General features: G+C 44.2%; 3 protein-coding genes across 5 annotated transcripts; 2 read left to right on the top strand and 1 right to left on the bottom strand.

Annotated features, from left to right (window-relative positions):
* Positions 1-61,137: 61,137 nt before the first annotated feature.
* Positions 61,138-76,694, top strand: WFDC1 (WAP four-disulfide core domain 1). Its single transcript, XM_068150851.1, has 7 exons — positions 61,138-61,833; positions 68,291-68,486; positions 69,077-69,160; positions 70,639-70,779; positions 71,977-72,018; positions 72,841-72,915; positions 73,812-76,694. The coding sequence occupies exons 1-6, from the start codon at positions 61,687-61,689 to the stop codon at positions 72,897-72,899; spliced, it is 669 nt and encodes a 222-aa protein (XP_068006952.1). The 5' UTR covers positions 61,138-61,686; the 3' UTR covers positions 72,900-72,915; positions 73,812-76,694.
* Positions 76,695-82,733: 6,039 nt separating this feature from the next.
* Positions 82,734-114,973, top strand: ATP2C2 (ATPase secretory pathway Ca2+ transporting 2). Its single transcript, XM_068150847.1, has 27 exons — positions 82,734-83,012; positions 90,362-90,472; positions 92,132-92,248; positions 94,020-94,109; positions 94,192-94,227; positions 94,322-94,383; positions 95,973-96,081; positions 96,162-96,311; positions 96,412-96,480; positions 97,307-97,382; positions 97,836-97,902; positions 99,206-99,330; positions 101,523-101,620; positions 102,317-102,418; positions 103,153-103,242; positions 105,236-105,337; positions 105,903-106,059; positions 107,992-108,162; positions 108,743-108,840; positions 108,920-108,970; positions 109,583-109,749; positions 110,361-110,429; positions 110,513-110,629; positions 111,368-111,515; positions 112,776-112,871; positions 113,198-113,339; positions 114,501-114,973. Exons 1-27 carry the CDS (start codon positions 82,914-82,916, stop codon positions 114,611-114,613), a joined length of 2,832 nt encoding a protein of 943 aa, XP_068006948.1. The 5' UTR covers positions 82,734-82,913; the 3' UTR covers positions 114,614-114,973.
* Positions 114,974-114,988: 15 nt separating this feature from the next.
* Positions 114,989-131,124, bottom strand: MEAK7 (MTOR associated protein, eak-7 homolog). Of its 3 annotated transcripts, none has more exons than XM_068150849.1 (9): positions 131,070-131,124; positions 130,496-130,546; positions 129,074-129,250; positions 124,857-125,087; positions 123,704-123,848; positions 122,652-123,092; positions 121,278-121,396; positions 119,933-120,112; positions 114,989-118,961 (listed from the first exon to the last, which is right to left on the bottom strand). In XM_068150849.1, exons 3-9 carry the CDS (start codon positions 129,239-129,241, stop codon positions 118,833-118,835), a joined length of 1,413 nt encoding a protein of 470 aa, XP_068006950.1. In that variant the 5' UTR covers positions 129,242-129,250; positions 130,496-130,546; positions 131,070-131,124; the 3' UTR covers positions 114,989-118,832. The 3 variants fall into 3 exon arrangements, with proteins under 3 accessions (XP_068006950.1, XP_068006949.1, XP_068006951.1); XM_068150848.1 differs by having other exon boundaries at positions 131,010-131,094; XM_068150850.1 differs by lacking the exons at positions 130,496-130,546; positions 131,070-131,124 and adding an exon at positions 129,365-129,515.
* Between the last annotated feature and the right edge of the window lie 11,836 nt (positions 131,125-142,960).

Raw genomic sequence — 142,960 nt, 5'->3', positions numbered from 1 at the left:
CACTTGAGGTGATGTGATCTGAGCAGAAGATTATCAGAGGGCATCAGCTGCAGTTGAAAGCCTGGTCTGCTCTGAACAATGACTAAAGAAAGAATTGTACTGCTTTACTCTGCACTTCCAATTCCCTTCTTGAACTCAGAGGTGGACCTGCTGCTGGTAGTGACAACGCTGTTCTCCTCCAGCTTGGGGGAAGTAAATCCTGCTAGCAGAACAGCAGCTAAATCATCTTACTTTTGGTGCATTGTCAACAGAACTGGTCACTAAGTTCAGGCAGAGTTCAGGGATGAGTGACAGCTAAAAGGGACCCAAAGGCACAGAGGGCATAGGTTGAACTGTAAGTTCTTAATTACCGAGGATATGAGAAGGAAAGATCTAAAGCTGGTTGGAAAAAAACCCCAGAACTAGCATAATTTTTTCCTGGGTTTAGGATGAGATCTTAAGAAACATCTTTGTGAAGCTTTGTATTTGGACATATTTTGGCTGGCTGCAGGGCTTTGGAAGGACTAGTAGATTCCAGATTCACATTCTGGTAGTGCTCATAATTATTTTGCTGTTAGAGAAGTTATTTCAAAGGTACAAGTGTTTCAGGGTATGAGAGTACAACCACCTCTGTAGCACATCAACCTTGCCATGCATTTTGTGTGACCTGCATTTTGACAGGGTGCTTGGTTGCATAGTTTAGTTGGTTGGGTGGTGTTGGATGATAGGTTGGACACGATGATCTTGAAGGTCGCTTCCAACCTGGTCTTGTCTTCTCTTCTCTTCTCTTCTCTTCTCTTCTCTTCTCTTCTCTTCTCTTCTCTTCTCTTCTCTTCTCTTCTCTTCTCTTTCTCTTCTCTTCTCTTCTCTTCTCTTCTCTTCTCTTCTCTTCTCTTCTCTTCTCTTCTCTTCTCTTCTCTTCTCTTCTCTTCTCTTCTCTTCTCTTCTCTTCTCTTCTCTTCTCTTCTCTTCTCTTCTCTTCTCTTCTCTTCTCTTCTCTTCTCTTCTCTTCTCTTCTCTTCTCTTCTCTTCTCTTCTCTTCTCTTCTCTTCTCTTCTCTCTCTCTCTTCTCATTTGCTATATTATGACTCTGTGTTTTCCATCAAAACCTATTGCTTTCTCTTACAAATATTGTCTATAAATCAATGCTGGCTCTCTGGTATCTGAGACAAGATTGTGTTTGCTATTGCTTGGTCATTAGTGGTGTTGCAGCAGTGCTTAAGAATCCAAAGAATAGACTTGAACACCCTCTTGTTTGGTTAAAACATGGGACAAACAGATGGCTGTTGTCTTGAGAAGCTTGCCCTTGAAATAGATGTAACAGATTAAGCCAGGCACTGTGGGTTTATTTGGACTTCAGTATGGTAAGAAAACATTTACCATTTTCAGGGCAAAAATTTGGTCTCTGGTTTCACTGGAAGACTTTTGAGTGAATTCCCATAACTGTCATTAACTGGCCAAGTGCCTGATACAAATTATTTAAGGGCCAAATCCTGTTTGCCTCTGTCCTAGGATTATTCTGTTCATTTCAGTCATACTGGATGCTGTCCTGTTAATTGCAAGTAGAAAATGTTCATATGGACATGACAAACAAAATCTGTCAGCACTTGCTTGAGAGAAAGAAGGACCATATGTTTTCAGGCCAAGGCCAAAGCTGAATGTTTTAGACTCCAGTGAGCTGCAGATCATCTGCAGAAAAGTCTGCAGAGGAGAAGATAATTCATATCTTCAACTTTAAATTTGCTGCAGGCAGTAAAGGAGTCTTTGCCTGGTATTAGCACTTCTTAAGCTAATGAGTCCTTTGAATTGTAGTCCTTTCCAGAAGCTATTTACAGTGGACTTAATTGGCTAATGGTTATATGTTTGAACTCCATCCTTTAATAATAAATTTCAGTGATAATTCTTTGCTTTTCTGAAGCTTTGTCCCGTTAGATTCACACCACGTTTCTCTCCTAGGGTATCTTTAGAGTGAGAGCAGATTATGTAGTCAGAAACCATGCACTTTTATTAAAGATTCAGTAGACTTCAAAATACCTTGTTTTAAAAAGATTTTAATTTCATTACATTTACAACTCCCCATAAAAAGTTATGTGCAACACAGACTCTGTTCAATACGTGTTTTGATTTTATGTGCCAATATGCAGAAGCTGGAGTGAATTTGTTTTAAGGGAGACTCTGCTGGTTGGAAATGCAACATTACATAGAATTACATAGAATCAACAAGGTTGGAAAAGACCTCAAAGATCATCAAGTCCAACCTGTCACCCAACACCTCATGCCTACTAGACCAGGGCACCAAGTGCCAGCATGGGGAGGTCCAATCCCCCTCTTGACCACCTCCAGGGACGGCGACTTCACCACCTCCCTGGGCAGCCCATTCCAATGGCTAACAACTCTCTCTGTGATGAACTTTCTTCTCACCTCGAGCCTAAACTTCCCCTGGTGTACCTTGAGACTGTGTCCTCTCATTCTGGTGCTGGTTGCCTGGGAGAAGAGACCAACCCCCTCCTGGCTACAACCACCCTTCACGTAGCTGTAGAGAGCAATAACGTCTCCCCTGAGCCTCCTCTTCTCCAGGCTAAGCAACCCCAGCTCCCTCAGCCTCTCCTCATATCTCTGTGTTTCCATTAAATTCAAGCTTTTAAAAATACATTTTTATTTACTAATCCCAAGCAGGCCCAGAATACAGAATGCTGGTTTACTGATGGTTCTTATTAGTATCTCTGGCAAAGTGCTTGTGACCATCTTACTCACTGCCCTTCCTGTTCCTGAATTCAAGGTCATCCTATATAGACTAGACTAGACTAGACTAGACTAGAATAGACCAGGTTGGAAGAGACCCTCAAGCTCATCGTGTCCAACCTATCATCCAACACCACTTAATCAACTAAACCATGCAACCAAGCACCTTATCAAGTCTCCTCCTGAACACCTTCAGTGATGGTGACTCCACCACCTCCTCAGGCAGTCCATTCCAATGTGCCATCACTCTCTCTTGTGTAAAACTTCCTCCTAACCTACAGCCTAAACCTCCCCTGGTGCAGCCTGAGGAAAAAACTGTGGGGGACATGTCACAATATCAGCAAATCTTTTCCTTCTTTTCTCCAGATGGAGTCAGCTCTGCTTGAGTTTATTTAGACTGACTTGAAGACAAAAATAGAACCTATCTATCATTTTGATTTTACTAAGAGTTGTGTCATTGTATGAGTGTGGACTCTTCAAAAACAAAACAGTCTCATGACTAACTTGTTTCAAATGCTGTATTCATGAGAAAGCCTCAGAAGTGCCAGTTGGCTAATTATTAACATTGCTGTGACATTACTCATAAAAAAAAAAATCAAAGCAGTTTTTGTTGTTATTATGTTTGATTATTTTTGTGCAGAAACCATAACCTCTTTAGTTAGTTGTCTCACAGTTCAATGCATAATTGACAGGGAAAATTATTTTATTGCTATTTCTTGTATAATTCGTTTCCAATAAAGAGAAGGGGGGTGTGGGGGGGAAGCTAATTTATTGGTGGATAGATTAGCATTGAGGGTAAGTGACATTGTTTCATCTTCTTAAAGCAGTAAACTGCTCTGCTGTTTATTTGTGCTTTTGGATGGGTTCAGGGAAGCCTGATTTTAATCCTCCAGTATTTGATCAGTGGCATAGTTTTCTGTTGTTACCTGAGGATATCAAATACCATGTTTGGGTTTAACCTCATTTTTGCCTCCTGAGGCTTCTGATCCTCCAGGCACACAATTAAATGAAGCTCTGAACCTTTGTGGTTTGGTTTCCCATCTACAGAGTGATGATGCTTCTTTTCTCTGTAGATTTTAAGCCTTTGGGAGAGGATCTATCTCTTAATATGTCCAAACAAGAGCTAGTACATGAGGATCTAGTTCTGCTAGGAAACCAGGAGCTCTTCAACAAATAAATAGCAAGAAAGTAAGTTTTGTTAGAAACTAATATTTATTAAATGAGAAGGGACTTGGTGTTTCTGAACTTGTCCAAGACAGCAGTACAGTAAACCAATTAAAGCAATATACTGTGACTTTGATCCAAACCTAAAGCAATGAGGTATTAGGGAAGTTGCCTTTGGTATATATAGAAAAATGTATAATCCATTTTGGCCCAGAACCACTCACCCTGCAGTCCAACACACATTATTGTGCAAGTTGCACCTTACTTCTCCCACATCAAACTCCTTCCATGGTGGAGCTGGAAATACTGGGTCTACATTAGTGACACCAGTATTTGGGTTCTACACTAGTGTTCACTGCTGAGTCTTCCCCTTCTCTGGGTAGCATGCGTATTTGAAGGAGTTCATGCTGCATGATCTGCAGTCTGGTCAGAGACTGAGTTCTCTTGCAAACTAACTGCACAGTGACAGTTAGTATTCTTTTAAGAAAGTCAGGCTCACAGATCATGTAAAAAAGTGATTTTTCTGGGGTCCTGGTATCTCTTCCTTGAACTTGCATTTGGTATTGTTCTTCCCGATCAGTTTTTGTGTTGTAATAATGCTGGATGTGGAAATACTAGGGATAGTAATATTTTCTGGGTTTTTCTCAGCCTGCTTCACTTCATAAACTCACTGTGCCTTTGATATCCTGGCACTTAGAATTTATTTATTTTGAGGGCCTGAATGTGAGTAAAGAGTAAGACCACTCCTGGTTTTGAAGTTTGTGAAGTCTGGAATGCCTGCCCCATACAGAACTACAATGAAGGCACACACTGAAGGATAGTGAACCATTTGCTTGGGTATTTCTTGATTTTACTTATTAACTTCTGGGTCACTTCTCTCTGGGACTACTTCTATATGCTGATTGACATGACCTTTAATTTGTGCCTATTCATTTTTTTTCTTACCTAGACAGAAACATAGACACATGATTTCTGCCAGTTTCTGACTTTGCCTGATGCCTTGCACAGGAGAACAAGTTATGTTCTGACTTTTTGTAGTAATTTCCAGCTGTAACTGCATTTCTTCATCTGATTTTTATCCCTCTAAGAACAAAGTTGTTATATTCTATGGGATCACACCAGCTAAGAGAGATTTAAGTGAGTAGAAAATCAGGCTGGGGATGTTGAAGTGTATTTCTTGGATTGACACATTTTGATTAAACTGTGTATTTAATGTTCTTTTCAAAACTGTTCACTTGTGCAAAATAATGCTATTGGAAAGCCTTTATTGTCTGTAGTTTTGCCTTCACTGCTCCCATTGCTAGCATCTGAAGAGGATTCTGCTGTCAATCTTAATATTATTCATTGCTTCATGCCTTTGCAGTTTGGTTCCACTGTTGCTAATCTTACTGTTTGCCTATTATTAGAATTGATTATGGGTCATTTTGACCCATATTATATTTTGACCCATGGCAGACACTCCATTCTTTCAGAGGAGGAAAACTGAGCTCCTACAGTGACCTAAACCAGTGAGTTATTCAGCAGGAACCAAGTGAGATTGTTTCCAAAGAACTGGGGAATCAATCTGCACCAGCCCTCTACACATGGGTTATGGCAGCGGTGGAGAGGTACCATCTCTGGCAAGAGGTAGCCCTCCTCTCTTTGGCAAAGCACAGTCATAAACCTGAGGTCACCTCAGACACTTGTTAAAACATCCTGTTCTGTGAATTTGTCACTTTTATTTGGAATCAATAGAACGACCATGGCAGGAATAGTTTCCTTCATTGGCAAATTTCGATTTTGCTCAGTTTCTGGAACTGTTCTCCTCTGACATTTAATGAAGGAAATCTCCTCTCTTCCCCAAGGCTGTCTTTCCTTTTTAATATAGAGTCCTGCTGCTGTCAAATGTCTTATTAATGGTTTAATCACACAGCAGTGGTTTGACTCAGGTCTTCTTTTGGGTCACAAGCAGTGAGAGATCATCATTAAAACTAGCCACTCTGTCATGGTAAGAGTCTTTCCAGGAGAGGTAGCCTGTCATCAATGAGCCCGTCTCTTCAGTGGTATCATGTTTGTTTTGGAATCGGCCTTTTTGGTGTTATTTGTCTAGCAGATGGTCTTGGTCTTCTGCCTTGCCCTTTCATCCCTGCTGCCTGCCTTTATGCCCCCTGACAATGCTGAAACCTGAGGCTGGGGTTTCCTTCACACCCTGTCAGTGCAGGAGCATCTCAAGGTGTCAGATCACAGCTGCTCGGCTTGCAGTACTGGAGTTAGGTAACAGTCACAGGATATAGCCGAAGAAAACATGTAAAGAAGCATTTTGATAGGAATTGAAGTGTTTTTCCTGCATTGGCAAGGATCAGTTATTTACTTAGAGAGGAATATGACAAACACTCACAATTATGTAATTTCAAAAGCTCTTTATTTTCATGCAGTGTGTATGCAGAAGATGATGTACCAAGAACATTTCCTCACAGCCATTTTTGTATAGATCACTTTCATGCATCTTTTAGAAGAATTGCTGTTTGCCTCCACTGTGTAACTCTGCATGACTTAATTATTATTATCCATGTCAAACATATTTCTGTGGGTAAATGAATATACATATTTGCTACCCACTGTAGGATAGAGACATGTCACAAATGACGAATGATATATCAGACCTGATTGTGAGAAATGCAGCAGGTAAATGTGCTGTTCTGGCTCCTTTTAGAAATCTTTGAGCTCTCACTAGGCAGGAATGAGGAGTTTTCTCTTTAAGACTTCTGTAGGACTGATTAGCAAAAGACACAAACAATTTTCTGCATAACATTTCAGTGTTATAATTTCCTGTAAAGAGATTTAATATACTCCGGAACACTTTCTATTTCAGTGCAATTATTTGGAGAGAGTTAATGCTCTTTTGTTAGCTAAAGAAATCAAGGGGAAGTTACTTAAATGGCTGATGGATTATTCACACCAGCTTGTCTGGTGCTAACAAATTTATACTGACTAGGGGCTTGCAGCTCACACACAGTAGATTTCAGGCTCAGTCCTAACTTTGCCCTTTCGACTTTCATGCTAAATGAAAAGTTCAAAGTTCCTTACAAAATTATGTCTGAATTTGATGTGCTAGCAAAACACCAGCCACTGCAATTGTGAGGCTGTGGCTTATGGCTAAATTAATGTCTCATTCAGTAATTATCTTATGAAACAGGCAGATTAAGCAATCAGATGGCCACACAGATGCAGAGTGCTGTCATGTGGGTGACACTGGCAGATTGTGCTCATATTAAGCATTTTGCCTAAGGAAAGGTGAGCAAAGAGAGTTGTGTAACATGGCTTCTCGCCCCTTTTGCTTTGTTCTGCTAAGTGTCTCTGGAGTACAGCTTTAGCAAATTGTGTAGAAAATCCTTGTGAATGAACTGACTGTATAAAAGCTTAAGTTTATCTTTGATGGAACAGGATATAAAGAGAGACTGCTGTCTAGAAATGGCATTCTTCCAGTCTAAGTTGCTTGTACGTGTCAGCTACCGCAGGATCTGATGATCTTGCCAGCTTTAATGAAGTATCTTTGCAATCTCAGAAGGGGTTAGGAATTCTTATCCCCATTTCTTTATTTTGAGGTACTGAGGGCTGCACTTTTCCTAGCCTGCTGGAGTGACCTATGGTGATTTGCACAGTCTTCATCCCTTCCCTATCCAGACCACAAATCCTGTGTTCAACCTATTGTACTTCCTGCATGTGTAAGTTTTCTTCCTCAAGTGGTATGGTGCCCACTGCCAGATCTTGCTGCAGTGCAACCAGAGGGAATACCTGTGTCAAGCAATATAGATGTGCTCCTGCTGGGTAGCAGCAGAGCCAGGGTAAGAAAGAATGATACTGAAAATGAGACTGACAGATGGTAGATGATGGAATTGCAGTGCTAAAACCTCACACCGTTTCCAACCTCATTTGGAGCTACTTGTGCTCTTAAGTCTTCTGAGGATTCCCATGCTTTGTTTCTGCTTCACCACCCCATGCCCAGTTCCAACAAGGACCCAGAAATGAGATTCACCTTCCACATGCCTCTCTACAGAGCATTTCTTATTGCAAAACATGCACATGAGCCATTCTGTTCAAACTCACCACAAGTTGTAAGGGTGAGCATCACAATTTTGTGCAAAGGGTGAGAACAACTTCTTTTATGTGTTGCTGTTTGTGCTAACTGGCTGTGTTAGGAAACAAAGCCACATCCAGTGGTTCAGGTTCCTGCCTTGCTGTTTCAGTAGGGTCAGAGCTGAACATGTGGCTGCCTGCCACAATGAGAGCTGCTTTTCAGGGTACTGCTTATCCCATCAGTTTTTTCAAAGATCAGTCTGTTGTTTGCCAAAGCTGATTTTCTGCCTACGCCTTACTGGTCAGAGCAAAATCAGTTCCAATAGACCAAGTTAAGCAAAAGAACAAAAAGCTTCATGTCATGAAGGCTTGACCAAGGTTCACTCTAGTGCAAAGGTCGGTCCTCCTTCCTCATCACAGCTCCTTGCTCACACTGGGTACGTACTCTGGATGCAAATGTGAAACATGTGCAGCAGAGGATTGTGCAAAGAAACAAACCCAACGTGTTATTTGAGGTGTCAGTATAGATAGTTTATAATGTTGTGTACACTTCACACTCTCCACATTTCATAAAATATGTGGGGGTTTTTAATTCCTAAATGTTTAGATTTAAAAGCTTGTAGAGAGTATTCCAAGGGTTCAAATATAATGAAATAAATTAAGAAGATGATCTCTGAAATCACGTAATTTAGGGCAATTTGCCCTCAAGTGGGTTCAAATTCTAATTATACTTCTAAACCATTCTAGCAAACTACTTGCTCTTAATTAATTCTTCTTTATGAGCTCTCAATTCTTCTTGTTGATCACAGAGTAATGAGGAATAGTGCAGATTTTTGGTATTGTAATAATGTGATTGCACTTGTATCAAGGTGAATAAAACTTTGACGATCTAAAGGATTAAAGTACCTTATATACCCCAGGATTATAGAACAGAGAATGGGAGAAGGAAATAAGGAACAAAAAAAATTGTATTCAAAGACCTGATGTTAGAGCAAAACCTTTCAAATGTGACCTATCTATTAATCCACGTGGCTGGAAATGAAAGAAATGCTCCATTTGTTTTGAATGCTTTGGGTCTGCATTTGAAAGTCAAACTGCCAAGGTTAAACTGGCCTTTTATTTGCTCGGATTTTTTGTCTTTGTGTTGCCAGAGTCAGACAAACTTTATTACTTTAGTTTTAATAACATACCTGGAAGATGTTTGCTCATGTGTTTTCTATGCTCAGCATACTGACATCAACATTTTTCATGGATTTGTGGATTTCTAGCTCACCTCTTTCTGGAAAACATAAAGGCTGACCAGTAAAAATCAAGTGTGGGAGGGGATCTGGATGTCTCAGTTCATAAGTGTCAAAAATGAAGAGGTAATTTTTGATTCAATCTAGTAATTCTTAAACCAAATTTAATAAATTGAATATTCCATGTTCAAAGGTCACCCATCAAGACTGGAGAATATACTTGGCTGAGAGAGGGGCAGTTCCCTTCATGAGCAAGAACTCCCTCAACTTTAAGGGTTTCGGATATCTGCAGCCTGCTCCTGGCACATAGCAGTAACCAGTACCTGGCTTGAAATTCCCTCCTGGGAGGGTTTTCTGGTTTCATGCCTCTCTCTACTTTCTGAGAATAAGCTGATAAGCTGTTAGAGAAAAGGGAAAGCAATCTCTTCTTGGGGTCTGTAGTTTTGTATCTTCAATAGGTCTGCCCTCTAGTCAATACCAAACGTGGCTGGCCCATTGCCTACTTGCAAGTTCAACTAGTGCCTTCCATCTCCACATTTGAATAGTCCAAGAAAGCAAAGTATGTGTTGCTAATAAAATACACCAAGCCTCTGGCATGTGGCTATCTGACCCTGAAGTTTGAAGAGCTCCAGAATCAAATCTGGGTCTGAATTTCAAATCTAACCCTTAATGTTTGTAGAATGAGCTGACCTTCACCTTTAGTTCTCTGTGTGCCACCAAACAGAAAAATTTCTCATTGTTGTGCCTTTATAATATATTAATCTGTATTTCACAAGAAATGCTTTATCACCATTCTACTAAAGCTGTTATTTCCCAGGTACTCTCCTCTGTTTGCTGAACACACATTTTTTTTTCTCTGCTTAGCTTTTTATATGCTTTTTGTGTGTGTTAGAACTCTCTTTTCTTTTTTCCTCTTTTTTTTCCCTTTCTTTTTTTTTTGGGGGGGGAATGTAGAAGTATCCAGGCCAGCAGGGTGGAAGGATTTAAATATTTAGTATCATGAATATTTTAATATCTTCAGGATTATATTTGAGTCTGAAAAGAATGAAAAGGAACAAGTACTTCTGCCCATCTCTCAGGTTGTCATGAGCTTGGGTCCAGCAGCTGCAGGCTTGCTTAACAAAATAATTACAACATTTTAGAGCTTATACTCTCAGGTGATGTTTAACTGTAAGGAGTTTTAGTCATGCAAGCCTTAGTGTGTAAGATGATGTGACAATGTAAATGTCACATATGTTACAAATACAGGTCATTTTTAAGGTGTAAGCCAAGCAAAGCCAACAGAAATCTTTTACTGATTTCAGAATCAGTGGGAAACTGGAGGTGACTTTGTCGTGCTTCTTGAATGGGTTTTGTTGACCAAGGCCTGGTCTCACTTTGTTCGTGTTCCTGCCATTTCTCACCCTGCTTCCCAAAATATGTGGAAGGAGATCTGTAATAGAAAAAGGAAAAGCTGATGTACAATCAAACTCTAGCTATGTAAGCAGCGACCAAGACAACCACTGTTAAGTACAAAGCCAGCTCAGTTACAACCTGTCTTTACAGGGCAGGGAGCTGTCTTCAGGTTACTTGCTAACTTCTGCTGACCTGTTTTATATGTGGAGCTGATCTCTAGACCTGTTCTCTGTATACCTGACACTGGCAACAGAGTGCTCATTAGCAAAAAGAAATAATCCTTACATTCCTCTGTGTCTGCTGTGTGCTTCTGACAGTTCTCTGCAATAATTAAATGTAAGAGATTTGGTTTCAATACATGAGTGTGTTATAACCAAATGGATCCAGAGCATCTCTTCCAATCTCTGTAACAGGGTTGTAAAAGATATTTCACCAGTCCTCTGTCAGTCCCACAAGCGTGTGGCCACCCAAAGTATTCTCTCCTTCCACTGCAGGTTGCTCAGTGGTTAGTTTTCTCACATCCCACTGGATTTTGTTGTATTTATTAGTATGTTAAATCCAGAGTTAATAATGAAATTGTAAAATAGAAAGGAAGAAACAGGTAGATCATTGAAAGAAGAAACAGGTAGGTCATTGTCTGTTACAGTCCCCTGCTCCAAATAAAACCTAGTAGTTGCTTTTTTTTCTTCCACCTCCTTCTTTAGATGTCTTCATAAAGCAAGGGACATCATGAAGCAAAATAGAATGCCTGGATTATAATTTCAGCCTAGAGCAAGTGCCTCAAAGGGACAGAACAAGGTGACTATGATTAATTGTAAGACACCAACAGACTGGCAAGTACCCAGATTGCAAGCTACTGGCTTAATACATACATTCCAGGGCTGAATATACACATTCTGGGGAAAAAAATGTGCATGTACCATAGTAGTTTTCCTTAGGATGGAGGACAGTGTGACTGTGGAGGTTTGTAAACATCAGGTGGGGCTGAAAATTATTTGTGGATTGGAACAAGTAGGAAGTAAGTCATTTTGTAAAGCATTTCATTTTTAGACTGTTCCACACACCTCTGAGTACCTAACAACAGCTGGCTTCTACCACAACCATTTTTTTGTTCAGAAACTGAGGGAGGAGGTACTTAATGCTGCACTTTACATGAATTACTTCCTGAGGAACACAGGAATATTTAACACAGCCCTGGTGAGGCAATGGGTATCAACTCCAGCACAGGAGGTTGCACCTCAGCATGAGAAGGAACTACTTAACTGTGAGTGTCACAGAGCACTGGAATGGGCTCCCTGGAGAAGTTGTGGAGTCTCCTTCTCTGGAGACTTTCAAGACCCATCTGGATCCATTCCTGTGTGACCAGCACTAGATTCTATGGTCCTGCTCTGTCAGGGAGGGTTGGACACAATGATCTCTGGAGGTGCCTTCCAACTCCTAACATCCTGTATTCCTGGGTGATGCTGTACTATCCTCTGTTGCTGGCTGCGACTCTCCTTGGGAGAAATACTGTTGCCTTTGAGCAGTCACAGAATCATCTATATGTCTAGAGGGACTGCAGAACTCTTCCAGCTATACTTACAGTAATAAGAAACAGGGAGGGAAAGAATTTCTAGGGGTCACATAAACCTGATTCCAAAGCAGAGTTTGACTTTTTCTGTTGCATTCCTAACAGATACTTCCCTAACTTCTAACTTTTAACTTCCCTAATTTGACTCCCTTTGTTGTTCTTTCTCCCTCTCTCACCAATACAACAAATTGAGAACATCTAATGTCGATCCATTCCTGTGCTGCCATGGCTGAATTCTGTCTAACAGCAAAAACACACTTGGGTGTTTTCCCCTAGCTTTTAGACTCCATTCTGCAGTTCAAACCTGCTCTTTCTTGCCCATCACCAGTCTAAACTGTAAAGAGAAGCACAGTCAGCAAAATAATCTCATACATTTTAAGGCTGTTATAACTTCTTTCAGTGTTTGGACTAAACATTCCCAGTTCCACTCTTTCCTTGAAGGTGATGTTTTCCAGCTCTCCCATCAGCTTTATTGCTCTTATTTCAAGAGACATGCTGTAATATTCTTTACACCCCTGAGCTGCAGATACCAAAATAGCTCAGACTGTAAAAAAGGGAGCTCGTGGTGCTGGGCAGCACCTTGCCTAGCAGTTAGATTGGGGGCCCACAACCACAAAAGGCACAGATACCAAAATAGCTCAGACTGTACGAAAGGGAGCTCGTGATGCTGGGCAGCACCTTGCCTAGCAGTTAGATTGGGGGCCCACAGCCACAAAAGGCAAAGCTTTATCCTGCTATTTCAGAAATAAAGGAAATTTGGGTACCCATTTGTGAAAGGATCCAACTTTTGAGGGTGTTTTGCATAGTGTTCAGGCAACCCAGTAATATGCTGAGTCTTCAAAGCAGGGACGAGTTTGCATAATGTGTTCTTGCAGTTAGGAATAGATGTAATAATTTCTTAACACAGAATAGCTGGCAGGGAAATGCCTGGATTGTAAATTATCTTTATAAAATTAACTGACCCTCATCCTGTTGAGAATCTATGTTATGACTGTATCTGGAAGCACTCTCAGGGGTACTCTTGCTTCTTACCTCCCAGCCTTGAAGACATTAATCTGCATATTGTTGCCAAGTATCGTATATGGAAGACAATATAAAGCATCATTCATTTGTTTCATGTGTCAACACAACTTTAATGTAAGCACTGGAGCAAGATTTAGAGTCATCCTTTCTGGCCATGTAGCAGAAGACTTTCATTTCTAAAGCTTTTCCTTTGATGTGTACAATTTTTAGAGCAAATTTGAGGCAAAACCAGCAGAAGATTTCAGAAGTTAGAAACCAGAGTTTTGAGCAAATAACTTGTGCAGATGTCACTCTGCCTCAAGGTGACAATGCATATTTTAGTCCTGTTAGATTATTAAAGGAAATTGTGCTACCATACCAGGTAGGAATGTTAATACAGAACTACTGTGTTGCTCTGCTGCAGTAGTTTATATTATCAATGCAACATATTTTTGAGGAAGATAAATATCACAATAGAATAGAATAGAGTAGAATAGAATAGAATAGAATAGAATAGAATAGAATAGAATAGACCAAGTTGGAGAAGACCTTCAAGATCATCAAGTCCAACTTATCACCCAACACTATCTAATCAACTCAACCATGGCACTAAGTGCCTCATCCAGACCCCTCCAATGATGGTGACTCCACCACCTCCCTGGGCAGCAGATTCCAATGGACAACCACTCTTTCTGTGAAGAATTTCTTCCTAACATCCAGCCTAAGCCTCCCCTGATGCAGTTTAAGACTATGTCCTCTTGTTCTGGTGCCGCCCTCCTGGGAGAAGAGACCAACCCCCACCTGGCTACAACCTCCCTTCAGGTAGTTGTAGAGAACAATAAGGTCTCCCCTGAGCCTCATCTTCTCCAGGCTAAGCAACCCCAGCAGAAAAAGCCCTAAATGTTTGCTTTTCCCACATATAGACATTGTACTGCCTCAAGCAGTACATGGTATGACCAGGTCACATGTAGAATGTGACCTGGTTTCCCAGAGAAAGCAAAGATGTGAGTCAAATGCAAGGTGAAAGGCAGCAATGAGGAGCATCAAAACTAACAGAGAGCACAGTCCTGCTGTACAAAGTTGAGCCACCTCATGGGATGGGGGCTTTTACTGGTGCAGCTGTGTCTTTGCAAGATCTCATCTGACCCTGACATGTGGACAGAGATCCCAATATCCTGTAGGCAAATTTTTATTTGATTCTTGCAAAGCTTGGGATGTGAAAATGATCCAAATGTGTGTGCTTCTAGAAATATATCAGAGAACAGATTATTCTTGTAATAGAGCTGTGTTGGAAACAGAAACATTTCTACTTACAGACTCACAGATTGCATTGAGTTGGACTCGATGATCCTCAAGGTCTCTTCCAACCTTAGTTATACTGTGATACTGAGTTGGAAGGGAACCTCAAAGGTCATCTACAATGAGCAGGAGCACATCCAACTAGTTCAGGCTTCTGTGGAATAAAGCAGCCACAATTTTAGGTATCCTTCCTGCAGAGCTTTTGAAGGGTTTTGTGGAAAAATCTGTTACTGATCAGAGATGCTAAATCACAAAGCTAAGGCAGGGCTGAATTTCATTTTCTGTCATTTTTATTTCAATAATGTGACAGGAGAAGCTTTTACTCTGGGGCTGTATTTAGTGAGATATACCAAGACAGCTGTTTGCCTGTCCAGATGTTATTTCTTTATAAGTATACTTATCTTTGACTTTTCATCTAGACATTTAGATGCAAGAAGTCCATGACATCTCTGTATATATTCACTAGTATTTGTTTCTACTTGTATAAAACCACTCCTTTGTATACAGCCAACTGGTTATTTTGTCATAGTAGAATATTTGCACTCATGGTGATGTCCTTCAATATGAAATCAAAAATATGTGATTCTATCATAACCTATCTAGACCAGTGACTTTCATCCTTCTGTTGCTTACTGCATCATGACAGTTCTCACATCTTGCCACAATTTCTTCTCCATTTGAGGTATGAGCAGCAGCACACATGGCAACCAGAAATAGCTTGACTGTCTTCCAGCAGAATGTCAGTCACCCAATAAAACTAATAAAAAGCCCAATACCTCACTTCTCCTGCACTCTAATTTCCATCTCACACGTCAAGGGAATGTACATCCAAGGCTGTAGGACTGACCATCTGTTCTGCTTACACCATGCTAGTACTTGGGAGTACTGAGTTACTCAGATGGTGTGATTTTTATAGACATCTGGAAGTGGTGGCCAGCTATTAAAAAAAATAATAATGCAACAGCACTGAAAAAACAAAGTTGTGCTGAGTGCCCTCACCATGGAATTGCAAGAAACAGCAGGACCAGCATTTCCTGGTATCATCTATCTGCCTGATGTTATGATAAACATGCAGCATAGTCACTGTAGTATTGTTTTCTAACAAAGAATATTTTGGTCCCATAGCTTGCCTTGAGGCATCTTCTCAACATTTTAAAGACATTAAACATTATATTTCATTCTAGGGGAACTAAATCTAAAGCCAGCTGGCAGTTCTCAGTAGTTTTTGTAATGATACCATGAAGTAGCACAAGATAAGAGACTGATGAGTGCAGAAAGTTAGTAAAAGCAACCTGAGTGACTTAAATTAACTGAAGTAAAACTTATGTTATATACAAACAGGTCAGGTTGTCCAAATCTTTATAATGAAAGCACTATAAATGTATTTTATCATTAATTGGTATTAATTGGTACAAAGGAGCCCCAAAGATGTTCTGAAGCATAAGACAGTTCTGTATTTCATATGGATTTGCCAGTGAGCTAAGGGGACTTTGGCTTCTCCTAGTAGTCAAGATTTCATGTCTCCATGACTTGATAGTTCAGCTGCCAGTCGTCTGCCCAGGTCCCCTGGAATCAGCTGTCCATGGGTGGGATCAGCAGTCCCTGAGCTGAATCAGAAAGGGAGGTTTGCAAATATGGAGCTCTCTACTCAAGGACACTAGAGCAGATCATCTTTGGAGAGGAGTGAAGGAGCAGGCAACATGTGCAGATTTACCACAAAACACATTCCTCAAGCATTATTGAGTCTGTGCTTCCTTTGGAAAAGTGGCAGAAAGGCAGGTCTCAGAATAAGGTGCTGTTTAAAGCAAGTGCAAAGTCCAGATGGCAGAAGTGGATACAGCAGCAAGATGACTAATAACTTTTCATTAATTGCAGCTTCAGTAGACCCAGTGTGTTGCAGGAGCACACACAGTCACACAGTGAGTGATCAACAGAGTCCTTTGTCCTGTCTCACTTGATGTCAGCTTCCTGGGGAATTGAGCATCTGCCATGGGCTCTTCCTGGACAAAGCTGTTATTCCTTTGCATGTCTGTGCAATATCACATTTGCCCTCTCACAAGCTAGAGAGCACTTAATTTTAAATATGGAATGATCACACTATCAATATAAAGAACAAGCAAAGGTACTCAATATTGAAACCACTTAAGCTGTTTGTGCTTGAGACAATGATTAAAATCATCTACAGTTGCTTCTCTTTCTAATGCAGAATTTGTTTTCATTCGACTGTGTAGGCAAGTTGAGCAGTTAGAGAAGTTTGGAGATCATTGCCTTAAAGTTCAGTCTTGCTGGGCTACTTCCTGCCAGCAGCTCTTGTTTAGGAGCACACCTGTTTATGTACTCAAATTTAAGTCATCAGGTCAAAGGAGCCAACAGCATTTCGGATGGATGGAGCAGGTGCTTAACAGTAGCATGGTCAATGCCTCCCATTAGATCATAAATAAATCTTCCTAAATTATTACTGCTGTAGAAAAAAATGAAGATATTATCTTACTTGTACCTCCTCTTTGGTTCTGAAAGGCATATTTAGGGTATATTTTTAATCTTCTCGTTGCAACCATAAAGTCCTAGCGTGGAATAATTTGTTCTATTTTATTATTCATATGGGCTAAAATTCTCAGAACCACCAGCTTGCTGGATCTAAAACTTAGAAGGGAAAGCATCAAAGAGTGGAAAATAAAAATTCTGAATGCTGGCTACATGGCCTAAATCTTGTGCATTGCTGCTGTGAAGCATTAAAGCATGTATTCTGTACAATGATGCTGTGATGGAAATGCTACTTGGAGGCTGGGCAGGTAGCTTACACTTGTGGAAATGGCAATTTGGGGCATTTTCCTTCATTTAGCAGCAATGGCTTTTAGAGAAACATTTCCATACAAAGCTGCCTCTGTGGAGAGAGCTTGAACACCTGGGTAGTAACCTGTGAGACCCCAAGAAATGGGATTTTATATTTCAAAACTGACATTTCTGTAACTACGTTGCTGTGCCCAGGAGCTTGTGAACCTCAGAAACACAAAATCAATCCTCACATGAAGCATTGCTTGTGGGGTCTGCTAAAATAGTCACATTAGAAATTCATGCCCAGTCTTTTCTCTGCATTACCATAACTTTATTGCTTCAGGTCAAAATATTAACCGTTGTCAAGTAATCCAGGTTGCCTTTATCTACTGTGGGATATTATTCCTAATTGTGCAAATTTCAAGTGACTCATCCCTTGCCTTACTTAAGGAGGTGCTTGTTCACATCTATATTAAATGTTAATATAGAAATTTAATGTTCTATTGACTTTTCTGCCTTTGTCATAGAAAAGTAGTTGAATGCAGGCTTGATGTGAGTTGTTTCTCGGGCTTTGCTGCTACTGTACATGTCTTAAGCACTCTCATGCTCTGCTGGATCCAGGCTAAGGCGTTCAGTGCCTTTGAAGACCAAGCCCTCAGTAAGCAAGCCACAGATGGTAATTTGTGCCAGAATGCAGGGGTTTATTAATTAACATCTCAGATGGCTGTTTAATGTGCTACCACTTTTGGCTGAAGAACTAGCTGTTAATAATCAAACGCCTGCTTTCTGTCAGGCCTGGGGCAATTATTTTCATTACTGTGGTTGCCTCAAACAAATGAGAGGACCAGTGTTGGAATTAGCATCTTTGGGCTTCTGTATGTCCATCTGGTGTGTCACTTTGGAATGAATAATTTTTCCATTGTGGAAATAGGGCCTGCTGCCCTATCCAGGAAGTGGATGAGTGGCGTAATTATGGTCGGTGGGAAAGCCGCCTCTCTGAGGACCGCAAAATTTAACTTGAATTGAAAGGATCTTAAGGGAGTGAGGAATCCAGGAGGCACTGAAATTAGATGGAAGTTTTCACCCTCAGCCCCCTTAGTTTCTCTGGTTAAATTCTTTTAGCTGCATCTTCAAATTATGTCCACAGCGTGTTTGTTTCTCAAGGCTGTTATCCCTCACAGTCCTTGGTCAGACTGCCCACCACTGGATTTCCTCTCACTTCCCAGCACATGACCACAGGACTCACTCCTGCATTTTTTTTTTTCCTGGCTGCAGCTGCAGGAATTTGAAAAACAAGAGCAGCTGGAAGGATTGGGGGTATTGCAGGGCACCTGCAGCTCAAGACAAAGGATAAAGATAAAGAAAACAGAAAATCAAAGGAAACAGTAAGATGAGATGAAGAGGAAGGGGGGGAAAATCACGTGGAACAGAGAAAAATGAGGGGGGTGGGAAACAGCCTTGAAAGTGTCTGAGGGATGCAGTTACCTTTCTGCAACAAATTTTCCATGAGGCACTAAGCAAAGTACTACTGATTAGGGAATGAAAAACAAAACTAGAGAAACAAAATCTGTTAAAATATTTGCTATTTCTTAGCTGAAAAGTTAATTCTGTCACATTGTGCTAAATAACCCAGGTACACCAAGGCAACAATACAAAATAAAATCCATAAAGCAGGCAGGGGAAAAAGTTAGATGTCAACACCAAGTCAGTGGTGACCAGAAGAAAACATTTTCCATTCATTTCTATAGGAAACAGTATTATCTATGATAGGTTTGTCCAGTCTGTTGGCTCTAGTGCCTGCATGTTTTATCTGTGGGAAGCTGTCTCTTTGCAAGCATAGCAAATGTAGTAGCCCTGAACTCAGAAAGCAGTGACCTGGGATGAGACTTGGCTCCTTTAAACTCTGAGTGCTTTGTTACTTATCTCAGCAGTTTAGACTTCAGAGTCTTGGGCTGAAATGCTGATCATGAACTGGTCTGCTAAGATCAGCTTCAATTCTTGTATGCATGGTTGGGAAGAGAGGCAGCTTCTACAAGGGTGGTCCCTGACTTCTGTGAAGAAGGGAGTTGAATAACACATTACCATTCCTGTATTTGCTCATCTCCACGTGACAGATGTCTTCCAGAGGGTTTGGGGAGCCTGTGCTAGATAACATAGGGAGGATTTCTGTAAGGTGACATTTGAAACATAAATGTGGTCTGAGTTTCACTCTAATTAAGAGAAAGCATATAGCAGGGAGCCAAGACTCATCTCTCTGACTTCCTCAGTGGGAAGGGGGTGCTTGTTTGATGTCAAGACCCTGAATCAGCCTTTCCTAGCATGGAGCTGCTGCCCTTGCCTGTGCTATGAATGTGCTAACTTGTGTGTCACAGGTCAGGGAGCTGTAACACAGTAAGCACACCTTATATTAAAAAGAACCAGCCTCTGAAAGATTAGAGGGGAAAATGTCTACTCTCCACAATTATTCTGACATAACTTCTATAGAGATATACAAGAGATGAAACAGACATTGAACACCTCTCTGTTGTCCCCTAAATCTTCCTGCAAGACTTGTGCCAACTTTGCATTTCCTTTTAAACTAACCACAAAGATGAAAGATTGGACCCAAGCTGGACAAGCCAAGCCCTGTTTTAGAATAGAGGTCAAGCCATTCCATGCCATAGTTCACTTCATTATTGTTATTTGTTGTCATCTTCTATGTAATTTATGAAACTGACTGGTTTCTCTGGCAGTAGTTGTATAGCTGTCTGGGATTTTCTGTCCTGTAGTTGATTATTTCTTCTGTTTACACAGTAAGAGTCCAATCTGTCACTGGATTACATACATTTACTTAGCAGAGAGAGTTTAAGACTGAAACAACCATGTGAGAACTGCCTGCTGAAATTCTAAGGTCTGTGAAAGTGAAATGTTGTTGGGGGGTTAACTGATGTACCTGCACCCCACAGCCAGTACACAAGAAGCCAAACAGCAAAGGCATATGTGCTGTTCCTTTCTCTTGCTATCATGCATATGTTGTGCTTTTCATTCAATGTACAGATATTGTGGTTTTTTAGAAGACGATTTGCCCTGGAGTTTCTCTGGATTGTTGTTCATTTTACAGTGTAATGCCCCTGATTACTTTTTGAAGTCTTTCCTTGGCAAAAGTTGCTGGAAAACTAAAACATTGGGATCCAGAATGAATGAATGAGGCTGAACTAAAGCACTGGGGAAAAATCTTTGGCCAGTCAGGGCAAAGGGTCTTCCATAACCATAACTCCAAAGGTGATCTGTGTTGCTACTTACTCTTACTGTGTTGCTCTCTCCTATAAATTTCACTGGGGTTAGTACCAGACTAGGAAGGCCAGAAAATGTTATGCATTCTCCAAAGATATGATACTTTAAAACAGCATAGCTGGTGGCAGTCAGTAATGCTACTGATGGATGTCTTTTAGGTCATTTTATTTCATAGAGGATGACATGAACATACTGCTATATACAGCTACTGGGGTTGCTTTTATTCCTATTCCATGGTATGTATTCACAATCTTTTCTCATCCCCCTCTTAGCTCAGGAAAGTCAGATAGCTTCCTACAAATACAACCCATATCACCATGATCCTTTGGAGGAGTAAGTGTAGCAACTAGCACAGATGTTTGTGGAATGACTCCACAGCCAGAGTTTCTCCAAGTACACTCATTTATTCATGTGGGAGTACGTGGGCTGCTGTGAGTGACTACATGGATGTTTTGACCTACCATGCAACATGACATCTTCCACTGAGCTCTCATCTGAGTCCTGCCCCACCTCCAAGTCTTTCTATGGATTTTCTTGCTCTTGGAGGTTGTTAATAGTGGCACAGAAAATAGAAAGGGCAAGACCCTGGCAACAGCTGGTGGCTTCTTCATTACAATACATCTAGTATAGTAAAGACAAACTAGATAGTGGTGTAGCAGATGTTTATGGCTGTTTCTCATTTTAAATCAGATTACAGTGATGTAGCAATTCAGTCCATTAGGGATTGTTCTCAAGTAACAAAGGATATTGCATGTGATAGCTTGTTCAGACAGCACCGTAACAACGAGAGTCTGAGTGTCTGCTGTCAGTTCTTCCCAAGCCAGCCTTGCTATGCAGGCACTGGTTGCACACCCATAATCTCTTGCTGCATCTGATAATTGTTTGTTCCAGCCTTTGTTCAAATGGCAGCAAATGCAAGGCATGGGGAAACATTTTACTCGACCTTTCAAAATTAATCAAATGCTTTTAAAAATGCATGAGAAAAAATCCCCAGCTCTGTAATGTAGAAGCAATCAAGGACAGAGCAATCCCATGGCATTTAGCTGTGGGACTAGTCTGTGGTAGCTGGTACCTACATGCTACAGGTTTGAAATCCCTTGGAGATTCCCAAGTCTGAACCTTCAAACACACCACAAATGAATCACCTAAAGAAAGCTGGAAGCACTGATCTTGAAGGTCAAGAGACCAAAGGTCGATCCTCAGTCCTGCCAACAGTCTTCATTGTATCTTTGCCCAACTCCTCTAAGCTGTCCATTTAAAAAACATGGATGCAAGTGAAATGAGAATTTTTTTTCTACTTAGCCAAAATGGAAAAAAAAAAATAATAAAAAGAAACTTGTCTTTGGGACCAAATCAAATCCAGAGCAAGCTGTTAAACCACTGAAGGAACTGTTTTCGTCAGGCGATATCGCATTTCCAGGATTTTCTCGTTTCCTAGGAAACACAAAAGTGGAATCAACCAGGCTGCCTGTGTCCCCTGGCTGGCTGAGTGAACCCACCAAGTGGGGCACAAAGCTTCCACAGCAACAGGGCATGTGGTGAACACCTGTAGGCTGTTCTGTGGCTGGCTTCAGCAGAGTGCAGGCCGCGGCAGAAGTATTTGGTAGGACAGAAGAGGAAGCGATGTGTGAAAGAAAGAGAGCAGAGGTGAAGGGAAGAAATCAAAGATTCTTTCTGGTTTCAATCCCAAAAGTGAAACCCAAATACATGTATTGGAATGGGCTGCCCAGGGAGGTGGTGGAGTCACCATCCCTGAAGGTGTTTAGGAAGAGACTGGATGGGGTGCTTGGTGCCATGGTTTTGTTGATTAGATAGTGTTGGATGATAGGTTGGACTAGATGATCTCAAAGGTCTCTTCCAACCTGGTTAATTCTATTCTATTCTATTCTATTCTATTCTATTCTATTCTATTCTATTCTATTCTATTCTATTCTATTCTATTCTATTCCATTCCATTCCATTCCATTCCATTCCATTAATTCTTTTATCTGTGGGATCCCTTGGTTCTTACACTTCTGACTATCTATTGAGTGGCTGTTTTAAACAAATACATTTTCCTTTAGAAAGATTGGCAAGAAAAGATCCCACCTTTTTAGACTGAGATTTTAGAGAGTAACAGGCCAAGCCAAAACCCTTAGAGTCAAAATGGGGATAGCTTTTGTCTCTGAAAACTTCCAATTCCCATAATATAAAGTCATGCCACAGTGTTTTCCTTAATTAAAATAAAAGGAAGATTTAATGTTTGTAAGATTCCTGGGTAGAAACATATGGCTGCTTCATTAAACTGATAGCACAGCAGCTGCTTCCACTGTTCCCTCTCTTCCCCTGGATCCTGCAGGGGCAGCACAAAGCCAAGCTACAATAATTGCTCTTATTTAAGTTGGCTATTTCAGACGTTATAATGCTGGTAACTGTGTTCAGAGACCTATAGATTCCTGAAGAAATAATCACCCTGAGAAGATATTTCCTAACAAGAACAGAATTATTCCTTCAGTAAATGATAAGTATTCAAAGAAATTTCTTGGCTTGATTTCACAGTTATCACAGTATCACTAAGGTTGGAAGAGACCTCAAGGATCATCAAGTCCGACCTGTCACCACAGACCTCATGACTAGACCACAACACCAAGTGCCACGTCCAATCTCCTCTTGAACACCTTGAAGGATGGTGACTCCATCACCTCCCTGGGCAGCACATTCCAATGGCTAATGACTCTCTCCGTGAAGAACTTTCTCCTCACCTCCAGCCTAAACTTCCCCTGGCACAGCTTGAGACTGTGTCCCCTTGTTCTGGTGCTGGTTGCCTGGGAGAAGAGACCAGCCCCTTCCTGGCCACAACCACCTTTCAGGTAGTTGTAGAGGGCAATGAGGTCACCCCTGAGCCTCCTCTTCTCCAGGCTAAACAATCCCAGCTCCCTCAGCCTCTCCTCATAGGGGTTGTGCTCAAGGCCTCTCCCCAGCCTTGTTGCCCTGTTGCAGTGATTTAAAAACAATTTTCAAAACAAGAATGTTGCTGCTTTTGTAGAAGACATTTTTTTCATCTCGGTGCTTTAGGTAGTATTTCCATCTCAAAAAAAAAAACACCCCAAAAAGGCGAACGCTTCAAATGGGAACAAAATGTTTTCAAGTCACAGGAAAGAAACTTTTCAGCTGCAGAGAACCAATGACAAGGAATCTGATTTCTGCTCCTTGAAGCTTTTCAAAGTGTTGATGGAATGTCCTGATGCACAACGTGATGCATTTCCAAAATCTTACACTTCTTCAGGGCACAGGAAAAATCTTCCCACTCAGTTCTTGTTGCAAAGGCGGTATTTCAGACTGAACTTTAAAAAAACATTGACAGATTTCCTCCTGCACTCCGAGGAAGGCAGTGTGAGTTTATATGTTTCAAATAAAATTGATATTCTGGCAGACAACATCAATGTCTATGTGTATCTTTCAAAATGCAGTTGTCATCCGATGCAACTGCGCTGTGAATCATAGCCCGAGGAGTTATATAAGGTTTAGGCTATGGTTAAAATTGGAGGGGTGTGGTGTTGTTTTTTTTTTTTCCTTCAGGGAAAAACTTAAGTATGTTATCATCTAAGGTTTAATTACAGCAATTGCTGAAAAGCTGAAAAGCCCCCCAATTTAGTAGCCAATTATCCAAGTTCAGAATATTGCATTTATAAATGGATAAATATCAGTGCACAGAGGGTAGAGAGCGGGTTTTCTGGCCTGCATTTCGAAAACACTCCATTCTGATAATAAACAAGGAAGGTCTCCTTGGTTATGCAAGGAGGGAAGCATCTCACTGAATAATCCTGGTGGATTATACAGTCCCAGTGCAAGTCCAGTATTAGCCAACAGCCAGCAGCTTCACATCTGGAATCAGGAGCCAAAAGTCAAATAGTGGGTGGTCCTCATTAAAAATAGATCTGCTGAACAGCTAAGGCGATTATTGGTGCTGATTTGCAGGATTAGGCACAGGGAGCAGTCTGTCAGGCTATTTCTTCACTTGACTACAGGAAAAGCTTCTCCAGGGCTTAGACAAAAAAAAAACAAAACAATTGTATGGCCAGGGAGTTGAGAGGGCAGTGTTTGGGAGGAGGAGAAGAGAGACACCTTCCCTCTGCTCATTTGATTTTCTGCTCTCTTGCATAGCAGTGTTTGAGGAGAGCTGAGCACATAATCAGTCCTGCAGAGATTTATATGGCTTAAACACTGTACATGTAAATTATTAACATGATCTCCCTGCCTGATGCTGTGAAATCTTTGCAGCTGGATTTATAATGAGTGCATTGAAATTGCAGGGTAATGAGGAGTTTGCAGGTTTGTTTCTTTGGCCAGGAGGATAACTGAGGGGAAGAAGAATCTGATTATGTGAGAGTAGTGGATGTAATTTATAGTTTGAAATGAAATATCTCAGCAGGACTACCTGGTGTAGTGGCTAGTTGATCAGAAATAGAAGTATGCCATAATCTGACTGGGAAACCCTTGTTCTGCTTGTTAGTGTTTCTTCTTTATCCTTATTGGCAGAAGTGCTCTGTTTTGCAAGAAAACACTTAGCAAATATTGCAGGGGAAGAACAGATTCCTCTTCTTTATGCAGGAGCAGAAGATTGTGTACATTTTGTGGCTAAACATACAGATTGAATGATCACAAGTACTTACTTCCTAACAATCTCTTTCCCATCATTTGCTGAGACAATGATAGAACAAACAATTTCAAATAACAAGCACATTCATCAAAATTACAAGGCGTGCTCTCTGCCAAGGAGGAAAAGTTTCACTCCTCAAGGAAATGGTTACAGCTAGTTTGCCCAGTCTTGCTAATGTCAATAGGTACAAGGAATTTCTCATCTAACTCCTGTTGTATGCTTACTGATGGCAATTGAACATTCTCTTCAATCATTTGAGCACTGAGCTTTCAAGTGGCCATTAATTTAGCTTCTAGACAATCAAACTTGTACCTCAGAAATGCAGATTCAGGCGCTTTGGTAATTGTCTCATCAGCAGTTCCTGATGAATTACCACATGAGTACTTTTTTTACCCGGGGTTGTGCCTTCCCTACCTACAGTTCAGACTAACCTTTCAGCTCAAGTGAGAATAAAACCCATAGCTCTCTAATTTGGTTTTTAATGCTCCCATGTGTTGCTTGGACAAAACACTCAAAGACCCTTTTGCGTTTTCTCTCAGATACTCGCCCCCTCCTAACAGCTCAAAACCCCTCAGCCATCAACGGCAGTCAATTCCCCCATTGCAGAAGCAGGTGGATTTGAAGGGGATCCACATCTCAGCAGCACCAGGAAGAGAAGAAGAGCCTGCAAACCCACTAAAGGCAGGTGCCCTTCCCAAGCCTAAAGGCTGCATGCTGGGTGCGATTTGGAGACAATCTCACTCAGTGCTCTCCCTGTAAATAATAATAAGATACAATGGATCTGTGGGAATTAAGTTCTTAGGAGGCAGTGATGTCATCTCCGCAGATTCAGGGCACTATTCACTTGCTTTTGGGGAATATTTTATAGTTATATAATATTCCTCAATCCATGTTCTGGATTAGCTTTGTTCCATCAGGCTTTTCCCATTACTTTAATAACTTCTGTCCCCAGCTTTGCAAGTTTATTTGAAATATGCAAATGGTTTACCAAAAAAAAACCTCCACAAAGCCTTACAGAACAAATAAAAGACAAAAAGCCAGGGAAGTCAGCATCTTCTGAACCATAATTGTTGCTCCCATGCATATAAATAATAGGGGCTGTTTAACTGAGGGCAGCTTGTTTCTTATCTGCAGAAATATTAATGTCCTCCCTGTTATCTAATTCAGCGTAATATAAAGGGATTTAGTGGAGCTTAAGAAGGAAAGTGGGAGAAGGATTTATATTCTTTTGGGCCATGCTTGTGCTCCCAGGAGTTTTGGCATCACTTCAATTAAAAGGGGTGAGTTTAAAAGAATTGGGAAGAGAGACTTGCTCTTATACTGGAGTGAAAAAAGTCCTGCAGAAAAAAAAAGAAGCAATTGTTCAAGTTTCCAACTCCCTGCCCTGCTGCTGGAGGGGAACATCTTTGTTCCCAGACCTGCATTCTGAGGAATGGAATGGAATAGAATGGAATGGAATAGAATGGAATGGAATGGAATGGAATGGAATAGAATAGAATAGAATAGAATAGAATAGAATAGAATAGAATAGAATAGAATAGAATAGAATAGAATAGAATAGAATAGAATAGACCAGGTTGGACGAGACCTTCAAGATCATCACATCCAACCTATCATCCAACACCACCTAATCAACTAAACCATGCAACCAAGCACCCTGTCAAGTCTCCCCCAGCACCTAATTTTTAACAGCTCTGTTCCTCTGCTTGGAACAGAAATAGGCCCTGCAGCAAGTCACTCCCTCTGGATCATACAGCCTGACCAGAGAGTGTCAGAGTCCAGCTCTGTAATATAATGTTATCAAATCAGTAAAATTATATGTACAGCTCCTTGGGATGCTCCAGGTTCTGGGAAAGAGAAAGGCTGTAAAACATAGAGGCTTTAGTCAACATTCCTTTGGTGCATGGATTAAGCTTTATCAATATGTATCAGTTTTATACAGAGAGAAGATTGTTATATAAGGGGAGCTTTCTCAGAAGCATGTTTCTGTTTGTCCTGAACAGCTGGATTTGATTTGTGGTGTGTCTAAGGATTGAGTCCCTCAAATTTACCATTGCTATCAAGAACTCAAGGAAGTCTGCAAGCCAGAGTGCCTGGAGTAGCAACATGAAATATTAGAGTGATATTGCTTAACTGCTCATCAGTCTCACCTTGTTTTCTGAAGGTTGTATATTTCCTGGAGCATTTTGGAGAAGTAAGCTGAGTCTTTTCATTGCAAACTTACTCTCAATAAGTAATTTCTAAGCAGAAAAAAGGTTTATGCAAGGTCAACCAAGGTTCTGTGGTTTCAGTGAGCTTTCAGCTGATGCCAGTAGCAATCTCATGTAAATTGTATGGGAGCCTGATTGTGTTAAATAACCTACATGGTGACAGAAGTTTTCTTTAGCATGCTGACAGCATTTCAGATGGTGTATAAAATGCAAGGCTGACTTTTTTTCCCCATGGATGTGACATTGGTAGATATGCTCAATTATACCTTGATGAGGATGAAAATATGATACCTTCAGGGCAGAATTAAGGCACTGGGCTCTTTATGACATTTGATCTCACAGTTATGCTGAATGTCATTGCTCATTTTGGTTTGAACTGAGCAAAAGCAGGTTAGAAACTCAACACTTCATGTTCTAGGCTGTATAGTGAAACAAATCTCACCTTTTCACCTCCCCACAGATACAGAAAGGATGTTTGAAGGGCAGGGAAATAACTTAAAATGTGTATTTTCACTGAGGAATCACACTCAATCATTTAATTCCAGCATGGTGTGAGTTGAAAGAGACCTCCCAGCTAAAGCAGGGTTACCCAGAGCAGGTTGCCCAGGATCATGTCTAGATGGGTTTGGAATCTCTCCAAAGGAGACTCCACAACCTTGCCCCAGCCTTGTCCAGGGCTCTGGCACCCTCACAGGAAAGAATTTTTTCCTTATGTTTTAGTGGAACTTCCTGTGTTCTTGTTGTTCCTGTTGCCTTCTGCATCCTGTGAGTGTGGAAGTCTGTCAGTGTCTGTCCTTGCAAGGACTGCTGCAGGCTTCTGGCCATGACCCATTCTCTCTCTCATCTGTGACCAGGGGGTCATGAACATTCAATGTTTTAAAGCGAGTTGGAGTAAATCCATCCAGATTACTGCACTGTGGGGGGTTTCATTGCTTATTATTCTATACTCCCATGGGAGGTGAAAGAGAAATTAGTGCTGGATAAAACAATATAGCTATGACTATGCTGCTCACCCATTTACATTCACAAATGGAAGCTATGGCATTTTGTGAGAGTGAAGGTTGTAGCCTTTCTCTGGTCAGCTTAATCCAGACAATGATCCCATAATCCATGTTACATTTACTGGCTTCCCCTTCTAATCGGTTTGGAGTCAGCATGATTTCTTCCAAATGTTAATGAAAACCAGGGAGCACTTACTTAGGAAAGCAAATGGAAATGAAATCCACGTTTCCAGCCATTATTCCAGCTAGTGTCTGACTTGGTCTTTACGTCGCTGTATTATGTTGAGATCAGCTTCCAGTCTTTGTTCCAGAATATTAAAGGAGTATGACATGACCGAGAAAATTTATGCTGAGGAAATCAAAGAATCAGCTTCTGATGGAATCCTCAAATATAAATAAACTTGATTTGTTTGTGTCTTCTTTCCAAGAAACATGAAAATGACGTGCCAGATTTCTGAACCTCCTCTGATTATCACCCTACTTTCCCTCTTCTTCAAATGTGTGCAACCTTCTTCTTGGGATTATCCCATGAACACCTTTTGTACCAGCCATGCTGCCTTGCTCTACTGTTACTTATTCCTTCTCCAGCATATCAATGTCCTTAAATGGAGCTGCAAAGCCCCAAGGTGGATCCTCACCACAACCCCGTTCCTGGAACAACCAATGCAACATCTACTGGTGTGTATTCATACACTTTTATTGCAGCTTTATTGGTGAAATGCTGTCCTCTATTCAGTTTCTAATGCCTGAAAGTCCTCAGAGGAGAGTTCTGGCAGACTCAGTAAATCAAATGGGCATTCAATGTTGTCATAAATTAATATGAGGCTCAACTAGCCTCGCTACTAGGGCTAAGCCAGTCCGTGACTTGGACTCAGCAGGCAGTGGTGTGACATAGTATTACAGATCGTGTGTCACCACCTTGACATCTGCAGGTCCTGTCTTAAGGCTGGAGATGCTTTTATGCTATACTCACAGCTGAGATTTTCTGAGGGCCCTCATTTCCTAGGAGCAAAATCTCATTTGATTCAGCTGAGGACACTGTGGGCAAGGAAAATGGAAGAAAGGGGGCGTTTACTTTTTCCTCTGATTTCCTCTTGATTTATTGTCCATCTGAAGGCATATTTTGGGGTGACTTGGGGTTAATTTGTAATCTTCTGTGGAGTGCCATATGTGAATTAATCTGACTTTCCTCAAATCTGAAATGAGGACCCTAAATCAGGCCTCCATTTCAGCAGTCTGCAGCAGGTTTCTTCTCCACTGCTGTACTTGAGTCATTCCTGACTGAATTATGTGTGGAGACGCTGAGTTTAATTGTGTTATTCCTGGCAAAGAAGGAAGAAAAAAAGCAGAGGAAAACTAGTTCTAACAATCCAATTTGTGAATTATAACTGTACACTCTAATCATGTTTCTCTTTCCCCAGGTGTGGAGAATTTTAAGTGTGTCTCATTACTGGCCACTAATTAAATCTAATGTGAAAGAAAGGTTGGATGAAATCCTGCCAGCACTGGAGTTTCTGGCAAAGCTCCTGTTGACTTCACTGGAACACAACTTCTGCTTTTTTGAGATTTGCTTGTTTTCTGAAGACAATCATTTATTATCTTGCAGCATCTGGGATCTCCAGTTAAAGCTCAGGCCTTGTGGCACTGGGTAAGTAAACAGGCTATTTGTTTTTTGGATCATTACACTCACTGTGACAAGCAGAAGCAGCTCCTGATTGAAACAGCTAGGCAAGGTGGCAAGAGGGAGCTGACCCTGACACTAACAAAGTTAGTGAGTAGTTTACTAGAGAACATACCATAGTCCTTTCCTTTCACAATAGAATAGAATAGAGTAGTGTAGAGTAGAATAGAATAGAATAGAATAGAATAGACCAGACCAGGTTGGAAGAGACTTTCGAGATCATCACGTCCAACCCATGATCCAACACCAATGTTCAGAAGTGCCTGCCTATGACCAAATGATTTATTCCTGGGGCAGCCAGACCTCTTTGAAGACAGAGTCTTTTAAGAATGTGCATTGGGATCTAGAAGAATTATCATTCCCATATGAGAAGGTCTTGGTGATTCATATGAATGCCACACATCCTGGGCAATCCTGGCTGGAGACTCATGTCTGGGTGTTATCCACACATACAGATGTTGTGACAGGAGCTGGGGCTCATGCAAGAGGGATCTGTAATGACATCTATAACACAGAGGAGAAAGGAGTAAATTGTGGGAGGTCTGGCTTGAGGGAGCTGATCTGCACAAGCACCTATAAGAGCTGCTGCAAGCAGCATGTGTGGAAATCCATTATATTGTTGTGCTCAGACCCATAATATTCACAGCTGTCTCCTGGTTTGATTGTGACTTTCCTAATTCCTTCCTAAAACTCATTTAAATTCCTCACTGCTTTCTTTTTGTCTTCCCCACAGCACTCCTTGATCTATGTAGTTCAATTAAAAGGCAGCATGAGGGCAGTATCTACAAGAAGTTTTTATTTCTGCACTTTGTTACAAACTATAAATGCTCAGCTTCTAATGCAACATATTTCCCACTTATTTTTATTTCTCTTTCTCCTAAACTGCTAAAACTTTGCTTTAAAGCTGCCTGTTGGTATAAACTGAATTTTCCATTAGTGACAACTCTCATGATGTCTCAAGCTAATAGGGCAGATGCAGACCATATCAAAATTGGTTTCTTGGTTTTCTTCTTTGCTCATGCACTGCAACCAAAGAGATTTCTCTAGCTGTGTTTTGCTTTTCTCTTTCATCAGCACTTTTAGATGAGATACCTTCTTGTTTCATCTGCAAGGTTAATTACAGATGAAAAAGGCTATAATCAGGTCTCTTTCGTGGCATCACAGTGTATTTGCTGCCTTCATTGGGGGTTTTGTATGCAGGCTTCAGCATGTCCCTACCAGCTGCTCCCATGTTGTACTCTGACATGAAGGTCTTGGACAGAGTTTCCTTGCTGTGTAGAGCAGTGAGGGAACCTGGGAAAGGCAGAGGAGCATGAGTTTGAAAAGCAAGTGTGTTGATCTAGGACTGACTTGAAAAATATTCTTGGAAAGTCCCCACCAGCTCCAAGGAGCTTGTAAGAGGGTATTTCCTTGGTGGTGGAAGTCAGACATGTCCCACCAGTAGGTTTCTCTGAGACTTAGTAAATATTTTGTTTCATGCAAGCTCTCTCTGAAGTGTTTTTCCTTTACTTAGCATGCATCACAACTTTTTTCTGATTATGCTTTAAATGTAATTGTTTGTTTCAACCACCAGGTGAAGGGCTCTCTGTGCTCTTAACCTGTAGTGCTTACTTTGGCTAATAACGAACCTGCTCAGGAGTTTCCTTTTATTAGTGCTGATGAGATAGCTGTGAAGAAATGTTGCCTAACACGATGATTCCTGAAACCCTCAACTGTGGAAAATCATTGCATGATCTAGGCAAGAATGGTCCTTCCAATTCAGCTGTAGTGTGACTGCTTTGTGAGGAAGGCTGCCATAGAAAGGTTTCAAATCAGCTTTTACAGATACAGTGTTAATGCAGAGGCTGTAACTGCTGTGGGTGTACTGCTTCAGGTTATCACTGAAATATGGGTAGATCTAGGGGAGGCCATACAAGTTTCTGGGAGAAAGTCCTTTGTCTTAAGCTGTTTGTACATTCAACTGATGTTAGGAGATCTCCTAATCTCTGTCTAGCATCTCCTGTTCTCAGATGGCTATTCAGTAGTAAAGATGACAGTACATCAATATCAGGCTATACATTTAGAAGAGCAGGTGTGCAATCAAACAAAAATCCCACTGCCTCTCATCTGTCCCATTTTCTTCTGCAGAAGATGCAGTATATGTCTGTAGAGACAAATCTGAGTCAGAGGTTGTCAATGGGATGTGAAAGTCAATGCAAAGCTCTTAGCTGACATTATTCATTGCTGTAAAAGGCAGAAAAATAGATGTTGTCACAGGTACCTCACAGTGTCTTCACTAGCAAGTGGTGCAGCAGAACAGGACCCAATCTGTGGAGCTGAGCTGTGGCAAAGGACTCAGACATTGCTGAGGGGACAGCCTCCACACCGTGGGTCTTTATGTATCAAATGCCATTTGGAAGTAAGGGTTCTCAGATAGCTCCTTAATCTCAGCTTGCAAGTCCAGATGTTTTCACAAGTCATCATGTGGACAACTGTATCAGCAAAGACTGTGCATCTTCTTTCACCTATCAAAAATTGAAAGATTTCCATTTGAAACATCAAAAATATCTTCATTGCAAAAAACTTTTTACTTTGGGACTAAGTAAACTACTGAGACAGTCAAATGTCTCAGCAAAGACATCTCCCAGTCTAATTCTAAAGTGGGTCTGAGCCCCCAGGCTCGTTCCAGTTTGCAGTGTCATTATTTCAGAAGGTGGAGGATCCTCGTATTCTGCAGCAGCTGTTTCTCCTGTGACATTTTCTATACAATAAAAACACTCATCCTTTCAAGTTAAATCAACAGTTGTAGCAAAATGGCCAACAGAATTGCAGTCAGATCCTCAACCACCTTTAAAAGAAGAGAAAATGCTCTGACATTCGAGGATGGCTCTAACAGCACCACTAAAATAAATTAAATGAATGTAATCTCTTTTCTGAGTGGCTTTTAGAGTCTTTAAAATGCTTTCTGGATTGTTATTGCTGAGTAGTATTAACAAAGTACCAACTATCTATTTCCACATAATTCATCTCTTGCATGAGTTGATAGCCCTGAAGTAATGGAAGAGTCAATTGTAGCTGGAGATGGGAGAAATGATGCCTCAGAAAAGAAAGGATGCTATTCAGTGAGAAAGTAAACAAGTTTCTGACATTAGAAAATGTGAGTTTGCAGCTTTCAGTACCTTACTCACACAGGTGTGATAATGCTGTGTGGGGCTACAAGGCATTTAACTGCATCAGGAACAGTGTGGCCAGCAGGAGCAGGGAGGTCATTCTGCCCCTGTATACTGCACTGGTTAGGCCACACCTCTAGTCCTGTGTCCAGTTCTGGGCCCCTCAGTTTAGGAAGGAGGTTGACTTGCTGGAACGAGTCCAGAGAAGAGCAACAAAGTTGGTGAGGGGCTTGGAACACAAGCCCTATGAGGAGAGGCTGAGGGAGCTGGGGTTGCTTAGCCTGGAGAGAAGGAGACTCAGGGGTGACCTTATCACTCTCTACAACTACCTGAAGGGAGGTTGTAGACAGGCTGATGATGGTCTCTTCTCCCAGGCAGCCAGTACCAGAACAAGAGGACACAGTCTCAGGCTGTGCCAGGGGAGGTTCAGGTTGGATGTTAGGAAGAAGTTCTATACAGAAAGAGTGATTGCGCTATGGAATGGGCTGCCCGGGGAGGTGGTGGAGTCACCGTCATTGAAGGTGTTCAGAAGGAGACTTGATGGGGTGCTTGGTGCCATGGGTTAGCTGTTTGGGTGGGTTGGATTGGTTGATGGGTTGGACACGATGATCTTGAAGGTCTCTTCCAACCTGGTTTGGTTTATTCTATTCTAATAAAGAAGTTCTATACAGAAAGAGTGATTGCCCATTGGAATGGGCTGCCCGGGGAGGTGGTGGAGTCGCCGTCATTGAAGGTGTTCAGGAGGAGACTTGATGGGGTGCATGGTGCCATGGGCTAGCTGTTTGGGTGGGTTGGATTGGTTGATGGGTTGGACGCGATGATCTTGAAGGTCTCTTCCAACCTGGTTTGGTTTATTCTAATAAAGGTTTATTCTAATAAAGGTTTATTCTAATAAAGGTAGAGATGCTGAGGTGCAAGTGCTTGTGGAAATAGACTTAATTTGCAGACAAAATCAGACCTCGCTCAAAATGAACAGTTCCCTCCAGGTTCATGCTCAAATGGCAAATTTATCAAGCAAGTGGATTTCAGGGAATATAAGGATTTATTCTGAACTTTGTCTGACAATCTAGAGTACTCTGGTTTGACTTATGGAAAGGATTCAAAATTGGAGATGACATAAATCACAGATAATTGTTTTGAGGAAGAATTCAGTTCTCCAGATGTGCTGTTCTCAGTCTGCAGTGGCAGAGTTAAAGACTTTCATTTATCACCTTTGACTAATGAGGGGGCTTACCCTTGTTCATTTGCTGCATCATGGTACTGTGGGATCCCTGGGGTGGTGTGGGCCACACTTGTGTCTGTATAGATATGCCTTTCATGTGTCCAACAGCAATACAATTGGGAGTTCAAGCAAACAGAGCCTGATGCTAAGAGCCTGTCTGAGCTCACTAATCCAAACTGAGGCAAGTAATTCTTGCCCTGTTTTATATCTGATGGTATAATACAACATTTTTCAGCTCTTGATGAGGTCTCAGAAGTCCTTGAAGGAAGCCCCAGTGAAGGACCAGTTCTAGCTCTTATAATCAAGGAAAAGAATCCCCAAAAAAGAACCTGTTTGTGGAATCACTGCATAGCAATTAGCTCATCACAACCCTTCCACTAGGAATTAAGGGACCTTATTTGCAGCATCTGTCGAAATAATTGAACCTCTCAGTGATTTTTATCCCTCTATTCCTTGTTTTAAGTATATTCATTAGTTAAATGGCTCAGCTTAATTCAACGTGGCCCTGAACTGAAATGAGCAGGACATCATACTCATTATCCTCTGAGCACATTGCTTTGAAATCATGTAAATTAAAAGGCTTTCTGTCTGCTCATCCCCTTTCTTCATGCCTTTTATATTTCTTTGCTTTTTCTTGTTATGGAAACAATACTGTCAGTTGAAAGGCTGAATGTTACCTTGTTGAGTTGTGGGTGAAAGGAAAACTCCAGCACAGCTGGCCAGAATCACAGGACTGTGTGCCCATGAGTTCTCCAGAGGACAGGGGGTTTGAAAATAGGAATGGGTTTCCTTCTGGAGACAGAGGAATGGTACAGATCAGAACCATAGAAACAGAATAATTTCAGCTGGAAAACACCTTTAAGGTCATCAAGTCCAACTGCTATCTAACTGCCAAGCCTGGTGCTAAACCATCTCTCTCAGCATCACATCTCTGCATCTTTCAAAGACCTCCAGGAATGGGGATTCAACCATCTCCCTAAGCTGCCTGTTCCAGTGTTTGAGAACCCTTTCAGTGAAGAAGTGTCTTCTAATATTTAACCTAAACCTCCCCTGGTGCAACATGAGATCATTTCCTCTCATCACTTCTTACTAGGGAAATCAACCCCTGCCTCACTACAACCTTCTTTCTGGGAGGCGTAGAGAGCCAGAATGTCTCACCTCAGCCTCCTTTTCTCCAGACTGAACAAATCCAGTTCCCCAAGCTGCTCCTCAGAAGACTTGTTCTCCAGACCTTTCAGTAGTTTGGATGCCGTTCTCTGGACTGGCTGCAGCACCCAGTGTTGGCTGCATTGGCCACCTGGTCACACACAGGCTCATCTTTAGCTGGTTGTTGATCAACACCCCCAGGTCCTTCTCTGCCAGGCAGTTTTCCAGCCACTCTGCCCCAAGCCTGGAACATTTCTTCAGCGTGAGTTAGGGAGCACAGGACTGGGGAACAGAGACATACAGTGAAAGTGCCAGGCTGGTAAGCAAGAAGGGATGGAGTATGGAGTGACAGTCATCCCTTTAGGTAGGAGTGGTATCAGAAAGGCCAGGATGGGAAGGATTCAATGCTGTCACATGGGCATGTATGGTGGTACAGCAGGAGCTGCAAACAGCACTTCTCTGCTGCAGGAGTTCACCCTGTGCTGATCCTCAGACAGCTCTGCTGAAACCACTGCACAAGAAAAGGAAGATGAACAAAATTGAAATCATCTGCACACAGAAGCAGTAATGGAGGGATATTTTAATGCAGTAGTTTTAATGGCTACCCATTTCCTCCTGGGGAAATGTGTAACTGATTAACTCTGTGACATTAATTTCACTCAAACAATAAAAAGTTCTTCATGTCATCAAAGGTATTTACTAAACATAAATTTTCCTGATGAGGGGAGGGTTTGTAAACGAAACATGAAACTATCTGTTTGGCACCCTTCTGAATTCTGCTTAAAGCTGTTGCTGATTCTGCTGAGGACCAGAGGCATTGATTAGTATTTGTGTTTGCAGTAGCAGGACTACTTTGAGAGTAGCAAATAATATTCATTTTAAGGTGAGGACTCACGTTTCAAGCTAGTCAGAGGAATAAATCCTGTACCTCCAGCACGAGATGTTGGGTAAGCATGTGCTTACTCACTCTGCTGCTTACTTGTGCTGTGAGAAGAGACCTCAACATACCACTGGACTGGGTGGGAAGATATCTGGGATTGCCCAGTGCTGCAAGGCAAGTAATCCATTACTTACTCCTAGAGTGACAGCTGGATACAAAATTACAGGAATAAATAAAGAAATGCTGTAGTGTGAAGCCCTGGAAGTCTCAGAATAAACGGCCTCAACTGGTGATCTGAAAAGCACAGCAGAGTCTGGGATTAAGCAGGGATTTGCCCATTAAACACTCAGAACAGAAAGGTCCTGCACAGCTCCATAAACCAGCCTCAACTTTGGATGCCTCACTCCTCCCAGTGTGCAGTAAGCTCTGCTTTGAAGACTCTTTGCAGCCAGAATAATTCACAGTATCGTTTCTGTGCAGAGGAGCTGCTGACTCTCAGATCCTGTTCTGCTTTGAACAAGCAGATGCTTATGTGCCACTTGTTGCCATCTAGTACTGATAATGCCAGGATCTCACTGAGGCGAGGAGATTGTTGTGACTGCAGAAGGAGGCAGCAGAAAGTCGCTCACCACTGGTGTCTGCCCTTAAGACAGACCCTGCCTTTGCACAAAGATGAGGAATTTGCTTGGTGTCTCCTCGAATTGCAAGGCGAGTGTGCCAAGAATTTGACACCTACTCTTCACTGCTGGCCCACGTCACATACCTCCCAGCAAATCTCATCATGTCTAGTCATGCAGAGTGGCAGGGGACCCTTGAGTGTGTTTTGCTCAGTCTGCCCACTTAGCGCCGGGGCTCGGCACTACCTGATTCACGTCCAGTCTCCCAGCACAATCTGTTGTGTCTAATTGGAGATTATTCCAAGTGTCACAACAGAGACCAAATCTGACAGTTCAGCTGAGCACTGAAATAATGAGTTAAATAATGTACCTTGGAAAAGTTAATCCTTAAAAATCCGTTAGACATATCTTGTTTTCCAGGTCAGAGCAGAACTATATTTAACCTTTTAGAGGAATTTGGGGATGGGGGACAAGGAGAGGACAGAGCAATTATTTTGTGAGCTTACAATCTCATCCATTGCTGCAGAGCAGGCTTGCTCCTGCTGCAGAAGATGCATCAAAAATTGGATTTTGTTTCATTCGCCCAGATCTTGTCCCAGCAGATGACAGCCAGACACAGAACTAAAACAGAGTGCCATATTGAAGATATATTAAATCCTGCTGCCAACAATTGGCTTCATTTCTCTAGTTATTGATTGCTGTCAAGGTCCTGTCTGGAGAAGGATACAGAATCCTGCTTTATGACAGCTCACAGAGACATTGAACCTTCACATTCTTCCTCCAAGCACATTTCGATTTTACCACTTAAATTCTCCCACAAACAGTTACTCTGTTCCCCAGAGCAAGTGCTCCAGGTAGGCACAAAGTTATACCCACCTCCCCTGGGACAAGAAGAGAGGCTGATGGAAACATCTTGCTACTTGTGCTGTGTCATCTGAAGTGTGTATTTGTGACTCCTTTGTGCAAGGCATGTCACCTGCCTACAGCAGAGACGCTCAAACAGATCAGAAGCCTCAAAGCCAGCTTTTTCCTTTGTTCTTTGATTTCAACAGCAACCTCAGAGAGCCACACAACTTGTCACCTAAGCCCTTTGGACTGTCCTGTGCCATGTATGCTGTACAGATGTTTGTAAATACAAAATTCATCCTGTCATCTCCCATCTGACTCACTTCTGCCTAACCTTTTCCCCCAGGAGGCTAAAAAAAGCCCCTTTTCTCCAAGGAGGTGAAATAAGTTGGTAGTAAACTTCTCAGGCCAGTAGCTGTAGCAGTTTGGGAGGGGAAGGAGGGGTTAGTAACAAGACAGCAGCAAAATTCCTGCATTCCCCAGTCCTCACTGCTAGCCAACAGATTCTCTTTGCCAAATGTAAGGACTCTTTCACAGAGTGAAACCCCATTCATTGTTTTCTCTGTCTATTTAGGACATGGAGACACACATTACTAGCCCAGCATACAACTCCTCCTTTGATCTGTGCTCCAGCAAATCTGTATCAAGTCAGCTGTGCATTTCTATGGAGATTAAATTTGCCCTTGTGGTTCATCTGAGGCCTGGCAGATCTCCTTTGTGTGCTTTGTGGTCTAAGATCCAAAACCATCAAAACCCTAAAGCCCATCTCTAATTTTAAGCATGTGAGCTCTCCTTCCATGAGTCTTACTCATTTAAGATTAAAGCCTTGTGCAAACAACATTCTGATTTATACACTTAGGAGTGACCTTCACCTGAAGATTGCTGAAATGCTCTGGCCTTGAATTTGATTTTTTTTTAATTGAGACTGCATTAGAAAAGTGAAAAGTGCCTGCAGCATTCACATGAAGACATGTGTGCGTGATAGAGGTTCGAGGACCTAAGGTAGGACATTACTTCAAAAGGCAAGACAAGGACATAGATAAGAGGTTTTAAGGAAGTTGTGAGAAATTGTGTGTGGCAGAGTGTCTCCTCTCTTATCATAGTATCATAGTATCAGTCAGGGTTGGAAGGGACCACAAGGATCATCTAGTTCCAACCCCCCTGCCATGGGCAGGGACACCCCACACTAGATCAGGCTGGCCAGAGCCTCGTCCAGCATGGTCTTAAACACCTCCAGCGACGGCACCCCGAGGTTCATTTTCTGTTTCCATGGCTCAGCTTATGGAAGATATGTAGCCAACAGAGAGCCCTGAGGTACAGGAAAGTGTGAGGACTCCAGGGAGGATATTATCAAGGTTTAAAGTGACATGAGACTGGAGGTTGTAAGCAAAACAGACTGCTTTTCCCAACAATAATTGAGGAATGTCCATTTCAGGGACATCTATCTTCAGGTTTTAGGAAGGAACTTTACCACAAACCCAACTTTTGGCAAACTTAAAGGTTTTGCACCCATTCTAGGTCTAGTATGCTCAGCTCTCTTCCATGTTAAGAACAGAAATACAGTGTTCTCTTCCAGATCTCAGTTATTTGCCCACATGGCAGTCAAAAGAACTGGAGAAACCATGCAACGTTCCCATCCAGTGGTCAACATCATAAGAATGTTTGCCAGCTCATTTGTCTAGACTTTTGCATGACTGCAAAGCAAAGTTGCAAGGCTAATGAAAGTAATGCCTGGTGAAAGTGATGTCTTGGTACCTTTGTACCTTTGCATATCCTGCAAGCTATATTTGAGTATCATCCACAGTTGAAATAGTCTTGTGAGGTCAGCAGGCAAACACAGAAAGGAACCACTCTCAGAAGGGTTCTTCTGGACTGTGCACATCCCTCCTCATCAATGGAAATATTCCAGTCTTGGTGCCAATCACAGTATCACAGTATCATTAATGTTGGAAGAGATCTCAAGGATCATCGAGTCCAACCTGTCACCACAGACCTCATGACTAGAACATGGCACCAAGTGCCACATCCAATCCCCTCTTGAACACCTCCAGGGATGGTGACTCCACCACCTCCCTGGGCAGCACATTCCAATGGTGAATGACTCTCTCCGTGAAGAACTTTCTCCTCACCTCCAGCCTAAACTTCCCCTGGCACAGCTTGAGACTGTGTCCTCTTGTTCTGGTGCTGGTTGCCTGGGAGAAGAGACCAACCCCCACCTGGCTACAACCACCTTCCAGGTATTTGTAGAGAACAATGAGATCACCCCTGAGCCTCCTCTTCTCCAGGCTAAACAATCCCAGCTCCCTCAGCCTCTCCTCATAGGGCTTGTGCTCAAGGCCTCTCCCCAGCCTTGTTGCCCTTCTCTGGATGATTTATCTGGCAAATGACAAATGTCAAGGTAAAATATTCTGAAAGGAGTGGGAGCATTGGAGGAAACTCTGCCTAGTTTCCCTCTCCTTTTGCTGTTTTGAAGCCTCTTTGAAAGCTGAAAGTTTATTCAAAATGTATTTCCTCTGAATAAACTGCATGCTTGCTTGTGGTTTCTGATGATTATCTAAGCCACTGAGAGCCTCGATTTGCATATTTATTTGATTTTTGCAAGAAAAATAGAAAGCAGTTGCTTGTGTGAACCTAAAATCTATTACAAGTCCAAATTCTTGACTAGGGGGTGTTTGGTGAAATACTTAGCTGAAAATGAGTTGCTCCTTTTTATCCTTTCAACCTGCCAGGAAAAAAAACAAAAGAAGAAAAAGAAAGAGGAAATCAAAAGCAACAGACTCATTTCTGCTTCAAATGGTACTGAGGAAAAACTAAACTGACTGCATCCTGGGAAAGCTGAGGAAGACCATCTCAATGGGGCATCTTTGAGTTAGGTCATAGTATCATAGTATCATAGTATCATTCAGGGTTGGAAGGGACCACAAGGATCATCTAGTTCCAACCCCCTGCCATGGGCAGGGACACCCCACACTAGATCAGGCTGGCCACAGCCTCATCCAGCCTGCTCTTAAACACCCCCAGGGACGGGGCCTCAACCACCTCCCTGGACAACCCATTCCAGGGCTTCACCACTCTCATGGTGAAGAACCTCCTCCTCACATCCAGCCTGAATCTCCCCACCTCCAGCTTCATTCCATTCCCCCTAGTCCTATCACTACCTGAGATCCTGAGAAGTCCCTCCCCAGCCTTCCTGTAGGCCCCTTTCAGATACTGGAAGGCCACAATTAGGTCACCTGGGAGCCTCCTCTTCTGCAGACTGAACAGCCCCAACTCCTTCAGTCTGTCCTCATAGGAGAGGTGCTCCAGCCCTCTGCTCATCCTTGTGGCCCTTCTCTGGACACGTTCCAGCACCTCCACATCCCTCTTGTAATAGGGGCTCCAGAACTGGACACAGTACTCCAGGTGGGGTCTCACCAGGGCAGGTCCTAAAGCTGAGCAGATAAAGGGATCTCTCCACTACCATAAAGTTAGGAATGAGCAGGGATTTTACATCATTTTGATGATATTGATGAAGCCATTTTGACTTCTTGTGCCAGTGACTTTAATTGTTGGAGCGAGACAGCCCAGGGGGCTGTGCTAACACAGCGCCTTCAACATCGATCCAACCCTGATGCTTCAAACCTCCCTGTCGTCTCCTGTGCCTGCACTGCCATAGTTTTGCACTGCACAAAGGTAAATGGCACTCTAGCTCTGAGGAATAGGGAGATTTGTGCTTGCTGCTGTCAAGACTACATTTGGTGTTTAATCTTTAGCCCATAAAAGTCGCAACCCATAATTTCAACATACCCTCGCAGAAGCTGAACTGATTGAGATATTGCTGCTGCACATTGCTAGAAAGGAAGGGAGGCAGGTTGCCATGTTTTTTCAATCCTTCCTCATAAATAGCCTTTGCTTTGATGTTTCAGATGGCCTTAATATCGATCAACAGCTACAGCCCTCAATAGCTTATTCAGTAAGCTGATGTTTGTAAATAAAGCGGAGATTTTAATCCACCCTAGCAAAAGGTCAGCTTGAAGGGCGGAGTGATTTACGCACAGATCTCATCTCCTCTCACAGGAGAGCTGGCCAAGCCCCTCAGGCTGTAAACCACACAATGTTTTTTGCACCAGATCAGAAAACAAAAAATGACCTTAATTAGATTGTGGCATGTTGCTATGATAACAAGGAGGCAATGGCAGGGAGGAATTTCTGGCCATTTGAGTCCTTTTTAGTAAAGCATCGTTTGTAAACTACTCCTGCAGTCTTGATTCCTAAACCTTTAAAATTTGGGGAGCACTCCTCATCCCCAAACACCTCTGCCATTGTTCTCGGTGATCTCCATGTGGGAGCTAGCTCCTGGGCTAAAATACCGTCCTTCCTCAATGATCCCCAGCCTGAGGTGTAGGTCATGGCAGAGGCCCCACTGGGAGAGGTGCTCACAGCAGCTGCCTTTTATTTCCTTGAGACACAAGCTCTTTGCTGACAGTTTTCTAGCTCCTGTGATCCCTGGAATTCATCACTTTCCGCAAAGAAAAAATAAACCAACCCAGCATCTGTGCAGGAAACATGTCCATGGTAATTCAGCACTGAGGGGCTGTGCACACATAAGCCTCTGTAACTGCAGAAAGAGGCCCAGAGCTTTCCTTCAAGTCTAGCACTGATGACAGAATAGGGAAATCTCCCATAAATAAGTTGTGCTTTTAAAAGTTTGTAAGCAAACGACCATTAATCTCTTTGTTCTTCACAAGAGCCTGGGCATGCAGCATGCCTGCAAGCTGCTGTGTAGCAGCCCTCCAGCAAGAGAGCATGCCCGTCTTCAAAGTCTTCCATGAGCGCCACAGCTACAGGGCAAGCAGGTGGCTCCTGAAAAAATAACTACTGTGAGGAAAAGGGAAATGGGGAACTTTCCTAAACCACCTTGTTTAAGAAAGAATCCTGGAGTCTACGAGAAGCTAGTTTGTGAGGATGAGAAGTGAGTGTGATATTTTGTTGTCCTTCAGGAGGTTTGCATTGCTCTGTAAAGCACCACAAGCCAGCTGAGGGAACATGGGGCTCCCTGTGTGCCGCTAGTATCTGGCCTCACTACCAAAAGTTTTGAGCTGCTTATGTCTCCTTCATCTCTGAATGACCACAATGTCCCCAAAGCCCACCCAACTGCTGCTGCAACTGGTCGTCAGCACTGCTTCGTTGTTTCTTTCTTCTTGTATGTCTGTCAGCACCCATAGCACCACTGGCTGCGAGCAGCAAGGGACAGCACAGAGCTCTCTGACTCCCACTGACTCCTGCAAACATGTTGAGCCAGCTCAGAAGCACAGAAACTGAAGGGACAGATCCACACCACAGTGCCTGTGGGGATGTTGCAACACATCCCTGCAGCTCTCTTGGCTATCAACGAGCAAAATGCTCTGGTGATGGCTGCTGAGCCCAGCTTTAAGAAATATCATTATTTTAAGCAGTGGTTATTTCATTACGGTGGTAAAAGAGATTGTGGCCATTTAAAGGACCATGATAGACTCTGTAATATAATTAGATGACCCTGAAAAAGAAATACTGGAATTCAATCACTCTGAGCAATCCACATGTACTTCCTGAAGGTAATCAATCCCTGTGTCAGAGGAAGCCTATTGTTCTCCAGCCCCCAGGGTCTCCTTCTCCTGCAATGTACAAAGGGCTTTTTTTGTCAGGACCAACAAATCTACTTCCCCAGCTTAGCTAAAGATCAGAACACCACGTCTGGACCATCCAAACAATTTGCCTTCCTTTAGGCACTTTGCTTTTCTCTTTCTAGGTTTCACTGTTTTCCTTGTTTTGGACACTGCTGACGTAGAGCTGTTAATACTTTTCCTGGTGTAAAGCTCTGCAGATCTTTACACCAGTGTAAAAGAGAAAAAACCTAAAAATAAAGAAGTGGAAATCAGTGAAAATCATTCTGCATTCCAGACAGGGTACTGAAGGGCAGTGTGCACATCCCTAGTTCCATACAGAGTTGGAAACACAGAGTTGGTAATAAGTTATTAAAAATATAAGCCAGCTTCCAGTCTTCTCCTTTGGTGGCCCTAATTTAGGATTATTAGAGTTTTTATTGTCCTCTCCCACCTGTGTACTGCGAGATTTGATGTGTAAACATTGCCAGGGACTCAGCATTCATTCATTAATTCTACCAAGAGTGTTCTGTTTTGTAACCAGAAAATTGAATTACCTCCTCTACTTAATTTTAGTACTTTCCACCTTTTGGCTAGGAAAGTGAATTATCCTGGTTGGCTTTCCTTTTCCCCTGTGTAATAATACCCAACTCCTCTGTGTTAAAATATATGTGCTGTCCTTGCAGCAGGTAAAATTCCACCTATTTCATACCTGTCTGAGCTCGTTGAGGGTAAGAGGAGTTATGCTCATGAAACTGAAGCCAGAATTGAGTCAGCATCTTATCTTCTGTGGAAGGCCTCCAGGGCTCAACCAACCTGAGAGAAGCAAAATGCAGCGCCTGAGTGAATGGAGCTTCCATTAGCTAATGGTTCTCGATTGCAGTTGGGGCAGGTCTTCTAAAGGGAAAATTTTCCTTGAGCATCACATCTCCCAGGCTGCAGTGAGAGCCCCAGCAGGCACCCTCCATAAACACACACCGGCACAGCAGTCAGAAGAGATTAACAGCATTTCCCCAAGGCTTCCCAGTGGAATCAATGCTTGCTAATCTTTAGAAAATTACACTAACAAGCTCCAGGCATGAACTGCAGGAGTTCAGCACACCAGTCTCTGAAATCACGCACAGGCCATTAATGCATCAAGGCTTTAATGAACCAGAAAATCTCCACTAAGCAGAGGCCAGAAGGATGCTTCAAGTTTCCCACCTCTCCTAAGCTGGTCTCATGACAGACAGTCAGCTCTGAAAGCAAAAGCACTACTTTCAGGACCAATCCAGTCTGGGGAGCAGCCCCAGGTCCTTACAGCTACTTAAGCTTTGAAGTCACTGCAAGAGATGATGAGCAGCTCTTGAAAAGTCCTGAACTCCAAAATCCTGAATGGCAAGTTCAGGAAAGACTGCTGGTTGTTGTACTAGAGGTGCTGTGGGTAGTTTCTGGGGAAGAAAGAACAAAATCAAACCATCAACAAAGCGTTTTTCTCCTATTTCAAACTACCAGGCAGAACTAGAAGTTGCAGCCAGCCAAAACAGCTAGCCCTACATTGAACAGTTTCAAGGCCCCGCTTGGCAGCATGCTGGGCCATCTGGTTTTGGAATACAAGGGAGCTGGGGTTGCTGGAGAGGAGGAGACTCAGGGGTGACCTTATTGCTCTCTACAAATACCTGAAGGGAGGTTGTAGCCAGCTGGGGGTTGGTCTCTTCTCCCAGGCAGCCAGAACCGGAACAAGACAACAACAGTCTCAAGCTGCGCCAGAGGAGGTTTAGGTTGGATGTTAGGAAGAAGTTCTATAGAGAGAGAGTGATTGCCCATTGAAATGGGCTGCCCAGGGAGGTGGTAGAGTCACCATCATTGGAGGTGTTCAGGAGGAGACTTGATGGGGTGCTTGGTGCCATGGGTTAGTTGTTTAGGTGGGTTGGATTGGTTGATGGGTTGGACGCGATGATCTTGAAGGTCTCTTCCAACCTGGTCTGGTCTATTGTATTCTATTCTATTTTATTCTATCTAATTTAAACTATATTCTTCCCCTGAAAGGTTGGACTAGATGATCCTTGAGGTCACTTCCAACCTGGTATTCTATGAATCTATGAAAAAAACCCACACATAAATAATATTGCTGGAGAGCTGGCAACTTGGAAATGAATGATCTTTTGCTATAGCTTGCACTGAGAAAGTATAGCCTTTTTTTTTTCCCCTATCAGCCATAAAATCTACTTATTTCCTGAGCAGTGTTCTAATTTGCTTGAGGCTTATGAGATATATTGCCTGCTTTCTACTCTGTTTCCTACTGGGCAGCCTGCAAGGTTGTCTAATCTCTAAAAGAAATAAGCATCTGTTTCCTTCATAGCCTATGTTTGATTTAACATGATTCTACTCCTATTATACTCCCACGCAACATATCCTAGGGAAAATAAGAACAAGTGATGCCTATTTCTCTCAAAAGATATTTTAATTTGCAGTCCAAGAGGAATGCACATTGGGCAACCAGCCCCAGAACAAGAGGACACAGTCTCAAGGTGTGCCAGGGGAGGTTTAGGTTGGATGTTAGGAAGAAGTTCTTCATAGAAAGAGAGATTGCCCATTGGAATGTGCTGCCCAGGGAGGTGGTGGAGTCACCATCACTGGAGGTGTTTAAGAAGAGACTGCATGGGGTGCTTGGTGCCATGGTTTAGTTCATTAGATAGGGTGGGATGATAGTTGATTAGATGGTGCTAGGTGATAGGATAGGATAGGATAGGATAGGATAGGATAGGATAGGATAGGATAGGATAGGATAGGATAGGATAGGATAGGATAGGATAGGATAGAACAGAACAGGTTAGAAGAGACCTTTGAGATCACTGAGTCCAACCTATCATCGAGAAAGCCACGTGAATCTGCATCTTTATGTGTGGTCCTTCTATTTGCAGTAATTTAAAAAACAGCATCTTGATGCTTGTTCTTTGGGGTCAAGCATTTGACTTTCAAATCCCTAGGGGTCAGCTCCTCCAAAACAAAAGGCTCTCACTCTCTCTGCTGCCCTGAGGTGGAGTCTCAGTTCCATTTTTGTTTCAGAAGTGCGGCTTTTATTCATTTCTATCAGCAGCCATTGCTTTCATTCTGCAAACCCTGTCACTTAAAAGCCTCAAACAAAGAAGCTTTCCCATTCATACAAAACCAACCAGACATGCATCTTAAGGATTTCTGTTTTCCAGAGCTCCTTAACCCTGTGACCTCACTTCTCAGATTTTAGTAAGAAATCTTTTTGCCTTTTTTTCCCATATTGCTGATTCTGAGATGGGGAAAAGGTAAGTATTAACTTAAATTTGGCCCCAAATTAAAAATGTTGCAGAGTCAGCACTTTTTTTATGCAGCCTTTGAACGACTGAAGCATTTCCTTGCATAAAATCCTCAATGAAAAAAGGATGTGAAGCTAGTATTGGCCCCCCTGCAGAGTGTGAAACCCACAGATTTCAGCACTGATGCTGCAATCTCTGTGCTATGAGAATTGATAGCAATGGGAACAGGAATTCACTTGCAATGGGAACAGGATTTAATCCTAAAATACAATGGTCTCAGAGCAGTTTACTCCACCTGAGGGCCTGCTGCTAAGTAGGAAATTTAAAGCAGGAGGGACATAACTTGAAACCATGCCACTTGAAAAACTGACTTAGAAAGAGTTACAGGTTCTTCTGTCCCTGCTGTCAGTTGTCTGACTTTATACTCCCCACACTCTGACTTTATAGGATATGAGGTTTTCTTCTCTCTATTGTTTTCTACAGCATGAACCCAAACAGCAGGGGCAGGCAGTCATAAATGAAAATCAATCCCAAAATATTCCCCATGTACAAAGAGGGAGGCCAAGCACAGATGCATATATGTGGAACCCTCTGATGAAGGCTTAGAGAAGCCAACTTCTCTAAATTTCCCCCATTCTCCACTGTAAACCCATACTCCCTGTCCTGGGTGGAGTGGGATCACATTACATTGCAGAGTGCCTTGACCCCAAGAAGCCCTCAAAGCCCATAAACAACAACCCCTGCTCATCCCTGCCTCTTGGAAACACTCATCTGCTGTCAACACTGCTCTGCTGTCAACCATAACTTATCTTCTGGCCTTTCACTAGTCCCTTTTTGCCAGTTGATGACCACAGTGAGAGTCCAAGCTTGCAGAGGAGGGAACCCAGGACAATTGCAGTTCATTGCAGTGTCATTTTGTATCATAGCTGGAACCCAAGCTCTTCTCTGTGATGAGATCTCCCCAGTATTATGGTCATACTTGTAATGCCAGCAGATACAACCTTCTGAAAGGGACACATTTTGGGGTGTACCATGGCACTACCATCCCTTGTTTCTCAAAGTCCACGCTGACTGAAACATAAAGACTGTCTGCTTTTATTTGCACTGTTCACATTAATGTTTTTCCTTGCCTCATTCCAAACCTAGTTGTAAAAGCCTCTCGCAGTTTTTCTCCTTTCCTTAAATAGGAGTTCCATACCCTCTGAGGAATATCTGTGGATTCCAATATTTGCCCTCATCTCCTGACCTTGGTCTCCCACTGCCTCCTGGCGTGGTGGAGGAGAGGCAGCGTGCACCATACAAGGACAAACTGCAGCAGCAGTGGGGCTGATCCACCCCCACTCTGCTCGATGGAAAGGCTCCAGCTGGCTCCAGTGGGAGCTGGATCAGTCCCATACCGGGAAGGGTAATGATCTAGCCATTTAGCCTGGCATTTGTTAGACCAGAGCAGCAGCAGAAGTGCAGACATTACTCATGTCCCAAGTTATGCAGGGCTAAGGCCAAGATTTCTTGTGGATCTGCAGGCTCAGTGGGGCTCCTTGGGGCCCTTTCCATATCTCAGTGGTTATGCCAGCAACCCCTCGTCTTCTAGGCAAGGCATTAGGGCATTTGCTAATCTCTGATCAGCGAGCCCCTCTTTGCATGGTGGCCCCAAGCCTCTGATCTGTAAGGAGCTACTTTACAAAGTCCTGAATCAAAAATATGCTGCTCATGTTTCAGAGAAACCAAAATTTATTCTCTACATCTGTTCTCCACTGAGTATGGAAATTTAAACCACTTTGAGCTAGTATATGAAGAGGAGAAGGTGAAACCAGCTAAAATGAAACATCTCTTGATGAAACTGGTCCACACACTTCCAGCCTTTCTATTTGAATTTCCCAGTCCAGGCAAACAGAGTTGAACTCCATAGGAATATGGAGTTCACAAGTCATGAACAACTTACAATAATTGCTCCCTTTTTGAGGGGAAAAACCATTGGTTATTCCTGTGCTGAACATGTTTTTTCCATGTTTCCAGAAGCTGCTTTGTTTAATGCTCCAGTGGATGCATTGTGTCTGATGCTTGTGCATTCCTGAGACTTCACTTTTGTCCCAGCAGCCATTTGCAGCTCTCAGTAACAGGCTGATCTTGCAAACATCCACTTGCAGGAAGTTGCTTATACTGTCAGTCATTATCTGCTCTAATCTCTTAGCAAACAATTACTTGCAGAACAAACAGGATGATACCCTCTTACAAGTAATAGTAAATCTAAGCTGGTGTAGATGAAGGAGAGCAGTGCATTTTCTTCCTAAGAGAGAGAAGAAAGACTGTAGGAGCCTGGCTGCTGTGCCAGGTCATGTGTGACCTGTGTGTAAGTTATGGAATTTCTGACCCAAATTCCAGTGCTTTCTCATGGATATATTTGTGCCTTCCAGTAGCATAGATTGCAGGAGTGGTTTATTAGTCTTCATTCTCCTTTAACTTGAGTAACTTCCTGCTATTGATTCAAACCTTTAAATCTGATTTCCTTGGTCGTTTATTTGAGGATGAGGAATTCCTTTGTGGCAGTTCACAATTATTGTGTATAAGCTGATTATGGAGATGTTTAAATATGCCAGTTTAGGTTAACAATAGCAGTGTGGAAAACTGCCGGTGTGGGAACTCAAGACTACGGCTCCAAGACCTCTGCTTGCAGTGGCTAGTAGTGAATCATAAGCTATTAGTTGGGAAGAATCTATTTTAGCCCAGTTTTGAAGCTTTGTCAGCATTAACACAAAGCTGACTATGGAGAATGAAGGTCCTCTGCTCCAGCAGTTGTGGGCAAGATGTTTGAAGGCAGTGGAGAGCTGCCTTGAAGTTTCTAGAAGCAGGTAGTAATCATCCAATAAATAGAGGGCTTTTAAAGCCTAATGTTCAAAGTAAATGATATTTTGATCTGCAAAGGCTATCTTGGACTTAGTGCTGGCAGAAAGCTCCCAAAAGGAGCTAGAGGAATGAGAACCTAGTTGAGCTCCAAGACCTCTGCTTGCAGTGGCTAGTAGTGAATCATAAGCTATTAGTTGGGAAGAGTCTATTTTAGCCCAGTTTTGAAGCTTTGTCAGCATTAACACAAAGCTGACTATGGAGAATGAAGGTCCTCTGCTCCAGCAGTTGTGGGCAAGATGTTTGAAGGCAGTGGAGAGATGCCTTGAAGTTTCTAGAAGCAGGTAGTAATCATCCAATAAATAGAGGGCTTTTAGAGCCTAATGTTCAAAGTAAATGATATTTTGATCTGCAAAGGCTATCTTGGACTTAGTGCTGGCAGAAAGCTCCCAAAAGGAGCTAGAGGAATGAGAACCTAGTTGAGCTAGATGGGTTTTCTACAAAGCTGATTAGGGAGAAGTGTGATTTCACCCCTTGAGACAAAGAAGGCCTTCCTGAGAGACATGCATTCAGAGATGAAGAGACACAACTAAGATTTGCACTATTACATTTCAGTTAGGAGTCTGGAAAAGCTCAACTGTAAATGCCATAACTTTTCAGTCACAGTCTGAAACAGCTGTTTAAGTCTGCACAGAGAAGTAAATCTGCCCTGTTGCAAACTGCATGTCCCAGATTTCTCTGGCAGAAGTGTTGAGTTAATTGAGACAGAAGGTTTGTAATAACTACAGTTCTGCTGAAATGAAGCCCTGGGTGAAAGAGAGTTTACAGCATTTGTCTCCATTACCTTGCCATGAGATGGATTTTCCCTCTACATACATGTACATGCTCAGCAAAACATGCATTTGGGACTTGCAAACCTCAGTGCCCCTCAAACCTCAAGCAGATGCATTGTACCACCACTGACTTTGGAAACTGCAAAGCACCTTCCTTACAAGGACCCTTCCTCTGCATGCAGCTGGTCCAGGGAGCCATGGGAGGTATTCTTCAGCCATCAACTGAGTCAGACTTGCCGTTCTGTCTCTGAAGTCTTTGATGGGATAAGAAATGCTTTGAATCCTCTACTTCAGCTACTGAGTCTCCACATACTCTGAACACATGGACTTCAGTCTGCATCACTTCTTTGACATAAAGTCTGAAGGCAAAAACTGTACGGTGGAAGAATTGAAGTTCAGAGCATCCAAATGTATGTGGACAACAAAGGAGTTAGTATTTAACCACACAAGAAGCTATGATTAAATTAATCCACCATTCTCCTTTTTGCAGCTCTTTGGGGGAATTAGATCAAGAAAGTAACAAAGGAATGCCACAGCCTGCCAATAATGTAATTAAGGAGTAAAGCCTCATCTGAACATTCTCTTGCCAAAGAGCTTGCTGGATGTAAGTTGAGAGAAAAATCAGATTCAAGACTTTAAAGAGAAGATGGAGAGATATTGGGGGGAAAGTATTTGAATATTCAACTGTTCATTTTCTCCAGTTCCCTTGACAGTCTCAAAATGCAAAAAATATGAATGATGAAATAATGCAGCTACTTTGGGGAGACTAAGCAGAAAAAAAACGGGATTTATTAGGGCTGGATACACTCAAGAACAGGTTACTGGCTTTGAAAGACAGGTGGACTTGGAAGAGGATCTGGAACTCGTGCCACTGTGAAAATGTGCTAAAAGAATGATCCAAACAAACTGGATGTTCCAAGCTGGGCCTGGAGACTTCTGGAGTGTCCTGATAATAATATGGAATGTCTTGATTTTTGCCCCTCTTTTGCCTAGGATACAGCATTTTCTCTTGCTCTCCATTTTGAGGCACAACAGTGGGATCTTCAGAAAACAAGGAGGAAGCAGACTCTGGCCTGTGTGACCCCTGAATGAACAGTGAAGTTTGAGTGTTACTTGTCGTAGGACTCCATGTATAGACATGTCTCACAGCTTGATGCAGGGGACAGGCCCTTCTTCTTGATGCCTATGTTGGACCCTGTAATATAGACCAGTAAAATATTTATCATTCCACTGAAAGAAAAACCACAGCATAATGTCCACTAGAGCCTGATTGTCCAAGGGACTAATGTACTCAGTGGTCTCTACAAGACTTTGAGAATGTTCTCCTACACCTACTCATTAAATACCTATTCACAGAGGACTTAGGCTGGCATGTTTCAAGATTGATAGAACATATAACTACTTGCTCTGTAGACATCATTTCCACTGGAATGTGTCCAGAATTGCACTAGAAATCTCAAATAAATGAACTCTAATGTAGTAAAAAGGTTTCCAAGTGAGACAAAACTTCAGAATAGATCTGAATCCAAGCCCTGTACCCACTCAGCAGGTACCAAGTAGCCTCTATTAGGCAGAGCTGTAATGTACCAAAACAGAGGAATTTGGTGGTGTTGCCCCATTATTTTTTGAGGAGCTAGGCTGGGGGCATGAACAAACAAGAAACATGCTGGTGATTAAAGTTTCCATTATATCAATAGATATGCAATTTATCTTTCTATAACATATACACTTATACAATTTATGATATTTAACTAGAGCATTGAACCACAAGTGCAAGAAACATTTTCCAGCACACAGCTCATGGCAAAAGCAGCTGTGTCATGCATTGCTGAGTGTGTGCTCTCGTGGAAGTTGAACATGCAACCATCTTCTGTAGCCACAGTCAGCAATAAGTAGTGACAGAACCCAGGTCTGTGACACAGTCTGGATTTTAGCTCTGTTTTTCATCTCTACCTGGTGCTAACAGGGTACTTAGAGAGCTTTTGCCTTTTGCTTAGCTAGCAGCATGCAGTCTGGTTTGCTGCAGAAGCAGGGACGCCCACTGCTGAGGTCTCCGTGCAACGTTCAAGATGTTGACTTTGTAACAGAGATGTCACCATTTCTTAGGCTGTTGTTCTCACATAATGTAAACAACTTTCTGTGGTCTGCCTTCTCTGCCTTGTCCAAATGGTTTACTGCAGCTGCACGAGAGTGAAGCGTGGAAGCGAACTGAATGTGGCAGCAAATGCAAAGCAGGATTGACTGCAGCTGAGGCACAGCACGTCCAAAGCACCTTCATGTTTCCCCTTTATGTCAGGAATGGGAAACCTAATAGGCAACATCTGTAGCAAGATGCAAGTTAATGTCATCCTGAAAATGAGTGAGTCACTGGAGAACAATATCTTTCCCATTAAAGAGACTATTCAGTGGAAAGTTTTGTGCTGAGATAAAAAGGTGGAAACTCTCCATGCTTCTCCCCCAGCCTGGTGAATGGTTCAGACGGAATTCAGCTGGAATACTAAACCTTGCTGTTCAGGACCTCACAGGGAGAAACAAGGGGTGGCAAATCCTTTTGTTATATTTCCAGCACCTTCAAAAATCAAGCCATGTCTGACTGCTGAGAAAGTCCCTTGCTGAGATGAGGAATTAAATTGGCCAAATTAGAAGATGCATCCTCTTAATTAAGGGTATATACATCAAAAAAAAAAGACAGTAGCTGAGGTGGTTTGTGTTTTCCAGCACACCAAAGCTTGAAAAAGCTATGTGCTCAGAGGGCTTTTGAACAGAGCTCAACCCCAGGTGTTCAAGGGCGTGTGTGGATGTCAACAAGCAGCTTGTGGAACTTTCTTGAAGGATGTTTTTGCTGTGCAGTGCCAGTTTTGCATCTCTTGAGTTCTAGTTTTGAAATGACATCTAATTATATTTAATGCTTAAGCCAAGAAAGATGCAAATCAATACCTAGAGAGGATGAAGGATGGAAGCCAGTGTCTGGGCTCCATCTGGGTGTCAGTAGTCAGTGATGAGTAAGATCCAGCTCACTTAGAAGAGCTGCTAGATATAAGAAAGCCTGCATGTCCCCTTCAGACCAGGTGGATGATAGAAACACATGTGCTGACTTCCAGACACTCTGCTGAAGGACATAGAAAGGAACGCTCCCAGATAAACCCAGTCTGCAAGAGCTCAAAACACTGCTGTCTATCTTCAACAAGCTTTAGATAAGACTTTTATCAAAAGGTCAAAGGCAAGTGGAATGTTCTGTGGCTTGTTTAAGCCTGCTCCTCAGATAAAACAAGAAAAACTGTCTGCCTTCTCCTAGCAAACTCCTTAAGAGCAAGGGCATGATATGCAAAAAGTGTCTCTTCTATTCCCAAGTCCTTGGATCTCTTTTAATCTCTTCTAATCATATCCCTCTATGGCTGATGAGCTGCAGGGGTGCTCCATGATACTAAACGAAACCATGCCATTCCCTACCCACCATGTCCCCACACAACTGCTGGTTCCTACAGAGTGCTGAAGCTGTGCTGTAGTGGAAGTACAGCTCAAGGTGCACACCAACAGCTATTTTGGAGAGCATTGACAGCCTCAGAACTGATGCAAGGAGCTGTGGTTCTTTTAGAGCTCTTAAGACACTTGTTTTGGGGCTGGATCTGGGAATTCATTTAGTGTCCTTGCCAAAGTGCTCTGCCTTGAAGCAGCCACAGCAAAGAGCAAGAGAGTTCATTTGTGTGGGATGCAGAGGTTAAAGGTTGCATAAAGGAAATCATATGCAAGCACAATGCTGATAGATATCTGGCCCTTTATCCACCTTGTTCAGTGTTTGCAGGTGCCACTGACAGGCACTTTATCTATTAAGGTGCTATTTCTGGATGCAGTCAGGACTTTTTTGCTATAGGAAACCATCTGTCTCTGGGGTTACAGGAAGGCAAATTTCACACTCAGAGAGATGCAGCCCCCAAACCAAACTGCTTTGCCTTGGCTAAATCTTTGTGGGTCACTGCAGGGTGTTTCAATGTCATTTGTGAAACTGTGGATTTGCCAATGGCACGTGCCTTGTAGATGGGTTTTAGTGTCCATGCTGACATGACTGCATGGTCCCTGGCTCTGACTTGTGCCTAATTGTGGTCCAAGCAGGGTATGATGTGCCTCATGCTTCTTTGGAGTCCCCAGAGCATAGCTCTGCTGTTTTAGGGCCAGGGCCCCCTGTGTCCAGTCTTATTATTCCAAGGGAATTCAGTCTGGCTGCTGAGCAGAGCATGGTAAAGGGCTGAGGATTTGCTGTAAAATCTATGTGAATCTGCAGACAATCTAAATACCCATGTGTTCATTTTAGGATGAAATCTGTCCTCCAAGGAGGTTTTCTGAGTTTTCCAGTCTGTCATTTGTCTTCTCTTTCCAGTCACAATGTGAGAGCTACAGGGCATGTTCCCCATCCAAAACATGCAGCAGTCCCCACTGACCTGAGAGGGAAAGGGTCCCTGCTCCCACCCAGCCCTCCCAGCCTCCTCTGCTGCCTCTTTGTGGGGCCACTAACTGCTCACAGAGGCAGAGAGGAGACAAAAGACAAGAATGCCCCAGAGGGAACTGGCACAAGGGAGAGTGTGGGCAAGAACCACAGCCCTGGTGGTCCCGCCCTGAGGAATTGTTTGGGATACACAGTGATCTCCCCAGGGCACTTGGCATCACAGCAGAGGCATGGCCATATGCACCCCAAAGGCAAGCCTCTTCCCAAGACTAATTACCTTTCCATTCAAAATTAATAAGATGTTTTGATCATGTATTTGAAGACTTCCTGCTCATTTTGTTAGTGGGATGCAGCACTCATGAGAGCACTTCGCTAACAGCATTCATCTGCTTAATTTATATCTCCCATCCAATAAAGATAGTTTAAACTAGAGACATTTTATATTCTTGTTTATTGGCCTCTCCAAATGGTCAGGGGCCACTTAACATTGACCTCTGCCAGGCTTTGCAAGGGCTTGAGGCCAGATGCTTAAAGAGAGTCACCTGTCTGTGCTTTGAATTACTTTTGATCTTTTGTTTCATCCTATAAATTCCCAGTGGAGATGACTGGTAGTAAACATCTGGCACAGACACAATAGCCAGTTTTTTTTCCTGCTTAGAGAAGGAATGAATCCATACTGGAAATCCAGATTTGGTGGCCATAAAACAGTGCTCTGGGTGAGGGGCTGTATCATCTGCATTTTGCGTCACCCCTCAAGAGATGCTGCAGTTTATTTTATTTGTTCCCCTAAAAAGAAGTAGCAATTAAAATATTGCTGCTCTAAGGTATTTTACACAAAGCACAGGCTGGAGGGGTGACCACAGAGATAAAAATTATCTTCTGGACATGGGTTAGTAGGCCTGGTGGTGGTGGGCTGATGGTGGACTTGATGATCTTGGAGGTCTTTCCCAACCTTAATGATTTTATGATCTATCGTTGCTGGGGAGCCCAGCACTTCCTGTGGGTTTCACTGAACTTCCCATGGCAGGTTTAGCTCAGGGAAGCTGAATCAGGGCTGAGCTGCTTCTGTACTCATAATCACAACCAAAGCACTCTGGATTCACTTGTTTTTGCTGATTCCCTAAAGCTGAGTAGAAGTGTGATGAGCCAGGGCTGAGCCTTCACAGGGCAGCCAGGGAGAAGTGTTACCTTGGGGTTTTGTACCGTGATCAGTTCTCCTCATCTATCTGACCCATAAGAAGCCCCAAGAAGTGCTCTACCATCCTTTTCTGATCCCAGCACACGCCTGTAGGCCTTCCCCGGGTCACAAACCCTGTCAGGAAGGACTCCACAGGCTGGCCACCAGCAGCTGGGTGTGCAGAAGGTGGGGGAGGCAGAGCAGCTGTAAGCTTGCCTTCCCAATAGCTCAGGCAATATCAACAGTCTCTAACCTGCCTAACCCCCAGAAAGCCATTGCCCTTTGCTACTGGCAGCAGAGGCTCTACGGAGTTAGTGAGGAAAAAGCAGCTTCTGGCATGAAGGTACTGTGATTGTATCAAGCTAAAATGAGTCACCTCATGCTGCTGGAGTTGTACACTCTGAGGAAACTCTCTCTTTGACATAATCTTTCCTTAAAAGTCAGATCTTTCCTCTGGGAAAAGGGAAATCTTGGCTTAGGCTGATCTACCTCACTTGCTTTTGGCTGGAGAAAGACATTTTTCCTTGGCTGCACAAACACACCCTGACTTACACTCAGGACCTCCCTGAGAACATTAAAAAAAACCACCCACATTATTTTATTCATTCTAATCAGGCAGCATGAATCCTGGTTCCAAAAGTCATTTTGTTCTCCCAGCCTGATAAAATGCCTGTCCTTTTATTCAGATGCATCTTCCTCGCTGTAACAAATGATGCTGGACTTTTCACAGGTCCTGGGGAGCAGCTCAAGTCTCAGCCATGTTCCCCCACTATCATCTGACAGCAACTTATGTTACTGCAGAATTTGCCTTATTGTGAAATGGAAATTCACACAAATTCAAGCACAGAAGATGACTCTTTGCCTAGTGATGATGTATGGAGTGATCTCTTTTAACATCCTTGAAGGCAGCAGGAACTTTGTGTGAGGAACTGCGCCACAAACCTTGAAACAGAGACATCTTGACTTAGTGATGTTCTACATATTCCCTGAACAAGCATAGTAGCAGGGGGGGAAATCATTTTATTGTCAATGGCACACCCAAGCACGCTGAGCACACTGTAAACTTGCACTAGTGAAATGTTTGCTTTCTGCTTGGTTCACACACTTTGTACCTGGCCAGATGTGCTGCTTAGGCTTTTGGCTTTTCACTTCAGTGCTTTCCCTGGGCTGATTGCTCAACTATATATGGTGCTATACTTGTCACTTTTCTCCAGCTGTCAGTCTAGCTGCTAAATGCCCAAGATTTAGAATAGAATAGAATAGAATAGAATAGAATAGAATAGAATAGAATAGAATAGAATAGAATAGAATAGAATAGAATAGAATAGAATAGACCAGGTTGGAAGAGACCTTCAAGATCATCTTGTCCAACCTATCAACTAATCCAACACACCGAATCAACTAAACTATGGCACCAAGCACCCCATCAAGTCTCCTCCTGTACACCTCCAGTGATGGTGACTCCACCACCTCCCCAGGCAGCCCATTCCAATGGGCAATCACTCTCTCTGTATAGGACTTCTTCCTAACATCCAGCCTAAACCTCCCCTGGCACAGCTTGTGACTGTATCCTCTTGTTCTGGTGCTGGCTGCCTGGGAGAAGAGACCAACCTCTGCCTGTCTACAACCTCCCTTCAGGTATTTGTAGACAGCAATAAGGTCACCCCTGAGTCTCCTCCTCTCCAGGCTAAGCAACCCCAGCTCCCTCAGCCTCTCCTCATAGGGCTTGTGTTCCAAACCCCTCACCAACTTCACTGCCCTTCTCTGGACACGCTCCAGCAAGTCAACCTCCTTCAAGCAGAAGCCAAATCTACCCAGGACATTATAACAATGCAAAGATATCTTGTAGCAGCATCACTTATTCCCCTCTGGTTAGGGCAGCCAGACAGCAGCTTTGTATGAATGTAACCAACTCCAGAGGGAGTTGCTCCACTTAGAGCAAATGACTGTTGCCCAGTTCTTGTGTGTAGATGAGATGTAGTTTAAGAGGCAGCAGCTAATTTTCGTTCTTTCTTGCAATGATAGTTTTTAAAGCATCATACATCATTGAGTACCTAGTGTTTAAAGTAGCACAACTCAGAAATCTGCTTAGCAGTAAATTAGAAATTTCTAATTATCACCAGTGGCTGTGTTTGCTAAAGATTTGTGCCTGATTCCTATAATTACTTCACAGGCTGCTAAGAATGCTTTATACTAATAGTTGGAGCAATAAACTTGCCAAGAACTGCTTTGTTGAACAAGAAGTCCTTCAGAAAGTCAAAAAGCTGCTTCTTTTTATACCTCTTCTTTTTTTCCTGAGTGAGTCATCCTTAAGTGAACTTGATAAGACACAAATTGCTTGGTAGTGGAAGTGAGTGCACTGAAGTCTCTCTTGGTTTAGGTGTGTATTGGGCTCCAAACCGGAGGGCAATGTGGATGTGAAATGGCTGCAGAAGTCCTGCGGTTGTCCTGTGATGACACAGCTGCATCAAGAACACTATCTAGAAAAGGTGAGAAATACTTTCTTTGCAGTGTTGCCAGCTAAAGAAGTTTTTCTTAATCCCATACAAAAAGTGGAACCTTTTGCCTGGTTTCCAAGACACACTGGAGGTAGAAGCTTGTGAGGAATGGAAATAGGTGGCATGAAGCATTCCCTAATGGACATGAGTACAGAGCACTGAAGCACAGAGCCCTGGCCTGGGCTGAGCTGTTATAACTCTAGCAGTTTGGTCACAGATGGAAGAAGGTCTAATTCCAGGAAATCACCTACTCCATGCCTCAGGTTCCCCAGCTGATCATAGGAATAATCAAGCCCAGGTGTTGCATGCAGTACTTTGGGAAGTCAAGGTGAAATGGCTGCTTGCAGGAGGCCAAAGTGTTGTAGTATCAACATTCAATTTTATGTGAAGCCCACGATCAGCTGTGAAAGTTTGGTCTTGCAGGAGAATTCTCACTTCTTTGGTATACAATCCATGAACTGTAATGTGCAGACACTAGTTTCTCCTGGGTAAATGTCAAAGCTGTAGATCTGCCAAATAAAAAGCCATTAAATGGTGTCTGAAGTATCACAGTATCACAGTATCACTAAGGTTGGAAGAGACCTCGAGGATCGAGAACAACCTGTCACCACAGACCTCATGACTAGACCATGGCACCAAGTGCCACGTCCAATCTCCTCTTGAACACCTCCAGGGATGGTGACTCCACCACCTGCCTGGGCAGCACATTCCAATGACGAATGACTCTCTCAGTGAAGAACTTTCTCCTCACCTCAAGCCTAAACTTCCCCTGGTGCAGCTTGAGACTGTGTCCCCTTGTTCTGGCGCTGGTTGCCTGGGAGAAGAGACCACCCCCCACCTGGCTACAACCACCTTTTAGGTAGTTGTAGAGGGCAATGAGGTCACCCCTGAGCCTCCTCTTCTCCAGGCTAAACAACCCCATCTCCCTCAGCCTCTCCTCACAGGGCTGTGCTCAAGGCCTCTCCCCAGCCTCGTTGCCCTTCTCTGGACATGTTCAAGTGTCTCAATGTCCTTCCTAAACTGAGGGGCCCATAATTATTAGTAGCTATTAATCCTTAGAATTAGTTGCTCCAAGTCCAGATTGGAAGTATGTGAAACAAACAATAAAAATGGAATTAAAGTAGGGAGAGTTATCATGAACAGTTGCTGTTTCACACTGCTCTGGGTTTCAGCAAAAGCACAGGCAAGTAAAACATCAGCATAAAGACATAATTTGAGTAGCAATACTCTAAGAAAAGATCTTGTTTATTCTTTGCAATCAGCCATGTCATTTGTCACCTTACAACACAGGAGTCAGGACATTTGTGGGAACTCCTGGTTGTGCCCCAAAGGTGCTTTGTCAAGATGCAGATATTAAGATTGCAACTAATGAGGGAGATTTGTTTTTAAAAGAAATTAGAGGCATCCTGTGCTGTCAGACAATGTTCTCTGAGTAATGAAAAATAAAACCACAAGTTGAATTCTTATGGCAGTGATACATTCTTCTCTGGATTTACTGAAACTGTCTGAGTGTGCCTCTCACTATCTCCAGCTAATTTCAGATGACATTTGGTGGAGAAGACAGTGACCTGTTGGTGCTGAACTCTGCTTCATCTGAAGGGAGCACTTTAGTCACTTACTGTAACCCTGGGCTGAGCTGTGGAGATGAGTTGTCCACTGCTGTCATTAAATGCAGAAGAGGGAAGACACTCTGAGGGAAATAACCTTTTTAGAGGAAAACTGGGATAAATATTGTTTTAACTGGGTGACTACAGCTCTGGGAGAGAGGAGAACTCGCAGGGTGGTGCAAAGCAAGTCTCAGGAACCTGGAGCCCTGCTTTTTGCTGAGAAAGTCTTAGCAACCTAATAAAGGGTGATGAAACCTCTGTGCCATGGGAGGCTCTCCAGCCCAAATGTCACTCCCTGTCTCCATCTGTCCCTGAAACAATTGTGTTGTCCCCCTTCCAAATCCTGACAGCTTCCCAAAACCCTGGTCATGCCTTAGGGAGCAATCATCATGTTATGCAGGAGCAACCTGTGGATCAAGTGGTGATGAAGTCCATCTCTAAACCATGTCACTAAGCATCTGATTCCAGAGATAGTGGTTCAGGCACTTGCATATGCACGTACACATATCTCTGCTCATGTCTGTGTAACAGCTGCCCTGATCTCTTACTTTCTCTCTGACACCTGCCTCTGTTCCCATCCCAGGCAGGATGCTGAGATGCTTTCAACCTGACTTCATAGTCTATTCTTGTCCTTCAGGCACTTGGGTTCCTGAATGTCCATGTATGTGTCTAATACCTCACATCCAGCCTCCCCATCACTCCCATTGTCAGGCACGGGCTGACTCATGTCCCCTTCCTCACTTTCCATTTGTTGATGTCATTTTTAAACTGCCTTCCTTCCCTATTCCCCACCCAGGCACTTTTTCCTCAATGGCCATATCTTCCCCTTCTTTGAAATCATTTGCAGAAAGATAACATCAACCTGGTTTAATTAAAGCCCCTGCACGTTTATCATGACCTTAAATCATTTCCTTCGAGCAATCTTCACATGCAGTTATCACTTTGTCAAAACATGATCCAAAAGCACAGCTCAGAGCGCAGTGGGAAGCACACAAAGGGTGAGCCGAGTAATTTGGAAAGTTTGGGTGAGCCGTTTGCTCGAAGCTGCCCGAGCCCACCCCTCCAAGACCTTTATTTCCCCCTGCGGCAGCTGTCATCTGATCCCACGCTCTGGCTTTGAATGGGGCTCTCTGAGGATGCCAGATGTTGGGAACAAAGGTCTAAAAATAATCTTTCCAAATAATCTTCCCATCTATCATTCAAAGAGAGCATGTGCTTTGTGTGGACATGTGAGCCGAGAACCTGATCTAACTTTGAGGAAAGTTCAACAGCAGCTCCTGGCTTCTGCTTGTGGGCTTTTTTTTTTTTTTAATCTTTCCCCTCCCTTTTCCCTTCCCAGAAGCTGCGCAGGGAACAGGGAGCAGCGAACAGCAGCTCTCACCAGCCATCAGCCCCTCGCTTCCCCTCCCTCCCTCCCTGGCTCCCTCCCTGGCTCCCTCCATCCCTCCTTGCCAAGCCTGAATCGGCTGGATCCCAGAAGCCAGTCTCCTTATTTGATCTCTCCTTGGGAGAATGGATTCCAGGATGCTGTCAGAGATGCATTTCTGCAAAAGGATCTTCACCGCAGCCTTGTGTGTCTTAGTGCTGCTGCCGGATTCAGGCTGTGCAAGGACTCTCTGGAAGCGTGCTCTACATCTGAAAATGACGGAGAAATACGACGTGAGTAAAGTGGGGTGAGCTGATTTTGGGGGGAGCTGGGTGTGCTCACCGGGAAAGGGACTTTTCTTTAGGTGTGTGTATCATTTAAGAGTAAGAAGCATTTGAATCTGCAGGCTGCCTCATTATAAAAGGCTTGCATTAAGTTTCCTAGGCTGTACGAAACTTTTGCCACCTAGCTGCTGCCATGGGGAACTAGCAAAGCATGACTGGAACTGGGAGCAGACATTGGTACAGCAGCCATCACTGCTTCTCCTGAAACTTCATGGTTCTCCTAGAACTTGAAAGGAAGCATGAGTGGGGAGAAGGATATAGGATCTGCATGGCCGGGATAGATTTAGTGAATAGCAGAGGATGTGATTTATTGCTTCACATCATTTACTGCTTAGAGCAGGGAGGATGGTTCCCTACCCAGTTCCTCCACTGCCTTTTGGGGTACCTTTGGGTAAATGCCTCCATCTCATAGTGTTAATGTGGGCTAGAAGGATGGTGGCATTATCTAGGGTTCTGTAAACCACTGGAGCACAGAGACCTCTAGATCCAGTGTCAGTAATGTATTGAGCACCTTAATGGGTATAAGGAGCTGATCAGAAGCCTTGCCTGGCCTGTTGACAAGCTTCCCTCGCATCCTGGTAGCTGTTCAGTGTACCAGCTGTCCATGCCCACTTTGGGCAGACTTGCATGGGCTGTGGAGCTCATCCTCCTGTTCCAAATCTGTGCTGGTACTTAAGAGCAGTAGTGCTGGAATTGAAACTGAAGCAGCAACGAGGTGCTGTGAGCAGAGAAAACAGAGGCGGTGGTCTTGTTCTGATATGTCTGGGCCAAAAGACTGTTAGAAATGTCAGGGAGGAAACTGGGTGGGGGGGAATACTTTTGGGGGAGAAAAAAGTGGAAAAGAGAATGTGACTTTCAGGACCTCCTGTTTAGAAAGAAGTAAAAATTAATTTGACATTTTGACTTTCTTCATCAAAGTCTCCCCAGAAGCCAGGACTGACCTGGGGTTTCTGCCCCTCAGTCACTCAGCTGGAAGCCCCAGCCAGTCAATCTACTCATGCCATGCTCAGGTCTGATTCCATCTTCCAGCCCCCGTGTGTACATAGACAGCTCCTTGGTGTTGCATGGGGATTCCTCCACCTGTTTTCTGCAGCCACATAAAAAAGCTTTTTCATTTAAAAGGATAGAGCTTGCCCCTGACATCTAGAGGGGTGTTTGGGGACAGCTACATTTGGTTTGTGTGACACAGGCCTTGTGTCCATGCTGAAAGAACTGCAATATAGTGCTCTTGTCTCCTTGAAGTTTTGCAGAAAACCTTGTGTTAATATTTGGAAGACATCCCAGTGTTCTACCACAAGACATTTTCTTCAGTGTAGTTTCCCCCAGGACAGGGTATCACCTGGTTTGCACTTCAGTTGCAGAATGGTGATGTGAGGAACTGTATTTCCTGAACAGCCTCTCACTGGAAATTGTGTTTCCTAGTACACTGTTCTGTTGTATTTCAGTGTGAAGCTCAAATTCAGTAGGAGCTATGAAGTAAGTGACCCAGAGAGATAGGACAGGAGTAGAACAGGAATTTACATGTTGATCTTCAGATAATGTGCTCTGTAAAGGCACAGAGCCTGCTCCCCTGAAGACATATCCTTTTCTTTCAGCCTACAGTTCTTCAAAGGACTGTTTTTTCTGGCAGTCACAAATCCAGGTGCTACTGATCTGGCAAGAATTGCTCATACTGACAGAAACATCTTATCTAGGGAAAACAGAAAATGCTTCTCTTTTTTATTTCTCCTCAAAGCCTTGCAAGGAGGAAAGCATGCACTCTTCATCCTCTCATACACAAGAGAGACTGTTTTGGCAGCCTCTTCTTTCTCAGAGATCCTTTCTTTTCTACCATGTGCTGTATGTTCTCTACAGTTCAAAAATCAGAGGTTGTGGGTGGAACTGCTGATTTGTGAGTCACTTGGATAGAGGGATAACAGATGGAGGTTCTTACAGCAGCATACAGGAGATGGGCCATAGGCATCCCTGTGGGACCCTCAGAAGTATATGGGCAAGGTCAGGAGGGGTAGGGAGTTGACTGAGATGTTATCTGAGTCTGCAGCAGAAGGAATGCATCCACCCAACTGCTGGCCACAGAATAATGAGCAGGTGTTAGGATGAGGAGCTGGCTTGAGGTCTCTCCAGGAGTTTTTCATTAATGTGTCAGAGAAAGGATGGTGGTTGGCAAGGAGGGATCAAGTGGGAACAGAGAATGGAAAAAGAGTAGAGAGAATGCAGTGAGAGGAAAAAACTAGCAGTCATGGTGGGACAGAGGAGCTGGTCTTCCAGCTTTTAGCAAATCCATGGTATTGTACAGCCAGAGGGACACTTGTCAAGTGTAGTGGTTTGCAGCTGGTGTTCTGCAGCCCCTGCACGGTCTGTGGACTGTTCCCTAAGGGTAAAGGGTGGGAGCTACCTGGGAGTGGGCTTCAATTCATTCTCAAGACATGTCTATTGGGAAAACCTGGGGCAGTCTTAGTTTTATTCCAGTGTCAACTCTCTCAAGAGCTTTAGAAAAAATTCCAACCTTCTTTTAAAGATTTCCAGAAACAAAGAATTCCTTGCAGCTGCTGTAATGTTCTTCCAACACTTCATTTACCCTCCTGCTAGCTGTCATAAATCAGCACTGAGATACCCTCTTCATCTATCACGTTAGCACACCTCCCATGAGATTCCTTCCTGCATATCCCTCACAGTATGCTGTGAGCAGAGGAGCTCTCAGCCTCCCTTTTGAAACCTGCATGCACACACCCAAGTCTTGATCTGTATTCTCTGCTTTCCAGTCCTCTCATCACTATTGTCTATCTTCTTGGATATCTTCTTCTCATTTTGTGGCAATCTTCCAGCACTGCAAACACCAAAACCAAACACCAAATCCAGAGCCAACAGGGGGAGAATATTAATCCTATTGCTTTGGTCTTTTACAAGACCAAATAACAAGGAGGGTCATCTAACCCCCCTTCAGCCTGTTTTGGTCACTGATAATCTGTGGTTTTCCAGGTCTCTGACAGAAATATTGGAGTGCTCTAAACTACTGCTGTGTGTTGTGTCAGAGAAAGGTGTTTAATGGCCAGTGTTTGGAAATACCTGCTAGTGGCAGAACTGGTGGCCAGAGACTAGGAACAAATCTCACATATTACCTTGGGGGTGGCCATGCAGAATACGAATCAGCAGGGCACTGTGCCTTGGTACAAGCCCAGGGTCCAGTTTCAGGCACAAATAATAGATCATATCTTGGATTACTTTGGAGGCAGACTGCATCCCACAGTTACAACTGAAAATATGGGGTGAGAGTGAGTGATTGCATTCAGGTTTTTCCATCTTTACTGACCAGAGTTCCACAGCTGAACTCTGAACTTTTCCCCTTACTTTGTTCCTGGACATCTCTAAAGCAGATATTGTCATTAAAATGATTTAAGAAGTCTCCATGGGGAAAAGCAATTTGCCTCCTGCATTGAAAAAATATTCTGAAAGGAAGAAATTTTGACTGTAAAAACAATAAATCTGAGCTATGAGAACCCTGGGAGAGCTTTTTAAAAGACCTTGCAACCTGTACCTAGAGACAACCTTAGCCAGGCTATTTTGGGAATGAGGGAATCCTGTTTCCTACTGGGATGGTTTATGCCTACACAAACCAGTGGCAATGGTTTTATTAGATCAAATGTGCAAACAAAATTTTGTTGACCACATAGTTTTGTAAGAAAGGAGTTCAGAGCAGGAGGTGGACAGACACCATGGGCAGGGAGGTCATGAGGTACAAAGTTATTTGGCTAGAAATGTTATATTGTTCTCAAAGGGAAATCTCATTCTTTGAACCAACTGCTCATTGCAATTTTGGCTGCTTGGTTTCTGAATCATCTGTGAAGCAACTGCAGTAATTGTTTGGGCTTTGGCTTGTTGGTTTTTTGGTTTTTTTCCACCTATCCATTATTTTCCAGCATTATTTTGGTCACATTTCAGCCTGCAGCTGACATTTCAAATAATGGATTAGTAAACTGTGACCTTCCAGGATAAGTGCTCCCTCCACAAAGGAGACCTGCTCACTGTTTGAAACTGCTTAGGTTTACTTCTAAATGCTCTATTATATCCCAGGGGGAAAAACAATCCTTGGTTCAAGCATTTTCTCTGTTTAAAATCCAATCTTCAGTTCCCAAGCACATTAGTTCAAAGCTGAGGTGTTTCCAGACATTGAGGAATGGATGATGTGATGCCTTACACCTTGGTTTGCACTTTAACATCAAAAATAGCATCAATATTTGGAAATATTTTGTTTCAGACCTGTTTTGTGGTTCAAACAGGCTATCAATTCATGGGAAAACCACCTTACAGAAGAGGCTTTAAGCAGTTTCTTGTTCACTGAATGGAAACAGCTAAGGAAAATAGAGAAGAAAATTGTGTATTGATAGTGGGAACAGGGCAGGAGGCTGTCATTTGTGGAAATATTAGGAATTCTCTGTCTCTTTCTCACATACATTATTTAACCAGTTCTAGATATAACCAGGATATGGATTTTCTCTAATATAGACCTTGTAACAGAAATTAAAACTTCTAATCATCCTGACTTCTCTCTGTACTTCTACACTGGCTGACACTCAATCACTGTGCAACCGAGCAGCTGAGAAACTTGGCTCCTCTACGTTTCTCCCTGGCTATGGCCCGATGAACAGAGGCCAGCTTTGGTGTAAAAACCACCACCTTATCCTTACCATTCTACACTATGTGCAATATGGAAGTAAACTTTCTCACATCAGCACCACAAAGCAACGTGCATCATTATTTCTTTGGGTAGCCCTTGGGATTGCCTTCATTTGGGATTGCCTTCATTCTCTACATTAGGAGTTATTCCAAGGTTATGAAAACTGTGCTGGTTTCACCATATGGTAACTGATTGCTGCTTAGTCACATGTAGCAGCAGAGGCCATGTGAGCCAGCAGTCAGTCCCCAGGGCAGTGGACCTCCTGGGGCCTGTCCTAAGACATTTTTTGGGCAGTACATATGAGGACATGCTGTTTCACAATAGCACACATGGTTCACAGAAGCCCTTGGCAGGTTCCAACAATGAGGATGTAGCATCATGTAGATCAAGAGGGATGTTTGTCTCACCTCACATTTCTCCATAGCCTGATGGTGAAACTTCCTAGAGACCCCCTCAGGGGCAGTTGCACCACGCTGTTTCTTGGAAAAGCAGCCCCAGTTGCTCGTCACTGATGTCGTAACCCAGCAGTGATCAGGCCAAATATATATAGAGTGTTAGAACTCAACAGCCTGCTGGCAAGTGCATGGCAGTGCTCACTTCAGCCCTCTGGCTTTTAAAAGTGCAAATCCAAACCCCATCATTTGATTAGAGCTTGTTCATGCCTGTTAATACATCTGAGAAACGATTGTCCTTTCTGAGCACTTCCTGCTGCTCTGGGGAGCTGTGCTCAAGCCTCAAGATGAGTAGTTTAGCCATAGGTGAGAAAGGAGTGGGTTTAGGTGATTCACCTCTCGGTTGGAGAGAGCTGACCTCTTGCTAAAATGCCACCAGCATGAATAATATCTGAATGCTGCCTCTTATAAATGTTTCTGGTAAACCTCTGTGCCTGTTAATCCACTTTAAATCTCCCTTGTCCTTTTGGTGTACAATGAGCAGCTGGGCTCTTTTCTGCTGTAGTCAAACACAGCCTCATTTTCTGTGGGGTTAAACTGACACTACCCACACAGGTCTCACCCAAATCATCTCCCTGGAGGTGTTCAAGAGGAGATTGGACATGGTACTTGGTGCCATGGTCTAGTCATGGGGTCTGTGTTGATAGGTTGGACTGGATGATCCTCAAGGTCTCTTCCAACCTTAGTTGATACTGTGATACTGTGATCTCAGGTTTGAGAAACAGCCTCTAATTTAACAACCCAGGACCCCACAATGGATAAGATTATAAGACTCCCTTATAAGTTCTGGTCCAGAAGAAGGTGATGAAGGTAGGAGGAGTCTATTGAGGAGAGAGGGACTACCTGGGACATTAGTTCCAGATCTTGCTTGGAGACAACTTCAAAACAATACAGTGTGGTCATCTCTACTGCTTTTCTATCCAAGTGTTTTGGTGGGACTGTCATGAGGATGCCTGGGGCCTTTCTGTCTCTTTCCCAGCCCAGTATGAAAGACTTCAAGGGCTTATTTTTTTTTACTTCCTCAGTGTCATTACAATAACCTTCATTACTAAATGGGTTCCACACAATAGATTTGATTGGTGTTTCCAAAGCACTGTGCTGAGGTCATCATGCAGCTCTCTCTTCATTGTGCCGAGGATAGGCTGGGAGAGCTGAATTCTCCTCTCTCCTGCTTAAATACTTGAAAACCACTTTGAAAATCCTTCTTCTGTTTCAAGTGCTGGGATGTTTGGTACTCGCCTTATGCCAAACCTTTGTTTCCTTTTCTTTTCTTTGCAAGGATTATGAGTACCCTCTTCATTCTCACAGTTCCCACTACCAGAAGAACGACCGCTGCCCCCCGCCCCCCCAGACTCTGCCCGAGCGAGCCTGCGAGGTGCCCAGCTGCCGCTCGGACTCTGAGTGCGAGCGGCACAAGCGCTGCTGCTACAACGGCTGCATCTATGCCTGCCTGGAGTCTGTGCAGCCACCGCCAGGTAGAGTGGACCCAAGCAGTCAAACTGCCATAGAAGCCTGCAGAAACGATGGGCATCACTACCAAATGATTTGGTCTCAGGTGGGGCATATGGTTTGAGCGTGAGTTGAGGATAAAGCTTCCGTTGCACACTTCTGATTTCTGGGGCGACTGCTGAATGGAAAAATTATCTAAGGGCAGCTGGTGGGGTGCAGTTCCCACCAGCATGAATGGTACAAATCATTTGAGGCCAGTTCTTCTCCTGGGGTTATGCATTCAGAAAAAGAAGCATTCCCAATCTGAATTAGTGTTCACAGAAGCAAGGAGCTATCTCATCTGATCCAAGCCATGGGAGTGGAGGATGGGAAACAATAGCTGCTTTGGCCTTTATGGCACCAGGTTCTTGTGGCCCGAGATAGCATCCACAGCTCTCTTGCCACTAGGATAACAAAAGCATGAATATCACTACCTTGCTGAAAACTCAAAACCATTCTTCAGGAGCCTGTCAGCCTCATCATTGGTTATTAGAGGAAATCTGTGACACCTCCACAGCCGTGTGCCCTATGGCTTCTCCACCTTGACTCTGTGGGTTCTTGTTTCTGTCTTTTACAGTTTTAGACTGGTTGGTTCAGCCCAAACCCCGCTGGCTGGGAGGAAATGGGTGGCTTTTGGACGGCCCAGAGGAAGTCTTACAAGGTACAGTATGTTTTACTGTCTTCTCTGATATCAGCAGTTATACAAAGGCACTAAATAAAGCATTCATCATAAACAGGGCTTGCCAGAGGTGTTGGGATACTGGGGCTGCTGCTCTTTGTTTCCTCAGGAATAATGCTTTGTGGTGCTGGGGGTTAGTTTCTAGTGCAGTAAATTAGTTGCTTTTTATGGATGTGGCTTATCCAGCAAGCACTAGGAATGCTCCAGGGAACTGGATTTGTATCCAGTCTTGAAATAAGTAGAAATATATCTTGTCCTTGTCAGCATGCATATTTTCTGCCAGCTTCCTGATAGACTGTGGGCAGACTTGGATTAGGAGATCCTTTAATCCCAAATTGCTACATTGCAGAGATGCCTTGGGCTGGGGATGTGGCTGCCGAGTCTGAAGGCTGCTTTGAACACGAGCCCTGGCAAACTCCTGCAGAGTTGTGTCAAGCTGGCATGGAGCTGACTGGGAGCATCTAAACTTGGGGACTGCTAATGAGATCATGCATCTCAAGTTAATTCCATAGGAAAAGGCCTTTTAATTAAGTATCGCCAATATCTCAAATTGAAACGAGGAGTGGGAAAATGGGAAGCAAAGTTTTCTTCTACAAGACATTCCCAGATGTATGCATTCCTGAAGTTCTTAATTTCTTCATGAAAAGGCTGTTCCAGCTTTTGATCAGCTTTAGTCAGGCACAGGCAGTGTCAATGAATTACCCTCTTTGGTCTTGCACAGATGTTATCAAACTCACCAAACTTTGACTCTCATCTATTATGGACAGTGCTAGTTCTTCAAGGGAGAATTCTGCCTCCAGTTCATTGGAGTTACACTGCCAGAAATAAGATAAAATAAGTTCTTCCTCATCCATCCTTGTCATGCTTATATTATTTGTTCTTATCTTAACACCTTCATCTCAGCTTGAGGCAGTAATTAGTGAAATAAGAACCATCAGTCACGGCTTGAGGATTACAGCAGAGCTCCTTGAAATTAAAGTCCTAGCAAATGAAAGGGTGGAGTGTCTCTGCATAGTCTGTACTTTTAATGGACACAAACATTGCCTGTGAATCCTGTTTTGCTTTCTTACTTTGCTCTGCACTTGCTGGACAGCCCAGGTCAAGGTGGTTAAAGCCTGCCTGTACCGAGCACGGTGCTGCCTTACTCCATAATGAGTCACATCTGAGGCTTAAATTCATCACTGAGTTAATGGGTGTGAAGCCAAGAACAAATCAGCAAACTGCCAGTTTCCTGCTCACGTTTCCATGATTCCCCTGATTCCCTGGTCAGGTATAGACATATCAGGCTTTGTGTAAGTTGTGAACTGGGTCACCTGCTTTGCCTTGCCAGGCTGCTTTGGAGATGTTAGCCCCTGGTACCCTTGCATGGAAAATGGTCTGAGAGCTTGTCTGGGAGGACATATTTTGGTTACCTGTGGATATTACAGTCATGATTTATGACCTGTGGGCTTCTTTTGCAGCTGAAGCCTGCAGTACCACTGAGGATGGAGATGAGCCTCTGCATTGCCCCACAGGCTATGAATGCCACATCATCAACCCAGGTAACACAGCTGAAGGAATCCCCAACCGAGGCCAGTGCATCAAGCTCCGTGGAAATCCAGGTCAGTTGACTGGAAATCTCCCATCCTTTCTTGTTCTGTCATGCAAACCCAGTAAGGGACAGTGCACTCTCTCTCACTGGCTTCGAAGGGGATCTGGAGATACATCTGTTCTCACAGGCTTCCTGGGTTTTCTGGGCCCCAAGGCAGTGTGTGACAGCTGGGCTGGGACACAGACACCAGCCTACAGCAATCTCAATTCTCAGTTGCTGTTGATGTTGGCTAATTTCTGTGAAATACTCAAAGCAGAGGACATACTTTTTGGCTCTGTGTGCCAGCACCCTCTGGGATTGCATAAGCAGAGCAGGTAGTAAGCTGCATGTGCCACTATTACACAGCACAAAACCAGAAACACTGAATATTACTACACATTTAACCAAAGAGTCTGAGCTTCAAATTCCAGTTTTGACTTCTGACTTTGCTTTCTGCATCTAAAGCATTGTTCCCTTTATTATGCTGACAGATTTGTTCAATGAAAGAACTTGCACAGGCCAACCTATTTTCCAAGAGAGCTGCTCATAACATGCCTACAAATGTGTAACATCATTAAATAGTAGGATATGTATGTGTGCACTGGCCTACAAATCATCTCAGTGGAGAAACAAGAGACAGCAGTTTTGCCATTTGGTCACTGTAAAAGCCAGAGGACTCATCAACCCAAACCTCTGAACTTCCTCTGTAGAAGACCAAGATGTTTTCCAGGGCTTTTTGATCATGTCTTTTATTCTTCTGTAACTTTAATAACAGCCATACTAATTAGTATAACATATAGCTGTATGGCTCTCAGACATGAACTCACTGTAACTATAGAAATGGTGAACAGAAAAACCTAACTGGAGCTTTAGACATGTAAAACACCAGGAGATGGTCTGAAATTTGACCCAGATTGTCTTTCCTTTGAGAAAGGCTGTGATTCCTTGCCTCAGGGCTACAGAAAAGAACATAATGAGCTAGTGGCCAGCAGTTAACCGCTCTCAGGGAAAGTGAGTTGTGTCCACACGGTTCAATAACCTGAACAGTTTTTGTAAGAGGTTTATAACAGCCTACACTGCTTCAGCTACTGGGGTCTTTTATTATCCTGTTTGTGAGGTTATAATTTCCAGAGCTATAATTCCTCTGTGCTGCACACAGAAGGCTGGAGTTTAGCACAAGGAATGAAGGCTGGCTGGATGTGTTCTCATTACCTACCTTCTCTTTCAGACGGACGCAACCTGAGGCATAAGTACTACAAGGAGTATTTTGGTAAGCTGCTGCCTATGCTTACTGTTATGCTTACAAGGAATTGGCTGCTTATGAAATGAGGGTTTGCACACAGCAAGAGGAGAATTTTCAACCTCAACTCTTTGTGTCTTGGTCAAAAAATATGTTGAGATCTGCAATGGCCTGACTGGGCACTCTTGGGAATCAGTGTCTCAGGCCATGGCACAGCGTCTTGAATGGGGCAGCCTTCTGCCAGGGCTTCCCAACCAAAAGGTGAGGAATATCCAATCCAATCATGAAATTAAAACATATTTTTTTGAGCCTTGTTCATGGTGGCCAAGGACTCCTTCCAGAAGTACATAGAGCTCTGTCAAAAACAGGGTCTTTTGCCAAGTTTGTACTGTGGTATGTGATAAGAGATGACTGGAGCCCCATGAATCAGTTCCTTGTTGCTATCTGCAACCAAAAGAGGTGTCAGGCCCTTGCACAAATTGATTGATACATGTCTTGAAGAAAGCAGGAGGATCTTCCAGAAGATCTCTTCTCTCATGGCTTCAAAGCTCCTGGTTTCTGCTAAGCAGAGGATCTAGAGGGAGACAGGCAGATCAAACAGACTGGAAGTGATATTCAGATATAACTGGACAATACCTTTCATATGATACGATTTATGAACAGCCAAATTTAGGCAGCTTAGCTGATAAAACTATGAAAGGATTTCCTTTCCTCTGTCCAGCAAGCTACTGCAGCTCCCCCAGGGAACTGCTACATAAAGAGGCCAGTAAAACCATACTGGTTAAAGAATCTTGAGCACACTTTTGCCACAGACTAACTTAAAACCTAACTTTGCCACTCTCTGTTTTACAGGGAGCAATTCCAACAATGTGGTTGGCTATGTGAAGAACCAGCAGAAGCATTTAGGCTAATCAAAGGTGTGCCTGGGTAAGTGTCCTGTGAATAAAGGGAAAGGTGGGTGAAAGTAGTTGGTGCTTAGTATGCAATTATTCAAAGAAATTGTTGTTGGAGGGGGAAATTAACTCAAAACACCAGTGTAAGGGGAGCAGCCTAAAACTAGGTAGAGTTGCGTACCTCAGGCTCCCTGAGACACTTACACCAACAAACACAATGCTGTAAAAATATCCTGAGAACATGAGGCATCGGGGATTGTGTGTTCCCAACTTCAACTATCCCCCTCCCACTTTTAATTCTAAGTTCACGAGATGCCCCTGGTTTCTCTGAGGAACTTTTGCTTTGTGGCTATTTAGAGGATGAGGTGATTCTCAGGATGAAAACAAAATGCTGCAAAACTTTGTGTGCCTTAAGACTTTAAATTCCTCTTCAGGTGCTGCTTCTCCTACAGGTATAACTGCTCCTGCCAGACAAATTAACAGGCTCTTTATGCTGGACTGATTGCAATAAGGGTCAGTCTTGCAAGCCCTTGGGCATATGGGTGATTTTTGTGGGGTAACTTCACGTGTGTGAACACTTGAGCAGTGTGACCCGCTCCTGTGAGTAAACATACACGTACCTAGCCAGAGAGAAGGCAACTCAAAAAGCTCCAATTGTTTTATCAGGCTTTGAATTGGGCAAGAACATAAATATTTATTATACCAAAGGTTCCGTCCCAAGATAGTTTTCTCAACACTTTCAGCTTCTCTTTAAACCTAACTTGAGCTTAACTGGCAGTTAAGAAAACAAAGCAGTTCAGTGTGTCTCATATGTACCTACGTCAGGCTGGCCGTTAAGATTACACAGCTACATAAGGACAAGTTCTGTGCAAACATCCCAGGAAGGATAAATATTTTAATTCCTTTTTTTGTTGTTTGATTTTCACCCAGCTGGACCACTCTGTTAAGCAGCTCTCAAGGAATGCTTTACCCAACAGTTTTCTATTTTGGAAGAACTCTGGTCCCAAACCTCCAAGAGCACGTCTCCAGCGTTACCCCGAGCCCTGCCCATCAGCGATCCAAACACTTTGCCATTCAAGGAACAGGATGAGCCTAGAGTTTAAGCCTGGCAGGAGAAACGTGATCCCCCTGAAAGAATCCACATCGTTTATGAGCTGCCCTTCTACCAATGAAATGCAAACACCTTCAAGCAGATTCTTGTAAGCCACAGCACCATAATCAGGCTGCTGGAACAGAGTCTGCCCTTTATGTGCGTCTTATGTGACCAGGACTCAGAACATAACTCAGTGTTATAAAAGTGAAGTGATGTCAGAATTGTTCCTAAACATCACATCTAAGTTGTGTTAAAATAGGCAAGACTGTAAAACTAAAGGGGCTGTCTGGATCAAATCCAGTACCTGCCCATCCTACCAGCTACTTTAGACAGGACATTTCATAAGCTGAAGAAATCCGCAGGTTTCTGCTGCTTTTATTTCTACCCAGGATTCAGCAGGTTTAACACTCAGTCAACAAGCCTAAACCTGAAATCTTAAGAATTTGAGGAACTCTGAGCTAGGAGCCAAACAGGTTTTATGGATTTTTAAAGCTACTTGTCTTTAGCTTCTCAGTCCGGTGAGCTGCAGACCAAGACCTAATGATACAACAGATTTCTTTCTACAGTATCTAAGCAGATGCGTGTGTGCCAGTCTTTGGGGGGTGTTTTCAGCCAGCACAGTTACATTTTTGTACCTGCAAAACCTCAGCAAGAAGGCTGAAATCTGGATTATTTCTTTCATGTATCAGAAAAGCAAACCCAGGATAAATATTTGTGTTTAAAAGGTTTGTCTGGCAGATGGGCAGCCACTCCTTAGAAGCCCTGTACCTTTACGTTGACTTCCACAAACCCTTAACATCCTCATTTGTATTTGGGCCTTCCAGCTTCCTTTAGCTGTTGAGCGTTATGAGATGGAAAGCACATTTTCTTTGAATGTTTTCCTTTTCTGTGGCATTCTTAAAGGGACAGTTGCATTGCATTTTGACACATCTGCCAGAATTGCTAGGCAAAAGCAGCCAAGTTTGCTCCTTTGTTCAGTACATCTGCATGCATACCATTAGCATTTTGAAGTGCAGAGCAGCAGCAGTGTATAAAAATATCCAGTTCACGAATCCAAGTGCCTGCTTCCAGACACAAACTAGGGGATTTTTGTGTGTGTTTTTTTTTCCACTCACCAGATGGATTAAGCCAAAGCTAAGATGCCTGTAAAACACTTGATACTTCACATGTGACATTTGCAGCTGGAAAGATGAAAGATGCCAAACTGCTCTTCTGTTTCCTATCACAAACAGGCATGCTCCTCCAGGCTTCAAAGAGCAAAGGAACAGATGAAGGGCTCTGCACTTTCCTAAATACCTTCATTTGTTGAACTCCATTCCCTTTGTGCCTTTTTTTCCAAGCTATAGGTGTTAAATGCAACACCATGTTTGGACAGACCTGTTTCTAGAACTTTATCATATAGGGCTTCATACAATGATACCTTCACTCCTGCCAATCCATATTTTATTGTTTCAGTTTGAGTCTAGGCCAGACACTTGCAGCTTTGCCACTGACATTACCTGACAACTTAAAGGCAACACAGCTCCTAATGAAAGTCTTAATGAAGCCTTGCTCCTAGGAGCTGCTCAGTGCAATGGTCTGATTCATAGTATCAGAGTATCAGTCAGGGTTGGAAGGGACCACAAGGATCATCTAGTTCCAACCCCCCTGCCATGGGCAGGGACACCCCACACTCGATCAGGCTGGCCAGAGCCTCATCCAGCCTGCTCTTAAACACCTCCAGGGATGGGGCTTCAACCACCTCCCTTCTTCTCCCTCACCTTCTTTTCAGCATGACTCTTTGCAGAAAAGTCAAGTTCTGATGAACTGAGCAAAGCCCTCCGCTGGTTACTCCTAAGCCCCAAAGAGCGAATGACAAACTGTTCCATTTCAGGATGTAAAATTCAGCACCTAAAAATCCGTGAGGATCTAGTTGGAAAACTCGTGTTGACAGCTTGCAAATTTGCAAGACTGAAACCTCAGATCTCAATCTAGTCTTGCAAAGCATAGGAAAAAGAAAAGGAAATATTTCCTTTGAGTGAACACCTTCCCTTCAGTGGCCACTGCTTTGGAGCGGCGCACCTAACCAGCTCGCTGGATGAGCTGCTGAAGAGATTTTTCTACTTGCAAGAGGGATATTTTTTACAGAGAAAATTAACAAGTGACTAATTTGTTGATGCATTTCTGTTTACTCAGTGTTATCAAGGGCATCACCCTTCCTCATGGTGCTAGAGTGCTTGGGGGTTGGTTTGGTTTGGGTTTTTTTTTCCCCCCAAGCTAATTCTTTTCAAGTTATCAGTTGTCAAACTCAGAAACAAACAAAAAAAAACCACACAGGAGAGACTTGTCTCCATGCTGAGTTTTCAATGGTGACATCCATCAAAATTGAAAGGAAAACACAGACCAAATGAGTTGTCCTAAGCTTGTCTTCTCTCCAAAGACAAATGGCTTTACGGTCTCGTGAAGCACAGCAGGAAATCACTAACGCGGGTTGTTTTTAATGTTTCCTTGTACACTCCAGAGCATGTTTGGTGCTATAATAAATTTCACATGCATCACTGTGTGCTAGCAATGCTTGTGGCCTTCCAGATCCTTGGGTGTTGCTGGTGCTGCTGGTGGAACTGCTCTGCCCTGCAGAGCAGCCCCAGGCAGAGCCTCCCCAGCTGGTGGCTCTGGTGCTGAGACGTGTGCAGGTTCTGCCTCTTTGGTGCTCAATAAAAAGTGACCAGTATATTTTTCAACTCTGCCTGGTTTCAGTTGTGTGTTCCTGACATACACTTGGCTTCAGATACAAACAAAAGGGCAAATCTTTTAAATTGTGGTTGTTGGGAGAGCTCAGAAGAAAAGCAGGGAGACAAAAGTAATTGTGTCTGCTGGAAGGGAGGTGACTGACCCCCAAAACACATCTACCACCAGTGTCCCTTTTCAGAGGGGCCTCTCAGTTCTTGGCACCTTAATTTCTATTGCCCAAAGAGGAGCTGATTGACAGCACTGTAAAGGCGATAGTGATGGAAGGTGACCCTTTTATTTGACCAGGCATTTTCCTTGTTGATTCAGAGCAGTGGTTTGCCGGTGGATGGATTTCAGTTGCCAACTCAGTGGTTTGCACTGCACAAGCAGGTGCTCTGACAGCTCTGCAGGAGGCCAAGGCTTGCTCCAAGGGTGGAAAAGTAAACCAAGACAGAGGTCAGTTGTGGCCTGGATACTGCAGCTGAAAGAGGAGCCTGGTGCTGAGAGGCTGGGCTGCTGAGCATTGTGTTTCCCAGAACAGGCAAGACTGCACCATCCACCAGCTCACCCACACCAGCCTTGCTCCACTGGCTCATCGGGGTGAGCAGAAGTCTTTCCTGCATGGCTTCCTTTCTCTCCTGAAACCATAACAGAGGAGTCACAGAAAGAGAAACTGTCTGTAGTTTAGCCAAGGAGGGATTAGCAGTGGGTTTCATTGCTTTGGACATGATTCCTGTGGGGTTTGAGAAGACCTTGGCTCACACTAAGTGTCAGGGTAGCTCTTTAGTCTGGCAGTGAAGTTATGCTTAGGATCAGGAACTCCTCATGGGGGCCTCAAGGATCATCCAATTCCAACTGCCCTGCCACGGGCAGGGACACATCACACTAGATCAGGTTTCCCAGAGCCACATCCAGCCTGGCCTTAAAAGCCTCCAGGGATGAGGCTTCTACCACCTCCCTGGGCAAACCATTCCAGTGTCTCACCAGCCTCATGCTGAAGAATTTCTTCCTAACACAGAGTCTGAATCTACCCATTTCTATTTTTTTTCCCATTCCCCCTAGTCCTATCATTACCTGACACCCTAAAAGTCCCTCACCTGTCCCATTTTCCTCCTTTTTCCCCTCAAACCCCACAGCACCTGGGCTCTGTTGGAGTCTCCTCCCACCCCAGGTGTGGCCACTTGGCCCTCCCCACCCATTCCCCTTTATAATCCCCCCCAGGAAGGACACATGCCCCAAGCTGAGCCCATCTGGGCTGAGGGATCCTCCTCTCATCACTGGTGAGTGCCCATGGTGCACACTGGGTGATGGTGGTGGTGACAACAAAGGCCGGGGGGCCTGGTGGCCCCCCGGTTAGCTAGGAAGAATGTTGACTTTTCCTCCAGTATCACCCATGGGTGCTGGCTGGGTCTCCTTACTGGGGCTGAGCTCCTGTGTGGTATCTTGGCTGTTGAGGGTCTTGCTCCTGGCTCTGGGATGGGTGCAAAACTGATGGTGGTGGAGCAGGAGCTGTTTAGTCAGATGATGTTATGCTAATGATTCTATTTTTAGCTGGAGGCCCCCTGGTCTGCTCTCATCATTCAATAAACCTCTGCTGTTGTGCCTCATTTACAGACCATTTCTTCCCCCTCACTGCTTCCTTTCAGAAATAAGGAAGGAAAGGAGGAAAAAGGGCAATAAAGTATCTCTGGAAAATGCATTCCCTTATCAACCAGCTCTGAAGAGGAAGCCCTCAAGAAGAGGGGGAGGTTGGAAAGTGAGAATCACTTCTTATCAATCACAAGACAAAGTCCATAAAGAACAGACAGGAAAAGACTGCATCTTCTGCATTGTGGTTCTGTTTCATGGTGGTAAATGCAGATGGGGGGAGGGGGGAGAAGTTCAAGCTGGCTTGGAAATCCAGTCACACTTCTCCACGGGAAGAATCACTGAGAATGGGACATTGCAGATGACACTGAAGTGCTGGACATGCCTAGTTCAGAGCTCCAGTAAGCTTCATGGTGCAGAAGTGTTTTGGTTACCTTCAGGAAGCTGTTTCATGAGCAGTGAAGAAGCTTATGAGGTTGAGATAGTCCACAGAAGGTTCTTTGGAGACTGGCATTTTCTCTGCCCACTGCATGTTCACAGAGGAGGTTTACTTCTCCCACCTCACACTGTCTACACAGGCTAGATTTTTGTCTGGAGGTCTGGTCAGGTGAGCATTGATTGCCTTTCTCTGGCAAAAGGATTTACAGCATAATTTAGCTTCCTTTGGAAGCAGGTTAAAAAAAGATACCTTTTAATGGTGAGTCTACAGAGGAAAGTCCTCTTCCCATTATTTTCTCCATCTTCATATATTTCTATGTAGGCAAACTAGCAAGAAGCATGGGAGAAGATGTGGAAAATAAAAAGACCTCCTGCCTGTTTTCAAGACATGGATGTGGCTGGTGGGGCTCATTTCCCCCATCCTGAGATGCTGCCCCACCAGATGAATCTGCTAAATTAAGCAGTGGGGGCTGTACAAACAAAGCAAGAAACATAATTCCCCCTTTCTTCATGGTGACTTCCCTAAGGGTTTTCCCTGGCCTTTATCAGTAGCACTGACTCGGTGGTGGTTAGTGCTAGGACAAGGGGCAAGAGTTACAAGCCAGAACACAAGAGGTTCCACTTGAATTTAAGTAAAAACTTCTTTGCTTTGAGGGTGACAGAGCGCTGCATCAGGCTGCCCAGAGAGGTTGTGGAGTCTCCTTCTCTGGAGCTTTTCAAATCCCACCTGGAGGTGTTCCTGTGCAACCTGCTCTAGACACACCTGTGTTAGCAGGAGTTTAGCCTAGATGATCTCCCGAGGTCCCCTACCATTGCAAGTTGTCTATTATTCTAAGACAGAAAGGAACCATGGCTCAAAACTTTGTTCGTAGCTTTTATAATCAAGACCCGTGGAGGTTCTACCCAGGGGCCTGGGTAAAACCCAAGTTGAAAGCAGAGATTTCAAACTGTAAATTCTTCTCATGCAGCGGAGGTTTTTCCCCTCAAGGTGGCACAATAGGAACAAGAGAGTGACAAGCTTTGGTTGCAGCGAGGGAAGCAGGTGAAAGAGCAGCAACCCTTCAGGCCCACGTAATCTGAGATGATTACAGCTGCTAAGGTGTTTGGATCTTCATAACAGCTATGTTCTAATAAAAGGTTTCCCAAATAACCTCTTTAGAAGTGGACTCTGGCCCTGAGCTTTATCATCCAATTAAATAGGAAGTGCTGGAGAGGCACTGTAACTGGGCTGTGTTAGGGTTTTATAGTGGGGAAATATCTTCTACCAGAATGAAGAAACACAGCTTGTGTTAGTGTTGTGCTCTTTACATTACAGACTTGATTCAGCTTGTTCCATCACTTTCTGAGCCAGGAGATGGCAAATACTTGAGTTTTCCATTAGATTTCCTAACAGACAGAAATCCAAAGCAGCAAGAAAATGAAGCTTCAGCCTACTCAGCAGTCTGGCAGGATGCATGACAGCTACTCATCAACAACTACATTTCCTTTCTGCATTTATTCTATTTCATTGCCACTAAAATGTGACTTCACATTAGGGGACTGAATGAATATCAAGATGACAGCGAGGGCCATGGTCCTGGGCCCGGACAATGCTGTTCCTCACAAGCTGCAGACCTGCTGGATAATAAACCACAACACACCAATTATTATGGTGGATTGTTATGCTCACCAGCTGGTGTTTCTTCTTTTCTATGTCCTGATTGTCATGGTGCCTTTGTACCTCTCACCCTATCATCTTCTCTGCCAGGAATGCCTCCATGGCAGCCTAGGATGTGGTCTCTTGGCCCACATCCCCATTACATAGATCACAGGATCATTTTGGTTGGAAAAGACTTCTAAGATCATCAAGTTCAACTATTGACCTAACACCACCAGAGACATGAAACCATGCTCCAAAGTGCTATGTCTAACATGTTGTTTAAATGCCTCCAGGGATGGTGACTCCACCACCTCCTAGGCAGCCTGTTCCAGTGCCTGACCACTCTTTCAGTGTGGAAATTGTTCCTAATATCTGAGCTAAACCTACCCTGGTACAACTTGAGGCCATTTCCTCTTGTTCTATTATCTGGTACTAGAGAGAAGAGACAGACCCTCACCTCATTACTACCTCCTTTCATCTAGTTGTAAAGAGTAATAAGGTCTTCTCTCAGCCTCCTCTTCTCAAGAAGATTTTTGTTTCCCCAAGCAGCAGGTTTTTGCAAGGGAGAAGAAGTTACATGAGGAAACCATCAGCAAGAGCCTGCTGCTTAATCAGCCATGTTGTCATCAATGCTCAGCTAACGACAGCCCTCTCAGGATGGCACAGCCATGGTCCATGGATGTGTTGCATACAGCAGAACCCCAGAAGAATACTCAGGGTTCTTGCAGGTAGCAGCTCCCCTTGCTGCGTGCCAACCTCATAGATGATGGGTGAGGTTCTGGAAGCAAGAACAAAGCCAAGGAAATTATTTTCCTACTTGCCTAGAGAAGGGGAGGAAGTTTTTCACTACTTTTCTGTCAGAGACAGCTCAATGTGATCCCAAGGCTGTGACTACTACAAACACACTCAGATGAAGGGAAGAATGTGTTTCCTTGCCAGGTGCTGCCTGCCTTACAATATCAGGAGCATGGCAGAGCCAGCTGGATGTGGTCCAGCTCCTTACAACGGCTACAGAAGGAGGGAACCGGCTTTAAAGTGTGTGCAAGCTCAAAGGCACTTTGCTACCTAATTCCCATATGTTTCATAAGGTCTGAAACTCTCTCTACCCCTGGGATCATGGGCTGCCTTCAAGCCCTGGCTAAGCACCTTACATAAACCCTGGGCAGGGCCTGAGTGTGCACAAGTGCCCAGCGTTATCCCTGGATGTTTTCCCATGGGAAGGAGGGCTGTTGCAGCAATGCAGGAACTTCATTCATCTGTCTGATGCAGCCAGTTCAGGTCATTAAGAACGCATTTCTCAATCATGGGCCAAGGGAGTTAGGAAGCCCAGCTGTGTTTTACAAGCATCCAGCTATGTGCAGGGTGTTTTCAAGCGGCTTTGTTTTTGTCTTCTCTCTTGAAAGCAGCCCTCCCTCCACACCACTTCACTGGGGCATGGTGTCTTAGCTGTACCTGCTGGCTAAATCATGCTGATGGGGCTTCCCATGGGGCTTATCATCTTTTGCTGGGACTGGTGGGACCTGGGAGATGGATGCAAATAAGCAACACTGAAATGCTCCATGGGTAAACACCAGTTTGATGGAAACTGGCCAGGCTTTGAGTACCATAAGAAGTCACACAGGTGAGAGTCTGGAGTCTTGGCCCCATCATGGTCCAGGTGTCACCACTTCTGATGCTCCAGAGCTGTGAAGCTGGGATCTATTCTGCAGGAAATTGCACATAAATTATTCCCTGACTGGGAATGACACTTATTCCCTCAGAGCAGCTTTTACTGTCAAAGGAGGATCTTAATCTCATAGTTTAGACCTTAGGGATGATTTAAGCCTAAGTGAACCATGTAGCCATGATGCCTGAGGGAGAATGGAGCAGAGCAGAGTACCTTACTCCCTGACAGGTGGCTATAAATCGTCAGGACAGATGTGCCAGGTTAAGGTTAGCCATATGTTGAGATCCAGCACGAAAGGACAGGAAAGCCTGTGTTGGTTTGGTTGTTTTTTTTTTAGTAAAGGACCATCACAAATTCACACATCACCCATTTATGTCCTCTCCCTGATGGCAATGCTTCTAAATCTCAGACATATGCTGCATGGAGTGTATCTCAAGGAGGATTTCCCCAGCCTGGAAGTTCAGAGCGGCTGGGCCGTGTGTGTAACCGGTCTTGTCTCGGCAACCTCCTTCTCTGCCTGCCCGAAATGTGGCACCTGCCGATGCTCCTCCCGCAACCGGCTTTCAGAGGGCGGAGGACAGCCCAGAGCTGCAAGCCCTCAACCTGCTCTTCAGGTGCCAGCCACGCACACACGTAGGTGCCACCTCACCCTGCTATCAGCCACAGTCTTAAACACAGACAGGCTTCTCCTGGCAGGGTTTTGTGGGCGAAGCACCTTGCGCCACCTCCCCCCAGTACCTGCGGCCGAAGGCGTGACTTGGCGACAGGTAAGCGCTGCCTGTCCCCGCCTGTCGCCGCGGCCCCGCTCGCAGGGCAATTCCACTCAGCGCTGCCGGCAGCGGCTGCGGGTGGCCCCGGCCAGGTGGCCCCCGGGGCGCTTCCCACCCCTGCGCAGCGAAGATGGTAGAAGGAGGTTTCGCCAAACTCTTCCAGAAAAGGTCGTTTTTCCGCTTGGCACAGAAATATCAGCCCCTTGGAAGCGGCGAGCCGGAAGAGGAGGTGAGGATTGCCTGTGCCTCTTGCCTGGACCTGCTGAAATAGTTTGTGTGATTTGGGTTAATTTCGGCTACTTTGTCTGCTTTGTCCCACTTGATACCGTCGCCACGGTGCTCTGCGCTCTCCTCTCTCTGCTCCAGTCTTTCCCAGTGCAGCAGGGGCCAAGATTAATGATGTTTGCCAGGCAGCAGGCTGAGATGGGGAGACTTGTTTCTATGCAATGCTCCCCACACCTATAGCTCAGGCCAAAGTCCTGGCCAGGAGCGTTGTTCTCTGCAGGGGGGAGATTGGGAATGAACGAAATGCGTGCGAGAGCAGCTGCCGTGTGGGCCATGGGCGCTGCCAGCCTCAGGCTTTCTCCAGTGCTTGCACAAAATGCAAACGCTGCCTCGGCAGAAGGGTAAAGGAAGAGCCCGGCTAACCCTGTCCCATGGTGTCACTGCTGGTGGACAGGCTGTGAGCCCCTCGGGCTGTTGTTGCAGTCATACTGGTAGCAAATGGCCAAGGAGAGCTTTTACTCAGACCTGCAGAATCCACTCTGAAATAAGGCTGGGGTATGAACTTTGATGGTTGTTTTTTCCCATCCTCCCATCACTGCCTCTTCTCAAGAGTGGCCAGTGGTGGTTTAGGTGACACATTTGCTATTCTCCTGAAGATTATCCTACTGTCACATCTGCTCTGCACAGGGGTTTCCATTGCTCAAGCCCCATTTCCTTCTCCCACAGGAAGATCAGTTGGGTGTCCTCCCAGGTAAACCTGATTTCTCTAATCCCTTCAGCAGGCTGTGTCAGCCAGCAAGCACCATCCATACACTTCAAGATATTCATGCTCTTTTCCACAGCTGTCTGACTGAGGTCTTTTCCCAGGTGTCATTTCAGCTAATCCTCTGCTCTCCTCTGAGTCTCAGCTTTCCAGTATGGGGGTTGTTCAGTGCTACAAGGCAAAGTAAATGAGACAGTGAACTCTTACCCCATGCATTGCATGATGCAATGCTGCTCTACACTGTTTTAATGTAGCCCAAAATCCCAGGAAAGGAAGATCTGGATGAGGTTACAGAAAGTGTCTGTATCTTGTTCTGATGGGAAGTTGAGAAAGCTCTGATCATACCTAGGCAGGAGGCCACCAGCAATCAGTCTGGTTTGGTTTTTGGCAGTACCCATTCCTGTTGTGCCAAAATAAATGATGATACGTCTTTGCCTCCAGGTTTAAACCTTCCTGTATTTAGCTCCAGCCTGTGCAGAATGTGATGCATTTATAACAGGACAGGGGATTGACCAGCATTCTGACACAAGCATAGGAAGCAGGAAGTAATGACAACAGGAGCTTGTCTCATCAAGAGTGTATTCTCAGGTTCTGACTTAGGCTGGTAAATGACTCATATTGCCACTAGGAATTATATTTTGCTTCTTGAAAATAGCTGCAGAGTACTCTCAGTCTTATAGATCTTAAGTATTTTGGTCAAAGAGCCATGGAGATGTGAATCCAGGTGACCTGATGGGACTGAGGTCACGATAAACCCCAAAACTCTCCCAGGAAAAGTCCCAGCACTGGTAGCTGTGAAGCGGTGGCCAGCTCACAGGCTCTGGTGTTGTCTGGATGGGGCAGAACAGTAAACTTCCACATCAAAGCTCTTTTTCTGCAGTGGCCCATTTGGAATCACAGGGAGTGTTTGTGGTGTGATTTGTGTTTTATAAGAGCTGTGTTTTTCCTGTGAGAGTCCAAAGAGCATCCAAAGACTTTTCTTCTGAGCATCCAAGCATGTGTGTGTGTGTGTGTGAGTAGTGTGTGTGTGCACGTGTATGAGCACACCTAGCTGTGAGTGTATGTGTGTTTGAAATCAGGAGAAAAAGCCATGCCCTGAATGAGCCACATAACCTTTTCTCTTTAGCCATGCACTAGGGCCATCCCCATAGCACCCACTGACCCCAGTTCATACAGTCCAGGGCAGACATCCTGAAAGTCTGAAGCCCTTTGCTCCCAATATCTTTTACCCTGATGAGTTGGGTGGATTTTGTAACATCATTCAGGGCAATCTTTCTGTCTTCACTTCATGGGATGGTTTCCATTTGTGCAGGTAGGAGAACAATTCATCAGGATCTACTGCCAGCCCATGGGGACCTGCTGCTGGAGGGGCTTTTTCTCCTGTTAGCTTTAGAAAGAGCTGGCTCCTACCCCAGGCACATCCAGGTTACAGAGTTTAGTGCATCTTCAGAGTTTCTTCAGAGCTGCTAGGAATTTTCCTTTGCAGTCACTTCATTTCTCCCTACCAAGTCCCCCCAACACCTGATCCATTCAAGACTCTCTAAGCATGAGATGGAGTCCAGGTATTTCCTAGCCCTGTGCTATACTCAGGGCTAAATCATAATTCCATTTTGGGTTTCACACCAATGAACATTCATCTGCTGGAGAATTTCACAAACTCCATATCCTTCTGGATATGCAGAGCATCCTTATCAGAAGAGCTTTATTATCATGCAGGTACCTTTTTCTTTTAATATGGCCTCAACATAAACTGAGTAGTGCAGCTTTCCTCCCAGAGAAAGAAAGGGAGGCTGTGGGACTGCTTTGGCACAGCCATAACACAGAATTTCCTTCACTACACTTGAGTGTTGTCAGCCTCTTACAGGTGTCAAGCTCAACTTCTCACTTCTGAAAAGCTTGCAGCAGGCAGGGAGTTAACTCCCTCACTGTCTCCTTCCAGCTCCCCCAGGTTTCTGGGCTTAGGGCTGCAGCACCTCCCTCCCAGGAGACTTCGTATAGGAAGTAGCCTTAAAGCCTAGGAGTTTAGTTTCTCTTGGGCATGGGAGGGACTGGTTTACATGGAGAGGAAGCCCCTTATCTGGGAGCTGTGGAGCTGCAGTGGTTGGGCTTTCCTGCAGCAATGCCAATACTACCTTTCAGCTCCAGGGGCTTTGCTCCAGAATAAAGGGAGATTGAGTTGTTTTGTTAATTAAAAAGAAAAATCAGCCAGGTTTAAGCAGGAGAGAGAGAGAGCAGTGCAGTGGAGGGGGATGAGTAGATGGAGGCAATGAGCCCAGGATTTGGAGACTGCCCACCCAGCTTGGGTCTACCTTCTCATACCCCTGAGAGCAACTCAAAATGCAGGGAATCATTTTAAAGCAGTTTTGTGGAAAACCCCTGGCTTTTTGAACAGTCAAAATGTCTATTTTGAGCCTTAGATCTGCAAGCTGGGAGAGCAGAAGAGTTATTTCAAGTAGAAAGTCTGAAATTCTGCAATAGGTGCGGGATGGAGCAAGAAACTCTGTGCATGAGGAGCAGCAGTTGGTGGGACGTGGCTGAGGACTTGGGTAAGGAAGCCCAGCGAGGCAGCCCCTTGCTTGCAGGGCACTGGTTTGCTCCGGGCTGGTTTCATGCTGGCTGCAGCCCTGAAACCCCACTCTGCCTGCTGTGTGCACCAGGATGAGCAGTGCAAAGGGCTTTTGAGGGAATGGTGTATTTATTTCTTTGAGTAAGGAAGAAGAACATACAAGAGAAGAATTTTTGGTTGGTAAACTTAATCTTAAAGGGCTTCTGGTTAGACTAATTAACCCAGCCCACTTCTGGCTGGCTCACATAGGTTGGCTTGTCCAAAATTATCCAAGACAGGAGGAAAAGAATATGCAAAACCTCAGAATTCTCCCCACCTCTGCCTTTACTGAAAACTGATCTTTTGGGCTGGTTGCCAGAGTATACAGAAAGGGCTTTGCACTCTGCAGAAAGCTCCACACCTTCTTCCTTCCCACACGGGCTGCTTGGCACAACAAGTGATGGATTGTTTCGGGATGAGGGATGCGGAGGCAGCAGTGCAGGTACCAGCAGTGCCAGGCATGCTCTGAGCTGTGCTGGGACAGCTGCTTTGCTCAGCCTCCACTATTTCCTAATCTTGCAAGGCACCAGAAACACTTTTTTGATTATTACTATTTAAAACAATGGAAGATAAAGGTTGAGAGTGTAAATGGATGGTGTTGAGAGCCCACACTTGCCTTGCAGTGGAAATAGACAAGAAATTAATGCACAGCAAGAGTTGTGGTGGAGTTAAATCCCGTTGTCAGATGGTCACAAGTGGTGCTCCCCAGGGCTTGGTTTTGGGACCAGTCTTGTTTAGTATCCTTATGAGTGATGTGGGTAAGAGTAACTTCCCAGATGACGTTAAGTTGGGAGGGAATGTTGATCTGATTGAGGGTAGGAAGGCTCTTCAGAGGGACCTGGGCAGGCTGGATTGATAGGCCAAGGTCAGTTGCATGAGGTTTAACAAAGCCAAGTGCCAGGTCTTGCACTTGGGGTCACAACGACCCCATGAACACTCCAGGCTTGGAGGAGAGTGACTTGAAAGATCTCAGGATGCTGGTCAACAGCTGGCTGAAGATGAGCCAGCAGTGTGCTCTGGTGGTGAACAAGGCCAACAGCATCCTGGCCTTTATCAGGATTAATGTGTGCAGTAGGACCAGGGAAACGAATGTCCCTCTGTGAGGCCACACCTTGAGTACTGGGCTTAGTTTTGGGACCCTCACAAGAAAGACACTAATGTGCTGGTGTGTGTTCACAGAGGGGCAATGAAGGTGGTGAAAGGTCTGGAGAACACATCTTAAGAGGAGTGTATGAGGCAACCGGGGTTGTTCATCCTGGAGAAAAGGAGGCTGAGGGGAGTTGGTTTCTTCTCCCTGGTAACAAGAGATAAAATGAAAGCACATGGCCTCAAGTTGCACCAGTAGAGGCTCAGGTTGGATATCAGAAGAAACTCATTCAGTGAAAGAGTTATTAAACACCAGAACAGTCTGCCTGTGGAGATGCTAGAGGTGCTTCAAAGAGGCAGAGATGTGGTGCTGAGAGACAGTTTGGTACCAGACTTGGGAGAATTAGATATGGGTTGGATTCCAGGATCTCAGAGGTCTTTTCCAGCTGAAATGATTCTATGGTTTTAAGAAGGTTTGTGAGGGGGTTTGCTGAGGCCCCTGCCTGGTGCCCAGTAGATGTGGTGTGGGATGCATCTGGGGGTGAAGGGGTCTCCACACCTGCAGCACATGACAGAGGAGGAGGGAGATGGGGGTTCACTGGCACATTTGCAGCTTGTGCATCACTAGAGTAACCTGGTAGGAAAAGCTGCACTGCATTCATCCAGGGGAAACCACTTACAGGTATAAGCTAATCAAGGCAAATTAATTCATCCCTATAAAGCTGTTCATTTCACAGCAGCCCCTGGCTGTCAGGAGCATGGTGCTGGCAGCAGTTCTATCGATCTGGCTGTGCACAGCTCAAGCACATCCAAGTGCTTTTCTTGTTCATTTCCTCCACACCTTTTTGAAGGTAAATATTAGTGACAGAGCTGGGTCCTGCCTTCCCTTGCTGGCTCTGGGCAACTGGAGGCATGTCACCTCTGTGCCTGGATCTTCTTCTGCCCTCCAGCTCCTTTGACTAAAATTGAAACTCTTTTGAGGCAAGGCTCTGCCTTAGAGTCATAGAATGTGTTGTGTTAGAAGGGATCTTTAAAGGTCATCTAGTCCAACCCCCTCTGCAGTAATCAGGGACGTCTGCAACTGGAGCAGGTTGTTCAGTGGCCTGTACAACATGACCTGGAATGTCTCCAGGGATGGGGCCTCCACCACCTCTCTGGGCAACCTGTTCCAGTGTTCCACCACCCTCATACTACAGAATTTCTTCCTTGATACTTGCATGTGTCACCAGCAGCACATAAGAGCTTGTGGAAAGTGTGTTAATTAAATCAGCACAGTAGTGAACTCAAGATATGTGTCTGTAACGGTCGTGGTGTTTTTCCCCAGCAAGTCCTTCCATCTCCTTAGGTGCATGGGTGGCTCTAGAATCTGGCTGTCATCAAAGCTGCAGGAGGCTGATGAATTTGCACAAGTAGGAATAAACCACTTTTAAAGGTGGAAGGATATTTCTGTCCCTTCTAGGGATGTCTGGTAAGGAAATATTGAAATAAGGGTGATGTCTGTTGGTAGTACACCTTGAAACAGCAGAGAGGTCCTGCAGCTTCTTTGGGCAAAACGTGGTTGCCAGCAAAAGGGAAACAGAGCAGCAGGAAAAGCCTTGAACATCTTGGGCAAATTTCTGGGGACGTGGAAAAGCCAGGTTGTGCCTAGGGCAAAACTGTTTCTAAGTGAGCACTGCAGAGACCAAGGGATCACAGCAAACTCTTCTGTGTATACTCCAGGAGCAGGTCAATATCTCATGTGTTAGCAGCTCTCCTGTGGGACAGGGACCAGTGATAAAAAAGGGGGCTGCAACACGTGGCCAAAGTTGGTTGGTGTTTTGGTGGTTTCTCTGGATTCATCACTCATGGATTCTCTGCATTTGTCCTCACCTTTGGATTGCAAAACATTGGATGCTCCTTAGCAACCTCTGTGAATACTCACAGAAGGGCTAATTTTTCATATACCATTTCTGGCAGCTCTGAAGTCTTCCAGATCCCTGCTCGGGTGCTGATGAGCCAGATCTGAGCTCCAGGTGTTGGTATTGGAGAACCAGTGCCAAATTCCTCCCCCTCTGCTGAGTGAGAGCTGGCTGTGGGGCTGAGCACGAGGCTCTATCAGGATCCTTCTCATAATGAGCACCCACCCTTGTGTTTCATGAATGAAGGTGAATGGGAATGGATTTTCTTGTCCCTTGGGAAGGGTGAGGTTTCTCCCTCTCCATGCAATAGTGATCACACTGCCTCTGTGCTGTGCCTGGCTGAGATTTAGAGGATGCTGCTGCTCTGGGAAGAATGCTTTGGAAAAGGAGATGAGGGATCTCCAAAGGGAAGAGAAGTGGAGTCTTTTGGTTCAGGCCTTGAGTTGCCTGGATGGAGAAAGAAAAGCCATTTGCCCCTCTCAGAAGTGTTTGTAGAACTGTCTTGCAGGTAAACAGAGGTGGAGATGAGGAAGGAGGCTTTTGCTTTCTCCCACTGGCTCAAAAATCTTTCTATCTCACCTCTTCTGTTCATTTGTTATGTTTTTAACAAGGGCAAAAGTTTTAACTTACTCTGAGCATTGAGCATGGGGTGGGCTGTGAGACACTGACACAGAAGAATGCTCATCTTGGGCGTGCTATCTGCAAGCAGCAGACCTGGCACACTTTTCTGACCACAGTCATGCAACTAGCTTCTCTTTTTGGTAACCCAGCTCCTAACAGCCTTCCTTCCAAGGCAGGGATGTGCACCTGTCTTTGAGGCTGTAATGAGGATTAATTAGTGGTATGAAGGGCTGTGATTTAGGGAGTGTTTGAGCTAACAGTGAGGTCATGCCTGGCAAGGTGAGGGACCGGAATGGGATTAAGGGAAGCAGCAAAGAGATGATTAAATGCTTTCATTAACTGTGCTCCCGCCTAACAATTGCTTTATCTTATTTACTCAGCGCCATGAGGAGTGTGAGCTGAAAATAATCAAGCAGGAGAAGGAGGTGACAGTTCTGCCCCCCAAAGAGGCATGTAAATGCCATAAAGAAGACTTGGCAAAAGCTTTAAAGGTAAGGGGTTTAGAGGTGTTTGTGAACACAGCAATGAGCTCTCTGTCACCTGACTGCGGGGAGACCAAGCAGCAAAATTTGCCTTCAGTTTCACATGCAAACTCCTGGAGTGCCCAATTCCTCTGCCTTCATGTGGGATGAATCCTTGTGTTGGCTGTGTTGGAGGCTCAGCATTGGGCATTTGTGTTTCATTTTGTCCTGGGGCTGGATTTCACTGGGGTGGGTGGATCTGTGAGCTGCAGCTGAAAGAATTCCATTGTCCAGCCTGGTAAAGAAGCTCTCCAGTGCTCTGCCAAAGCTGTCAGAGGAGCCCCATGATATTTTGCTAAGGATTATCATTTGCTAACTAATAAATCAGCAATAAATCTGACCTTGTTGGTTTTTTTTAATCCAGGGAAAATGGATTTTATTCCTTCTCCATTTGTTCTCTTTGAATGTTGTCAGGGTACTTTTACCTTCTCTTTAACTGCACAGTGAAACCAGAAATCAATTCTTTACTACTTTAGATTTCTTATTTGTCATCTATTATGCAAGCTCTCACTTGTGGGAATATGTTCTAGAGGTTTTTGTTTTGTTTTGGGGTTTTCTTTTATTAACTTGTGCTTACGTTATGGATTTCTGTGATGGTAAAGTTTTGTAGTTTAACAAACATTCCTCAACAGAAAAACAGAAGGTAGATTTATTATGTTAGAGGGTAGCAGGGCTCTGCAGAGGGACCTTGACAGGCTGGACAGATGGGCAGAATCCAATGGCATGAGATTGAACACATCCCAGTGCTGGGTTCTGCACATCGGCCACAGCAACCCCAGGCAGTGCTACAGGCTGGGGTCAGAGTGGCTGGAGAGCAGCCAGGCAGAGAGGGACCTGGGGGTGCTGGTCAATGGTAGGATGAACATGAGCCAGCAGTGTGCCCAGGTGGCCAAGAAGGCCAGTGGCATCCTGGCCTGTATCAGGAACAGTGTAGCCAGCAGGAGCAGGGAGGTCATTCTGCCCCTGTACACTGCACTGGTTAGGGCAGAATGACCTTGAGTCCTGTGTCCAGTTCTGGGTGCCTCAGTTTAGGAAGGAGGTTGAGTTGCTGGAAGGTGTCCAGAGAAGGGCAACAAAGTTGGTGAGGGGTTTGGAGCACAAGCCCTATGGAGATAGGCTGAGGGAGCTGGGGTTGCTTAGCCTGGAGAGGAGGAGGCTCAGGGGAGACCTTACTGCTCTCTACATCTACCTGAAGGGAGGTTGTAGATAGGTGGGAGCTGGTCTCTTCTCCCAGGCAACCAGCATCAGAACAAGAGGACACAGCCTCAGGCTGCACCAGGGGAGGTTTAGGCTGGATGTTAGGAAGAAATTCTTCACAGAAAGAGAGATTTGCCATTGGAATGTGCTGCCCAGGGAGGTGGTGGAGTCACCATCACTGGAGGTGTTTAGGAAGAGACTTGATGGGGTGCTTGGTGCCATGGTTTAGTTGATTAGGTGGTGTTGGGTGATAGGTTGGCCACGATGATCTTGAAAGTCTCTTCCAACCTGGTTAATTCTATTCTATGCTATTTCATTCTAATGGAGGGCCAAACTATGAATATCTTGCAGAAGCTTTCTGTAACTGTTCAACAGAAGGTTTCTGTAACTATTGGACAGCATGTAACAGTGGATTTTTTCATTTCCCTCTAGGTGGATTTGCAGAGTGGACTTTCTGAGTTTTCTGTGCTACAGCGAAGGTCAAAACATGGCTGGAATGAATTTTCAGTGGAGAATACAGAACCCATATGGAAGAAATACCTAGACCAGGTAAGGATCTTCTGCACAGATTCTCATTTCCTGGTGAAAACCCTCTGCCTGGGTTGGCCTGAGTGTGTCTGCATCCAAATATTCAGAGTTTCTACATCCACAGATTCAGCCTTGGAACAGGCTGTGTCCTGGACACAACATGTCCATTCCCTGGGGAAAGCTATTGTGAGATTGAGATGTGGGGGTCAATTCCTGTGAAGATAACATCTTAAAATAAAAATAAGCCCTTTTATCTCCACACAGTCCACAAATCAAAAGCCTAGATCAGTGACCTGATTTCTGCAGCATATTTATTCCCTTTAAAGCAAGTGATAAAATCATGAAAGGCTTGAGCAAAAACCGATAGCAGCTGAAAGCCTCTCTGATTCCAGTTAACCCAGTGAAGGAAAGCCCCAAACCTCCAGCAGAGGCAGATGTAGAGCTGGGGTGAGTGTTGGTGTCTTAATCAGTAACAGACAGATCCATGCATGGTGACAGGTGCTATGAAGAGCTACAGTTTCAAGCCAGCTGCCCCAAAATGCTGGGTAGAAGGTGGGTTTTTTTTCCCCCAGCTGAGTTTTTCTTGAGCTTTGCTTTTGTTAACTGGTTCTCATCAGTATTTAATGCACCTTTCACCTATCTTTATGGCTTTGAATTAAACAAGGGAAGGACTTTTATTTTCCAACTAGCAATTTGATCGATTTTCTTCTTGCTTAGCTGGATCATGGAGATTTTACATGCTTTGAAAGACTTTATTTCATGGGCCATGCCTTTTTTTCCTAGGTGATCAATAGTCTTTAAGCACTCCCCAATCTCTTTGTGATGTTTACAAAGATTCTTTTACTCATAACTTTTACTCTTTTACTCTTTCTTTTTTTGCTCATCTTCAACAAGCTGTGTCTCCTATGGCGACACCAAACAAACTCTTCAGTGCATCTCGGATTCTTCTGCAACCTGTCACTGTCTCTGGAGTTGCTGCCTGCATTCCCACACCATCCACAGCTCTGCACTCGAGCGCTGTGCCTCAGCCACTTCACGTGGCTCCTTCAGGCTGCTGTGTTTTTGTAACATCTTCCCTTCAGCCCAGTCTCTCCACAGAGAAACAAAGGACACTTTCACCTTTAGCTTTAGCCAGGAACAAATCTAAACTGCGGCTTTCCTACTGTGCACCACCATGCTCCTGCTACCCAATCCAGGCAGCCTGGTCTTTACTTAATTCCCTTTCATCAATTCCCACATTAACTAAACAGAACTGCAACTAGTTCAGGTAAGGAAAAGATCCTTCTGTGGTTAAAAATGAAAACATTGAGGACCTGACTCTCACAGCACTGGGTCCAGTGCAGAGTTTAGCAGATATACAAAGGGAAAGAAGAAGGAAAAGGTTTTCTGGTTTCAAATTCTAGCTTCAAATTCTAAGAAGACAATCAATATTTTGTTTGTACCTTTCATGCTTCCAAGTAGCTTTCAGAGTCATCCCTGTGCTGAATGCCTGCAAAGGTGTGCCTGGCCTGTGCAAGCAGGGGAAAAGAGACAAAATCCACACCTCTTGGTGTGACCTTGTCCTGCTGGTCCCTGATGCTGCCCATCTCCTGTACAGGTGCAGAATTTGGTATCAGCCTGACCACAAGTGCTGAACCACCTGTGTCCAGGCAGGGGGATGCTGCTGTCACAAGCAAGGAGGGTCCATGCAGCGAAACCCCACAGCCAATCCTTTCTGATGAGACCTGGGGCCAGCTCAGCTTCCACAGCTCCATGTTTAATTTCATATTGCAGTTTGGTTTTCTTTCCTCAGTTTAAAAATCCCCTCATCCTCCTGCTGCTGGCTTCTGCCTTGGTGAGTGTCATCACAAAAGAGTATGAGGACGCTGCAAGCATCACCATGGTAGGTGGTACCCCTCCAGCAACCCAACCCCCTGCTCTCTGCAGCCGTTGTGCCCACACCTGTGACGCCTCTCTGTTTGCAGGCAGTGCTCATCGTGGTCACCGTGGCCTTCATCCAGGTGCGTCCCCCAGAGCTCAGCTCCATGGCCAGGGCTGTCAGGAGCAAATCCCCTCACATGTAACTTGGCTTTCCTCTCCTTTCTCCTTTCAAAGGAATACCGCTCAGAGAAATCTCTGGAGGAACTGAACAAGCTGGTGCCCCCTGAATGCAACTGGTGAGGCACGCCTGCTTCAGCAGGGTTTAGCAGGGTTTGGGCTGTGGGGCCAGAACCAACCTGAGAAGAAAATTGCTTTACATTTACATGGGTGGCACCGTGTGTGGGTGCAGCTGTAAGGCACAGTGAAAGGGGATGAAATAACTGGATTTTTAAAGTAGCCCCCACCATGAGGAATTAAATGCTGAAAGAGGAAGGTCCCAGAACGTCCTGTGTCACACACCACATAAGGATTCCTGCAGCTTCCTGTGTGTCATAGATTCATAGAATGGGTTGGGTTGGAAGAAACCTTTCAAGGTCACCTAGTGCAACACGCTGCAGTCAGCAGGGACATGCAACTAGAGCAAGTTGCTCAGAGCCCCATGCAACCTGATCTGGGACGGTTCCATGGATAGGGCATCTACCACCTTTCTGGGCAGCCTGGGCCAGTGTCCCTCACCACCCTCAGCACAAAAAAATTTCTCTCTTAGATCTAGTCTAAATCTCCCTCTTTTAGTTTTAAACCATCACTCCTTGTCCTGTTGCAACAGGCCCTGTTAAATAGTCTGTCCACAGCTTTCTTATCAGCCTCCTTAAGTACTGAAAACCCACAGGAAGGTTTCCCCAGAGCTTTCTCCAGGCTGAACAACCCCACCTCCCTTAACCTCCCCTCACAGCAGAGGAGTTGCAGCCCTGAAGCTACTGCACAAAAAACTTGACTTGCATAACTTTTTTTTGGCTTTAGGGTGTTTTTACCCCTGTGACATTGACACCAAATGGTTTGTGAGCAGAGGTGCAAGTGGGCAGGATCTCCTCACCCCCACACACCAGTCGCTGTGTGGGGGTGCTGGGCTTGAGCCCACCAGGGGTTTTGATGCAGACTGGCTGTATGTGAGCGCAGCCACAGCACCGCCTGTGGAGCAGCTGTGGGGTGTATCAGATCCTGCTTCCCTGGCTGCTTTGATGTTCCTATCAGCACTTTAGAGCACAGGAAACACTTTTCCTATATATGGCTCAGCAAATCAGTTTTGTCATGGCCAACACAAATAACCTGTGAGGCTCAGAGAAACTTTGCACTTGCAGAAGCAGCATGGGCTATTCATCTGGTCCAAAGTTCATCCAGGTTTGGATCTCACAGCCACCACTGTTTGCTCTTAATTTATTGATGGTATAACACCATGAGCATCTAAACACCCAAGGCTGTACTTTCAATACAATAGTGAAATGCCAGCAGTAATTCTGGCTGTAAAAAATAGATTTCTTTTGTTTGTTTTAGGTTAAAGTATCTGCATTTCATTATTGAAAGCATGAGCCACAGGAAGGCATACCTGGTTACTCCTATCTACTGCTTAAGTCCTGTTGAAGTCACTTATTGCTGGAATGAAAGTTTTCTGTAACCCACCCATCTCTTTGTGAGCTAAAACTGAGCCCAAAGTGAACATAAAAATCTTCAGAGTGATGAGGAGAGATGATCACGTTCTTATTTACGTTGGAAGCTGTTTGGGACAGGGAAGCTTTGCCTTCTTGCCAGCCACATTCCCAAGGCTGCAGAAGAAATATAAACCTCACAGCCTGGTTTCCTTTCTTCTTTTTCCATTTGTCTCATGTAGCCTGAGGGAAGGAAAACTGCAGCACCTTCTAGCACGAGAGCTTGTGCCTGGAGATATCATATACCTGTCTGTGGGCGACAGAGTTCCTGCAGACCTCAGGCTGATCGAGGTAAATACAGCTGTCTGTACAGGAGCCTGTTCTGGAAATGTCTTGTCTTAACAGTGCCAGAAACATGTCTTTTTAACTAGGTTACAGATCTGCTGGTGGATGAATCCAGTTTCACTGGAGAAGCTGAGCCTTGCAACAAGACTGACAGTGTCTTACTGGAAGCCAGAGACATAACCACGCTGAGCAATATTGTTTTCATGGGGACACTGGTGCGATATGGGAAGGGGAAAGTGAGTCCTGGCAGCCTCAATCTTCTCCTCAACATTAATTACACAATGTCTACATTTTCATTTCCATCACTGTTGGTTTTTTTTTTCCCCTTCTTTTCAGGGCATAGTGATTGGGACAGGTGAAAATTCACAGTTTGGAGAGGTGTTCAAAATGATGCAAGCTGAAGAGGTAAAGAAGTCTCTGGGCATTTCTGGAAGTGGTGGATGTTCTGGATGAAAGTTTGTGAGAAGCAGTAGTTCCAAGAGTTTGTGCACTGGGTTCATTTCTGCTTCTGCTCCAAAGCATCTGTGTGATTGAGGGACACCAAAGTGTTGTAGCCAGGAAAAAGAGAAAAGTTATAAGCTGGATTTAGGCTTCTAAATCCAGAGCTGTGATGCTTGGCTTGTGTCTAACTTGGTAGTCACCCAAACACTGTTTTCTTCTCCCCCTCTGCCCACTTTGCATTATGTATATAAAGTTTTTTTTCTATACAAGCCAAAATTTCATGGGCCAGAGCTCAGAGCAAAGACAGATGGGGGGCACCAATTAACTCTTGATCCATTAATATAAGAAATGACAGCAAAGCATAAATAGATGCTTCTGGGTAATGTGTGCATCTCTGAGACATGGATGGGGGTCCAGACTTTGTACCTCTCTCCCAGAAGCTTTGCACAAACGTTATCCAGTCCTGGACTCAGTTGCTAAGGTTTTTCAATTTAGCCCTAAGCCTCCCTCTGCCTTGGCTCCCAAGCTATAACTGAATAGGATTCTTCTTTCTCCCACTTTTATCCTGTCTTAACTGCACTGAGGCAGAGACACCCTCTCTGTGGGACAGTCTGCACCTATCAGATGCCACTGGGGGTCTGGGGTAGGTAAACACTGAGGTGTATCAGTCAGCTGTAGGGACCACAGTAATGATAACCAGGGTGATGTGGGTCTGTGGTTCTGGGCTGACCAACGTCTTCTCATCTCAAATAACAAGTAAAGAAACCCAGATATTCTCTACTGTTTCCAGACTCCCAAAACACCTCTCCAGAAAAGTATGGACAGACTGGGGAAACAACTCACTCTTTTCTCCTTTGGCATAATCGGTGAGTTGAACACAGTGCTTGTGCTTGCATGGTCAGCTCTGAACACCCTCCCTGCTCCAGGGCCACTTCTTGCAAAAGGAGCTGGTGAGTTCTTGGAGTTTAAGGGTTCAAGCATAGAATCAATAAGGTTGGAAAAGACTTCAAGTCCACCCTGTCACCCAACACCTCATAACTACTAAACCATGGCACCAAGTGCCACGTCCAATCCCCTCTTGAACACCTCCAGGGACATCGACTCCACCTTCCTGGGCAGCACATCCCAATGGCCAACAACTCTTTCTGTGAAAATATTTCTCCTCACTTTGAGCCTAAACTTCCCCTGGTGCAGCTTGAGATATCTCAGAGAGAAATGTGGGGAATTCATTGAAGAGTTGAGTCCCCAACAGCAGCTAAAGCAGGTTAAAGATTGATGAATGTCTTGGAGATTTTTAATCAGATGGTTTTCCCCTCCAGGTTTAATCATGCTCATTGGCTGGTTACAAGGGAAGCATCTCCTCAGCATGTTTACAATTGGAGTCAGGTGAGGCCAGGGGGTGGGGGGCATCTTTCTCCTTGGTTTCTAATGAAACACATCCCAGGGAATTCCCTGTTCAAAACAATGGTCATATCACAAAAGAGAAACTGAGCAAGACCCTTCATAAATGCACATTATTCCTGACCTGGTGACATTAGTGTGAGCTTTACAGCAGAGATTAGCGGGGGGGAAAGGAAAAACAGCTTTGAGGGTTTCTTTAATTTTGGCTTGGAAATGGGTGCTCTGAAAATCTTTACTGTCATTTCTACCTTGTCCTGCTGTGAATGCCCTTTCGTATCTACACTGTGAAATTAGAGGGAGTGTAGCAACAGCAAATAGTACTCTTTGCTCTTCATACTGCGTGTACGTCTCAAGACAGGAATGCACACTTTATGCAGCATAAAAAAGCATGGTGAACCTCCTAACCAAACATCATAAACCACGTGTTTTCACTGGTGTTGTCATGGCTCTAAAGCCAATCCTTAAAAGGGGAAAAAGAAAAGAAGAATGAAGACAGATTTCTATGGAAACAAGACCAAAATTATGGATGGGGAGACCACAGAGAAGCCAAAGTGGCTCAGCACCTACCCTTCCTTTCTGCTGGGGTGGGGGGGGATGTGGTGGTAAAGAAAAGTGGTTAGGCCTGAGTCTTGGAGAGCAGCCTCTGGTTTTGAAAAACCTCCTTGATATCTTGTTGCATGTACCTGGAAGTGCTCAGAGTTACCCAAGGAATACCTGAAGAACAGATACAGATTGTGTCTGGATTTTTCTGGCATGTCAGGTGTTGCAGGTTTTGGTGTTGCTCTGATTCAGTGTGTGCAGCATGGGGGCATCTGGGAAGATGTTGCTGTCCCACCATAGCTTGTACCCACATGTAAGAGAGAAGATGAGGGGCAGTGTGTGGCCAGGAGCCAGTAGCTAACGTGAGAGCCATGGTGCCAGAGAATATTCAACTTACATCCTCAGCATGTTAAATAAATGAAATGAAATCCAACCCCCCCTAAATCCCTGCTTAGGCAGAAATCAATGCTCTTTGGCAATGTAAAGAAGAAAAGCAATTGCTCTGTCGAAAAACATCCAGAGAAAGGGCAAAGGGTTGGATAAATGCTCTACTTCAGTTCAGAGTGTGCCGAGAGCCCCAGCAGTGAGCCCTGCGTACTGCCATTCAGGTGTGTACAACATGTACATATCTGTACAGATATGTACAAGCAGGAAGACTCACCCCCTGGAAACGTCCCTTTGGCATGTTTTGGTTGGTACTTGCGGTTTGAGCCCTGTGTTGAAGCTGTTGTGCCTCTGCTGTCCCCAGCCTGGCGGTGGCTGCCATCCCAGAGGGCCTTCCCATCGTGGTCACCGTAACGCTGGTGCTGGGCGTTCTCCGGATGGCCAAGAAAAGGGTGATTGTGAAGAAGCTGCCCATAGTAGAAACCTTAGGTAAGGCTGCAAAAGGGTGACACAGCCTGGGCATCTCCCAGGCTTCAAAATCTGTTAATTGAATGGCAATGTGCTGGCCAATTCACCCTTGCTCTCATTAAAAAATGAATAAATTTGGTGCTTCCTGGGCCACAGCAACCCCCTCAGATATAAATACACTTTCTACCCTGGATTTCTCACCCCTTCTTCCTTTTTTTAGTGATATTAACACGGGCAGTCACTAGGAATGGTGCAACCCAAGCCATAGCATTGGGTCATGGAAAGCAGAGCCCTTGCTCTGCAGTCATATGTGCCCTGCTCAGCTTGAAGGTTGGTTTCTACTTCCTCCTCGTTCTGTGGAGTCATCCCCCAAGTCCATCCAGTCCACTTCTTCAGTGTCTAGCTAAAAAAATGTTGCAGCCCCTCAAGTCAAGCCTGGTGGCATAAACAAACCCATCTGTCCTTCTGTAGCCTGTGTGGCCATCTCCCAGATATCCAGAGAGTCATGGAAAACAGGAGGACCTTGAGAAGGTGTCCAGCCTAGCCTTACAGCAGCAAGGCAGAATGAACTGCAAGGAAATCATTCTTCTGCTTTCCTCTGCCTTTAAATTGGTCTTCATCCCTAGGTTGCTGTATTCCAGGCTCTGCAACACTGACCTCGGTCAGTCTGGCCATTGTATGAAGGAGAAGCTGTGCTGTGCACTTAGCACCACTCATTAGAAAGCACAGTAAATGCCAAACCTGGCCTGTGCAGCTGCAAATATCTGCTGCACAGATGGATCTTTCAGCTGAAATCTCTTCTTTGGTAATGCTGCTATTGTTTGAGCTGCCCTTGTTTGTTCTGCAGCTAAGTAATCTTATCACCCTTACTTTATTATATCTGCCCTGACCCAGGACATCTGAAACGGCTTTATCTCATGAAGAATTCTGCTCTGGTAGGGCTGTGCCCAAACAGGCGTAACTGCCAGATGCCTGGGTGCTCTGCAAGGCAGCCTAAGCACAGCAAAACCTGCCCTCTCCTGCACACTAACTATGCCATGTCTGTTAAACTTCTGCAAAGGAGGAAAAGAATCCTTCTTTTCTTATTTGGTTCTTTAGTTGTCAGTAACTGAAAATAGTCAACGTGGTGGCTGTTCCTTCAGAGACAATTCATGCAGTCACACTCCAATCTGATTTGTTTGCTCCAGGCTTTTACCTGGTGCTCATCATGTCTGTGCCCAAGCTGTGTGGTCATCCCCAGGGAAGATGGAAGGGAGCTGGCATCTGATTCTTTTTTGCATTTAAGTAATTTTTTCCCCTCCTGGGGAGTGGAAATCACTGAATGTGGTGCCTCTGCTAACTGACTCCTTTGCTCCATTGTGGTGTAAATGGGCCTTGGAAGAGCTGTGCTTCAGTGCAGTAGGACTGCCTCAGAGCAGAGCATATGTTGGGTAGCTGCTGTTAGTAGTTGTGAATTAAGTTTAGAGCTTGTTTAATTTGTTTTGGTAAGAGCCTTTACCACATCTTTACCCTCACAGTCCCTTGGAGGGGCTGGGAAAGGCTTTTATTCCTGATTTAGGATAGCAAGGGTTAAATGGCCCACCTGAGGAAGCATGTGGCAGAGTGGGAATTTGATATGTCCTTTTGGAATACAACAACTGTTCTGTTGTGTGAGAGTACAGCTCAGGAGCATTGATCAGCTTCCTGAAGAGCAGTGCCCTCTCTAACTGCCTGCCATGTGATCCTCCAGACACTGTGGCCCTCCTCCCAGAATCATAGAATTGTTTCAGTTGGAAAATACCTCTTGGATAATCAAGTCCAACCATCAACCCAACACCAGCAGACCCACTAAACCATGCCTCAGAGTGCCATGTCTACATGGTTGTTGTTTTAAACACCACGAGGGATGGTGACTCCACCACTTCCCTGGGCAGCCTGTTCCAGTGCCTGACCACTCTTTCAGTAAAGGAATTTTTCCTAATATCCAAGCTAAACCTCCACTGATACAATTTGATGTCTTTGACCACAGCTCACACCCAAATTATGTGCACTCAGATCCTTTCCATACAACACCCTGCTAGGAAATTTCTCCTTTTCTTGGAGTTTTCTCTCTTTTCTCACTCAGTTGTTTTGAGGACCATTAGAGAAGCATGTTCTCTCTCTTCTGGAACCCTGACTTTCATTTATAATTTACTAGTTCTGATTAAAAAAAACCCCAAACTTTCCCACATCAGGTTGCTGCAACGTCATCTGCTCAGATAAGACAGGCACTCTGACAGCCAACGAGATGACAGTGACTCGACTGGTGACCTCAGATGGGTTCCAGGCAGAGGTATGGCCAAGGTGGCAATATGGACCTTCCTGCTCAAACTCAAATGGGTTGATTTGCTTTCAGTTCAGTTTGGCCCAGGTGAAGGAGTCAGTCCTAGACCAAGCAGTTTCTTGCACATCACTGGTTGTGTCCAAGAAAAGGGCTTTTGCAGTGCTGGGGACTGGTGGAGGTGGGGCTGGCTGTACAAAAGCTGCTGAGGTGTCATAAAGGTGTTCATTGACACCATTTGCTCTTCCCTGCAATTAGTGTAAATACTGAAACCTGCCACTGGCCCTTGAGGGCTCATCGTCTGTAGGAATATTTATCATATGAGTGACCTGCTCCTTCTGCTTGCCTCATTTCCCTGTGTGCAAAGTGGGTGAAAAATGTGAGCATGCAGGATGTCAGGCAGTGAAGAGACAAGCCAGTCATCAGTAGGGTACAACCAGGGAGCTCACTGCTCATGAAGGGCTGAATCCCTCAGCTGAGCTGCAAGAGACTTCTGAACTTGTGGTGAAGAAGTTCTGGCTCTTTTTGTTCCTATCCAGCTATAGTAATGTTGTGCTTTCTCTGCCAGCCTTTCCTGTAAGTGCTGCTTTGAGCTAAAAAGATTAATCCCACCACACCTTAAAAATCAGAAACTTGCTTAAGTGCAGCTCATAGTGCAGTCCTGTCTGGCACTGGGAAACCTCTTCTTTCTGTCTCTCCCTTCCTCAGGTCAGTGGAGTGGGCTACAATGGAGATGGAAATGTTTATCTTCTGCCATCAAAGGAGGTTCTTAAAGAATTCTCTAACATCTCAGTTGGGAAACTAGTGGAGGTAAGTATAAATTATGAACCCACTGGTCATATTTACATTAATTTTCCATTGCACAGATTGCTTTGATTAATGGGTGGGGAGAAAAAAAACCACTTTTGTAACCCTAAACCCTGAATGCCTTGTTGGAATTCTGAGTACCTGTGATACAGTACCTGAAACTTATGGGGGAAAAGTGGCAATCAAAAGGCATGCAGGGGGAGAGCAGAGCCATCAGTTGAAAGTGTTAATGAAGTTTGGGATAAAAATGCTATTCTGGCAGAAGAGAGACTGATCAATTTTATCATTCTTTAGGTTTTTCATGTAGGCAGATTCTAGACTTTATCTACATGACCAGTTTATAAAAGTACTGGGATGGTCTCTGCGTTTTGTTGTTAGCATTAAGTAACACCTTGTACCCTCAGCTGTAGACTGAAGTGAAGTGGTTGGTAGTGAATTTATCTGAGCTGGAATCTCAAATTGAGATTAGATTTTCTTCTATCCATACTCTATGTTAGAAGTAGTAGGAGGGACCACCTTTCATGCTCATGATTTCTCAAGCTCCATAGATCATACAGGATGTTTTACTTGATCCACAAGAGCTCTCAAGAGATGCTGCTATGGGGGATAGGACATCTTTTGCCATATGACTGCTTTCATTCTCCAGCCTTTCATTACTTCCTTTAAAGAGAGGAGAGGGCTATGAGTTTAGTTATGGGGGAAAAAAATAAACCATGTAATTCTGTCCCTTTCTCCAGGCTGGCTGTGTGGTCAATAATGCCATCATCAGGAAAAACAGCGTGATAGGACAGCCCACCGAAGGAGCTCTTGTTGCTCTTGCAATGAAGGTGAGATGGTTAAGACCTAAAATTTTCCAAAAATTTTCCAAAAATTAAAAAGAAAACCCAAAAAAATCATGAGAGGTAGAATTGTTAGATCTGACAACAGTGATCAGAGTTCTGTAAAGTCCCCAGACTGGGTTTAATCTGCTTGCGTCAGAAATAGTGTGGCCAGCAGGAGCAGGGAAGTCATTGTGCCCCTGTACTCAGTACTGGCTATGCTACACCTTGAGTCCTTGTCCAGTTCTGGGCCTCTCAGTTTAAGAAGGACATTGAGACTCTTGAATGTGTCCAGAGAAGGGCAACAAAGTTGGTGAGGGGTTTGGAACACAAGCCCTATGAGGAGAGGCTGAGGGAGCTGGGGTTGCTTAGCCTGGAGAAGAGGAGGCTCAGGGGAGACCTTACTGCTCTCTACAACTCCCTGAAGGGAGGTCGTAGCCAGGAAGGAGTTGGTCTCTTCTCCTAGGCAACCAGCACCAGAACAAGAGGACACAGTCTCAAGCTGTGCCAGGGGAGGCTCAAGGTGAGGAGAAAGTTCTATACAGATAGAGTTGTTAGCCACTGGAATGTGCTGCCCAGGGAGGTGGTAGAGTCATCGTCCCTGGAGGTGTTCAAGAAGGGATTGGATGTGGCACTTGGTGCCGTGATTTATTCATCATGAGGTGTTGGGTGACAGGTTGGACTTGATGATCTCTGAGATCTTTTCCAACCTTATTGTTTCTATTATTCTATGATTCTAATCTTTTTCTCTTCTCCACAAGGTCATAAGTGTACACCTTTCCCATGTAAGCCTCTTGTCATGGACAAACACATTCCCTGAGCTTCTGTGCTAACAGCAATAATTGTTTTGCTTAGTTAATCTCTCTGCAATTAAGATGCATAATGGCATTATCCCAGGCTGAGCCCAGACTGCCTTTCTTATATTTTCTGTACATGCCAATTAAGAGTTCAGGACAAACAGAAGAGAGTGAAAAATGAGCAGGAACAGAGGATCACCTTCCCTTGGGGTCATCTGCTGGCTTTTACTTTTTTCTAGTCATGATCATGTAAAGCAAGATTTCTTTAAATGAATATTGTGTCCAAGCTCTTAGGCAGGGGGCTGTAAAACACCTCAAGGTATCATCTAATCGGTGTTATGCAGCCTGTGGTTCACAGACCTCAGGTGGGTTGTAAAGCACAGAAGGTGCCTGATGAAATGATGCAGCTACATACATCTGTTCCGGCCTCCTATTTTTTCAAGCCTGTACCTTTGCTTTTGTAAAACAATGACATCCTGCTTCCCTACATGCTAAAGTAAATCTTCCTTTGGCTCCACCATCCTGTAGCCAAGCAACAGCAGAACAGAAGGGAGGTTGTCTCTTCTATTTTAATTTCTTAATTTAGTGGGAGCCTGGGGACAGAGAGACTGGAAGCTACTTCTGACCCCTAGCACTTCGGCCAGAGCAGCCGTGTGTGCTGCTAACGCAGGCATGTATCCGTTTGGGCTGTTGTACTTTATAGCTGAAGGCTCTTCTTGTGGAGAATTGCTTCTGGAGTTTAATTCACCATCACATGATCTGACACCACATCCACAAGTGACCAGCCTTTTGTTTGCAATCTTCCTTTTATTTTTTGCCCCTCAAGAAAGGAGGTGGCTGGGAGCAAAACCAAAGTAGAGAGGGGAGCTTGAGCTTGGGCTGGGAGGAATCTGCTCTGTCCATCACTTTGTTGCAGGTTTAGGGAAAGGGCCTGATCCTCCTGTGACCTGAAGCCCCAGCAAGAGAGCAACTCCCTAGTTTTTGCAAAATTGACAGAGATCAAGCCTCAAACTCCAATTTAACTTACTCCAAAAGGAAAAGATGGGTTTGAAGTATGGATTTTACTCTCCCCATGCTTTCTCCTGCACTCTGTGGTATGGGACTGCTTGAAAGTACCTGGACAACAGTCAATGACTGCAATACGGGAAATACATAGCAGCTTCGGCATTGCTCAGCACTGCATTGCTCTTTCTGTTTTACTTTAGATGGATTTAGCTGACATAAAAGATATTTATGTAAGAAAGAAGGAAATCCCGTTCAGCTCTGAACAGAAGTGGATGGCTGTGAAATGCACGCTGAAAACTCAGGTAAAGCAAACAGCGGCGCTGGCTGGTTTCATGTTTCTGATTGTGCACCTCAACAATGGGCATGAAATGGTATCTCTTCAGCAAATACTGTTTTCAGAAGTTAACCATGTCAGGAGAAAGGGGAACAAGCCTCAAAATTCCTAGCTTGGGTGTAACTGTAGTTTGTAAAGCTGTGTTTGAATGGGAGAAGATAATGCTTTCCATATAGTGGTTGGAGCAGCAGAACAAAAGCTTTGCAGAGATCACTGGGAGGGGAAGAAAGAGATGATGTTTGGAGGGAAATGTTGGCCTGTTTTCCCTTAGAGGGTTAAAGAGCTCATTTTGGCTGATGCTGTGCTCCCCTTTTAAAACTCACCAACCTTTTCATTACCATTCTCTCTGAACATGAAAAATGGCTAGAGCAAAAATATCACAGCTTGTAAATAATACATGCATCTGGGCATTTACAGGTAAGAGAGCAAACAAAAGGTTCTTAACCTAGCATGTAAAGCCCTGTGCATCTGCAGTGTTTTAAAAACATGCTCTTCTCTCTTTGTCTGATCAAGTATATCTCCTTACTTTAAAGGATCAGGAGGATATTTACTTCATGAAAGGAGCATTTGAAGAAGTTATTCAGCACTGCACTCTGTATAACAGCAGTGGCATCTCATTATCCATTACACCCCAGCAGAAAGCCTTCTACCAGCAGGAAGAGAAACGAATGGGCTCCTCAGGTCTACGGGGTCAGTCATTCATGTCTATTCCCTTAAGCTGACAGGTTTTCATGCCCTAACACTGTCCAGCTCTCTCTTGGTGAGGATGGACAGAGGCTTAGTCCTTGGCATCATTTAGATCACAGAATCACAGAATGACAGAATCACCAAGGTGGGAAGAGACCTCAAAGATCATCAAGTCCAACCTGTCCACAGACCTCATGACTAAACCATGGCACCAAGTGCCACAACCAATCCCCTCCTGAACACCTCCAGTGATGGTGACTCCACCACCTCCCCAGGCAGCACATTCCAATGGCAAACAACTCTCACAGTGAAGAACTTTCTCCTCACCTTGAGTCTAAACTTCCTCTGGCACAGCTTGAGACTGTGTCCTCTTGTTCTGGTGCTGGTTGCCTGGGAGAAGAGACCAACTCCCTTCTGGCTACAATCACCCTTCAGGTAGTTGTAGACAGCAATAAGGTCTCCCCTGAGCCTCCTCTTCTCCAGGCTAAACAATCCCAGCTCCCTCAGCCTCTCCTCGTAGGGCTTGTGCTCGAGGCCCCTCCCCAGCCTCGTTGCCCTTCTCTGGACACGTTCAAGTGTCTTCCTAATATTTGTCAGCTTGACAAGTCCCACACCTTGGGACTGCTGGCTGCTTCCTTTTCACAAACCTTTTTTTTTCTGGGTCTAAATTTGTGAGACTGAAAGGAGCTGGAAAAAGCACTGGAAATGGTGGATGTCTTTCTGCTGTGGAGAGTTGTGATTGCCTGGGATGTGGTTTGAGCTTGGTTTGAAAAGCTTTGTGCTGAACCCAATCTTAAGTGCTCCTCTGCCAAGTTTTGCTTTTGGAGTAGCTGTTCCAAGAGCAGCAGAAAGCAACTTTGAAAAGGATTCAAAACATGAATCTGGGCACCAAGATTTTTTTTTTTCACTTGAAGTTTGATTTAATTTGTGATTAGGATCAAACCTAAGGATCTCCTTTTGATCCTAACTGCATGTCAGTGCTCAGCCCACAGAAGTTTTTATACACATGTCATTGACTTCATCTCTAGAAAGATCCCTACAGAAATGTCTCAGGCTTTCATGCAAGAATGAAGCCCCCATCTCCTGTGTGTGTTCCCAGCTCATAAGCAGATGAGAGCAAGCCTCAGCAGCTGGGTTTGGAAGATGGTGTAGTTAATGTACATATTCTCCAGCCCTGTTTTGTGGTTAGTAACCCGTGTACTGAGCTTGCTTTACAATATCTGAATCATCTGCTGTTGTGAATGGCAAATTACTGCTCTGAAGAAAAGTGATTAGCTCAGGCAGCTGCTGCAAGCTTGTGATTCCATCATCAAAGCAACACTGACATGAACCCCTGGCAAAACATACTTGAGTGATTTAAGACTGATTGAGTTATATGCTTAGGTGCTGAGAACAGAAGCAGAATGATCAGTGCCTTGATGTTTACAAGATGAAAGTTTCACTGGTTTAACTGAATTTGCATGTCACATTTTCAGGTTAAAGATAAAGTTCACATTTCTGCAGGAGCACTCTTTGTTAGCATATTAGTTTCCCAGTGTCTGGTCTAACACTGCACTACCCCAGCTTAATCCATCTGGTTTTCAGGGAAGACTTGGTGGACAGCATTAAAGCAGAAGGGAATAAACCCTCAGGGAAACTTGTGGAACAGAAATGCTCTAATTCAGATAAACTGGTGTTATGTGAGTGGACCAAATGTTTGCACAAGATCTGAATATAATGACTAAGTGTCTGGGTTTAATGACCTTTTTCTTTCTTTCCTGCTGGAAATCTGGCAATTTAATGTCTCCTGCAAATGGTTGGCGGGGGGGGGGGTGGGGGGTTGAGGTTTGTTTTTTGTTTGCTTGGTTTTGTTTTGTTGTTTTTTTTCTAATGTATAGAAACATACTGTTACTAATTCAGTGTTGTCTTTTCCCCTCCCCACTCCTCTGTTTCTAGTACTTGCTTTGGCTTCAGGTCCAGAACTTGGCAAACTAACCTTTTTAGGTCTGGTTGGAATAATCGATCCCCCGAGGGCTGGAGTGAGAGAAGCTGTTCAAGTCCTCCTTGAGTCTGGTGTATCAGTAAAGATGATAACTGGAGATGCCCTGGAGACTGCTGTGGCTATAGGTAGCAAACTTATCTTCTTTCCTGTGGATCTATATTATGTCTATAAGATCAGTCAAATTTTCCATAATAATCAGCTTTCTATTTTTTGGATGTGTGTGCTAGGAGAAGTTTGAAATGCCACTGAGCTCTCTCTTTTCCACTGAAACAAATCATATTTGATGTAGTAATTAGAGCAGCTATGAACTATGGGCCAGATTCCAGAAACCTCCAATATTTAGTCTAAGAGCCTCAAATGAGACAGATGGCAATGGTGTGATCATGGACTCCACTATTGTTCAGAGTGTGAACATCCCTATGTTTCCCATTGGAAATGCAAAGAACAAGCAGCAGAGAAGAGAGTGACACATTTAGTATTGGCTCCAGTTCTGGGTATTGTATGGCTTCCATTAACTGCAGTTGAGTAGGACAGGGTGACCAGCCCAGCCTGGAGTCAAAGAGCTGTGTGCCCTGTTAGATGCTCCAGGTTCAGATGTATTTCCTGGTAAATTCTTTAATTGCTGCCTCTGGTTTTTGAGTCAGGAAATAATTGTCTTTTTCCAGAGCTGATGGGCAGATCTCACTTTTAGGCTTTTCTTTGCAGGACAGAATATTGGTCTTTGCAATGGGAAGCTGAAAGCCATGTCTGGAGAAGAGCTGGAGCAATTGGCAGAGGCAGAGCTATCCTCCACCATCAGAAATGTAAGAGTTTTGATTGCAAAACCAAGGTCTCTTTCCAACTGTCTCCACCTAATACAAGATTGCATTTTTTGTTTTCCAGGTTTCCATTTTCTTCAGAACAACCCCAAAGCACAAACTAAAAATCATAAAGGTACTAAAAGCCTCTCAAATACTTTGTCTGCTTTACAAAACCAAGATGTAAGGTGGGGAAGTCGCAGTTCTACCAAGGCAGGGGCACCTCAAGCTAAAGGACCATAAAGCCCAAGCTAGAGAATTGATGCTGTTTGCACTGAATGTATTAACATTTCTCTTGCAGATCTGGCTTGGATTATTTGAAAGGTGCTAGTGAGCTATTATAGGAGAATTGAAACAAGCTGTTCAGGGAGGTGGTGGACTCCTCATTCCTGAAGGTGTTCAAAAACCATGTAGATGTGGCACTTTGGGACATGGCTTTGCGGCCAAGGTGGTGTTGGGTTGATAGCTAGATTTGATGACCCTAGAGGTTATCCTAACCTTAATGATTCTATGGTTTTGGATGTTTGGTTTATTCCAGATGGAGTTGTGAGATTCTCCATACTCCTGAAAATCCAGTCCCTTAATTCTTGGTCTGAGTTTTGCCCTCAGTGGGCAGCTGAGCATGCTTTACCCTCAGAGTCACATAGTGCTTCTGCTCTTTCAATGTTACCTGCAAATCCTGTGACTGCCAGCAGGACTGACTTGTCTTCTCCTGGCTCCAGAGCTTCTCACCTGTCCACTCTCACAGGCTCTGCAGAGGGCTGGTGCCATCGTGTCAATGACAGGAGATGGCGTTAATGATGCCGTGGCCCTCAAGTCTGCCGATATCGGGATTGCGATGGGACAGGCTGGCACAGATGTCAGCAAGGAGGCTGCCAACATGATTCTTGTGGATGATGACTTCTCAAAAGTAATGTAGGTCTAGTGACTTTCTTATTCTCAGACTCTTCCTTCAGATGCTTTCTGCCTATCCATTGCAACAAATCTGTTGTGTGACTACCTCTGGAAATTATGCAAGACACAGGATGTGCAAGCCATGGACAGTCCAGGGAGGTACCCAGCGTGGGTCTGCCTCATTTTCAGTTGCACTGACAGCAATGGCTTTTTTGTTTCAAGTGGTTATAACAGAGCTACCTTCCATCTGAAAGCCCTGGTCTCTCATTGCTGTGGCTAGCTGGGGATTTCAAATTGCCTAGAAGTCTGGGTGGATCACAACTCTCTGCTTCACCCAGAAAGATCAGAGGAAAACAGTCATTTGCAGTGCTCTGCTCTTTCTGAACCACAGAGCGAGCAGGCAGAGTAGAATTAGGTTATAAACAGATCACATACCTGCTTTATGCACCAAGACCTGACCATATGAATCAGGGTTTTCAGATCTGCTGATCTCGATAAAGTCATTTTAGCTGAGACACTGAATTTGACCTGAAACACGTGCTAGAGAAATCAACTTAATTGAGTGTCAAGGGGAGTTTAATGTAAAACCATGTGAGTAATGGTTAATTAATATACTCTCCTCTCTCTCCCAGGAATGCAATAGAAGAGGGAAAGGGAATCTTTTACAACATCAAAAACTTTGTCCGGTTCCAGCTGAGCACGTAAGTATCCTTTTTGCTTCAGCTCCAGTGAAAGCTGCCTTTGGCTGAGGCCACACAGGAAAATGTTCTTCTTTACTCTGCAGGAGCATTTCAGCTTTGAGTCTAATTACTCTGTCAACAGTGCTCAACCTACCAAATCCACTCAATGCTATGCAGATCTTATGGATCAACATCATCATGGATGGGCCTCCAGCCCAGAGGTATGGAAAAGCCAAATGAGCAAAACATTCCTGGTTTAACATGCCTGAATTTGGCTTTGGGAACACAATCTGCTGTGATTTCTGATGTATGTGCCAATCATTTGGCGGTTAGATAAGACAAGTGGCACTTCTGGTCCCTCCAGAAGTATTTGCTTCAGGTTACTTGAGGATTTATAGAAGCATTTTGGTTGCAAAAGACCTTTAAGATCATTGAGTCCAACCATTATCTAACTCTGGTGCTAAAATGGTGTCCTTTAGCAACTACATCTCTGTGTCTTTATGTTCTGTGGAGGAATCACTTAACAGCTATTCCACATTTTGGCTAGCAATGGTCTGTTGCCCTGAGTGCATGACTGGCTAGTAGCCCTGCAGATCTGACTGGCAAGGGAATATAGGGTACATACAGGGGTATATCTACCCAAATCACACCACTTAGGAACCTCATTTAACTGCTAATTACAGCTACTGCTAATTACCATTTCCACAATGTGGAAGAGATGTTGGCCACAATCTCCCAGCTAGCTGTCCCTCTGGATGAGGCCCTGATGTGATGCACTGCCTTGGATTAACATGTCATTTTAGCAGCTCAAGATGGTGTTGGTGTTGCAGACATAACCCTGCCAGAATGCTCATGCTGTGTTTCAAAGAACTGCATCCTGCAGATCCATCTTGTTTTATCAGCACTACTATGTTGGAGCAATCTTCATTAACACATCCCTCTGCTTCTTTTTGAGGCAGCCTGGGAGTTGAGCCTGTTGACAGAGATACAATCAAACAGCCACCCCGCTGTATCACAGATACTATCCTCAGCAAATCACTGATCCTGAAAATCTTCATGTCAGCTATTATTATCATCAGTGGAACTCTCTTTGTCTTCTGGAAAGAGGTGAGGAAAATCTGACATCATATCTTGTTTTCATCAGGGTAGAGAACAAAGTAAAGGGCAGTTTTTGAAGGACATTTTGAAATACATCCAGAGGGGAAGGATTAGTATGGGTGGGGGGTTAAGGAACCTGGGTCAGCTCCTAGCTCTGCTTCTGCCTTCCTGTGTTGCTTGAGGTTCCTATCTGGAATGGGAAAACTGTTACTTCATATGGAATCAGTGTTTTGCACCTTTAGCCTTGCATGTATCACAGAATCACCAAGGCTGGATGAGACCTCAAAAATCATCAAGTCCAACCTGTCACCACAGACCTCATGACTAAACCATGGCACCAAGTGCCACCTCCAATCCCCTCTTGAACACCTAATCCCCTCTTGAACAGCTAATCCTCTCTTGAATCCCCTCTTGTGAGTAGAAAATTCCAAGTACATTAGTACTACAGATTGCTGCTGGTAAATAGTGACTCCTATTACAACTGCTGAAGTAATTTAGTTTAGAATATTCTTTATTTAAACTTCAAATCAGTTCAAGAATTTATAACTCAGTTGATAGCATCTTAAACTCAGGTAGCAGACAGAAATTAATGCTACCTATAATAGCTAGAATTAGATTTATTCCTTTCTTTGAGTAAGCTTTGATTTGACTGGAGTCATTAAAGGGACTATTTAGTCTAGTTAGGGACTGTTTATCACTGGTTAGGCCACACCTTGAGTACTGTGTCCAGTTCTGGGCCCCTCAATTTAAGAAGGACATTGAGACTCTTGAATGTGTCCAGAGAAGGGCAATGAAGCTGGTGAGACATCTTGAGCACAAGCCCTATGAGGAGAGGCTGAGGGAGCTGGGATTGTTTAGCCTGGAGAAGAGGAGGCTCAGGGGAGACCTTACTGCTCTCTATAACTACCTGAAGGGAGGTTGTACACAGGTGGGGGTTGGTCTCTTCTCCCAGGCAACCAGCACCAGAACAGGAGGACACAGTCTCAAGCTGTGCCAGGGGAAGTATAGGCTCAAGATGAGGAGAAAGTTCCTCACAGAAAGCTTTATTGGCCAATGGAGTGTGCTGCCCAGGGAGGTGTTCAAAAAGCGATTGGATGTGGCACTTGGATCCATGGTTTAGTAGTCATGAGGTGTTGGGTGACAGGTTGGACTTGATGATCTCTGAGGTCTTTTCCAATCTTATGGATTCTGTGATTCTGTAATTGATCTGTTGAACTGACATATTTTGCAATGCTTAACTAACCCCTGGATTCTCACATGTGCTTTCAGAATCCCAAAAGTGGCATAACTCCTCGAACCACCACCATGACTTTCACCTGTTTTGTGTTTTTTGACCTCTTCAACGCCCTGACCTGCCGCTCTCAGGTGAGACTGCTCTGTCAGCAAACCACTGACGTAAACCAGAACACCAGTATTTCAAGTGGGAAGGTTGGGAGGGATTTTTTTATGTCATTTAAAGCAGCACAATTTTTAATCATCTTTCTAAGTAGAATTATCCATCATAGTTCAACCGCAATCACACTTTCAGCGACGTACATCTGCCTAAGACGGCATTCATGCCACTTGAAAGAGCAATCAAGTTTACATGGAAAGAAAATGTGACATTCAAGTACCAGGAGGAGATTGGGAAATGTTTCTTTTCTCTCATTTTTATCTCTTTATATCCCCCCCCACCACCACCACTTCTCCAGACAAAGTTGATATTTGAAATCGGCTTCTTCCGAAACCGCATGTTCTTGTATTCCGTGCTTGGGTCCTTTTTGGGCCAGCTGGCTGTGATATACATCCCTCCACTACAAAAGATCTTCCAGACAGAGAATTTAGGAGCACTGGGTAAGTTGCAAGATGAATAATGTGTTGCTTTTTCTTCCCCCCCACACTAAAGCTACTTCAAAAAGCAGATGTGATTGCCAAGCCATTACACGATAGCTCCCAACAGGTTGCTGGGAGGTGAAATCAATCAGAGCTCCTACACCTATATCCAGACACAGCTATACACAAGTAGTGATAGCATTTAATGATCTCATCCCAGCCTAGGTTTGGAGTTTTGATTTACTGCACATAAACACATGTAAATGGAGGCATGCCAAGTGTTTCCATGAGCTCTGTATGATGGTATTTCTCCACATAAATCCACCCAGGATCATTATGCAGTCATTCCATTTTGGAAGGGCAGGGTGAATGTTTCCCAGCTGAAGTGCAGTGTATATTTTACTATTTGAATCAGCCTAAGCAAGCTCTGCCACAGTACATAGCGCACAAGGCATGTTAGAAGCAGGGTTTGGTGATCACAAAGGATTAACCTACAGGTTTCACATAGAACTCCAGCATGGTGGGGATTGGAAGGGACCTCTGGAGATTATCTAGTCCAAACCCCCTGCTAAACCCACCAGATCAAGTTGCCCAGGATCACAGTGTCCAGGTGGGTTTGCAATCTCTCCAGAGATGGAGACTCCACAAACTCTCTGGGCAGCCTGATCCTGGGCTCCAGTACCCTCACAGCAAAGCTTCTTCTCGTGTTTAGGTGGAACTTGCTGGGTTCTCATTTGTGCCTGTTGCCCCTGGTTCTGTCACTGGGTACCACTGAAAAGAGCCTGGCCCTATCCTCTTGCACCCCACCCTTTAGGTACTGATCAGCATTGAAAAAATCTCAGTCTTCTCTAGGCTAAATACCCTCAGGTCTCTCAGCCTTTCCTCCTTGGAGATGCTCCAGTCCCCTCAGTGTCTTCATAGCCTCCACTGGACTCTCCAGTAGTTCCCTGTCTCTCTTGAACTGGGGAGCCCAGAACTGGACCCAATACTAACTGGACTCCTATCCCAGCTACTCCTTCTGTACCACAGTGACTTCTCTAATTCTACAGCTAGCAAAGCATGGCTGGGCCACCCATCTGTAGAGTTACAGCAGCACAAATATCCACTGCAGGCAGGCCCTTGGCTGGGGGCTCCTGCCCAGCACCACACCCAGCTCACAGCTGCCCTGTCCCCTCTCTGCAGACCTCCTGTTTCTCACCGGACTGGCTTCCTCAGTTTTCATTGTCTCTGAGCTTGTCAAGCTCTGTGAAAAACACTGCTGTCCACCCAAGCACACAAAGGGATGTCACAACTGAGGCAGACTCCCTCTGAAGATGTACTTGGCTCGGAGCTGTGATGCTGGATAGCTCAAAGGCTCCACTTTCTGAAGCTGCACGTTGTTTCTGAGGATACTCCAGTGAACCTGCACCAGCAGTGCTCCCTGTGCCAGAGTCTGTTCCTTCTACTTGCTCCACCTAAGCTGTTTGAGCTGTCTACAGAAACCTCCAGAGTGGCTCCTGTTTTAACCCAAGAGCAGGTATATTTTTGTAATGTTGATCTGCATCTCAAGTATGGTCTGGCAGACCCAGGCAAAATGAGTTTCACACTTGTACAGACAGATCTATTGTGCATAGAATGACATTTTATTTATTTACATCCAAAATGATTTTTATTAATAAAATCTGGTTTAAAATGTTACTGACAAGTACCTGAATGAGACTCTTGATTTAGACCTGCCTTTTTACATTGAATTAGAGGTGTGGGAAAGAGCTGTCTTCTTGTCCTGTAACTAGTCTATAGTGTTTCTAGATTCCCAGATATTCAGCAAGACTCTCAAGGAAAGGGTAGGGAGCTGCCAGAATAGAGAGCTGAGGTGCCAACCCTCAGCTGTCAGCTTCTGCCAGGCACTGCAGTGAGTTTTTGCTACCTATGTGACTAACAGGAGCAAAGCAGGCAGCTGATGGGATCTGATGCACAGCAGTGGAGGGATTTCATAAGGAGGGGACTGACTTTCACTAGCCCATGAGAATAAAGATGACTCACACACATAAGCAGGGATGTTAAGCTTTGCATGTTGGATTAACAGCTGCATAAAAGTGACTGAGAGATGTTTAGATCATAGTGAAGTCCACTGCTGACAAATGCTTTCTGGAGATGTTGAGATGCATGAATGTGAAGCAGACTGCTTAGTCATTAGGTTGAGTCAATCTTTTTACATTCAAACAACTGATTGGGAGAATCTCATCTGCTGGTTGGATCAGTAGTGTCCTAATAAATAACACTCCACTGATAGGTTTGCTAAAGTGCCATAGTGTCATTTTCCTTCTTGCCCCAGCTTAATGCCATCACTTCAAAGTTAAGATGAAGAGTCTCAGACACAAACTTGTCCAAACCCCCAGTTTCAGAGGTCAAAATTGTGTTGATCTTCACAAGGTGACGTTTAAACAGGATTACATTTTGGATTCATAGCCTAGAAAAGAGTCAGCTATGCTGATGCTTATTTTAAAGGAAAAACTTGCCACAAATGTTTTTTAAGAGCAGCTTTGTGCAATTCACCCTCCCCAGATACAGGCTTACAAATGGCTTTAGTCCTCAGATCAAAATGTCTGCCTTGTAATGGAAGGAAAAGAAAGTCTAGCTGTTCATTTTATGTTCAACTGCAGAAATCAAACTGTGTCTCACTCCTCTATGCTCCCACTTTGGTATTTAGTCAGTGTCTAAGTGAAGAATACCTCTGAGAGGTATGGTGGGAGCTTGAGAGTATTGAAAGTTTAGGAAGGATGTTGACTTGCTGGAACGTCTCCAGAGAAGGGCAACAAAGTTGGTGAGGGGTTTGGAACACAAGCCCTATGAGGAGAGACTGAGGGAGCTGGGGCTGCTGGAGAGGAGGAGACTCAGGGGTGACCTTATTGCTCTCTACAACTACCTGAAGGGAAGTTGTAAACAGGCAGAGGTTGGTCTCTTCTCCCAGGCAGCCAGCACCAGAACAAGAGGACACAGTCTCAGGCTGCACCAGGGGAGGTTTAGGCTGGATGTTAGGAAGAAGTTCTGCACAGAGAGAGTGATTGCCCATTGGAAGGGGCTGCCTGGGGAGGTGATGGAGCCATCATCATTGGAGGTGTTCAGGAAGAGACTTGATGGGGTGCTTGGTGCCATGGATTAGTTGTTTAGGTGGGTTGGATTGGTTGATGTGTTGGACACGATGATCTTGAAGGTCTCTTCCAACTTGGTCTGGTCTATTCTATTCTATTCTATTCAAAAGCCAGCATCACCACTCTTACAGAGAGCATGATGTACTTACTTGCTGTCTGTATAGCACTCCCTGCTTTGTACCAGAGAAGAAAATTACACAGCAGTATCAGTGCACTTGTCTATAAACTTGGGAGACTATTTGGTTTATTTCATCAAGTACAAGATAAAAAAAAACATTAGCTCAGGCCTTTCAGAGCAGAGCCTGTACTGGAACAATAGCACATATGCCCCAATCATCAGTTCAGGTAGCCTACAGAATGCACAGCTGAGTTGTCAGGCATCTGGCTGGAGTGATTTCTTCATGGCTGCTTTTGTATTCTTTATGGTTGGGTTTTTTTAATGGGATCTACATTAAGGCACAAGTGCAGATTATTCAGGCTATTCTAATCTGGCTCCTTCTGAAAAACATCAGGTGGAAAGGAAAGGATTCAAAGAAAACAGACCACATACAAGGAAACACCAAAAGGAAGGAGTGAGAAGGAAGGCCACATGCACAGGAATTGCAGTAGCTTTATAGATTCTTACAGCACATTTGTTGCTCTAAACTGCACAGAAGACAAACTCATGCTAGGACAAAGGGTCCTTGATACAGTTCTCCTTAGGAAGGAGGAGAAAGACTGACAATCATACATACCAACAACCAAACAATTTGCTAATCTGGAGATGGCAGTCTCTGGTAGGAATTAGCATTATCTTTGACAAGTTAATTGCACACAGAATTAGGTCAGCTGCACAACAATTAGGTCAAACAAATAATTGCTGGTAGTTGTGAATGGATTCAAGTGAAAAAGCCCTGAGTGTCAGAAACCTGACAAAACAGGTGTTGGCTGATAAACAGCCAACAAAACAGAGCACAACCCCCAACACACTAGTAACATTTCACACTGTGGGCATTTTTTCCCATAAGAATCAACACAGGGAAGGACATGGACCTGATGGGGCAGGTCCAGGGGATGGCCATGAAAATGATTGGAGAGCTGGAACACCTCTCCTGTGGGAGCTGGGGTTGTTCAGCCTGGAGAAGAGAAGGCTCCAGAAAGGTCTGATAGCAGCCTTCCAGTACCTGAAAGGTGCCTACATGAAGGCTGCAGAAGGACTGTTTACAAAGGCCTGCAGTGATAGGATGAGGGGCAATGGTTTTAAATTAGAGTAGCTTTAGATGGGATATTAGGAACAAGTTCTTTACCATGAGGATGGTGGAACACTGGAACAGGCTACCCAGAGAAGTAGTAAGGTCCCATCCCTGGAGTTGGTCAAGGTTAGGCTCAAAAAGACTCTGAACAACCTGATCTAGTGGAGGATGTTTCTGCTCACTGCAAGGGGCTTGGATTAGATGACCTTCAGAGGCCCCTTCCAACCCTTTTATGTACAGCAGACTGCTTTCAATATGTCACAGTCAGAGCCCCAATTGTTTTTTAACAATGTTCCTGAGACAGTATTTCCAATTAACTGAGAATGCTTCTTGGATGTTTCTTGCTTGATCCCTTTTACAACCTGATCTTTTACTCCAGTCTCCACTGAGGCTACTAAAGAAGGTAGCTTCCCTATGGAATTTCTGCTGGAGGTATGCCACATTCTTGGGACTAACATGGCTGAAGGACTCCCAGTGGCTCTGTTCTCCCAAGTTTAAAAAAGCAACAGGGAAATTTCTGCAGAAACAAGTGAAAAGCACTGAAATCTAATGCAGCACTTCAAAACTGGATGCTGTATATTTAGCTTTCTGTACACCCTGCAGCCCAGAGACCATGAAATTTAATGCTTCAACTGGAGCACTGCAAATTAATAGCATCCTTCATATGGAACCACATGGATTATTCTATCTTTACCTCTGTAAGATATCATTACAATCTGCAAGCTTCACTGAGTAATCTCATTGCATGCAAATAAGTATGTGCAGCTGAAGTAGAATAGCCTTAATCAGTGTCTTGACCAGTCTTCATACAGATGGGTATCAACTCTCCAGGTCAGTAAGCAATACTGTCAATAACTTCTTTGTTTTCAATTCTGTATGCAGACAGGAGCTATCAAGCATGCTAATAAATTCATACTGAGCTGGAACTTAAGAGATGTCTAATGATTAGGCACCTACTGAATTTTGCTGCCCTCCCCACACCAAACCTTTCAGGCAGTACATTGGATCGGACCTAAATATTGGCTAAGTATGAGGCTTAGGCTTTGTCCCAGATGATTAGGTAAATGTGAGGGGGAAAAAATATTCTGTTCAAGGAACATTAACACTCAGGAGCACTAAATAAAAAGGATTTTCATGTTACTGTAATTCTTTTAATTATCATGATCATCATCCTCTTCAATGGGTTCTCGTAGACCTTCGCTCTGACGAGATCTTCCAGCCATTTCCAGGAATGCCTGAGCCTCAGGATCTACATCCAGGATGCTCTTCTTACCTTTAGCCTTCAAACCAAAATGAAGTACAGTCAGTCTAAAACGTTGCTGCAAATGAATCACTGTCAGGCTGCAAGAAAGAGCCGTGCTCAAAGGTCCACAAGTAATCTGGTTTGCAAGCTCGTCACAATGAAGCACAGGCACCTTCCCAGTAAAGCCTGGAAGATTCACTGGGACACATCAAATGATTTTTATTGCTGCAGTTACATAAACCAGGCTCAAACTATTCCTAAGATGACAGGGAACTATTTCAAGTTTAGTCAGGTTACAAGCCAGCCAGAACATCCTGGCTAATGTGACCCCAGTTTGAAGTGCAGATGGGAACTTTTTTTCCTAAAGCTATTCAAGCACAATTCAGTTCCTGTAAACAGTTTGTTCTGCTTCTATTTAGAGCTGTCTGTCCAGTCAACAGGAATTTAGTATGAATTTAGTATGAAGAATAAAATGTAACAAAAAACAACACCAAAGTGTTCAGTTTGAAAAAGAGAATAAATTACAAGGACAGAGGAGAGGTCTCCTACTCATCCCCAGAAACACACCAAGTGCAGAAAGACTAACATAAACCTATTCACCATTTGCTGTAGAACAATAGTAAATGTATAGTTACTGATGGAATCTTTTGGGCTCTCTTCCTGAGCTGTGTAGATAAGGCTTTACTTGTGAGCTTGCTTTCTGTTCTACAAACATTAGGTTTTATTGCACCTCTTCAAGTAGGTTCCTCCTGGAGACCACTCCCCAGTATCAGAAAGGACTTCTGAAATTCAGAATACAGTACAGCTCTCCTGACTCTATCACCTCATGGGTCCTGATGTTCTTTCTTCTTAGCACCCTCAATAATTCCACTACTGTTTTGCCATTTGCTTGCTACAAAATCCATGGCACCACAGGGATAGTTAAAGATTGCAATGGAGAGAGAGTATGCAAGTTTTGCACTTGCATCTCCCATTCCAATCAGGACACAATCTGACAGGTTCACCTACCCCTGTGCTCTCAGGGAGGTCTCCCACTGCCCAAACCTCCATGACATCCAGTGTAAAATCCTCTTTGGCTGACAGCTGGGGACTGTTGTAGGTGGTGCATCGTGGTTTTGCTTTACTGTGTCCCTTCCCATAGTCGCTGTCCAGCCAGAGTCCAAAGTAGCCATGTTGCCCACCCATGCCCTGTGAACCAAAGCAGCACATTGAAAACACTGCCCGTGTGAAAAACAGACAAGTTTCAGTTATGAAACAGAGAATAAATTGCTGGTGGCAGTCTCCAGGCCACACTTCTATGGATGGCTGAAAAAAAGGTATTCTGAGTGAACCTGGGCTTCTGTAGCAGCGTTCCTGAAGCACAGATTTACCTGAGTGGCACTGCCCTCCCTCTGTGGTTGACAGAATGCCAGTATCCACAGTCACTTCGGCTGTGTCTTGTGCCAGAAGTTTAGCTCACTGTTTATTGACTAAGAAGTCCCATTTAAACAGTTTAGAAGGCAAAAACTCACACAAACCCTTCAGTTTTTCTGCCTCTTTTCCATCTCAGAAAGTATCTACAGAAGCAAATGTAATCTGATGCTGTTTGCTTCCTGTAGAGTAAATTTACTCCAGGCTGCTGCAGTTGTCAAAGTTATGGGCACATAATGCCACAAACCTGCAAGACACGTTTCAAAGCAGGTGATGTTTGCAGCTCTGTTAGAAAATCAGCTGCATCTGGAGAGCTCACTCCTGAACTTGAGTAAATGGAGCTTCTGCCACAGTAATTACACAACAGTGGCAGCCTACAGGCAACTCTTGCACTCTAATCCTGCTCAGCTTTCTCACACTTCCATAATTTCAAAAGCAGTTAGTGAGACAGTGAGAACAGCCAGTGGAAGGACCCTTGTTTGTGCTGCTTCAGTGATATGGATACGAGCAGTCAGTTCCTCCAGACCACAGGGAGGGGTCCTAGAAGGGCTTCAGTTACAACAAGCTTGGCAAAAAGACATCTTCCCAGAACCCAATTAAATCTAACCCACTTAAAGTCCAATACTTGGGCCAGAGACAAATCAATTCTTAGCTGATTCAGTACTTCATTACACATATCAACTGTAAAAGCAAAGTACAGACTATCAGTAGTGTAAGCAGCTCTCCATCATTATCCTAATTCACACTTTAACCTGATGCTCTAACACAAGAAAACTCAAAAAACCCCCAAACCCAACAACCCTCCTACTATAAGTGCGACACCAGTAGCACAGAGAAAGGATGAAAACTTCCTTGGAGAATAACAAGTGACATAAATCTGCTCACAATAACGGAAGCAAAAACCATGAAACCAATTTCCAAACTATCCTTTCTTAATACTTACAAGTCCATTTGGCATTGTTTGTTGGCCATGGTTCAAATACATGTAGTGGTCATTGTACCCTGTGCATGTGTACACAGCAAGAGAGGGCAAAACAGAAAACAGAAAGCATCTGTTGTCACCTGGAAACAGAAAAGCATCTGAAGTTAAACAACTGGACAAGCAATAACTTGCCTGCAAACAGGGCAGGAGAAAAAGACTGAAGAAATGCAGCTGAATAAATCAAAGACAGCAGCTGCAATCTCAGAAAGCCAATGCCTGTCTCTGATCAAGATTTAGAGCTATTGTTTACTCTCAGTTAACTCTGTGCAGGGTCACAGGAATCAATGTGATTATATGGCTGTGACCAAGGGCAGAGTCAGAGGCATGACTAGTACATTACCTTACTGTGTAAGGGTACACCTGTCACAAGCTTGCATTGTATCACCTAAAACTGGCCAACCACTTGACCCAAACAAACTGATGTGAGTGCAGACATCCTTAGATCTGACTATACTGATACACAAATCAGCTGATTTAGAGCACAGTTTCCATTATGCCCAGTGTGGTATTCAGAGGGGACCTCTAGTTTGATTGCCTAGTATGTTACAGGTCTTATTCCAGCATGAAAATATACAAGGGAAGTGATGTGTAAACTGCAAGACAACTTTATATTAACTGACTGAAGTGGTAATTATCAAATACTAATTAAGTACAGGAATTTAGTTTTCAGCACAGCAAAAGTGAGGATTCCCAGCAGGACAGATTATCCACCTCTTTTTTTTTCCCAGAAAGCCACTGCAGAAGTTCTTTCTGAAGAGTAACAAAAAACTTCTCTCTTCTCCCCAGACGTTTCAAGCTAACAAAACGTTTAGTGTGCCCAGAAGACCTTTCCACTGCTGGATTTTAAGAGGGAAACAAAGACGGTGCACAAATGGCAACAGGAGGCTTAATCTGGCGTTTGGCTGAGCTGTTCAGAGATGGAAGATTGCCATCTGCTGGACACATTATTTAGTTTCTAGTTCCTCCTCTACATTTGCAACCTGTGCAGCTACCTTTCCTCCCTTTTCAGCTTGTGCAGCTACATGGCTTGATAGATTTCACTGCAAAGAAAACTGGGTCCGTGATCAATTAGCCCTGCAACTTTAAAAGCCTTCTCAAACTATAAACATGAATCAGTAGTGTGCCTGACTGGGTACAAAGCAAGAATAACTTCACATCTATTTTGCATTTTTCCAAAGTTCCTGTTGGTTTTGCCACAGGAAAATACAGTTGGAAGTGTAAGAAATACAATGTGTCATGAGACTAACATTCATTAAGTGGACAAGATCCTTGTACCTATACAGAGTAGGCAATGTTTACCAGAGCCATGAGATCCCAGAAGGAGAAGAGTTTTACCTTGAAACTGTGGCTTCACCTCCCAGGAGTGAGATGCAAACCCACCAAAGATATAACCATCTAAGTCCTTTAAGATAACTATGCAAGGACCTTTCTTCACTATATGCCCACAGAGCTGTGAAAAGCTTTCTCCATGAAGCCTAGAAGAAAATAAGAGCTGCCACTTGTGCTGTAGCTCTGCAGGCAGGTGGGAGTTGATGTATATGATGGATGGGATGTCAAAAAGACTGACAAGTCCTTTTCCTTTGATGCCTTTGCAGCTTGGAACCAGGTTGACTATGTCTTTGGTTTGGTCTGGGAGAGAATGCAGCACATGGAGGCCTTGCCTAATAACAGCACTCAGGAAAATTGAGATCTGTGGCACTCGGTACACCCAATCCTCAATGACACTTTGATCAAAATCTGTCTCCATCAGCTGAGGACCCAGAGGTTTTGTTCCACCTAAATAATAAGACACACAGGGACAGCAGTAAGCCTTCCAGTTTGATTTTTAAGTGTGAACACAGTATTTAGTTACTTCAGCAGACATGAAACCACCTATGAAAGGAGCCAGGGACAGTGAAGTGTCAACCACATTTAGCAGATGCATCCACAAAGCTGAGAAACATTTGCCTGTGACATCCAATGGTTGGGTTGACTAAGAAATATGACTCCTAGTTACAACTTAGGGGATGTTCTTTGCAAGACAACAAAATCTGTGATTACAACAGCACAAAGATAAACCTCTGCTTGATAAGAGGACACACATGCATGTGCATCTGAATGCCCATCATCTACAAGTCAAGCACTTGTCACATAGACATGTTTCATGGCAAATAGTTTTGCATGTCCACTTAAACTGGGACTACAAACCAGACCTCTTCTGAATCAAGCAAAGAAAGATGGTAAGGTAAAATAAATAACATCCCCAAGTTATGCACAAAGCACTAGGCTTGAAATACTGCTCCCACCATTTCAATTCAGAGATTTGGCTGGAAGAGAAAAATTCTTGTGAGATCTGGGACTACACAAGGTCTGTACCATTCTGGGAATACTACAGCAGTGCTGCTTACCTGCCACCTTCAGTTCTGAGAGCAGCTGAGATGCCAGAGCCTTTACTCCACTGGCAGAATCCCTAGTGTTCTCCAAATTCCAGCCTTTCAGTTCATTCCTGTAGCTCAGTACGTGGACTACAGAAGTGATCAGATCCTCTGTGAACTTAAAAGGTTAAAAAGCAGATGGGGGTTGGCCTCTTCTCCCAGGCAAACAGCACCAGAACAAGAGGACACAGTCTCAAGCTGCACCAGGGGAGGTTTAGGCTGGATGTTAGGAAGAAGTTCTTCATAGAAAGAGTGATTTGCCATTGGAATGGGCTGCCCAGGTAGGTGGTGAAGTCACCATCACTGGAGGTGTTTAGGAAGAGACTTGATGGGGTGCTTGGTGCCATGGTTTAGTTGATTAGATAGTGTTGGGTGATAGATTGGACTTGATCTCAGAGGTCTTTTCCAACCTGGTTTATTCCATTCCATTCCATCACCATTTGGGCATTTCTTACATAAAGTTGTCAACAGCTTCAAAGGACTTCAGTATGACAAAAGTCATACTGATGCTCTAATCCCAATGGCAGACACAGCTCTTCCCATGATGAGTTAGAAATTACAGAAATGCTCTTTTCCAAGACATTTTGTAAGTACTTCCCAAAGCATCTCCATCAAACACAGCATGAAAGTGGGAGGGGAAGTCCACATTTTGCAGTAGTAGGAACTGTTAGGGAATTCTGTGACATCTCACTCTTGCACCTTGCAAGCTTCATGTTTGATTCACACTCTATCCTACAATTGCAGCTTTAGAAAGCATTTTGCTCAGTTCTCAGAAGCACCATCCACACCACAACCCTTGCTGGCTCTTAAATAGAGGCAGTCCCTGCACCTTTCAGAGTAAGCCTGCAAGCCCATCAGGTAAAACAGTGTGCTCCACAAGCTCCAGATCTGGGCTCTCAGAGTAGGCATGTCAGCATGGAAAAGATCACAGCTGAAGGAGTGACATCATGTAAACTGGTTTGCCTGCATTGTTTGCCCCAGTTCAGCAAGTTGGTGACAAAGAGGTTATAAAAATGCAAGTCAGGAATCTCTGTTCTGAATCTTGTGCTCTAAAGGTCACCTTCAAATTACCTACCCCTTTCTGTTCTCTTACTATCCCCCAACACACATTTAACTGCCTGCTTACCTCTTGGATTTGTTTGCCCTTCACAGGCCCTTCCACCTTGGAGATCATTCTCATTATTATGGTAATCTTCTCATCTGCATTCCCTTTTAAGAGGTTTGACATAAAAATCACAAACTGCTCCTTAGCAATCTGTTCAGTCAGCCCCGAGGATTTCCCAGTCAGGTCAATACTTTTCATTCCATTGTACAACCGAACAGTCATTTGCTCTGGTAATGGCTCCTGTGTATAGGCCTGTGATGAGAAAGAGAGCAAAGAACTCATTTTACAAATGAAGGCTAAGTGATTCCAGCTAGTCCATGCTGAGATATACCACCATGAATGAAGGGTATCATTACCAACTATCCATTCTCAGCAACAAACCCTTGTTAAATGACTGGTTTTCCGAGAGGAAAATTAAAGAAATCTCTATTTTCATAGTGTCTCCATTCCAGTACTGCTTAGTGATTTGGCACTGGTTTCCTACAAATGCCATGGACTTAAGGGGGAAAAAAAACCCAACACACTGTCAAGTGTTACCAGAGTATTAGCACAGGATTCCCTGGAGGTGTTTAAGAGCAGGCTGGATGAGTCTCTGGCCAGCCTGATCTAGTGTGGGGTGTCCCTGCCCATGGCAGGGGGGTTGGAACTAGATGATCCTTGTGGTCCCTTCCAACCCTGACTGATACTATGATAGGGTAGCTTTATGGCAAAGGTTTAGAACTCTGCCAAACAAGCAATTTAAAACTGTGGTTTAACTGTGCTTTGGATAATGGAGCTCAGATATTAAAACACATCATCTAAAAAACTGAAATTAAAAACCATAATTGAAAACAAAGTGAAAGTAAAGGGTTGTTTTTTTCCTGTATCTCAGTTTTGGCCTCAAGACAATGCAGGCAGAATGTTTAATAACATTAGAATAGAATAGAATAGAATAGAATAGAATAGAATAGAATAGAATAGAATAGAATAGACCAGATCAGGTTGGAAGAGACCTTCAAGATCATCACGTCCAACCTATCATCCAACACCACCTAATCAACTAACCCATGGCACCAAGCACCCTATCAAGTCTCCTCCTGAACACCTCCAGTGATGGTGACTCCACCACCTCCCCGGGCAGTCCATTCCAATGGGCAATCACTTTCTCTGTGTAAAACTTTTTCCTAACCTCCACCCTAAACCTCCCCTGGCACAGCCTGAGACTGTGTTCTCTTGTTCTGGTGCTGGCTGCCTGGGAGAAGAGACCAACCTCTGCCTGTCTACAACCCCCCTTAAGGTAGTTGTAGAGAGCAATAAGGTCACCCCTGAGTCTCCTCTTCTCCAGGCTAAGCAACCCCAGCTCCCTCAGTCTCTCCTCATAGGGCTTGTGTTCCAAGCCCCTCACCAACTTTGTTGCTCTTCTCTGGACACATTCCAGCAAGTCAACCTCCTTCCTAAACTGAGGAGCCCAGAACTGGACACAGTACTCGAGGTGTGGCCTAACCAGTGCAGTGTACAGGGGCAGAATGACCTCCCTGCTCCTGCTGGCCATACTGTTCCTGATGCAGGCCAGGATGCCATTGGCCCTCCTGGCTGCCTGGGCACACTGCAGGCTCATGTTCAGCATGCACACATATAAATAAGGCTGAGAAGTTTCCCTCTAAATAGCAACTTCCCATTCAAGCATGAACCAAAGCCAGTATAATTTCATTTTTATAAGGCACTCCTGATGTAAAGACATTTGAAATCAAAACTTAAATCATCTGAACTGACTGGCCCTCCCAACTGCAATCTAACTGGCATACACCATACCACCACGTGGCAGGCACGATCTGCCTCTGGATTCGAGGCACTTTCACGGTGTTCAAGATAATTACATAGTTTAAAAATAAATGATCTAAAATAGATCCAGGCACCAGGACATGATCACACAGTGCCTTCACAGCACAAAGCACTGTGCCAACACACTGAATGCAACTTGACTCTTACATGCAGGGGTGGAGCCCAGTGGGGACTGACTTAAGTCAATGGAGCTCCACCTGCATGAAAGCTCTGGAGCACCATTCAGTGGAGCTGCTATTACCAGTCTATTTGCTGGCTCAATACCACTCCCATTGAGGCCACCAAGGCTGTTCCATTCTGATGTTAATGTGCATATAGGGTGAGATCCAATATGCCAAGAGCTACTCTGCTTTTGTTGACGTCAGTGGTAAAATTCCCATTGATTACAGGAGGAGCAGAATTAGCAGGGATAGTCACAGGGGGTACAGCTGCCTTTAAGAGGCTTTCTAAAGGCACTGCATGAGCCTAGAGTGAGACAAGCAGCACGGAACATAACCATACTCAAGGGCTTTTTACTTCACACTGCAGTGCTATCTACCTACTCCCTACCCTTTCCCACCCACCTCTAACTTGGTTCCACTGTTTTGTTATGCTTATAGCTATTCCAGTGAGTGGACCTGGGGAGTGAAAAAGGACAGTAAAATGAGACTCTAACAAACACCTAACAAACTCACACCTCTAATAGCTTAAAACCCTTGTCTTAAATGGCTTCAAGACAGTATCTAGAGATACCTGCTCTACCTGCTTTCCAAGCTATGCAGTGCAGCCTGCTCTGGTCCAGAAGCCATGTAGTTTCCTTCTAGTAAAGCACCGAGCCAAAACACACTACACAAAGGTTATGCTTGGGACCTGTCAATGTTATCAGACTGTTGCTGGATCAAATCTGCCATGTTATCAATCCAGGCATGAGCACAGACACCTACAAGGTGGGTTTGCCATTACAATAGTCCTAAGGAATGAGAGACCTATAGGCAGTGTTTCAAAGATTTTAAGCTGGCAAACAAAAAAGCAGGAAGGGAAAAGCAAATGTTCATCAACTATCACACTGATCCAGGGGTAAAGTTAGAAGGTGTGAGCTTCTCTCTCCACGGGTTCACAGGTCCTGCCAGGAGCCTGCTCTAGCAGAGGCCTTCTATAGGGTAACAGCCTCCTTCAGGCATCCACCTGCCCCAGCATGGGATCCTCCTTGGGCTGCAAGTCAGTATTTGTTCTACCAGAGTTTGCAGGTAGACCACTAAACAGATGCTCCACTGTCACTCTCCAAGGGCTGCAGGTGGGCAGCCTGCATCACCATGGTCATCATCACAGACTGCAGGGGAATCTGATCTAGCAACCTCCTCCTTCACTGACCTTGGTCTCTGTAGAGTTGTTTTGCTCTCATATTCTCACTCTTCTTTCTGTTTGCAATTACTCTTGTGCAGTAACACTTCCCTCTTTGTAAACGTTGTCCCAGAGGCACTATCACCATCACTGATGGGCTCAGCCTTGGCCAGCAGGAGGTCTGCCTTGAAGTCAGCTGGTATTGGCTCTATCTAGCAGCTTCTCATAGAAGCCACCCCTCTGGTTCCCCTGCTACCAAACCCCTGCCGCACAAACCCAATGCAAGCTAATAGCTGAGCAGCAGCAGCAGCAACGGTTTCCAAACTGGTGACAGCTCATGAACAGCCAGGCTGGAGGGAAGCTAAAGCTGGTCTCCATGCAGATGCATTGCTAAATACCTTAAAATAACCTCCTGCTTTCGTTGAGTTTTAATTTGATTCCGTTAACTGTGTAACATATATAAAAACACACTTTTAATACTACATTCATTTGGCCACTTGGTTGCTGCCTAACTGAAGTGATCAAGTTATTGCAACAAATCATTTTCCCTCTTCTCTCTTGATTAGAAAATGAATGCAAAGTTAATCAGAAAGTATAATGTATGTTAATTAGCTAAAACAGGAGCCACATCTTAATGAAGTGAAATTGAATTCTCTCCTTTTAATCTAAGTGAAAAGATTAGAGATAGTGAAGCAGCTGAGGGAGAAAAAGATACCTAAATTCAAACTGACTGTGTGACAGCTTCTCAAGACAATCTGTAAATAACCACACACACACTTCAGATCCAGGGGGGAAGAATATGCTTCCCAATTTCCAGGTTTCTGTAAAAAAACAAAGTCATGCATCACATCTTGTTTCAAAATGAGGAAAGCCTCAAATTGCCCCAAGAGTACAATGTATGAGATGAATACAAACCTGAAAGTCACCATCTATGTGAACTGCAAGAAAAAGTTAAATATCCATCCTGTCCCAAAACATTATAACTTGACACAAGCAATCCTTAAAAAGCAACTACTGCCACATCTGTACTTCTGTCTGGAATTATGTTCAATGCACTAACATCCCAGATAGCTCGGGAATAAATAAGATTGTCTTGCCTGTAGTGCTGCTAGAGTCACACTTTTCTTTGAGGCTTTGCCATTTTTCCCTCCAGCTGAGCCACTTGATCCTGATAAAGTATCAAATAGTCCATCAATGTCAGACTGCTCCTCAGGAAGAAATCTGGAAAGGTGATTCCGGTAGGCATTGCTTTCTGCATTTCCCATCTTTTCAACCTGAAGCAAAGGAAAAGGAGTTAAAAAGCAAGCAAGCCAGCAAACAAAACTCCTCAGTAAACACAGAAAAGCATCACAGTGGCCATGAAACACACACCAAACAGACGAACATACCAGTGCAAGTCTTCCAGGAGGAGCAAATTACCAGCCTTCTAAGAAACTCCTACTAAACCCACTGTTCAGATTCTGTTGACACTGAGACTTAATGAACTTGGAGAACATCCATGAACAGTAACACTGCTTTAAAAAATGACAATCTGGCAGCTCTTTGCTAAGACCACCCTGTCCATCAATTCAAACCTCATTTAAGTCTTATCAAATGGAAAAACCAATATGATTTAGTGATTAAATCAGCTTGTACAAAGTGACCATGAGTCTGTCAGCTGGAATAGATCAGCAACATGAAGGGAATAGCATGATTATGGATTATTTATGACAGATTATGCTACATCTTTCTGATGCATTAATGGACTGATGCTAAGTCTGCCAATAATATGTGGCACTAAAACCCATCACTGTAAAGTCTCTGAAGGTGACATGAGGAATTTTTTTCCTAAGGATGCAATACAAAACTAATTCAAAAAGCTGTCAAGAAACACAGCAGCAAAAACACTTAGAAAGATTACTTAGGACTCAGCAAAGAAACACAGCTTCATGCAAAATCAATCCTGGTATCCTCAGAATTCAGTTTGGCAGGGTGAGTTGGGCTGGTTTGGGGTTTGGTTTTTTGTTTGGCACAGGTAATGGTCCAGCTTTGACTTCTCTCATTGTCCCAGGATACATCTGCATTACGGAGACTAAATGTTTAGTGAGTCTGAGCAACATACTCTGGCTTTGTCCCTGGGGCAGCACAGCACAGACCTAACAGTGCTGCAGGAGGGCCTGAAATCCCAAATTCCTCGATGACCACAACAGTCACCACTGTAAATGGCCTTCCCATCTCTCTGAGGCAGACACACTCCTGGGGTGGCAATATAAAAGAGACAAGGAGCAGGTAAAAACCATAATCTTGTGGTTTTCTTTCCACAGACTCCACATTCTTTCTGGCACCTGGACTTTTGATTCAGGATTCCCAGTTCCACAGAAGTCTTTTTGCAGACAGCCTGATCACAGCCTTGCAGCACCCTCAGGACTCTTTGTTTAGCCTAAACCAATCTTTCTGTTGCTAACTGATGCTGACTTTGATCAACAACTGTACACAGGAGGCTGGACTGCGGCTACACTGAACTGTACAGGCCTACAAACCTCATTTGCCTGTGCGGACGGTGTCAGTCATGAGGTAAACAACAAAGGAACCTGGAAGACAAACCGTGAAGACATTATTAATTTAACCGCTGGAGGAAGGAGCTCAACCTCTGCCGCAGCCCGGGGGAGCCCAGGGAACGTGCCCGGGGGAGCAGGGCCGGCACGGCCGCCTGGAGGCGCTGTCACGGGGGCCCGGCCCTCGCACCCCGCTCTCCCCGCACCGCCGCCAGGGCTGGATGGGGGCAGGGTCGCCTGGAGGCGCTGTCACCGGGGCCCGGCCCTCGCACCCCGCTCTCCCCGCACCGCCGCCAGGGCTGGATGGGGACAGGGCCGGCGAAAGGCTTCGCGGTTTGCCATTTTGCCGGTTTATTTCCCGGTATGCATCGCCCGCCCATCCCTCCCTGCCCGGCTCTCAACAGCCCTGGGGTGTCCCTGCCAATCCCGGCAATGGGCGTGAGGCAAGGGCCCCCTCCTCAGGTGCTGGGCGGCACGGCTGGCCCCCCTCTCAGCTTACCGGCAAAGAACCCCCCAGCCCTCTCCGCCCCCCCGGATCGGCCCATGGACTTTTACACACAGAGCGGCAGCCGGCTCCGGCGCCGTCCGGCAGCCACAGGCCGCCCCGCGGGGGCGGAGCGCGGCAGGGGCGGTCCCGGGACCGCCCATCGGGAGGCACCGGCGGGGAGGGACAGTCGCTGTCGGCCCCGTGACGCCCGGCGGGAGGTGTTTGAGCGGGCTGTGGGAGGTGGAGGGTGGAGCGGTAGAGACTCGGGAGTGGTGGCGGGGACACCTGCTGTCTCGGGCAGCTTTTCTTCCTGAGGGGACCCTCCTTTCTAAGAGCACCCTCATCCCTGAGGGGTCACGTCTCCCTGAGGGCTCCTTGCTCCTAAAACGTAGTTCAACAAGAAGGTGAAACTTCATAGTTACAGCTACGGCAAACCCAGCAGCCCCGGCAGCCGCTGTCAGCTGAAGTGCCTGCGGGCCCGGGCTGAAACGGTTTCCAAAAGAGCCGGGGAAGGTCCCAGGAGGGTCTGTACTAGAAGCAGCTGCTGGCCCTCATCTGTGCTGGAAACTCTTGGCGATGGAAAATATTTGTGTGGCTTTGGGGGGGAAAAACAAAATAAGCGTGTGACTTTTGGTTAGGAAAACGACACATTACGTTCAAGGCATACAGCCAGGCTCTGGTAAATTTCCACAAGAACCTCCCAATGACTGAACTTGTGTCCTGCGGCTGGCAGCACCGAGCCAGGCTGCAGGCTGAGATGTAAAAAGGCTTTGCAAGGGCTGAGGTTACAAGCACGGTGCTTAGGGGTCAGCCATGCCTTTGGTCAGAGATGTGAATACTTACTGGGAAAAAATAGCCTCAGTGGCTGTAAAACATCCCAGAACTCGCTTTTTTTTTGCTTTTTTTTTCCAGATCAGTGACTCTTCCATCTCAGTTGCATTACTTCAGCAGTGCCTCTCTTGCACTTTCAGCCCAAAGGTTTGGTTCCTGCAATAAACACACCAAGGCCTTTACCTTCATAGCAGTGACACCTCCTTCGTCCATGGTTCATCTGACTCTGGGTGGTTTGTTTGCAGCCAGAGCTCAGCCCTCTCCTTCCAGCCAGGGGGAAGATGTGCAGATTTCCACAAAGCTGGTGGTGTTTGCATTCCTGCAACCAAATACCAGGGCAACATTTAGCTTTCAATTATAGTTAGATAGATCAATGTGTTTTCAACAGAAACCATCAGTGATCCTTTATGCTTATAAAAGAAAGAAAATATGTAGGAGCCTTGGCAGAGCTCCCATTTTTTGGTTCTTTTGTGTTTGGGTTTTTTTTTTTTTGACAAAGTAAAAATCCTAATAAAGTTCCCAAACTACCCTTTTAAAGAAATAAAATCTTCATGGTATGCAAAACTTCCTGAAAGCCTGCAGAATGTTCTTGTTGCGAGCTCAGAGTTGGAAGCACTTTGACCAGAACTCCCAAGATGGGCACTGATTCAGGTTTGTTCTGGTTATCACTAGAGCCACAGAAGTGAACCGGTGTGTATCAGCAGGAGCAGCACACAGCAAGTAAAACTTAAGGAAGTGAATGGTAAGCTCCTGTAGTGTGAGCACAAATTAGGCAACGCTCAGCTGGAAACTGCTTCAGATGCATTTGTCCACACGGTGGCACGGTGTGTTTAGGAAGTCAGCTGTGTAGCCTACACCCCGAGTGCTTCAACGCTGCTGGAGGTGTGGTTAGAGACCCAGGTTTACAGACTGAAGTTAAAGCTCCCATATGAAATTATTATTATCTCTGTCCCATTGACTTTGCAAGCATAGTATGGATCATAAGGACAAAACTCTGTTCCTGGAGAAGTTCCCTTTCTGGGCTACATAAGAGGTGCTGGTAAAAGTCTGCTGTGATGGTTTGCCTTGTTATCAGTGTTAGTGAATTTCCAGTTGATGCCTAAGGAGAAAAATGAAACATGCAGAATAAGAAAATCAAAGCTTTTGGGTTCAACTTAGCTTTTTGTCTTTAATTTGTTTTTAAAGGCTAGTGTTTCTGTAGATGGAGTGTTCCACGTGCAATTAGATTAGGGTGGGGTTTTTGTGTGTGTTTTGTGTTCTCATACTGTAGCTCTCTCTATGAGGCCTTTTCATTCTGTAAATACAGTACTAGAGATTGTGGTCTAAACAACCTTCTACTAAGACTGACCAGTATCATCTTCACAAGAATAGGATAGGATAGGATAGGATAGGATAGAATAGGATAGGATAGGATAGGATAGGATAGGATAGGATAGGATAGGATAGGATAGGACAGGATAGGATAGGATAGGATAGGATAGGATTAACCAGGTTGAAAGTGACCTCTGAGATCATTGAGTCCAACCTATCCAACACCGTCTAATCAACTAAACCACGGCACCAAGCACCCCATCAAGTCTCTCCCTAAACACCTCCAGTGATGGTGACTCCACCACCTCCCTGGGAAGCACATTCCAATGCCCAATCACTCTTTCTATGAAGAACTTCTTCCTAACATCCAGCCTAAACCTCCCCAGCACAGCTTGAGACTGTGTCCTCTTGTTCTGGTGCTGGTTGCCTGGGAGAAGAGACCAACCCCCACCTGGCTACAACCTCACTTCAGGTAGTTGTAGAGAGCAATAAGGTCTCCCCTGAGCCTCCTCTTCTCCAGGGTAAGCAACCCCAGCTCCCTCAGCCTCTCCTCACAGGGCTTGTGCCTTCATGACCTCTTTTTCTCTAACTATTGAGGTCAGAACCAGCCAAAAGCTACATGGCCTTCCTTATCTCCGAGCAGCTGCTTTTGCAAAGAAGATGGTTTTTTTCCTGCTCTGCCTTCTTTTGTTCAAGTCTTGCCTATTTGTAGTGAGGGTGACTATGAACTGTGGGTTTATTTGCCATGCTTGTTAATCTAAATTGCTTCCTGATGCTACTAAATGGCATTTTGCCACTTAGGCTGTAACCTGGAGGGTAGGCATACTCTTAAAGCCACAAGATACTAACACTAAGTCACACAGATTATGCTCCGAGTCACAGCCTAGCACCCTTTCATAGCCTTTTACACTGAGTGTGTATAAAGTCAAGCTAGAATCCTAGTCCATACAGGATTACAACATTCTTTAAATGACTACTCACTTCCTAATGTGTTTTTTCCAATGCGCTAACTGAGCTAGTTAGGTGTCTCAAGTCACTCTGTTTCTGCCAGTCAGAAAGAGAGAATACACTATAAAGCCTTTTAAGGACATTCAAGATTACACTGGTATATAAAAAAAGAGGAAGAAGACACAAGAGGCTTCTGAAAACAATGGTGCATAATTTTGTGGACTGATGATAGATGCATATTCGTTTGCAGAGTGAAAAAACAAAGCCTCCAACCCCCAAATATTTTATTTAAAGTACTGTATACTTTTAAGTTGCATAAAATGAGGTAGGCCTGCTTTTGTGATACATCCCTTCCACGGTGTTCTTATTAGCCAGCTGGGAATGGGGACTTTTCACTGTGCCAGAAACTATGCAGACAGAGAGATGCAGATGATTTCTGTTCCAGTGAGCTGCATGCACACATGCACTGAGCAGAAAGCCAGCCTTCCTAAATCACAGGCATCAGAGAGAATTTTGTGATCTCCAGAGAATGAGGGTACCACATCAGTGGCACTTGTCAGCAGGGTGGTTTTGGGGGTATACTCCCCTTTTGGGAATGGGAGATTGGGACTGTACTTCCAAACAAGAAAATGAGCTTCAAAACTCTCTTCCTGTAGTCTAGATAAGCAGCATTTTAAGTCACATGAATGAAACACATTTGATACTTTTAACTTCCCAAGTATTATTCAGCATTTTTGTTACCTTATATTGCAGGGCCTTTGCAAAAGAAGTCAAACTTGACTTCTCGAAAAGAGTGGAGTTAAATTACAAGAGATCCCTGTCCATGTTTTGGGTTTGAGTGAACAGAAACATTTTACTTCTTTTTAATGCCACTAGGCTCTGTCTTTTGATGTAGCCTTGAATTTTTACGTCTACAGTCAGAGTGAGTGAAATCCTTGCAAGAGTGTTGTTGTTTGATGAGATTAGTAGGCTCAGCCCACTGATTTTCTTGCAACAGTGTGACCTCAGCACAAAATTCTTTTGCCTTTAAAAGGGATAGTCCAAACCTACACACTGATGCCCTTTTATATATGTATTATTCAGCTCTGCATTTGACTGGCTGCTGTGACAGCCACAACCTGGCAGTGCCTCACCTGATTTGTCTTCTGGTTCTCATGGAATTGCCATATTTGGCTAAAAGCCTCTGACTGCAAGCAGAACTGCAGCCTTAGGTAGTCACAAAGGAAGTGCTGGGTTTTGCAAGTCTTTGCACTTCCCTTTACAGAAATCTCTGCCTGCTCCTAACCGACTGCCTTCTATAAAAGGAGAATAAAAGGGTGCAGTGAAGAGGTGAATCTGATTATGGGCAAAGATGGCAATCTGTGATATGTGAGAAAATGTACTTACAGGTGGGATAAAAGCCTCCTGTCACAGCCCATTAACTGAGAGGAAATGCTGTTGCCAAGATGCAGCCTCTGTGTCTACTGCAAAACCACAGTGCCTAACTTTACTAAATTAAATTGTAGTATGTCTTGCATCTACATAGACCATAAAGATTACTCTGGGCTGTGGACTAGAAATGCAGGACCCATAGTCATGGCATAATATGAAGTTCTACTAGGCTGCACTGGCCTCATCTTCCTTGAAATACTGTAGTAGGGAGTTTGAGTGAGGGTTCGATCCATAGATCCTTTCCATCCTGTCTTACTTGATGATTACTTGAAATGTGGGATAATTTATGCACAAAAGCATTCTAGGTCTTATGTATAGAACACTAATGAAGACAGGAGATGTTGACCATGCTGATTTCTATACTTCACAGAACTAACTGAAATGAAAAATTAACTCTCTGGAATGAGGAGAAAAGATCCTTCAGTCGCTTGCACTCAGGGAGAATTTGGAGGAAGACTCTTGTGTTGTCTGCATTTTCTTTACAAAATCACTGCAAATTATCAGTTATCCTAAACACAGATATAGTTTAACAATCAAAAATGCTGAAGCAGGGCTGACTTTGTTCTTAGAAGAGGTTTACACAAAGACAAAGATGATGCAAATATCTTTAACTAGTCAGCTTGCTTTCAGATTATTGAATGTAGGAAGTGCAGGGCAGCTGAAATATGAGAGAATATAGTTTGGGTCAGATGCTCACAAGATATGGAGGAAAGCAGTCTGGCTGCTTGTGTGGCTGCTCCTGCTGTGAAGCCAATTGAGATTGTTCATGCAACTGAGAAATATGATTGTGCATCAAACTGGAAGAACACCCATCTACTTCAGACTGAAGGGTATTCATTCGCTAGAGAGAGTTTAGGCAGGGTACACATCTGAAATCCTCTCCACTTCTCCAGGCTGTGCAGAAACTATAAAGCCATCTTGTGCCCCAGGTGTCAGGCTTGTGCTGCTCTGGAGCTGTACCTGTTTGTCGAGGGTTGACCTCAAACGGTCACACTGTTGAAACTAAGAAGGAGAGTTCCTGGTTCATCCAGGGATCATAGAATCATGGGATCAGTCAGGGTTGGAAGGGACCACAGGGATCATCTAGTTCCAACCCCCCTGCAGGGACACCTCACACTAGATCAGGCTGGCCAGAGCCTCATCCAGCCTGGTCTTAAACACCTCCAGGGATGGGGCCTCGACCACCTCCCTGGACAACCCACTCCAGGGCTTCACCACTCTCACGGTGAAGAACTTCTTCCTCATGTCCAGGCTGAATCTAGATAAGGCTAGCTGACAAGGTGTCCTGAGCTCAGGCTTTTTCCAGTTTTAGAATGCTTGTGGGATACTTTGGGCTGCTTAAGTTGGCCATTTTAGCATGCTTTTAAGGTAGTTTAATGCACAGAGCTATAAGTTATTACCTAACAAGGATTATGGCCCAGGCTGGAGTAGGAGATCTTTTACTTTCAGAAAACCTCTGCTATAGTCTTTGTATAAACTAGAGCACAAGCCCTATGAGGAGAGGCTGAGGGAGCTGGGCTTGCTTAGCCTGGAGAAGAGGAGGCTCAGGGGAGACCTTATTGCTCTCTACAACTACCTGAAGGGAGGTTGTAGCCAGGTGGGGGTTGGTCTCTTCTCCCAGGCAACCAGCACCAGAACAAGAGGACACAGTCTCAAGCTGCACCAGGAGAGGTTTAGGCTGGATGTTAGGAAGAAATTCTTCATAGAAAGAGTGATTGGCCATTGGAATGGGCTGTCCAGGGACATGGTGGAGTCACCATCACTAGAGGTGTTTAGGAAGAGACTTGATGGAATGCTTGGTGCCATGGTTTAGTTGATTAGATGGTGTTAGGTGATAGGTTGGACTCGATGATCTCGAAGGTCTCTTCCAACCTGGTTAATTCTATTCTATTCTAGAGTAAATTTAAGATGGCAAATAGTCCCTAATAAGAGAACCTTCTCCATTAAACATGCACCTTGTGATGCTTAGAAACTGTACACAAACACTTCTGTTTGGTTTTTTGCTTGCCCCAGCTCTAGTTTGAATTAAATACACCAGGCCAGTTACTGCGTTTCCTAACCCTTTTGTGTTTGTGAAGGTTTGTCATTTGTGTTCAGTACAAACTGTAGAGAAGCAGAGCAAGTCTGTAACTGAATCAAATGGGAGAGTTGTGTCTTTCACTGAGCATCAACAGTCCTTGGGTTTGTTTCTTTTTCTGTTTGTTGTGCTTTGTTTGGTTCTTTTAAAAGGCTGCTCTCCATTGAGGAATTTTCAAATACATTCAGGGAATTTGTCCAAAGGAGGAATTTTCCTACAGAGTCTGACAATTCATAACTTTAGCTGTTGCTATATAAAGTACTTCAGGATGAAAAGCAGAGGGTCCTTTCGCTCTGGAGGGAAGCCAAAGGTCTGCATTTCATCTTTTGGTTGTAGTGTGGGCAATGCTACTCCCAGTAGCACTGTGGCCCAGATTTTCTGAGTTGGATGTGAACACAGATATTCTCACAGTGTGCTGTCACAGTTGTGTTCTTGTGGCCAGACTGTTTGGTCTATCCATCCAAAACCCTGGAAGTGTTAACACCAGCAAAGACAATGAGGTGGAAATAGCATGGGAAAAAAAAACTAATAAATCAAACACTTTAAGAGCATTGTAACCAAAAAGTGTTTGAGTAGGAGATGGGAAAAATCTCACTAACATTCCTGAACTCATTTTCACCCTTGTTCACCTCTTTGATGCATACAGATGCTCTCTTTTTCTCCAAACAGTGGGAGAAACACTCTGACAAACATATTTGTAGTTACTGCTGAAGGAAGTCTTTTTCAGCAGGACAGCTGTGTTTCTTGGCACCACAGAGTATTTACACCCACCATGTAACAAGAAACCAGTGTTTTGTCATCTGCTGTATGGTCAACTCATATGGTTTTGGAAAGAAGTGATGGTTGTTGAAAGAAGTGATGAGCAGAGCTTGTGTGATTTGTAAGAGCCATTAAGTAAAAGAATGCATTACTTGCAATTTTAGGGTGTTTGTGCAACTAGCATTGTGACAATTTAATTGTTACCTGCAGTTTCTTTTGCCATATCATACCTTCTTCCCCACCACCTGGGCTGGATTTTACCTCCTAATAACTTGTGTGTGTGTGCAGTGCAGTTTACTTTTCACCACCGCTCATTTTTTTGACTAGTTCCCATAATTCTGTCTGCTTGCCATATTTCTGTCCAGGTTAGGTGGAGTGTGTCTGAGTCTGAAGTCCTTGGCCTGCCTTGCCCAGAGCAAACAAGTGCCCCTGATAGGATGGTTATTGCCCAAAGAAATGCTTGTCTAACCAAGCAGATTATGGCTGCACCCAGTTGTTGCTGACTGCTCAGCGGATGAGACGCAGGATTAAAATGTGAGAGGTGAAGCTGTTCCTGCAATGTGCCTTCCCCAGGGGTTTCTCCTCCATGGCTGCAGCAGTAGTATCACAGCCACATTTAAGCATCCCCAGATTACTCCAATCTGTTACAGGTTTGGGTTTTGTTGGGGTTGTTTGTTTTTTTGCAAAACTTGGGGCTATAAAAGCCTGGTTCTGGAGCAGCTTCCTGTGTGGTCCAGTTGTTCTCCTTATTGGAGCCACAAGCTCTGGGCGGAAGGTAAGACAGTAAATTGCTTCCATCTCTGTGTATATCCCTGTACCTCCACAAAACACACATGGTAGATTTGTCTCTCATAGATACTTTCCAGAGCAGAGCATACCATCTACATTCCCTTTATTTTCTGTTTTCAAGTTGCACTTTATTGCATTAGCTTGAAACCATCATTAACAACAAACAGTCTTAAACTGTAAACCCAACTATTCTCCACAGTATAATGAGCTGTCTTGAGGGTCAGTCTGGCCCTTTGCAGATGAGCCCTATTATGCATTACACAAGCAAGAAGATAACGTGCTTTTATACCAAGTAAGGAACCAGTGAGATCAAGATCACAACAGAGCTGTGATAGCTTTGAAGGGCTGCTGTGCAAACCCCCTGCTGCTAGAGGTGACTCAGAGCGTGTGTCTCCAGGCAGAGCTCAAGTTGCACTTTAAAGTGGTGGTTTCTAGCATTAAACAGGAGAGATGTGACAGATCAGAGACCAGCTCTGCCAGGTCTTTAGACTGGGCTCTCTGCTGACACCTCACATGGGGAAAAGGAGATTCAGGGTATGGGGAAAGAAGGTGAAACAGTGAAATGCTCTATGTGAATTGTTATGATTCACTGGTGAAGGAAAACAAGCTCCTGAACTAAGAGGTAGAAAAACTGAGTGACAAATGAAAAACCACTTTTATTCAAGGTCTGTCCTTGTCTTGTTCTATGGCCTCAGGCAGGTCAGTTGCTCTCTGGTACTCAGAATCACGCTGCAGGCATGCTGTGGCGGAGATTGTCTGCACAAGTGTTGAAAGAGCGCAGGGCATAATGGCCCTGATTTTACTCGTGTGCTGTAGCAATATGCTTTCTATCAACACAGGGAAAAAGTAGCATTGCTGTTACAAGTACCCCTGTAACTACCTTTTGTTCTCATCCTGCAGAAGGAGGCCCCCTCCCTAAGGTCCCATCTTTCAGAGCCGGTGTGCCTGCCAAGCTGTGGAGTTGTGCAGAAGGAAACATGCTTGTTCCAGTGGCTTGAGGTTCACCAACACCACCCCCAACCCCTAAACCCCACCCCTCCTTGCACTGAAAAGCAGCCACACAGCTGGCAGGAGCCTGAGGCCACCACCAAAACCATGTGTTACAGAATACCTTATGCTGCTCAGGAAGAGCAGGCTGTTTCTATGGCTACTAGTGCCTCTCTCTCAGGCACATGTACCATCACTCCTGGTGAGATCGTTCTGTATTACAGAAAATAGTTACTTGGGTGCAGCTTTACATTGCAGCATTTGTTGAGCTAGTAAATATCTAACATCCTATAATAAATATCTTTTCCACTTAATGTGTTGGTATAAGTGGGTAGGATTTGCCTCCTCTCTGCTTTATAAATGCATCCCGTTTGGCCTGGAAAATCCTTGTTCTGGTTTCCATGACAACAGGTCTGATTTTTGAGGCTATTTCTTCCCTTTGCTTCATCTTGGGTGGGAAACAGTTGCTGTCCTCGTCCAGGAACAGTACAATGGGCAAACATATTGATTGTCTGGAAGGAAAATCTGCAAGCCTGAAACCAGGAACTTGAACCAGTTCTTTGAAGCATGGCTGAGAAATGCTTGAGAATGGCACCACAAACCTAGCACAAGCTTGAGTCAGATTTTTAGTACACAGAACATCAAGTGTGTAACGCCAGAAAGTGTAGGCATACCCCACACTGTTACGTACTTAAACTGATCCAGGAGTCCTGAATAACATTGTGTTGGCACACAGGACAATAACCAAAGAGGACCTAGTCAGCCTGTTCATATTGTAACTTTATAGATGAATTAGTACTGAATGAGCTTTATTCTTTGAAACAGACTCTCACTATTTATTTCCCCCCCTCCCCCAATAGATCTCATTTTCAGTAATGGACTGCTAGGACTGTTCTCCTCCATAGATCATTCACAGGTCAACCTTATGCCTTCAGTGTGAAACAGAGCAGTTGAGACTGTGAGTAGTAAAGGCACAGCAAATAATCCACAGCTGCTTTGCAAGGATATTTCTTGTGGCTTTTGCCACTTTTAACATTTCCAGGAAAAATGCAGATAGACAGCTGCTGGTACTCCATGGTCAAAGTGGTTTAGTAACTGCTGTTCGAAAATGATAAAGAGGTGGAGTTTGCAAACTCCTCAGAAAATCCTGAAGAAAGTCTTGGTTCCTTTACCCTGCAAAGAATCTTCTTGATGTGCCTGCATCTCTGTGGGTCATAAGTCCCTTCAAATGTACAGTCCACTAAAGCTGCAGATGAAATATTTGTCTTTTGCTTACCAAAGAGTTCTTAATTTACGTGAGAAAAAGATTTATGGAACCATAATGCCTAAGGTATTGCTGTATTAGGGCATTATATTCCCATTTGTATATCAGGTGGGAACAGCATGATAAATCATCTACCTGTTCTTTCAACTAGCATAGGGTTGCTCCCTATTTAATCCTGGATTTTCCAGCCCATCTTTTGGAGTAGGAGATCCAAGTGTAGGTTAGGTATTCTCCTCTAAGACAGACTGCAGGAATATCTCATTTAGGCATGTTTTCTCCACAGAATTGTAGCCTGTGCAAAGAAAGACCGTATCTGCCATTTAGCTTAGGGGCAAATCTTTGAATGCTAACCAAAGAACATGCAGCCCCTACCATGCAATACCTCATGCATCTCACAGCAGGAGGAGAGTGCTGAGCGTACACAAGCATCGCTGAAAGCTAAGCACAGTTAAGAGCAAATCAATATCAGACACAGCACAAAAGTGATTTAGTGATTCCTTTAAGTACCCATGCACAGGTTTTGTCATGACTAAAACATGATGATCAGCTTGCCGTGACAGCAAGTCCCTCGGTGGGAATGAAGTCATAGCAGTACAATTCCTAGCTGCACAGCCAGCCAGAAACAGTATGAACACACAGGATTTCTCTGCCTTACTGCTACATGTAGGGCCTTCAAAAAGTGAGTCATCTGCTGGAAAATGTACTGATCCTGTGGTAGTAGGATGGCTCTAAACAAAGCTCTTGCGTTCTGTGAGGCTGATGATGAGTGGTGAGTGAGGGGAGGTTTTGCTCTGACTAAAGCAAGGACATAGAAAGAAGACAATAGAAAACGGTGCATCCTATGCAGATGCATGTTGCACTATTAACTTTTCAGATATCAACTTCTCCTGCTCTAAACTGCAATCACACTAAGAAGACTTTTGTGGTTTTGTAACCCAGGGCAGTGGGAAAGGCATGATTTTCACCTGCTTGGGTTTGTCTTCATTTCTTCTTGTACAACCTCGTGTGACATTGCACACCAACGAAGTTTTGTGTTGGATTTCTAAATCTTGTTTGCAGCACTCCTCCAAACAGTTAACTGATTTCTGCTTTTCCCATAGCCCAGGGCAAGTATAGAGGAAATAAATGTAACATGAGTTAGTCATCCTTAAATAATCTTAAAGCAGGGAGCCCTACATTAACAGCAGGCTGATAATAAGCTCTGCAGTGCCGTCTCCAGTAAGGCTTTTCTCATGACTTGGAATAAATTTATCAGCTGCCATTTATTTATTTGTTTGCTTTTCCTCAGTGGGAGAATTTGCTGTCTGGCTGATGAAGTATCAATTACTCCTGCAAAATTGAACAGTAGTGGTTTAGGATTACACCCAGAGAAGCTAGCATAATGGGAGAAATGATAAAAATTAATAAGATACCAACTCTGATAAAGGCATCTGTGTCAGGGACATTTTTTTTGTGCCAGAGGATAAGTCTTTTGTTAGAAGGAGAGCAAAGAATGGGGTTGAAAAGAAGCAGCAGACTTGCTCTAACCCTGTCATTTTTTATTTGTGCAGGCTTCTGCTGTCAGAC

Source organism: Melanerpes formicivorus, unplaced genomic scaffold (genome assembly GCF_026170545.1).
Source record: "Melanerpes formicivorus ecotype bairdi unplaced genomic scaffold, bMelFor1.0.p_v2 SCAF_20, whole genome shotgun sequence".
NCBI classification, from domain to species: Eukaryota; Metazoa; Chordata; class Aves; order Piciformes; family Picidae; genus Melanerpes; species Melanerpes formicivorus.
This window is presented reverse-complemented; position numbering and strand designations above follow the sequence as displayed.

Excerpts from the sequence above, each read along its gene's own strand:
- ATP2C2 (XM_068150847.1), top strand. The coding sequence starts at position 82,914 with ATGGTAGAAGGAGGTTTCGCCAAACTCTTCCAGAAAAGGTCGTTTTTC. Across the intron at positions 92,249-94,019 it reads GGAAGAAATACCTAGACCAG|TTTAAAAATCCCCTCATCCT; the intron begins GTAAGGATCTTC and ends TTCTTTCCTCAG. Across the intron at positions 97,383-97,835 it reads TTTCTCCTTTGGCATAATCG|GTTTAATCATGCTCATTGGC; the intron begins GTGAGTTGAACA and ends TTTCCCCTCCAG.
- WFDC1 (XM_068150851.1), top strand. The coding sequence starts at position 61,687 with ATGGATTCCAGGATGCTGTCAGAGATGCATTTCTGCAAAAGGATCTTC. Across the intron at positions 68,487-69,076 it reads GTCTGTGCAGCCACCGCCAG|TTTTAGACTGGTTGGTTCAG; the intron begins GTAGAGTGGACC and ends TGTCTTTTACAG. Across the intron at positions 72,019-72,840 it reads GTACTACAAGGAGTATTTTG|GGAGCAATTCCAACAATGTG; the intron begins GTAAGCTGCTGC and ends TCTGTTTTACAG.
- MEAK7 (XM_068150849.1), bottom strand. The coding sequence starts at position 129,241 with ATGGGAAATGCAGAAAGCAATGCCTACCGGAATCACCTTTCCAGATTT. Across the intron at positions 123,093-123,703 it reads CTCAGAACTGAAGGTGGCAG|GTGGAACAAAACCTCTGGGT; the intron begins GTAAGCAGCACT and ends CTTATTATTTAG. Across the intron at positions 121,397-122,651 it reads GGTGAAGCCACAGTTTCAAG|GTGACAACAGATGCTTTCTG; the intron begins GTAAAACTCTTC and ends TTCTGTTTCCAG.